This window comes from Ranitomeya variabilis, chromosome 8 (assembly GCF_051348905.1).
Source record: "Ranitomeya variabilis isolate aRanVar5 chromosome 8, aRanVar5.hap1, whole genome shotgun sequence".
Classification (NCBI taxonomy): Eukaryota; Metazoa; Chordata; class Amphibia; order Anura; family Dendrobatidae; genus Ranitomeya; species Ranitomeya variabilis.
In genome coordinates, this window is record NC_135239.1 from 217,082,066 (window position 1) to 217,226,244 (window position 144,179).

Genomic DNA, 144,179 nt, shown 5'->3' on the forward strand with positions numbered 1-144,179 from the left:
TGGTGTGGGGTGCCATGTCAGCTGCTGGTGTTGGTCCACTGTGTTTCATCAAGGGCAGGGTCAATGCAGCTAGCTATCAGGAGATTTTGGAGCACTTCATGCTTCCATCGGCTGAAATGCTTTATGGAGATGAAGATTTCATTTTTCAGCACGACCTGGCACCTGCTCACAGTGCCAAAACCACTGGTAAATGGTTTACTGACCATGGTATTACTGTGCTCAATTGGCCTGCCAACTCTCCTGACCTGAACCCCATAGAGAATCTATGGGATATTGTGAAGAGAAAGTTGAGAGACGCAAGACCCAACACTCTGGATGAGCTTAAGGCCGCTATTGAAGCATCCTGGGCCTCCATAACATCTCAGCAGTGTCACAGGCTGATTGCCTCCATGCCACGCCGCATTGAAGCACTCATTTCTGCCAAAGGATTCCCGACCAAGTATTGAGTGCATAACTGAACATTATTATTTGATGGTTTTTTTGTTTGTTATTAAAAAACACTTTTATTTGATTGGACGGTTGAAATATGCTAATTTATTGAGACAGGTTTTTTGGGTTTTCAGGAGTTGTAGGCCAAAATCATCAGTATTAAAACAATAAAAGACCTGACAAATTTCAGTTGGTGGATAATGAATCTATAATATATGAAAGTTTAATTGTAATCATTACATTATGGTAAATAATGAAATTTAACACTATATGCTAATTTTTTGAGAAGGACCTGTATATACACATCTGTATGTGAGGGGCCCCCTCTAGTGGTGACTGTATATATATATATATACACATCTGTATGTGAGGAGCCCCCTCTAGTGGTGACTGTATATATACACATCTGTATGTGAGGAGCCCCCTCTAGTGGTGACTGTATATATACACATCTGTATGTGAGGAACCCTCTCTAGTGGTGACTGTATATATACACATCTGTATGTGAGGAGCCCCCTCTAGTGGTGACTGTATATATATATATATACACATCTGTATGTGAGGAGCCCCCTCTAGTGGTGACTGTATATATATATACACATCTGTATGTGAGGAGCCCCCTCTAGTGGTGACTGTATATATATATATACACATCTGTATGTGAGGAGCCCCCTCTAGTGGTGACTGTATATATATATACACATCTGTATGTGAGGAGCCCCCTCTAGTGGTGACTGTATATATATATATATATATATATATATATACACACACACATCTGTATGTGAGGAGCCCCCTCTAGTGGTGACTGTATATATATATACACATCTGTATGTGAGGAGCTCCCTCTAGTGGTGACTGTATATATATATATATATATATATATACACACATCTGTATGTAAGGAGCCCCTCTAGTGGTGACTATATATATATATATATATATATATATATATATATATATATATATATATATATATATATATATATATATATATATATATATACACACACACACACACACACATCTGTATGTGAGGAGCCCCCTCTAGTGGTGACTGTATATATATATATATATATATATATATATATATATATATATATATATATATATATATATATATATATATACACATCTGTATGTGAGGAGCCCCCTCTAGTGGTGATACATACACTAGCCCACATTGTGACATGGTGGCTCAGTGGTTAGGTACCATAGTATATATACACGGTGTTCCAAATTATTATGCAAATTGGATTTAAGTGTCATAAAGATTTAATTGTTTTGTTTTTCAAATAAACTCGTGGATGGTATTGTGTCTCAGGGCTCAATGGATCACTGAAATCAATCTTAAACACATGTGATAATTGGTTTTCCAGTTGATTCTAATTAAAGGAAAACTACTGAAAAATGATGTTCCACATTATTAAGCAGGTCACAGTTTTCAAGTAACATGGGAAAGAAAAAGGATCTCTCTGCTGCCGAAAAGCATCAACTAGTGCAATGCCTTGGTGAAGGGATGAAAACATTAGAAATTTTCCAAAAACATAAGCGTGATCATCGTACTGTTAAGAGATTTGTGGTTGTATCTGAGCACAAATGTGTTTGTGCTGATAAAGGCATAATGAGGAAGATTTCTGCCAGGCAAGTTCATCGGATTAAGAGAGCAGCTGCTCAAATACCATTACAAAGCAGCAAACAGTTATTTGAAGCTGCTGGTGCCTCTGGAGTCCCTCGAACCTCAAGGTGTAGGATCCTATAAAGGCTTGCTGTGGTGCATAAACCTACTATTCTGCCACCACTATACAGTGTTCACAAGCAGAAATGGTTGTATTGGGCCCACACATACATGAAGACTAATTTCCAAACAGTCTTGTTTACTGATGAGTGTCGAGGAACCCTGGATGGTCCAGATGGATGGAGTAGTGGATGGTTGGTGGATGGCCACCATGTCCCAACAAGGCTGCGACGTCAGCAAGGAGGTGGAGGAGTCATGTTTTGGTCCGGAATCATGGAGAAACAGCTGGTAGGGCCCTTTAAGGTTCCTGAAGGTGTGAAAATGACCTCTGCAAAGTATATAGAGTTTCTGACTGACAACTTTCCTCCATGGTCTAAAAAGCAGAAACATGCCTTCAGGAGCAAAATCATCTTCATGCTGACAATGCCCCATCTCATGCTGCAAAGAAAACCTCTGAGTCATTGGCTGCTATGGGCATAAAAGGAGATAAACTCATGGTGTGGCCACCGTCTTCCCCTGACCTCAACCCTATAGAGAACCTTTGGAGGATCATCAAGCAAAAGATCTATGAGGGTGGGAGGCAGTTCACATCCAAACAGCAGCTCTGGGAGGGAAGAAATACAAGCAGAAACTCTCCAAAAACTCACAAGTTCAATGGATGTAGGAATTGTGAAGGTGACATCAAAGAAGGGTCCTGTGTTACATGTAACTTGGCCTGTTAGGAGGTTCTGGAGGTAAATAGCTTTTTGTACAGTGGATGTGACCTCCTAATGCTGCAAATTCCACAAATGAGACTTTTCACTTCTTTATATCAAATGTTTAGAAATTCTACTGTGCCTAATAATTTGGAGCAGTGCATTGTGGGGTGTTATTCATTGTGGAGATTATACTGTTATCATTGGGAGGTTTCTTCCATAAAATTCGATGTATACTCTAACGGGTGATGACTTTTATTAGACTGACTGTCATTTGCACTGACCATTTAGGAAAATCAGAGAAAATTGTCAGTTGCATAATAATTTGGAACCTGGTGTAGAATCCTTCTTTGGCTCAGTTCACATTCATACATTGCTTTCCAATGAAAACTTGGCAATTCCATTCACAGACAGTGACTCCATCGGCTTCATTAAAGGGAATGGCTCAGCGGAGAGAAGGGCACGAGTGACCCGCGGCTTACAGCTGACAGTGCGCCGACGTTCATTTATTTCACTCGCATATTCCGCAGCTTTACAGCATTGGCTTCAGCGCTATTCATTGACAGCAAGCGGAAATCTTAAAAAACAGCCATTAACGTTTGTCACAAAGTTGCAGAACGTCGTCATGTGATTATTTCTTTCCTGAGTTGTTTGCTGACATTTGGCGGTGATGGTGTAGAAGAGATTGTCAGCTCCGTGGGCGAGGATCCGCTGCTGCCCCTATAATTAATCATTAACAGCTTGTGAGTTTTGTGCCCGTTAATCCGCAGCTTATCTCGTTATTAGGAAACAAGTGTCAGGTCAATGGAATGAAGGACGGGCCAGAGTGAGGCATCATGGGAAATGGGACAGAGAGGTGTGGACCCCCACCGGACGCATCATATGTGGGAACCTCTCCCCTCTGCCCACATTAATGCACAGTGTTATATATGACCGACACGGCGGTACTGAAATCCTGCCCTGCACCCGCACCGTCCACATCTGCCCAGCACCCGCATCATCCACATCTGCCCAGAACCCCCCTGCACCTTCCACATCTGCCCAGCACCCGCATCATCCACATCTGCCCAGCACCCTCCACATCTGCCCAGCACCCGCATCATCCACATCTGCCCAGAACCCCCCTGCACTGTCCACATCTGCCCAGCACCCGCCCTGCACCATGCACATCTGCCCAGTGCCCGCATCATCCACATCTGCCCAGCACTTGGAACGTCCACATCTGCATCATCCACATCTGCCCAGCATCCGCCCTGCACCGTCTACATCTGCCCATCATCACCCACATCTGCATCGTCCACATCTCCCCAGGCAGAACCCTCCACATCTGTACAGCACCCGCCCTGCACCTGCACCGTCCACATCTGCCCAGCACCCGCATCGTCCACATCTGCCCAGCACCCGCATCAACATCTACCCAGCACCCACCCTGCACCATCCACATCTGCCCAGCACCCGCCCTGCACATCTGCCCAGTGCCCGCATCATCCACATCTGCCCAGCACTTGGAACGTCCACATCTGCATCATCCACATCTGCCCAGCATCCGCCCTGCACCTGCACCGTCCACATCTGCCCATCATCACCCACATCTGCATCGTCCACATCTGCCCAGGCAGAACCCTCCACATCTGTACAGCACCCGCCCTGCACCGTCCACATCTGCCCAGCACCCGCCCGAGACTGTCCACATCTGCCCAGCACCCGCATCAACATCTGCCCAGCACCCACCCTGCACCATCCACATCTGCCCAGCACCCGCCCTGCACATCTGCCCAGTGCCCGCATCATCCACATCTGCCCAGCACCCGCCCCGCACCGTTCACCTCCGCCAAGCACCCGCCCCGCACCGTCCACATCTGCCCAGCACCCGCCCTGCACATCTGCCCAGTGCCCGCATCATCCACATCTGCCCAGCACCCGCCCCGCACCGTTCACATCTGCCCAGCACCCGCCCCGCACCGTCCACATCTGCCCAGCACCCGCCCCGCACCGTCCACATCTGCCCAGCACCCGCCCTGCACCGTCCACATCTGCCCAGCACCCGCCCTGCACCGTCCACCTCGGCTGTCCATGAAATGTCAGTGCAGGACTTCCTCAGTGAGGAACGACCGCAGCACAGATCTCTCTGCTTTGTTACAATGTGTCAGTGCAGATGACGGATCCGTCTGAATTACAGACCGAGTTGTTGACTGATCGCCCCGATCCCTCACCCGACCCCTGACCTGATCGGAGTAGTGGGGGTCAGTACATGATGGGGGGCGTAGTAGGAAGACGCGGAGGGTCCAGCAGATCCTGTTAGATTTTATTCACATGATTCGGTAAGTTCTTGGTACAAACTGTTCCCTTCTCCCGAATATTAACCTCAATGTTCACCCGCCGCCCCTCCCCCGCCACACACCCGCCGGGGGGAGGGGCCTAATCATCTGCTATACATTAATACAAACTAGTTACAAAATGTAAAAAGAACAAAACATTAAATTACAGTTTTCAGCGTCTCCTAGTGATGAGGTCGTCGGTGGCGCCCGCCCTGGAGTGGATGCGGGTCACACCGCGCTCGGTCACACGATTGGGCCCCGCCGACTACGATGCAGGACGGCGACTCCCCCGATCCTCTATCATTAATGCTGCCCCGACCTGGTGCAACCTGGGAAAATTAAAGGGTGACTCCACCCAGTCTGTCCATTAGGAGGGGAGTTCTGCCATAATCTGCGCCTCGCTATTGTCTGCTGGTTGCAGCCAGATATTATTATTATTATTATCACCTCTGCAATAAATACAGAGAAGCTGATTCTGATGGGAGGGGGGCACATACTTTACAGGCTAATGGCTGAAGGTGATGAGCTCGGGGCATCTGTGGAATTCAACCAGGGATCTGACCTGGCTGATAACAGGGAATAATATACTGCAGAGCGGCCGTGTACCCTGTCTCAGGTCCTGGACGGCGGCATGTGACACGTTGTGATCAGCGAGTCCATGTGAAGAGCAGCCGACCGCCCCGGCACTGCAGGGGTTACTGGATTTTGGCTCCTGACAGCGGCCCCCGGCTTCTCTTCCACTCACAGGAACTTCGACAGAATATTAAACAGTTTCCGATTGTTCTGCTGAGTTTCACTGAGGCACGAACTGACCCAGGGCGACAACAGGAGCCCCCGCGAGGCTGTCAACACCAGGAGCCCCCGCGAGGCTGTCAACACCAGGAGCCCCCGCGAGGCTGTCAACACCAGGAGCCCCCGCGAGGCTGTCAACACCAGGAGCCCCCGCGAGGCTGTCAACACCAGGAGCCCCCGCGAGGCTGTCAACAACACCAGGAGCCCCCGCGAGGCTGTCAACACCAGGAGCCCCCGCGAGGCTGTCAACACCAGGAGCCCCCGCGAGGCTGTCAACAACACCAGGAGCCCCCGCGAGGCTGTCAACACCAGGAGCCCCCGCGAGGCTGTCAACACCAGGAGCCCCCGCGAGGCTGTCAACACCAGGAGCCCCCGCGAGGCTGTCAACAACACCAGGAGCCCCCGCGAGGCTGTCAACAACACCAGGAGCCCCCGCGAGGCTGTCAACACCAGGAGCCCCCGCGAGGCTGTCAACAACACCAGGAGCCCCCGCGAGGCTGTCAACGACACCAGGAGCCCCCGTGAGGCTGTCAACGACACCAGGAGCCCCCGTGAGGCTGTCAACGACACCAGAAGCCCCCGCGAGGCTGTCAACAACACCAGGAGCCCCCGCGAGGCTGTCAACAACACCAGGAGCCCCCGCGAGGCTGTCAACACCAGGAGCCCCCGCGAGGCTGTCAACACCAGGAGCCCCCGCGAGGCTGTCAACACCAGGAGCCCCCGCGAGGCTGTCAACACCAGGAGCCCCCGCGAGGCTGTCAACAACACCAGGAGCCCCCGCGAGGCTGTCAACACCAGGAGCCCCCGCGAGGCTGTCAACACCAGGAGCCCCCGCGAGGCTGTCAACAACACCAGGAGCCCCCGCGAGGCTGTCAACACCAGGAGCCCCCGCGAGGCTGTCAACACCAGGAGCCCCCGCGAGGCTGTCAACACCAGGAGCCCCCGCGAGGCTGTCAACAACACCAGGAGCCCCCGCGAGGCTGTCAACAACACCAGGAGCCCCCGCGAGGCTGTCAACACCAGGAGCCCCCGCGAGGCTGTCAACAACACCAGGAGCCCCCGCGAGGCTGTCAACGACACCAGGAGCCCCCGTGAGGCTGTCAACGACACCAGGAGCCCCCGTGAGGCTGTCAACGACACCAGAAGCCCCCGCGAGGCTGTCAACGACACCAGGAGCCCCCGTGAGGCTGTCAACGACACCAGGAGCCCCCGTGAGGCTGTCAACGACACCAGAAGCCCCCGCGAGGCTGTCAACGACACCAGGAGCCCCCAGTGAGGCTGTCAACACCAGGAGCCCCCGTGAGGCTGTCAACACCAGAAGGCCCCCCCCGTGAGGCTGTCAACACCAGAAGCCCCCGCGAGACTGTCGTCAACACCAGGAGCACCCGCGAGACTGTCGTCAACACCAGGAGCCCCCGCGAGACTGTCGTCAACACCAGGAGCCCCCGCGAGACTGTCGTCAACACCAGAAGCCCCCGCGAGACTGTCGTCAACACCAGGAGCCCCCGCGAGACTGTCGTCAACACCAGGAGCCCCCGCGAGACTGTCGTCAACACCAGGAGCCCCCGCGAGACTGTCGTCAACACCAGGAGCCCCCCCGTGAGGCTGTCAACAACACCAGAAACCCCCGCGAGGCTGTCGGCGACACCAGATGTGACCGGATTTCATACACATTGCCTTTTGTGTGCCCCTCACAGTCCCCTCCCCAGAGCTTGGCCACCTCTGCAGGACGTCTTCAGATGGATTTCCTCTTGGCTTCCTTCATGCTGTGCCCCCTCTGTATGAGAAGCCCCCACATCTATGGGGCATTTCATTGGAGACCTTGCCAGTGTGACCCCTGCACTGGGCTCCATCAGATCGGGGGGCTCCAATGTGATCACATCATATCCATCATCTTCCCAGGTTCTTTAGTAAAGTTCCGTCTTGTGAGTCTCCCTCCTGCGGAGGTCCTTATTCCATCAGACCACCAGGAACCCTTAATCACAAGTCCTCTGGATGACGGGAGGTCGGATTTTGGGTGCATATGTAAGTTCTGTTACTTTACCCCCCACACCTCCGGGGACGCAGCAGAGGACACAATATGGAGCCCTTCCCCACCATGGCGGCAGATGTCCCAGCAGTGTAGTGACAGCGCGTAGATAAGTCCTGGGGTGCGGAGGGGTGCGGGATGCCGGGGTGGTCTACGGGGACTACGGGTTAGTGGCTTCCGCTGCTTTTGCTGTTTCCACTCGTCCAGTCGATGATGATAAAACTGAGGCTCATGATCATAAAGAGGACACCGAGGCCGGCAAAGCAGGCAGCCTGTGAGGACAAGAGGAGTTGTCAGAGGCTCGTCCCGAATACGGGGACATGCAGGATGTAGGGAGGCGCTAGTCAGGGACACGGGGAAATGCGGGGTGTAGGGAGGCGCTGGTCAAGCATACGGGGACATGGGGGATGTAAGGAGGCGCTGGTCAAGCATACGGGGACATGCGGGATGTAGGGAGGCGCTGGTCTGGGATGTGGGGGATGTAGGGAGGCGCTGGTCAAGGATACGGGGACATGCGGGATGTAGGGAGGCGCTGGTCCGGGATACGGGGACATGGGGGATGTAGGGAGGCGCTGGTCAAGGATAAGGGGACATGCGGGATGTAGGGAGGCGCTGGTCTGGGACGTGGGGGATGTAGGGAGGCGCTGGTCAAGGATACGGGGACATGCGGGATGTAGGGAGGCGCTGGTCCGGGATACGGGGACATGGGGGATGTAGGGAGGCGCTGGTCCGGGATACGGGGACATGGGGGATGTAGGGAGGCGCTGGTCAAGGATACGGGGACATGCGGGATGTAGGGAGGCGCTGGTCAGGGATACGGGGACATGGGGGATGTAGGGAGGCGCTGGTCCGGGATACGGGGACATGGGGGATGTAGGGAGGCGCTGGTCAAGGATATGGGGTCATGCGGGATGTAGGGAGGCGCTGGTCCGGGATATGGGGTCATGCGGGATGTAGGGAGGCGCTGGTCAGGGATACGGGGACGTGGGGGATGTAAGGAGGCGCTGGTCTGGGACACGGGGACGTGGGGGATGTAGGGAGGCGCTAGTCAAGGATACGGGGTCATGGGGGATGTAGGGAGGCGCTGGTCCGGGATACGGGGTCATGAGGGGTGTAAGGAGGTGCTGGTCCGGGATACGGGGTCATGCGGGATGTAGGGAGGTGCTGGTCCGGGATACGGGGTCATGGGGGATGTAGGGAGGCGCTGGTCCGGGATACGGGGTCATGAGGGGTGTAAGGAGGCGCTGGTCCGGGATACGGGGTCATGGGGGATGTAGGGAGGCGCTGGTCCGGGATACGGGGTCATGCGGGATGTAGGGAGGTGCTGGTCTGGGATACGGGGTCATGCAGGATGTAGGGAGGTGCTGGTCCGGGATACGGGGTCATGGGGGATGTAGGGAGGCGCTGGTCCGGGATACGGGGTCATGAGGGGTGTAAGGAGGCGCTGGTCCGGGATACGGGGTCATGCGGGATGTAGGGAGGTGCTGGTCCGGGATACGGGGTCATGCGGGATGTAGGGAGGTGCTGGTCCGGGATACGGGGTCATGGGGGATGTAGGGAGGTGCTGGTCCGGGATACGGGGTCATGCGGGATGTAGGGAGGCGCTGGTCCGGGATACGGGGACATGGGGGATTGAGATGCTCGCCCAGGTGAGGGCACCTACCAGGATTTTGGGCGGTGATTTGGTCGGCTCTTTGTCTTTGGGCATTATACGAATGTAGAAGATGGCAGGGAAGATGAAGATCAGACACGGAGCGGAGGTGGCGCCTGCAACGAGAGGAAGATGAAGACATGAAGAGACCAAAACAGACCCATCTCAATGATGGACGCTATATCCGATCACCCTAGACCTGCAGACCTCGGCCCCTGGGGGCCAGACCGGTTATAGGCTGCCTGACACCCCCATTGTATCAGACCACCCGCCTGACTACAGTCCATCGTCTCCGGATGCAGGAAGGATCACAGCGTCTTATCTACTTCTCACCGATGATGCCGAATATTCCCAGGATGGTCGGGGCAAAGATAACCAGCAGATTAATGAGAGTCAGCAGCACCACGGCGATGAGGCCGTGCCGGAGCCAGCTGAACTCCTTGTCCTGGAAGAGCATGTGCTGAATGGCACGGCGGACCTGGGGAGGGTAGGAGAGAGCATTAATGAGGAGCCAGACTGCACATCGTGCTGCGCCATGAGAGCCGGCACCACCTCCTCCAGCTTCCACGGAATACATCACACCCCCGGCCAGCACCCTCCCAATACACATTACACGCCAAGCCAGCACCCGCCACAAGATACATTACACCCCCAGCTAGCACCCCCCACAAGATACAGTACACCCCAGCCAGCACTCTCCACAAGATACAGTACACCCCCAGCCAGCACCCTCCACAAAATACATTACACCCCCAGCCAGCACCCTCCACAAGATACAGCACACCCCCAGCCAGCACCCCCCACAAGATACAGTACACCCCCAGCCAGCACCCTCCACAAGATACAGTACACCCCCAGCCAGCACCCTCCACAAGATATATTACACCCCTGGCCAGCACCCCCCACAAGATACAGTACACCCCCAGCCAGCACCCTCCACAAGATACAGTACACCCCCAGCCAGCACCCCCCACAAGATTACAGTACACCCCTAGCCAGCACCCTCCACAAGATTACAGTACACCCCAGCCAGCATTCTCCACAAGATACAGTACACCCCTGGCCAGCACCCTCCACAAGATACAGTACACCCCTAGCCAGCACCCTCCACAAGATACATTACACCCCCGGCCAGCACCCCCCATAAGATACAGTACACCTCCAGCCAGCACCCTCCACAAGATACAGTACACCCCCAGCCAGCACCCCCCACAAGATTACAGTACACCCCTAGCCAGCACCCTCCACAAGATTACAGTACACCCCTAGCCAGCACCCTCCATAAGATACAGTACACCCCCAGCCAGCACCCCCCACAAGATACAGTACACCCCCAGCCAGCACCCTCCACAAGATACAGTACACCCCCAGCCAGCACCCTCCACAAGATACAGTACACCCCAGCCAGCACCCTCCACAAGATACAGTACACCCCAGCCAGCACCCTCCACAAGATACAGTACACCCCCAGCCAGCACCCTCCACAAGATACAGTACACCCCCAGCCAGCACCCTCCACAAGATACAGTACACCCCAGCCAGCACCCTCCACAAGATACAGTACACCCCTAGCCAGCACCCTCCACAAGATACAGTACACCCCCAGCCAGCACCCTCCACAAGATACAGTACACCCCAGCCAGCACCCTCCACAAGATACAGTACACCCCCAGCCAGCACCCTCCACAAGATACAGTACACCCCAGCCAGCAGCTCTTACCGGGAATAAGACGATGGGCACAGTGAGGGTGACGGCGGTGAGAACGGCCACACGTACACAGAGGATCAGGATGTCGAATGGATCCACGTAGCTGTAAGTGTGCAGGAGCTCCGTCTCCACATGGTCTGGAAACGTCAAAGAAGACAGTGAGGGAGGATGGGGGGAGTAGTTGTATAGAATCTCCATACACTCTGTAAACACTGGTTCAGTGTCCGTATCTGATGGTGAAATCGCTGCCCTACAATCGGAGTGTCGGACAACAAGCTTGCTGACGGATTCCATTAACCGCTCACACTGCTGACAGATTCCCACGCTGGATCCCGTCTGGACAATCTCCTGTGATAGTTTGCTACAATGGGTCAGTGCAGGAAACCTATGAGGCTTTTTCCAGTCCTGTTCCCTACGTCGTCCTCCATGACGGGAGACGCATCGCATGGATGCAGTGTATAAGAGCCCTGCCCGTCACCTCGGCCCCGGCTCCTGCAGAACATCACGCTGAGCGGCATGACACCGTGTGCTCCCTCCTCCCGGGTCCCCATCCCATGAACTCACAACCTACCATAGAAGGTGAGGTATCCGAAGAGAGCGGCCAGGAAATACATGCAATACATGACGGTGATGGAGACATTGGACACTTGCTGCATCTTCTTCTTGGAGGCGCTGACAAGAGAAAACCAACAATCATCAGGCACCTGCCCGTAATAAGGGATTGGAGCGGTGAGGGGTCGTAAGGGGTCCGGAGGAGGCTGTCAGCCCCAGGCGCCAATGCACAGGCCCTACATGTCAGCGCACAGGAGGGTCAGGGGCAAATCCCATGCCTGGAGCCCCACCAATCCCAGAGAAGCTGCACTCTGGGCCAGGACAGGGCTCCGGGTCATGACAAGGCTCCGGGTCACGACAGGGCTCCGGGTCACGACAGGGCTCCGGGACAGGACAGGGCTCCGGGACAGGACAGGGCTCCGGGTCACGACAGGGCGCCGGGACACGACAGGGCGCCGGGACACGACAGGGCGCCGGGACACGACAGGGCTCCGGGACAGGATAGGGCTCCGGGACAGGACAGGGCTCCGGGACAGGACAGGGCTCCGGGACAGGACAGGGCTCCGGGACAGGACAGGGCGCCGGGACAGGACAGGGCGCCGGGACAGGACAGGGTGCCGGGACAGGACAGGGCGCCGGGACAGGACAGGGCGCCGGGTCAGGACAGGGCGCCGGGTCAGGACAGGGCGCCGGGTCAGGACAGGGCGCCGGGTCAGGACAGGGCTCCGGGTCAGGACAGGGCTCCGGGTCAGGACAGGGCTTCGGGTCAGGACAGGGCTCCGGGTCAGGACAGGGCTTCGGGTCAGGACAGGGCTTCGGGTCAGGGCAGGGCTCCGGGACAGGACAGGACTCCGCACCCCGAGCTCCAATATACTCACTCTTTCAGCTCTGTGTATATAGGGAGGACCTCGGGGTGACACACAAACGCAAACGCCATGATGGGAATGGTGTACGCTGTCTACAGAAAAACAAGATACAGAAATAAACACCAAGAAATGACATCAGAATGTGTAAAAGATGCTGTACACACATCACACTGCACACACATCACACGACTACATACATCACATGACTGAAACATCACACATTGCACGACTACACACCACACTGTACACACATCACACGACTACACACATCACACTGTACACACATCACACGACTACATACACGACTACACACATCACACTGTACACACCACACTGTGCACACACACCACACTGTACACACACACCACACTGTACACACACACCACACTGTACACGCATCACACTGTACACACATCACACTGTACACACATCACACTGTACACACCACACTGTACACGGATCACACTGTACACGCATCACACTGTACACGCATCACACTGTACACGCATCACACTGTACACGCATCACACTGTACACGCATCACACTGTACACACATCACATGACTGAAACATCACACATTGCACGACTACACACCACACTGTACACACATCACACGACTACACACATCACACTGTACACACATCACACGACTACATACACGACTACACACATCACACTGTACACACCACACTGTACACACACCACACTGTACACACGCATCACACTGTACACGCATCACACATCACACTGTACACACATCACACGACTACACACATCACACTGAGTGTACATACATCACACGACTACATACACGACTACACACATCACACTGTACACACATCACACGACTACATACACGACTACACACATCACACTGTACACACCACACTGTGCACACACACTGTACACACACACCACACTGTACACACACACCACACTGTACACACATCACACTGTACACACACACCACACACCACACTGTACACACACATCACACTGTACACACACCACATTGTACACACATCACACTGTACACACATCACACCACACTGTACACACACCACACTGTACACACACACACCACACTGTACACACACACACCACACTGTACACACACCACACACACACCACACTGTACACACACATCACACTGTACACACACCACATTGTACACACATCACACTGTACACACATCACACCACACTGTACACACACCACACTGTACACACACACACCACACTGTACACACACACACCACACTGTACACACACCACACACACACCACACTGTACACACACCACACTGTACACACACCACACTGTACACACATCACACTGTACACACATCACACTGTACACACATCACACTGTACACACATCACACACCACACTGTACACACATCACACTGTACACACATCATATGACTACACACATCACACTGTACACACACCACAATGTACACACACCACACTGTACACACACCACACTGTATACACATCACACTGTACACATCACACACCACACTGTACACACATCACACTGTACACACATCACACCACACTGTACACACATCACACTGTACACACACCACACTGTACACACACCACACTGTACACATCACACCGTACACACATCACACTGTACACACACACACACCACACTGTACACACACACCACACTGTACACACACATCACACTGTACACACACATCACACTGTACACACACCACATTGTACACACATCACACTGTACACATCACACACCACACTGTACACACATCATATGACTACACACATCACACTGTACACACACCACACTGTATACACATCACACTGTACACATCACACACCACACTGTACACACATCACACTGTACACACATCACACTGTACACACATCACACTGTACACACACACACCACACTGTACACACACACCACACTGTACACACACATCACACTGTACACATCACACACCACACTGTACACACATCACACTGTACACACATCACACTGTACACACATCACACTGTACACACACACACCACACTACACACATCACACTGTACACATCACACACCACACTGTACACACATCACACTGTACACACATCACACTGTACACACACACCACACTGTACACACACCACACTGTACACACACCACACTGTACACACATCACACTGTACACACATCACACTGTACACACATCACACTGTACACACACACACCACACTGTACACACACACCACACTGTACACACACATCACACTGTACACATCACACACACCACACTGTACACACATCACACTGTACACACATCACACTGTACACACATCACACTGTACACACACACACCACACTACACACATCACACTGTACACATCACACACCACACTGTACACACATCACACTGTACACACACCACACTGTACACACACACACCACACATCACACTGTACACATCACACACCACACTGTACACACACCACTGTACACACATCACACTGTACACACACCACACTGTACACACATCACACTGTACACATCACACACCACACTGTACACACATCACACTGTACACACACACACCACACTGTACACACACACACCACACTGTACACACATCACACTGTACACATCACACACCACACTGTACACACATCACACTGTACACACACACACCACACTGTACACACACACCACACTGTACACACATCACACTGTACACGCATCACACTGTACACGCATCACACTGTACACGCACACACCACACTGTACACACACACCACACACCACACTGTACACATCACACACCACACTGTACACACATCACACTGTACACACATCACACTGTACACACATCACACTGTACACACATCACACCACACTGTACACACACACACACCACACTGTACACACACACACACCACACTGTACACACACCACACTGTACACACACCACACTGTACACATCACACACCACTGTACACACACCACACTGTACACACATCACATCACACTGTACACGCACCACACTGTACACATCACACACCACACTGTACACACACCACACTGTACACACATCACATCACACTGTACACGCACCACACTGTACACATCACACACCACACTGTACACACACCACACTGTACACACATCACATCACACTGTACACGCACCACACTGTACACATCACACACCACACTGTACACACACCACACTGTACACACACCACACTGTACACACATCACACTGTACACACACCACACTGTACACACACCACACTGTACACACACCACACTGTACACACATCACACTGTACACACACCACACTGTACACACACCACACTGTACACACCACACTGTACACACATCACACTGTACACACACCACACTGTACACACACACACCACACTGTACACACACACACCACACTGTACACACACCACACTGTACACACATCACACTGTACACACACCACACTGTACACATCACACACCACACTGTACACACACCACACTGTACACACATCACATCACACTGTACACGCACCACACTGTACACATCACACACCACACTGTACACACACCACACTGTACACACATCACATCACACTGTACACGCACCACACTGTACACATCACACACCACACTGTACACACACCACACTGTACACACATCACATCACACTGTACACGCACCACACTGTACACATCACACACCACACTGTACACACATCACATCACACTGTACACGCACCACACTGTACACATCACACACCACACTGTACACACACCACACTGTACACACACCACACTGTACACACACCACACTGTACACACACCACACTGTACACACACCACACTGTACACACACCACACTGTACACACACACACCACACTGTACACACATCACACTGTACACACATCACACTGTACACACACACCACACTGTACACACACACTGTACACACATCACACTGTACACATCACACACCACACTGTACACACACCACACTGTACACACCACACTGTACACACACCACACTGTACACACACACCACACTGTACACACACACCACACTGTACACACACCACACTGTACACACACCACACTGTACACATCACACACCACACTGTACACACACCACACTGTACACACATCACACTGTACACATCACACACCACACTGTACACACACCACACTGTACACACACACCACACTGTACACACACACCACACTGTACACACATCACACTGTACACACACACCACACTGTACACACACCACACTGTACACACACCACACTGTACACACACCACACTGTACACACACCACACTGTACACACATCACACTGTACACACACCACACTGTACACACACCACACTGTACACACATCACACTGTACACACATCACACTGTACACACACACACCACACTGTACACACATCACACTGTACACACATCACACTGTACACACACACCACACTGTACACACACACTGTACACACATCACACTGTACACATCACACACCACACTGTACACACACCACACTGTACACACACCACACTGTACACACACCACACTGTACACACACCACACTGTACACACACCACACTGTACACACACCACACTGTACACACATCACACTGTACACACACCACACTGTACACACACCACACTGTACACACACACACCACACTGTACACACATCACACTGTACACACATCACACTGTACACACACACCACACTGTACACACACACTGTACACACATCACACTGTACACATCACACACCACACTGTACACACACCACACTGTACACACCACACTGTACACACACCACACTGTACACACACACCACACTGTACACACACACCACACTGTACACACACCACACTGTACACACACCACACTGTACACATCACACACCACACTGTACACACACCACACTGTACACACATCACACTGTACACATCACACACCACACTGTACACACACCACACTGTACACACACACCACACTGTACACACATCACACTGTACACACACACCACACTGTACACACACCACACTGTACACACACCACACTGTACACACACCACACTGTACACACATCACACTGTACACACACCACACTGTACACACACCACACTGTACACACACCACACTGTACACACATCACATCACACTGTACACACACCACACTGTACACACACACCACACTGTACACACATCACACTGTACACACACACACCACACTGTACACACACCACACTGTACACACATCACATCACACTGTACACACACCACACTGTACACACACACCACACTGAACACGCATGACTCTACAAGTCGGTATTTTATGGCCGCCGCAGCCTCGTGATTGTTACCTGTGAGTTCAGTGTGAACATCTTGGCTGAGCATTCTCCGCTCTCTGGCTCTGCTACATCTGTGTGTCCGTTCTGATAGGCGTAGTCACCGGACGTCAGGCTCGTGTTCCCGAGCATCGTGTGGTTCATGCTGTCCCAGGACAGGGGACACGGGATCTGGAACTTCTTATATATGACCTGAGATAGGAGAAATGTGGACGTCACACGGGGACTCGGCACCCGCGGCCGTACAAGAAGTGCGTTCCCAGTCACTCAGGAGAAATTAACACCACCATGGTATATTCAGTGCAGTGAGGGTCACGCTTGCTCTGGAGTTGCCATGGCACTGCGACTCCGTTATCACTAACAAACACAGGTCACATGACAGGAAGTGCACAGAGTCACTCGCCTGATGCTATGGTGACCCCAGAGCGAGCACAATACTTCACACCCGGAGCTGCAAAACATAAAAAATAAAAACAATAGTAGAAAATCTTATTATTTTCTCCTCCGGGTGTCAGTGACATCCAATGGAGGAGAGAGTGAAGCAGCCATTGATTTCCTGCAGGGCTCTCAGGACATGAAGCCACACGAGCCCCGGGAGACCCTGCGCCGATATTGTTGGAACAACACTGGAGACGAGCGTAGCTGCTATTATTTTACGTGGGGGAATATGATGACTGAGAAGTGAGTTGTCTGAGTAGTCAACGGCCCCCTTAAGGAAGACATTCTGGAATCTGTAGTCCCCCTTGTGTGCTGTATAGTACACCGTTCACTTACGGAGCACAAGAAGAACACCATACAGCTGAGGGAGAAGCCGCTGGCATATCCGAGGTAACCTGGAGAGACAGAAGGCTCGTAATCAGCAGATGTTCATCACACGGCCATTACACTGGAGTACAGTGCTCTCTGTTATCAGCCGGCGGTTTATCTGGGCGCAGACACTGTACACTCACCCAGCTGCTTCATTAACGCCAGCGGCAGGATGATGGAGATCGATACTATAATAACCAGATAATTTCCATCCATGTACCAGTCCCTGCAAGAAGACAAGGTAAGAGCATGAGACGGAGGAGGAGAAGAAATAACGAGAGGACAGAACTGAAAGAGCACAAGATGGCGACAGGTACAGGTACTGCAAGACAGCTTTATATACACTGTGACCAATATACGGAGCAATACGGCTGTACCTATACAGTGTGACCAGTATACAGAGTAATACGGCTGTACATATACAGTGTGACCAGTATACGGAGTAACACGGCTGTACATATACAGTGTGACCAATATACGGAGTAATACGGCTGTACATATACAGTGTGACCAGTATACGGAGTAATACGGCTGTACATATACAGTGTGACCAATATACGGAGTAATACGGCTGTACATATACAGTGTGACCAATATATACGGAGTAATACGGCTGTACATATACAGTGTGACCAATATACGGAGTAATACGGCTGTACATATACAGTGTGACCAATATACGGAGTAACAAGGCTGTACATATACAGTGTGACCAATATACGGAGTAATACGGCTGTACATATACAGTGTGACCAGTATACGGAGTAATACGGCTGTACATATACAGTGTGACCAATATACGGAGTAACAAGGCTGTACATATACACTGTGACCAATATACGGAGTAATACGGCTGTACATATACAGTGTGACCAATATACGGAGTAATACGGCTGTACATATACAGTGTGACCAATATACGGAGTAACAAGGCTGTACATATACAGTGTGACCAATATACGGAGTAATACGGCTGTACATATACAGTGTGACCAGTATACGGAGTAATACGGCTGTACATATACAGTGTGACCAATATACGGAGTAATACGGCTGTACATATACAGTGTGACCAATATACGGAGTAATACGGCTGTACATATACAGTGTGACCAATATACGGAGTAACAAGGCTGTACATATACAGTGTGACCAATATACGGAGTAATACGGCTGTACATATACACTGTGACCAATATACGGAGCAATACGGCTGTACATATACAGTGTGACCAATATACGGAGTAATACGGCTGTACATATACAGTGTGACCAATATACGGAGTAACAAGGCTGTACATATACACTGTGACCAATATACGGAGTAATACGGCTGTACATATACAGTGTGACCAATATACGGAGTAACAAGGCTGTACATATACACTGTGACCAATATACGGAGTAATACGGCTGTACATATACAGTGTGACCAATATACGGAGTAATACGGCTGTACATATACAGTGTGACCAATATACGGAGTAACAAGGCTGTACATATACAGTGTGACCAATATACGGAGTAATACGGCTGTACATATACACTGTGACCAATATACGGAGCAATACGGCTGTACATATACAGTGTGACCAATATACGGAGTAATACGGCTGTACATATACAGTGTGACCAATATACGGAGTAACACGGCTGTACATATAGAGTGTGACCAATATACGGAGTAATACGGCTGTACATATACAGTGTGACCAATATATACGGAGTAATACGGCTGTACATATACAGTGTGACCAATATACGGAGTAATACGGCTGTACATATACAGTGTGACCAGTATACGGAGTAACACGGCTGTACATATACAGTGTGACCAGTATACGGAGTAATACGGCTGTACATATAGAGTGTGACCAATATACGGAGTAATACGGCTGTACATATACAGTGTGACCAATATACGGAGTAACAAGGCTGTACATATACAGTGTGACCAATATACGGAGTAACAAGGCTGTACATATACAGTGTGACCAATATACGGAGTAATACGGCTGTACATATACAGTGTGACCAATATACGGAGCAATACGGCTGTACATATACAGTGTGACCAATATACGAAGTAACAAGGCTGTACATATAGAGTGTGACCAATATACGGAGTAATACGGCTGTACATATACAGTGTGACCAATATACGGAGTAATACGGCTGTACATATACAGTGTGACCAATATACGGAGTAATACGGCTGTACATATACAGTGTGACCAATATACGGAGTAACACGGCTGTACATATACAGTGTGACCAATATACGGAGTAATACGGCTGTACATATACAGTGTGACCAATATACGGAGTAACAAGGCTGTACATATACAGTGTGACCAATATACGGAGTAATACGGCTGTACATATACAGTGTGACCAGTATACGGAGTAATACGGCTGTACATATACAGTGTGACCAATATACGGAGTAACACGGCTGTACATATACAGTGTGACCAGTATACAGAGTAATACGGCTGTACATATACAGTGTGACCAGTATACGGAGTAACACGGCTGTACATATAGAGTGTGACCAATATACGGAGTAATACGGCTGTACATATACAGTGTGACCAATATACAGAGTAATACGGCTGTACATATACAGTGTGACCAGTATACGGAGTAACACGGCTGTACATATAGAGTGTGACCAATATACGGAGTAATACGGCTGTACATATACAGTGTGACCAATATACGGAGTAATACGGCTGTACATATAGAGTGTGACCAATATACGGAGTAACAAGGCTGTACATATACAGTGTGACCAATATACGGAGTAATACGGCTGTACATATACAGTGTGACCAATATACGGAGTAATACGGCTGTACATATAGAGTGTGACCAATATACGGAGTAATACGGCTGTACATATACAGTGTGACCAATATACGGAGTAATACGGCTGTACATATACAGTGTGACCAATATACGGAGTAATACGGCTGTACATATACAGTGTGACCAATATACGGAGTAATACGGCTGTACATATACAGTGTGACCAATATACGGAGTAATACGGCTGTACATATACAGTGTGACCAGTATACGGAGTAATACGGCTGTACATGTACAGTGTGACCAATATACGGAGTAATACGGCTGTACATATAGAGTGTGACCAATATACGGAGTAATACGGCTGTACATATACAGTGTGACCAATATACGGAGTAATACGGCTGTACATATACAGTGTGACCAATATACGGAGTAATACGGCTGTACATATACAGTGTGACCAATATACGGAGTAATACGGCTGTACATATACAGTGTGACCAGTATACGGAGTAATACGGCTGTACATATACAGTGTGACCAGTATACGGAGTAATACGGCTGTACATATAGAGTGTGACCAGTATACGGAGTAACAAGGCTGTACATATACAGTGTGACCAATATACGGAGTAATACGGCTGTACATATACAGTGTGACCAATATACGGAGTAATACGGCTGTACATATACAGTGTGACCAATATACGGAGTAATACGGCTGTACATATACAGTGTGACCAGTATACGGAGTAATACGGCTGTACATATACAGTGTGACCAGTATACGGAGTAATACGGCTGTACATATACAGTGTGACCAGTATACGGAGTAATACGGCTGTACATATACAGTGTGACCAGTATACGGAGTAATACGGCTGTACATATACAGTGTGACCAGTATACGGAGTAATACGGCTGTACATATACAGTGTGACCAGTATACGGAGTAATACGGCTGTACATATACAGTGTGACCAGTATACGGAGTAATACGGCTGTACATATACAGTGTGACCAGTATACGGAGTAATACGGCTGTACATATAGAGTGTGACCAGTATACGGAGTAACAAGGCTGTACATATACAGTGTGACCAATATACGGAGTAATACGGCTGTACATATACAGTGTGACCAGTATACGGAGTAATACGGCTGTACATATACAGTGTGACCAATATACGGAGTAACACGGCTGTACATATACAGTGTGACCAGTATACAGAGTAATACGGCTGTACATATACAGTGTGACCAGTATACGGAGTAACACGGCTGTACATATAGAGTGTGACCAATATACGGAGTAATACGGCTGTACATATACAGTGTGACCAATATACAGAGTAATACGGCTGTACATATACAGTGTGACCAGTATACGGAGTAACACGGCTGTACATATAGAGTGTGACCAATATACGGAGTAATACGGCTGTACATATACAGTGTGACCAATATACGGAGTAATACGGCTGTACATATAGAGTGTGACCAATATACGGAGTAACAAGGCTGTACATATACAGTGTGACCAATATACGGAGTAATACGGCTGTACATATACAGTGTGACCAATATACGGAGTAATACGGCTGTACATATAGAGTGTGACCAATATACGGAGTAATACGGCTGTACATATACAGTGTGACCAATATACGGAGTAATACGGCTGTACATATACAGTGTGACCAATATACGGAGTAATACGGCTGTACATATACAGTGTGACCAATATACGGAGTAATACGGCTGTACATATACAGTGTGACCAATATACGGAGTAATACGGCTGTACATATACAGTGTGACCAGTATACGGAGTAATACGGCTGTACATGTACAGTGTGACCAATATACGGAGTAATACGGCTGTACATATAGAGTGTGACCAATATACGGAGTAATACGGCTGTACATATACAGTGTGACCAATATACGGAGTAATACGGCTGTACATATACAGTGTGACCAATATACGGAGTAATACGGCTGTACATATACAGTGTGACCAATATACGGAGTAATACGGCTGTACATATACAGTGTGACCAGTATACGGAGTAATACGGCTGTACATATACAGTGTGACCAGTATACGGAGTAATACGGCTGTACATATAGAGTGTGACCAGTATACGGAGTAACAAGGCTGTACATATACAGTGTGACCAATATACGGAGTAATACGGCTGTACATATACAGTGTGACCAATATACGGAGTAATACGGCTGTACATATACAGTGTGACCAATATACGGAGTAATACGGCTGTACATATACAGTGTGACCAGTATACGGAGTAATACGGCTGTACATATACAGTGTGACCAGTATACGGAGTAATACGGCTGTACATATACAGTGTGACCAGTATACGGAGTAATACGGCTGTACATATAGAGTGTGACCAGTATACGGAGTAACAAGGCTGTACATATACAGTGTGACCAATATACGGAGTAATACGGCTGTACATATACAGTGTGACCAGTATACGGAGTAACACGGCTGTACATATACAGTGTGACCAATATACGGAGTAATACGGCTGTACATATACAGTGTGACCAGTATACGGAGTAATACGGCTGTACATATACAGTGTGACCAGTATACGGAGTAATACGGCTGTACATATAGAGTGTGACCAGTATACGGAGTAACAAGGCTGTACATATACAGTGTGACCAATATACGGAGTAATACGGCTGTACATATACAGTGTGACCAGTATACGGAGTAATACGGCTGTACATATACAGTGTGACCAGTATACGGAGTAATACGGCTGTACATATAGAGTGTGACCAGTATACGGAGTAACAAGGCTGTACATATACAGTGTGACCAATATACGGAGTAATACGGCTGTACATATACAGTGTGACCAATATACGGAGTAATACGGCTGTACATATACAGTGTGACCAGTATACGGAGTAATACGGCTGTACATATACAGTGTGACCAGTATACGGAGTAATACGGCTGTACATATACAGTGTGACCAGTATACGGAGTAATACGGCTGTACATATAGAGTGTGACCAGTATACGGAGTAACAAGGCTGTACATATACAGTGTGACCAATATACGGAGTAATACGGCTGTACATATACAGTGTGACCAATATACGGAGTAATACGGCTGTACATATACAGTGTGACCAGTATACGGAGTAATACGGCTGTACATATACAGTGTGACCAATATACGGAGTAATACGGCTGTACATATACAGTGTGACCAATATACGGAGTAACAAGGCTGTACATATACAGTGTGACCAATATACGGAGCAATACGGCTGTACATATACAGTGTGACCAATATACAGAGTAATACGGCTGTACATATACAGTGTGACCAATATACGGAGTAACACGGCTGTACATATACAGTGTGACCAATATACGGAGTAACACGGCTGTACATATACAGTGTGACCAGTATACGGAGTAATACGGCTGTACATATACAGTGTGACCAATATACGGAGTAACACGGCTGTACATATACAGTGTGACCAATATACGGAGTAACACGGCTGTACATATACAGTGTGACCAATATACGGAGTAACACGGCTGTACATATACAGTGTGACCAATATACGGAGTAATACGGCTGTACATATACAGTGTGACCAGTATACGGAGTAACAAGGCTGTACATATACAGTGTGACCAATATACGGAGTAACACGGCTGTACATATACAGTGTGACCAGTATACGGAGTAACACGGCTGTACATATAGAGTGTGACCAATATACGGAGTAATACGGCTGTACATATACAGTGTGACCAGTATACGGAGTAACACGGCTGTACATATAGAGTGTGACCAATATACGGAGTAATACGGCTGTACATATACACTGTGACCAATATACAGAGTAATACGGCTGTACATATACAGTGTGACCAATATACGGAGTAATACGGCTGTACATATAGAGTGTGACCAATATACGGAGTAATACGGCTGTACATGTACAGTGTGACCAATATACGGAGTAATACGGCTGTACATATAGAGTGTGACCAATATACGGAGTAATACGGCTGTACATATACAGTGTGACCAATATACGGAGTAATACGGCTGTACATATACAGTGTGACCAATATACGGAGTAATACGGCTGTACATATACAGTGTGACCAATATACGGAGTAATACGGCTGTACATATACAGTGTGACCAGTATACGGAGTAATACGGCTGTACATGTACAGTGTGACCAATATACGGAGTAATACGGCTGTACATATAGAGTGTGACCAATATACGGAGTAATACGGCTGTACATATACAGTGTGACCAATATACGGAGTAATACGGCTGTACATATACAGTGTGACCAGTATACGGAGTAATACGGCTGTACATATACAGTGTGACCAATATACGGAGTAACACGGCTGTACATATACAGTGTGACCAATATACGGAGTAATACGGCTGTACATATACAGTGTGACCAATATACGGAGTAATACGGCTGTACATATACAGTGTGACCAATATACGGAGTAATACGGCTGTACATATACAGTGTGACCAATATACGGAGTAATACGGCTGTACATATACAGTGTGACCAATATACGGAGTAATACGGCTGTACATATACAGTGTGACCAGTATACGGAGTAATACGGCTGTACATATACAGTGTGACCAGTATACGGAGTAATACGGCTGTACATATAGAGTGTGACCAGTATACGGAGTAACAAGGCTGTACATATACAGTGTGACCAATATACGGAGTAATACGGCTGTACATATACAGTGTGACCAATATACGGAGTAATACGGCTGTACATATACAGTGTGACCAATATACGGAGTAATACGGCTGTACATATACAGTGTGACCAGTATACGGAGTAATACGGCTGTACATATACAGTGTGACCAGTATACGGAGTAATACGGCTGTACATATACAGTGTGACCAGTATACGGAGTAATACGGCTGTACATATAGAGTGTGACCAGTATACGGAGTAACAAGGCTGTACATATACAGTGTGACCAATATACGGAGTAATACGGCTGTACATATACAGTGTGACCAGTATACGGAGTAACACGGCTGTACATATACAGTGTGACCAATATACGGAGTAATACGGCTGTACATATACAGTGTGACCAGTATACGGAGTAATACGGCTGTACATATACAGTGTGACCAATATACGGAGTAATACGGCTGTACATATACAGTGTGACCAATATACGGAGTAACAAGGCTGTACATATACAGTGTGACCAATATACGGAGCAATACGGCTGTACATATACAGTGTGACCAATATACAGAGTAATACGGCTGTACATATACAGTGTGACCAATATACGGAGTAACACGGCTGTACATATACAGTGTGACCAATATACGGAGTAACACGGCTGTACATATACAGTGTGACCAGTATACGGAGTAATACGGCTGTACATATACAGTGTGACCAATATACGGAGTAACACGGCTGTACATATACAGTGTGACCAATATACGGAGTAACACGGCTGTACATATACAGTGTGACCAATATACGGAGTAACACGGCTGTACATATACAGTGTGACCAATATACGGAGTAATACGGCTGTACATATACAGTGTGACCAGTATACGGAGTAACAAGGCTGTACATATACAGTGTGACCAATATACGGAGTAACACGGCTGTACATATACAGTGTGACCAGTATACGGAGTAACACGGCTGTACATATAGAGTGTGACCAATATACGGAGTAATACGGCTGTACATATACAGTGTGACCAGTATACGGAGTAACACGGCTGTACATATAGAGTGTGACCAATATACGGAGTAATACGGCTGTACATATACACTGTGACCAATATACAGAGTAATACGGCTGTACATATACAGTGTGACCAATATACGGAGTAATACGGCTGTACATATAGAGTGTGACCAATATACGGAGTAATACGGCTGTACATGTACAGTGTGACCAATATACGGAGTAATACGGCTGTACATATAGAGTGTGACCAATATACGGAGTAATACGGCTGTACATATACAGTGTGACCAATATACGGAGTAATACGGCTGTACATATACAGTGTGACCAATATACGGAGTAATACGGCTGTACATATACAGTGTGACCAATATACGGAGTAATACGGCTGTACATATACAGTGTGACCAGTATACGGAGTAATACGGCTGTACATGTACAGTGTGACCAATATACGGAGTAATACGGCTGTACATATAGAGTGTGACCAATATACGGAGTAATACGGCTGTACATATACAGTGTGACCAATATACGGAGTAATACGGCTGTACATATACAGTGTGACCAATATACGGAGTAATACGGCTGTACATATACAGTGTGACCAATATACGGAGTAATACGGCTGTACATATACAGTGTGACCAGTATACGGAGTAATACGGCTGTACATATACAGTGTGACCAGTATACGGAGTAATACGGCTGTACATATAGAGTGTGACCAGTATACGGAGTAACAAGGCTGTACATATACAGTGTGACCAATATACGGAGTAATACGGCTGTACATATACAGTGTGACCAATATACGGAGTAATACGGCTGTACATATACAGTGTGACCAATATACGGAGTAATACGGCTGTACATATACAGTGTGACCAGTATACGGAGTAATACGGCTGTACATATACAGTGTGACCAGTATACGGAGTAATACGGCTGTACATATACAGTGTGACCAGTATACGGAGTAATACGGCTGTACATATAGAGTGTGACCAGTATACGGAGTAACAAGGCTGTACATATACAGTGTGACCAATATACGGAGTAATACGGCTGTACATATACAGTGTGACCAGTATACGGAGTAATACGGCTGTACATATACAGTGTGACCAATATACGGAGTAATACGGCTGTACATATACAGTGTGACCAATATACGGAGTAACAAGGCTGTACATATACAGTGTGACCAATATACGGAGCAATACGGCTGTACATATACAGTGTGACCAGTATACGGAGTAATACGGCTGTACATATACAGTGTGACCAGTATACGGAGTAATACGGCTGTACATATACAGTGTGACCAATATACAGAGTAATACGGCTGTACATATACAGTGTGACCAATATACGGAGTAACACGGCTGTACATATACAGTGTGACCAATATACGGAGTAACACGGCTGTACATATACAGTGTGACCAGTATACGGAGTAATACGGCTGTACATATACAGTGTGACCAATATACGGAGTAACACGGCTGTACATATACAGTGTGACCAATATACGGAGTAACACGGCTGTACATATACAGTGTGACCAATATACGGAGTAACACGGCTGTACATATACAGTGTGACCAATATACGGAGTAATACGGCTGTACATATACAGTGTGACCAGTATACGGAGTAACAAGGCTGTACATATACAGTGTGACCAATATACGGAGTAACACGGCTGTACATATACAGTGTGACCAGTATACGGAGTAACACGGCTGTACATATACAGTGTGACCAATATACGGAGTAACAAGGCTGTACATATACAGTGTGACCAATATACAGAGTAATACGGCTGTACATATACAGTGTGACCAATATACGGAGTAACACGGCTGTACATATACAGTGTGACCAATATACGGAGTAATACGGCTGTACATATACAGTGTGACCAGTATACGGAGTAATACGGCTGTACATATACAGTGTGACCAATATACAGAGTAATACGGCTGTACATATACAGTGTGACCAATATACGGAGTAATACGGCTGTACATATACAGTGTGACCAGTATACAGAGTAATACGGCTGTACATATACAGTGTGACCAGTATACGGAGTAACAAGGCTGTACATATACAGTGTGACCAGTATACGGAGTAATACGGCTGTACATATACAGTGTGACCAATATACAGAGTAATACGGCTGTACATATACAGTGTGACCAATATACGGAGTAATACGGCTGTACATATACAGTGTGACCAGTATACAGAGTAATACGGCTGTACATATACAGTGTGACCAGTATACGGAGTAACAAGGCTGTACATATACAGTGTGACCAGTATACAGAGTAATACGGCTGTACATATACAGTGTGACCAGTATACGGAGTAACAAGGCTGTACATATACAGTGTGACCAGTATACGGAGTAACACGGCTGTACATATACAGTGTGACCAGTATACGGAGTAATACGGCTGTACATATACAGTGTGACCAGTATACGGAGTAATACGGCTGTACATATACAGTGTGACCAATATACGGAGTAATACAGCTGTACATATACAGTGTGACCAGTATACGGAGTAATACGGCTGTACATATACAGTGTGACCAATATACGGAGTAACAAGGCTGTACATATACAGTGTGACCAATATACAGAGTAATACGGCTGTACATATACAGTGTGACCAATATACGGAGTAACAAGGCTGTACATATACAGTGTGACCAATATACGGAGTAACAAGGCTGTACATATACAGTGTGACCAGTATACGGAGTAACAAGGCTGTACATATACAGTGTGACCAGTATACGGAGTAATACGGCTGTACATATACAGTGTGACCAGTATACGGAGTAACACGGCTGTACATATACAGTGTGACCAGTATACGGAGTAATACGGCTGTACATATACAGTGTGACCAATATACGGAGTAACAAGGCTGTACATATACAGTGTGACCAGTATACGGAGTAACACGGCTGTACATATACAGTGTGACCAATATATGGAGTAACAAGGCTGTACATATACAGTGTGACCAGTATACGGAGTAATACGGCTGTACATATACAGTGTGACCAATATACGGAGTAATACGGCTGTACATATACAGTGTGACCAATATACGGAGTAACAAGGCTGTACATATACAGTGTGACCAATATACGGAGCAATACGGCTGTACATATACAGTGTGACCAATATACAGAGTAATACGGCTGTACATATACAGTGTGACCAATATACGGAGTAACACGGCTGTACATATACAGTGTGACCAATATACGGAGTAACACGGCTGTACATATACAGTGTGACCAGTATACGGAGTAATACGGCTGTACATATACAGTGTGACCAATATACGGAGTAACACGGCTGTACATATACAGTGTGACCAATATACGGAGTAACACGGCTGTACATATACAGTGTGACCAATATACGGAGTAATACGGCTGTACATATACAGTGTGACCAGTATACGGAGTAACAAGGCTGTACATATACAGTGTGACCAATATACGGAGTAATACGGCTGTACATATACAGTGTGACCAGTATACGGAGTAATACGGCTGTACATATACAGTGTGACCAATATACGGAGTAACAAGGCTGTACATATACAGTGTGACCAGTATACGGAGTAACAAGGCTGTACATATACAGTGTGACCAGTATACGGAGTAATACAGCTGTACATATACAGTGTGACCAATATACACAGTAACAAGGCTGTACATATACACTGTGACCAGTATACGGAGTAACACGGCTGTACATATACAGTGTGACCAATATACGGAGTAACAAGGCTGTACATATACAGTGTGACCAATATACGGAGTAACACGGCTGTACATATACAGTGTGACCATCCACAACACCCGCTGATACAATGTAACATCCACAACACCCGCTGATACAATATAACATCCACAACACTCGCTGATACAATATAACATCCACAACACTCGCTGATACAATATAACATCCACAACACCCGCTGATACAATATAACATCCACAACACTCGCTGATACAATGTAACATCCACAACACAACATATGTTACATTGTATCAGCTGGTGTTGTGGTGTAGAGGTTACATTGTATAAGCGAGTTTTATGTTGTGGATGTTACATTGTATCAGTGGGTGTTGTAGATGTTACATTGTATCAGAGAGTGTTGTGGATGTTACATTGTATCATCTTATGTGATGTTATGGATGTTACATTGTATCAGCTGGTGTTGTGGTGTAGAGGTTACATTGTATAAGTGAGTTTTGTGTTGTGGATGTTACATTGTATCAGTGAGTGTTGTGGACGTTACATTGTATAAACGAGTATTGTGTTGTGGATGTTACATTGTACCAGCAGGTGTTGTAGTTGTTACATTGCCATCAGTGAGTGTTGTGGATGTTACATTGTATCATCCATAACACAGCACTCACTTATACAATGTAACATTCACAACACCCGTGGATACAATGTACCATGCACAACACAACACCCGCTGATAAAAAAAGTAACAAGCCAGCCTAGTATTATCTCTGCTGACACAATGTCACCTCCCTTGTCATACACACAACCGATCGCTCTGGCGGGACTGACAGATATGGGGCATGGTGAGATCTGCAGGCAGAGGAGTAGGATCCATTCTGGTCACTTGCAATAAGAGAGGCTTTGAGGACAGGCGGACGTGCTGAGGGTTATTTATTTTTAGGGGGGCGGTGGAGGGGTTAGGGCTGGCCAGCAAACTGCAGCTCTTGGGTCTGAGGGAAGGTGTTGAGAGATCTCAGAGTCGCCAAAAAATCCTCTAATTAAAAGCGACTCTGCAGAAAGAACGGAGAGAATGAAACACGAAGCACCGAGAGCAGTCACCGTGCAGCACGTGTCTCCGGCAGAGGACACATCTGCCTGCCGGGGAAACCAGTCCCAAGAGATCATGCGTGACTGGTGCCGAATGTGAACTGGTGAGACCACAGGGTCTACACAGAATCAGATCCACCTCATCACTGTGACCATCTGCGGCTCCATATCCATCCACTCAGAGGTAAAGGGGCCGATCTCCTGAATGTGGTCGCTGACAGCTGTCACCGGTGGACGTCAGGGTCTCGGCACTGGGGCATTACAGAACCGGAGGCCGGCAGCGTGACTTACGTGGTTTTCTCTGGCAGGTTCAGGAACGTCTGGATGACCAGGGGAAGCTCGGATTTCACGATGTACAAGTAGCTGGACATGGCTACGGAGAGACGGAGAGCGGTGTGAGGCGCGTGAGCGCTCGTATGCACAGTGTCACAGCGACGTCTGCACTACTCACCTCCGATGTTCTGCAGAGTTATAGCAACGGCAGCCGCCAACTTTCCAGGGGTCCCGAAGGCTTTGTACCCCAACTGCTCGTAGGCTCGTATCCCTGCAACACACAGGAGGCGATTACTCGCCAGGTCATGGGCCGAGACTACGGCAGAGGGGCATCAGAGGCCGCACTCACCTACAATGCCCGAGGACTTGAGCAGCAAGTGGATGGAGTAGGTGGACAGCAGAGCCACGGCCGTGAGGAGGAACCTGCAAGATGGAGAAAGGAGAGCCAGTTAGGAGCCGGCGTCGCGGTGTCAGACGTACCCTGACATCTGCCCAGCATGGAGGCAAACCGCCGAGTTCATGGTCAATTGGTGCCAGGTGCTCCTCGCAGGTACGCGGATCGTTACAGGGCGTCAGAGCTCTTATGTGGGCACATACTGATACACTGTAACAAAGCCTTCTCCTGGGAGCAGAACAAGGGCCGAGTGGTGGCTGCAGACCTTCAGATTCAGGCATGTGTAGACCGCTGCTCGTCCTCAGGCACCTCCACTCATAAAGGGGGATATTCCAGACTCTCAGGATGAAGAGCGGAGATGAGCGGCGCCTGCGCGACGTTCGTGCCGCCAGATTATGCTTCTGTCCCTGAACTGTGGGAAAGTACAGCTGGCACTGAGAAAGCGGCCAGGAGATAAAGGGAAAACTGTGACCCGAACCCTGCAGAGGCCCCGCAGTGCACCAGCCAGGTGTACACCGCCCCGGCCAGGTGTACACCGCCCCAGCCAGGTGTACACCGCCCCGGCAGAAACACGGTGTCCGGATCCCACCACAGCACCGCGCTGCTAAAATCTCCCTCACACATTGTGGGGTCCACAGTATGAGGACACATGAAGAATCCCGGCCTTACATCACAAGACCGATCAGCAACCACGCTGCGACCAAATGACAGCACATCTCAATCCTAAACCCGAGCCAACCCAACAGCACACCATCTGAGAACCGTACAGGGGCGCAACGATCGCGGATGGGGGCATTATACCAGGATGACGGAGGGGGCATTATACCAGGATGGAGGAGGGACATTATACCAGGATGGGGGACAATATACCAGGATGGCGGAGGGACATTATACCAGGATGGGGGACAATATACCAGGATGGGGGAGGGACATTATACCAGGATGGTGAAGGGACATTATACCAGGATGGGGAAGGGAAATTATACCAGGATGGGGACAATATACCAGGATGGGGGACAATATACCAGAATGGGGAGGGACATTGTACCAGTATGAGCGATCATTATACCAGGATGAGGGAGGGACATTATACCAGGATGGGGGAGGGACATTATACCAGGATGGGGGAGGGACATTATACCAGGATGGGGGAGGGACATTATACCAGGATGGGGGAGGGACATTATACCAGGATGGGGGAGGGAAATTATACCAGGATGGGGACAATATACCAGGATGGGGGACAATATACCAGAATGGGGAGGGACATTGTACCAGTATGAGCGATCATTATACCAGGATGAGGGAGGGACATTATACCAGGATGGGGGAGGGACATTATACCAGGATGGGGGAGGGAAATTATACCAGGATGGGGACAATATACCAGGATGGGGGACAATATACCAGAATGGGGGACAATATACCAGAATGGAGAGGGACATTGTACCAGTATGAGCGATCATTATACCAGGATGAGGGAGGGACATTATACCAGGATGGGGGAGGGACATTATACCAGGATGGGGACAATATACCAGGATGGGGGACAATATACCAGAATGGAGAGGGACATTGTACCAGTATGAGCGATCATTATACCAGGATGAGGGAGGGACATTATACCAGGATGGGGGAGGGACATTATACCAGGATGGGGACAATATACCAGGATGGGGGACAATATACCAGAATGGAGAGGGACATTGTACTAGGATGAGCGATCATTATACCAGGACGAGGGATCATTATACCAGGATGGGGGAGGGACACTATACCAGGATGCGGAAGGGACATTATACCAGGATGGGGAGGGACATTATACCAGGATGGGGGACAATATACCAGGATGGGGGAGGGACATTATACCAGGATGGGGGAGGGACATTATACCAGGATGGGTGAGGGACATTATACCAGGATGGGGGAGGGACATTATACCAGGATCGAGGAGGGACATTATACCAGGATGGGGGAGGGACATTATACCAGGATGGGGACAATATACCAGGATGGGGGACAATATACCAGGATGGGGGACAATATACCAGAATGGGGAGGGACATTGTACCAGTATGAGCGATCATTATACCAGGATGAGGGAGGGACATTATACCAGGATGGGGGACAATATACCAGGATGGGGGACAATATACCAGAATGGGGAGGGACATTGTACTAGGATGAGCGATCATTATACCAGGATGAGGGCTCATTATACCAGGACGAGGGATCATTATACCAGGATGGGGGAGGGACATTATACCTGGATGGGGGAGGGACATAACAGGATGGGGGACAATATACCAGGATGGGGGAGGGACATTATACCAGGATAGGGGAGGGCCATTATACCAGGATGGGGGAGGGACATTATACCAGGATGGGGAAGGGACATTATACCAGGATGGGGGACAATATACCAGAATGGAGGAGGGACATTATACCAGAATGAGGGCTCATTATACCAGGATGAGGGATCATTACCAGGATGGGAGAACATAATACCAGGTTGGGGAGTGACAATATACCAGGATGGGGGAGTGACAATATACCAGATGGGGAAGGAGCATTATAACAGGAGGGAGGGGGGCATTATACCAGTATGGGGGCTCATTATATCAGGATGCGGAAACATTATACCAGGATGCGGGGACATTATACCTGGATGAGGGGACATTATACCAGGATGAGGGGACATTATACCAGGATGGGGAAACATTATTATTATTAATAATTTATATAGCACCATTGATTCCATGGTGCTGTACATGAGAAGGGGTTACATACAAATTACAGATATCACAGTAAACAAACTAACAATGACAGACTGATACAGAGGGGCGAGGACCCTGCCATTGGGGGCTTACATTCTACAGGATGGTGGGGAAGGAGACAGTAGGTCGAGGGTTGCAGGAGCTCCGGTGTTGGTGAGGCGGTAGCCAGGGCCGGCGTCAGCACCCGGCGCACCTGGGCAAGTGCTGGGGCACTGGCGAGACGGGGGGAGCCCACTCACGCTGTCTGGGATACTGCACGCGCACACACTGCTCAGCAGGGCCGATGTCAGGGCATTACTGCCCTGACTGGCGTATGGGGCCTGATAAACAGAGGGGACCCGCATCCTGCTCCGTCTCTTCAGGTCACATCCTGACCTCATGGACCCGCCATTATCTTCTCCCTCCTCACTGCTCCCCTCAGCGGACGAGCGCACTCAGAGCAGGGAATGAGAGCATGGGGTGGCAGGGGAGCGGGGAAGGAGCAGCCCCTGGGAGAGAGGAGAGCTGGGCAGGGAACTGGGGGCTGTGTCCGCACCTAGCTCCGGGATGTTCCTCATCCAGCAGTGGCCAGTCTGTGGATGCCCAGCCGTGCACTATGGAGGCGGCTGTGGAAGTCACTGGGAGCAGTAGCTGCAAAGGAAGCAGCAACACCTCCAGCACCGGCGAGGAGGAGAGGACGAGGCGCATCTTCCAGGCCTGTGATGGCGACGGCTATGTCAGCAGGTATGGGGGGGCGCAACTCTCCACCTTAGAGCCCTTGTGCCCAGTGCTGATGCCACCCTGGGGGCACAGGGGCTCCGCTCATTCATGTCCCCCCTGTGCTGCCCACCTTTCCGGGGTACAGCAGGGGGAGTCTGCTGGCAGGGTCAGTCCTCAGGGCGCTGCTCCCATTGCCCTGAGGAGTTATTTCTAGCAATTCCTGACATTTGTACCCGTGTACTTAGCACAGTTTATGAAGGGCAGCACTGGCACATGAGACATCCCGGGATGTGACATTGGGGCCCAGTCTTACGGGATTTATGGGAGATGTGACACATCTTAGTTTACCTACGGCCATGTTCACACTGAGGTGTGAGTGCACTAGAATCTGAAGCACAGCGATCTGTGGCTGCCCCTGTGGTGCTCGCTGTGGTGGCTGCCCCTGTGGTGCTCGCTGTGGTGGCTGCCCCTGTGGTGCTCGCTGTGGTGGCTGCCCCTGTGGTGCTCGCTGTGGTGGCTGCCCCTGTGGTGCTCGCTGTGGTGGCTGCCCCTGTGGTGCTCGCTGTGGTGGCTGCCCCTGTGGTGCTCGCTGTGGTGGCTGCCCCTGTGGTGCTCGCTGTGGTGGCTGCCCCTGTGGTGCTCGCTGTGGTGGCTGCCCCTGTGGTGCTCGCTGTGGTGGCTGCCCCTGTGGTGCTCGCTGTGGTGGCTGCCCCTGTGGTGCTCGCTGTGGTGGCTGCCCCTGTGGTGCTCGCTGTGGTGGCTGCCCCTGTGGTGCTCGCTGTGGTGGCTGCCCCTGTGGTGCTCGCTGTGGTGGCTGCCCCTGTGGTGCTCGCTGTGGTGGCTGCCCCTGTGGTGCTCGCTGTGGTGGCTGCCCCTGTGGTGCTCGCTGTGGTGGCTGCCCCTGTGGTGCTCGCTGTGGTGGCTGCCCCTGTGGTGCTCGCTGTGGGGTCTGCCTGTGGACTATCCCATCGTGTCCAGCCACCCACTGCGGGGTTCAGGAAGATTGTTCACTAGGGTTCAGATTCCCCCCTGGAGATTATGGGGCGCTTTGTGGGTAGTTCATATGGAAATCTGCTCTGTGGAGACCGACTCTAAGGTCGCCTCATACTCAGGTCGTCCTGCTCAGTTTTGCAGTAGAACATCTTAAAAAAAAACAAAAAACACCAGTTTTAGAGTTTGTGTAGTAAAACAAAAACCCTCTGTGTGAACGTGTCCTACCAGAGGAAGCACAATCTGTTCTTCAAGAAGAAAACTCTTCAGAAATCATGACTTTCCTCTGCGCTGTGCAAACCTAAAACCTCCTTTATATCAGCAGTCTCTGGACTTTACCTGAGCTCTTTTTCAACACTTTATTCTTGCTGGACTTTTTTCTTTGAGGGGGGGGGGGGGGGCATCTTACTGACATTTGATGGACTTTACAACGAATAAGAAAACAGTAGTTGTTGTTTTTTGTTTTTTTTTTAAAGCCGTTGCTCAAAGCGCTGTGTTCTACATTACAAGCATAGTGGATGAGATTTATAGAAATCCCATGCCGACTGTGCTTCTATTTACCGCTGCACAAACTCGCCCGTGGCACGGGTTTACGAGCCGCAGCATGTTGATTATCTGCATCAAATCATCTGATTTGATGCAGTAAATCCGCATGGTTCACTGAACACATGCGGATTTACCTGCATGATTAGAACACAGCGTTTTGAATGCAGCGAAAATACTCTGTGTCCAAAACATTGCTATATCCTGATCGTGGGGACATAGCCTAACCTGTGGATTAACCCCATATCTGCCTACTAATAGCGCTTGGGGACATGACAAGTTCCCTCTATTGAGTGTACCTGTGCATCATGAATCGTGGTATGTGGTAGAGGGGGCCACTGAGACTCTTTCGCCCGGGGCCCTCATAAACCTGGAGCCGGCCCTGGCAGTAGCTCCGGTGGTGGTGAGGAGGCAGCGGGGTCAGTGCAGGCTGTAGGCTTATCCTGAAGAGATGGGTTTTCAGGTTCCGTCTGAAGGATCTGAATGTGGTTGATAGTCGGACGTATTGGGGCAGAGAGTTCCAGAGGATGGGGGATATTCTGCAGAAGTCTTGGAGGCGGTTGGGTGAGGAGCGAATAAGTGTGGAGGAGAGAAGGAGGTCCTGGGAGGACCAGAGATTACGTGAGGGAAGATATCGGGAGATTAGGTCAGAGATATATGGAGGAGACAGGTTATGGACGGCTTTGTAGGTCAGAATTAGTAATTTGCACTGGATACACTGAGAGGAATGGGAGCCAGTGAAGAGATTTGCAGAGGGGGAAGTGGAGGAGTAGCGAGGAGAGAGATAGATTAGTCGGGCAGCAGAGATAAGGATGGACTGGAGAGGTGCAAGGGTGTTAGCAGGGAGGCTACAGAGGACGATGTTGCAGTAGTCAAGGCGGGAGATGATGAGGGCATGCACAAGCATTTTAGTAGATTGACGGTTGAGGAAAGGACGGATTCTGGAGATATTTTTGAGCTGGAGGCGACAGGAGGCGGACAGAGCTTGGATGTGCGGTTTGAAGGACAGGGCAGAGTCAAAGGTTACTCGGAGGCAGCGGATTTCTGGTACGGGGGAAAGCATGATGTCCTTTACTGTGATAGACAGGTCAGGTAAGGAAGATCTATCAGATGGAGGAAAGGTGATGAGTTCAGATTTGTCCACATTGAGTTTGAGGAAGCGAGAGGAGAAGGAGGAGGAGGAGGATATGGCTGATAGACACTCCGGGATTCTGGACAGCAGAGCGGTGACGTCTGGGCCACAGAGGTAGATCTGAGTGTCATCAGCATAGAGGTGGTACTGGAATCCATGGGACCTTATGAGTTGTCCCAGGCCAAGTGTGTAGATTGAGAAGAGTAGGGGTCCTAGAACAGAGCCTTGGGGGTCTCCAACAGAGAGAGGGTGGGATGAGGAGGTAGTGTGGGAGTGGGAGACGCTGAATATTATACCAGGATGGGGAAACATTATACCAGGAAGGGGCCCAAGATGGGAGAAAATATTATAGCATGATGCCCAGAATTGGGAAGATCAATAAATGGCGGGTGAATACGTATGTCTTTATAGGATCTAAAACACTACAAGGGTGCATACATATGACATATATGCAGTTGGGGGCAGAGGTCCAAATTTTTAACGGGGCCCAATCGGACTAGTTATGCCAACGGAAGCTTACACCACCATCTGACGACGTTACCGTACACAAGGTACCAGGGCACCACTTGATAGCCTCACCCTTTGCATTGCTGCCCCTTATCCGTTCTGCCACCCTGCCATCGGCTTCAGTCCTGTGTCCACAGATCAGATTCATGTCTGTGATCAGTGGCAGGGATGGCGCTTGGCTCCGCATGGTTGGGCCGGGTATTGACACAACAAACATCAGACTTATTAATGGCTAAATTATATTGATCTTGTGAGATGTTAATGACCGGTGACAGAATCATTAACCTCTCTCCATCCTGCTCCCCGGAGCCGTCTCCATGCTGCATTGTGACTGTATCAGGAGGGTCTTCCCCAGCGGAGAGAGACTCCCGGATAAGGGGGCACAGCGTGACGGGCAGTGATGGGGAGCAGCGTGACGGGCAGTGATGGGGAGCAGCATGACGGGCAGTGATGGGGAGCAGCATGACGGGCAGTGATGGGGAGCAGCGTGACGGGCAGTGATGGGGAGCAGCGTGACGGGCAGTGATGGGGAGCAGCATGACAGGCAGTGATAGGGAGCAGAGTGACGGGCAGTGATAGGGAGCAGCGTGACGGGCAGTGATAGGGAGCAGAGTGACGGGCAGTGATAGGAAGCAGAGTGACGGGAAGTGATAGGGAGCAGCGTGACGGGTAGTGATAGGGAGCAGCGTGACGGGAAGTGATAGTGAGCACAGTGACGGGCAGTGATAGGGAGCAGCGTGACGGGCAGTGATAGGGAGCAGAGTGACGGGCAGTGATAGGAAGCAGCGTGACGGGAAGTGATAGGGAGCAGCGTGACGGGTAGTGATAGGGAGCAGCGTGACGGGAAGTGATAGTGAGCACAGTGACGGGCAGTGATAGGGAGCAGCGTGACGGGCAGTGATAGGGAGCAGCGTGACGGGAAGTGATAGGGAGCAGCGTGACGGGCAGTGATAGGAAGCAGCGTGACGGGAAGTGATAGGGAGCAGCGTGACGGGTAGTGATAGGGAGCAGAGTGACGGGCAGTGATAGGAAGCAGCGTGACGGGAAGTGATAGGGAGCAGCGTGACGGGAAGTGATAGGGAGCAGCGTGACGGGAAGTGATAGGGAGCACAGTGACGGGCAGTGATAGGGAGCAGCGTGACGGGCAGTGATAGGGAGCAGCGTGACGGGCAGTGATAGGGAGCAGAGTGACGGGCAGTGATAGGAAGCAGCGTGACGGGAAGTGATAGGGAGCAGCGTGACGGGTAGTGATAGGGAGCAGCGTGACGGGAAGTGATAGTGAGCACAGTGACGGGCAGTGATAGGAAGCAGCGTGACGGGAAGTGATAGGGAGCAGCGTGACGGGTAGTGATAGGGAGCAGCGTGACGGGCAGTGATAGGGAGCAGAGTGACGGGCAGTGATAGGAAGCAGCGTGACGGGAAGTGATAGGGAGCAGCGTGACGGGTAGTGATAGGGAGCAGCGTGACGGGAAGTGATAGTGAGCAGCGTGACGGGCAGTGATAGGGAGCAGCGTGACGGGCAGTGATAGGGAGCAGCGTGACGGGAAGTGATAGGGAGCAGCGTGACGGGCAGTGATAGGGAGCAGCGTGACGGGCAGTGATAGGGAGCAGCGTGACGGGAAGTGATAGGGAGCAGCGTGACGGGCAGTGATAGGGAGCAGCGTGACGGGCAGTGATAGGGAGCAGCGTGACGGGCAGTGATAGGGAGCAGCGTGACGGGCAGTGATAGGGAGCAGCGTGATGGGCAGTGATAGGGAGCAGCATGACGGGAAGTGATAGGGAGCAGCGTGACGGGCAGTGATAGGGAGCAGGGTGACGGGCAGTGATAGGGAGCAGCGTGACGGGAAGTGATAGGGAGCAGCGTGACGGGCAGTGATAGGGAGCAGCGTGACGGGCAGTGATAGGGAGCAGCGTGACGGGCAGTGATAGGGAGCAGCGTGACGGGCAGTGATAGGGAGCAGCGTGATGGGCAGTGATAGGGAGCAGCGTGATGGGCAGTGATAGGGAGCAGCGTGACGGGCAGTGATAGGGAGCAGCGTGACGGGCAGTGATAGGGAGCAGCGTGACGGGCAGTGATAGGGAGCAGCGTGACGGGCAGTGATAGGGAGCAGCGTGACGGGCAGTGATAGGGAGCAGCGTGACGGGCAGTGATAGGGAGCAGCGTGACGGGCAGTGATAGGGAGCAGAGTGACGGGCAGTGATAGGGAGCAGAGTGACGGGCAGTGATAGGGAGCAGCGTGACGGGCAGTGATAGGGAGCAGTGGAGAGTGGACCAGGAACATGTCACATATGCATCACTAAAGTCTGCGTAGCCATTAACGTGCGCAGCAGCAGCGCCGCCCTGCAGGCAGCAGAGACCCTCAGAGGATGCACATCTGGAGGAGCAGAGTGGACAAAGCCTTAAAGGGCTCATCCACTAAATAGCCCAATCATCGCATGGTCACAAGTTCTACAACTTTCTGACGGTGTCACAACCTCTGATTGCTGTCAGGGAATGGTAACATATAATGTACATAGTTAATGAATACCTAGTCTGACCTTGTTCTGCTCGCACAGCTGAGGTTTGTTACAATGTATCTGTGCAGATAGAGAACTAAACACAGCAGGATAAATTACTCTCCTCTCTGGACTCCAGGCTGATCGCTCCTATTGTACTGACACACTGTAACAAAGCCAAAAGATCTGGGAGTTGGACTTGGAAAAGTGTCCCCCCCTTCCCTTAGGTTGCTTTTCACAGCCAGCAAGCAGAGGTATTGAAGATGGTAAGAAAGTGAAACAGTCCATGACAAAGTTGCAGAACTTTCTGTTAATCTATATTTACATGGGACTGCAGATGGGAGTATTGGCGGCTTCTACAGTCATAGATAAGACTGCATACAATGGGAGACACTTACAGGAAGAGAAGGACGCCCGTGTTTGCCATGGCATATGCCAATCCCAGGATGCCGCTGCCCATGATGGCGTTGCTCAGGTTGAAGATGGACATTCCGAATGACGTCTTCCCCTCGAACTGTAAAGACACCATGATGAGAGTCGTCCATGAGCCATGGAGGCTGCGTGCAGCACACGGCAGGAGCAGGGTGTGTACCAGTCACACCACAGACTACGCAGACCGGGAGATGGCGCTCTGCTCTCCTGACACCACCATACTGAGCTCACTAAGGTTGTCACCTCCCTCCCCCGCTCAGGAAGGCACAAGGGCGACCCCTGTGTGGGGAATTTCTCCTAAACTGCAGAGTGGTCCAGGATCAGTTCCTGAGCCGCCCCATCATGTGCAGAGGCTATGGGGTCTGGTCACACGGCTCCGGCCACCGCTGCTTACGTACGTCTGTGAATCGCGGCTTCTCTTTCCCGGACGTGTGAGGGAGGAACTCTTCCAACTCTTGGTTTTCGGCTCCAGTATAACTAAATAAAGCAGATTTTACTGTGGTTACTGTGGTACGGTCTTGGGGGCACCAGGCTCATAGGGAGACGGCAGTGGTGCAGGAACACAGCGCACAACGCGCATCTTACCTTGGTTCTGGCGTCTCCGTTCCCAGAGCTCCATTGGTTTTTTCACACAGCCGCATGTCCACCATTTCCGTCTGCGGAGGAAGCTCCATGTCTGGACACCGCTCACTGCTCTGTAAGAGGTAAACACGGGTCAGAGGGTGGACAACTAAGTAAAGTGAGACACCGCACAGGGCGAGCCACCACAGAAGGCAGACCACCACAGAGAGGAGACCACCATGGAGAGGAGACCACCATGGAGAGTGGGCCATCACAGAGAGAAGACCACAGAGAACAGACCATCATGGAGAGCGGGCCACCGCAGAGAGCAGACCACCATAAAGAGCGGGCCACCACAGAGAGCAGACCACCATAAAGAGCGGGCCACCACAGAGAGCAGACCACCATAAAGAGCGGGTCACCACAGAGAGCAGGCCACTACAGAGAGCAAGCCACCACGGATAGCAGACCACCACAGAGAGCGAGCCACCACAGAGAGCAGACCACCATGGAGAGCGGGCCACCACAGAGAGGAGACCACCATGGAGAACGGGCCACCACAGAGAGCAGACCACCATGGAGAGCGGGCCACCACAGAGAGCAGGTCACCAGGGAGAGCGGGCCACCACAGAGAGCAGGTCACCAGGGAGAGCGGGCCACCACAGAGAGCAGGTCACCAGGGAGAGCGGGCCACCACAGAGAGGAGACCACCATGGAGAGTGGGCCATCACAGAGAGAAGACCACAGAGAACAGACCATCATGGAGAGCAGGCCACCGCAGAGAGCAGACCACCATAAAGAGCGGGCCACCACAGAGAGCAGACCACCATGGAGAGCGGGCCACCACAGAGAGCAGACCACCATGGAGAGCGAGCCACCACAGATAGTGGGCTACTACAGAGAGTGGGCCACCACAGATAGCAGACCACCAAAGAGAGACCACCATGGAGAGTGGGCCATCACAGAGAGAAGACCACAGAGAACAGACCATCATGGAGAGCAGGCCACCGCAGAGAGCAGACCACCATAAAGAGCGGGCCACCACAGAGAGCAGACCACCATGGAGAGCGGGCCACCACAGAGAGCAGACCACCATGGAGAGCGAGCCACCACAGATAGTGGGCTACTACAGAGAGTGGGCCACCACAGATAGCAGACCACCAAAGAGAGACCACCATGGAGAGCGGGCCACCCCAGAGAGTGAGAGCGGAACAGGCGTCTTTGTACAATCTTCTCTCCTCCTGACCATTCCTGCTCCCTGAAAACAAACAAGATAAGGAGGGCGGAGAGGTGCGGGCCACGCACAGTGTTTCCCACATATGGCGGCATTCTTAGACTTGTTCAGATGGAGTTTTCTGGCCGCTCACATTAAATTGATAATCCCATGATGCACCTGGTGACCGAACCTGTGCACACAATATTTCACACTGGTCTAGGCCGATCGTGGACAATGCTGGGAGTTGTGATCCCGGAAGAGAAGATTGGCGATAATCTGAATAGAAAGGTACTGCTGGGTCAGTTAAGCTCCAGATGCTCGGGGGTCTCCCTGGCCAGGGAACACATCTGACCACCAGAGACCCCCCACTACCTTACCTCAGCCGCTCTAACATTTTTTATTTTATTTTGTCCACCTCCCACTATAACCTCACTTATAAAATCCAACCTCCGACAGCCTCCTCCCATAACTCCAGCCATTATTATCCTTAGCTACTGTTTCTCTAAGAAGTGTCATGTGGGCGCAATGTGGAATTATGGAACTGTGCAAACGTGAAAAACTGCAGCAAAAGAAGAAGAAAACTCAAATAGAAGAAGGGTTAATAGTCACTGATCAAGTTACAAAGTGACTGAAGAAGAGGGAAAGTAAATCCCATCATCAGTATCTGGTGACCACCTGTCTCCTCCATCATCGGTATCTGGTGACTGCCCGTCACCTCCATCATCAGTATCTGGTGACCAATCGTCTCCTCCATCATCAGTATCTGATGACCTGCTGCCTTCATCATCAGTATCTGGTGACCAATCGTCTCCTCCATCATCAGTATCTGGTGACCGCCCATCACCTCCATCATCAGTATCTGGTGACCAATCGTCTCCTCCATCATCAGTATCTGATGACCTGCTGCCTTCATCATCAGTATCTGGTGACCAATCGTCTCCTCCATCATCAGTATCTGGTGACCGCCCATCACCTCCATCATCAGTATCTGGTGACCAATCGTCTCCTCCATCATCAGTATCTGATGACCTGCTGCCTTCATCATCAGTATCTGGTGACCGCTCGTCTCCTCCATCATCAGTATCTGGTGACCGCTCGTCTCCTCCATCATCAGGATCTGGTGACCGCCCATCCCCTCCATCATCAGTATCTGGTGACCGCCCGTCACCTCCATCATCGGTATCTGGTGACCACCTGTCTCCTCCATCATCGGTATCTGGTGACCGCCCGTCACCTCCATCATCAGTATCTGGTGACCGCCCGTCCCCTCCATCATCAGTATCTGGTGACCACCTGTCTCCTCCATCATCGGTATCTGGTGACTGCCCGTCACCTCCATCATCAGTATCTGGTGACCGCCCGTCCCCTCCATCATCAGTATCTGATGACCTGCTGCCTTCATCATCAGTATCTGGTGACCGCTCGTCTCCTCCATCATCAGAATCTGGTGACCGCTCGTCTCCTCCATCATCAGTATCTGGTGACCGCCCGTCCCCTCCATCATCAGTATCTGGTGACCGCCCGTCACCTCCATCATCGGTATCTGGTGACCACCTGTCTCCTCCATCATCGGTATCTGGTGACCGCCCGTCACCTCCATCATCAGTATCTGGTGACCGCCCGTCCCCTCCATCATCAGTATCTGGTGACCACCTGTCTCCTCCATCATCGGTATCTGGTGACTGCCCGTCACCTCCATCATCAGTATCTGGTGACCGCCCGTCCCCTCCATCATCAGTATCTGGTGACTGTCCCCTCCATCATCAGTATCTGGTGACCACCCGTCCCCTCTATCATCAGTATCTGGTGACCGCCCGTCATCTCCATCATCAGTATCTGGTGACCGCCATCCCCTCCATCATCAGTATCTGGTGACTGTCCCCTCCATCATCAGTATCTGGTGACCACCCGTCCCCTCCATCATCAGTATCTGGTGACTGCCCGTCACCTCCATCATCAGTATCTGTGACCGCGTGTCGCCTCCATCATCAGTATCTGGTGACCGCCCGTCACCTCCATCATCAGTATCTGGTGACCGCCCGTCACCTCCATCATCAGTGTCTGGTGACTGTCACGAAAGCATATTCATATAATGTTTTCAGACACACGCTGTGGACTTTTCCGATCCCCCCATCGCTCTGTCTAGAAAGCTCTCCTGCTCTCTTAGCCTGCAGGCAACTCCCTCCCCCCTGCTATACAGTGGTAATGGGAGACCAGTGTGCCAGCAAGAGGAATTTTTATGGCTCGGAGCTGCGAAAGCCAGCTTCTCCCTAAACCCCTCATTCCCCCTCCCGCCTAATACTAGCTAAAACTAGTACAGCCATTCCCAAACTGCATGGGACTCTATTGTTCTTTTAAAGTTATGTATCATGGCACCGATCAGGGCTAGAGATATAAGGATTATATATTCCAGATGTCCACCGAGAGATCTATAGCTCACTGAAATCGCTAGGAGCTAAACCCAACGAGTGCAAGGAGTGGATTTCTCCGTAAGCAGGTCATGTATCTACATTGTGTTTACACTTAAAAGAACCCCCCTGACGTGGTGAATATCCTGACCATAGTGTCGTTCTTATACGAGGTTCATACAGCGAGTTATGTATAGAAATGGTTTGTCATAACTCTAAGAAAGGGGAGGATTCAGACCTGAGTGAGGTCACTACAGGGGGAGTGCCCTGGTTTTACACTGGGGCATAAGTGAGTGACACAACAGTCTTCACTAGTCTTTGTCCTGGGTCTAGCTGCGAGACAGATGCGTGATGAATCTAGATGTGTGCCCCTCCCCCACAATACTGGTCTACTTTTATAATACCTTTTTATACTTCTGTAAACACTGCCTATCTTTCTTGGAGCAAAATATATAAAATTACTAGCGTTGTCTCTCCAAGCTCTATAACATATGGTCACGTCCTCTGAAGTGAATTACGCTACTAATCTGGGTAGGTTTCGGACCCGTTATTAATCAAGAAATCAGAGCTTGGGAGGCTTTGTAGCCACTGGTGGTGTTGATAATTATTGTTCCCGCCTGAGTGGGAGTAGTTATATCGCCCTTGCTGCAGTGTGCCCATTAGCCAGTACATAGCAGGCAGCCTTTCTGGCGACTAATTATCCTAGGTGCAGTACCTAATCTGACCTGAGGGTAAGGAGGCGCCAGAGAGCTGCACGTTCCAAACCGGAACTGGGAAGTGGGACATAGATAAATCCCCTTCAGAACGAACCAGGGGCAACCAAACAACCCTGGTCATGACAAATTGGTGTGAGTGGTGGGGATGATAAAGATATCCTCCCCGTAAACCATTACAGCCACCCCCCAGTGATGTCACACGCCGCCCCCCGTGATGTCACACACCGCCCCCCAGTGATGTCACACACTGCCCCTGTAATGTCACACACTGCCCCCCAGTGATGTCACACACCGCCCCGCGCCTCCTACCCCACTGTGATGTCACACACCGCCCTGCACCCCCTAACCCACTGTGATGTCACACACCGCCCCTGTGATGTCACACACCGCCCTGCACCCCCTAACCCACTGTGATGTCACACACTGCCCCTGTGATGTCACACACCGCCCCGCACCCCCTCTCTCACTGTGATGTCACCATAAGGACGCGATGTTCCAGTCTAACAATAGTTTGGAGTTGTAAAAGCAGAACCTGTCGCCCCTGAACTCGTCCTGGCCGCTCCTCCCTTAACCGCTTATTTCTATTTGACAGGAATTATCTGATCAAAATCCACTTGTATCCGGAAAACCAAGTGTCACTGGGTCACCACCAGCTGTGTACGATGGCCGCTGACCAGGGAGGCACTGCACGGGGGCCAAATACTGTCCAGGAGCTCATATATACTGCACAGGAGCTCATATATACTGCACAGGGGCCCAAATACTGTCCAGGAGCTCATATATACTGCACAGGGGCCCAAATACTGTCCAGGAGCCCATATATACTGCACGGAGGCCCAAATACTGTCCAGGAGTCCATATATACTGCACAGGAGCTCATATATACTACACAGGGGCCCATATATACTGCACAGGGGCCCAAATACTGTCCAGGAGCTCATATATACTGCACAGGGGCCCTTATATACTGCACAGGGGCCCATATATACTGCACAGGGGCCCAAATACTGTCCAGGAGCTCATATATACTACACAGGGGCCCATATATACTGCACAGGGGCCCAAATACTGTCCAGGAGCTCATATATACTACACAGGGGCCCATATATACTGCACAGGGGCCAAATACTGTCCAGGAGCTCATATATACTACACAGGAGCCCATATATACTGCACAGGGGCCAAATACTGTCCAGGAGCTCATATATACTGCACGGGGGCCAAATACTGTCCAGGAGCCCATATATACTGCACAGGGGCCAAATACTGTCCAGGAGCTCATATATACTGCACGGGGGCCAAATACTGTCCAGGAGTCCATATATACTGCACGGGGACCAAATACTGTCCAGGAGTCCATATATACTGCACGGGGGCCAAATACTGTCCAGGAGACCATATATACTGCACGGGGGCCAAATACTGTCCAGGAGCCCATATATACTGCACGGGGACCAAATACTGTCCAGGAGCCCATATATACTGCACGGGGACCAAATACTGTCCAGGAGCTCGTATATACTGCACGGGGGCCAAATACTGTCCAGGAGCCCATATATACGGCACGGGGGCCAAATACTGTCCAGGAGTCCATATATACTGCACGGGGACCAAATACTGTCCAGGAGCTCGTATATACTGCACGGGGACCAAATACTGTCCAGGAGCCCATATATACTGCACGGGGGCCAAATACTGTCCAGGAATCCATATATACTGCACGGGGGCCCAAACACTACACAGGGGCCCATATATACTGCACGGGGGGCCAAATACTGTCCAGGAGCCCATATATACTGCACAGGGGCCAAATACTGTCCAGGAGTCCATATATACTGCACGGGGGTCCAAACACTACACAGGGGCCCATATATACTGCACGGGGGGCCAAATACTGTCCAGGAGCCCATATATACTGCACGGGGGTCCAAACACTACACAGGGGCCCTTATATACTGCACGGGGGGGCCAAATACTGTCCAGGAGCCCATATATACTGCACGGGGGGTCCAAACACTACACAGGGGCCCTTATATACTGCACAGGGGCCAAATACTGTCCAGGAGCCCATATATACTGCACGGGGGCCCAAATACTGTCCAGGAGCCCATATATACTACACGGGGGCCAAATACTGTCCAGGAGACCATATATACTGCACGGGGGCCAAATACTGTCCAGGAGCCCATATATACTGCACGGGGACCAAATACTGTCCAGGAGCCCATATATACTGCACGGGGACCAAATACTGTCCAGGAGCCCATATATACTGCACGGGGACCAAATACTGTCCAGGAGCTCGTATATACTGCACGGGGGCCAAATACTGTCCAGGAGCCCATATATACGGCACGGGGGCCAAATACTGTCCAGGAGTCCATATATACTGCACGGGGACCAAATACTGTCCAGGAGCTCGTATATACTGCACGGGGACCAAATACTGTCCAGGAGCCCATATATACTGCACGGGGGCCAAATACTGTCCAGGAATCCATATATACTGCACGGGGGCCCAAACACTACACAGGGGCCCATATATACTGCACGGGGGGCCAAATACTGTCCAGGAGCCCATATATACTGCACAGGGGCCAAATACTGTCCAGGAGTCCATATATACTGCACGGGGGTCCAAACACTACACAGGGGCCCATATATACTGCACGGGGGGCCAAATACTGTCCAGGAGCCCATATATACTGCACGGGGGTCCAAACACTACACAGGGGCCCTTATATACTGCACGGGGGGGCCAAATACTGTCCAGGAGCCCATATATACTGCACGGGGGGTCCAAACACTACACAGGGGCCCTTATATACTGCACAGGGGCCAAATACTGTCCAGGAGCCCATATATACTGCACGGGGGCCAAATACTGTCCAGGAGACCATATATACTGCACGGGGACCAAATACTGTCCAGGAGCCCATATATACTGCACGGGGGCCAAATACTGTCCAGGAGACCATATATACTGCACGGGGACCAAATACTGTCCAGGAGCCCATATATACTGCACGGGGGCCAAATACTGTCCAGGAGCCCATATATACTGCACGGGGGCCAAATACTGTCCAGGAGACCATATATACTGCACGGGGACCAAATACTGTCCAGGAGTCCATATATACTGCACGGGGGCCAAATACTGTCCAGGAGCCCATATATACTGCACGGCGGCCAAATACTGTCCAGGAGACCATATATACTGCACGGGGACCAAATACTGTCCAGGAGCCCATATATACTGCACGGGGACCAAATACTGTCCAGGAGCCCATATATACTGCACGGGGGCCAAATACTGTCCAGGAGCCCATATATACGGCACGGGGGCCAAATACTGTCCAGGAGTCCATATATACTGCACGGGGGCCAAATACTGTCCAGGAGTCCATATATACTGCACGGGGACCAAATACTGTCCAGGAGCCCATATATACGGCACGGGGGCCAAATACTGTCCAGGAGTCCATATATACTGCACGGGGACCAAATACTGTCCAGGAGTCCATATATACTGCACGGGGACCAAATACTGACCAGGAGCCCATATATACTACAGGTGGGCCCAAATACTGTCCAGGAGCTGATATATACTGCACAGGGGCCAAATACTGTCCAGGAGCTCATATATACTGCACGGGGGCCAAATACGGTCCAGGAGCCCATATATACTGCACGGGGGCCAAATACTGTCCAGGAGTCCATATATACTGCACGGGGGCCCAAACACTACACAGGGGCCCATATATACTGCACGGGGGGCCAAATACTGTCCAGGAGTCCATATATACTGCACGGGGGTCCAAACACTACACAGGGGCCCATATATACTGCACGGGGGGCCAAATACTGTCCAGGAGCCCATATATACTGCACGGGGGTCCAAACACTACACAGGGGCCCTTATATACTGCACGGGGGGGCCAAATACTGTCCAGGAGCCCATATATACTGCACGGGGGGTCCAAACACTACACAGGGGCCCTTATATACTGCACAGGGGCCAAATACTGTCCAGGAGCCCATATATACTGCACAGGGACCCAAATACTGTCCAGGAGCCCATATATACTGCACGGGGGCCAAATACTGTCCAGGAGCCCATATATACTGCACGGGGGGGGGGGCCAAATACTGTCCAGGAGCCCATATATACTGCACGGGGGTCCAAACACTACACAGGGGCCCTTATATACTGCACAGGGGCCAAATACTGTCTAGGAGCCCATATATACTGCACGGGGGGGGGGGAATACTGTCCAGGAGCCCATATATACTGCACAGGGGCCAAATACTGTCCAGGAGCTCATATATACTGCACAGGGGCCAAATACTGTCCAGGAGCCCATATATACGGCACGGGGGCCAAATACTGTCCAGGAGTCCATATATACTGCACGGGGGCCAAATACTGTCCAGGAGTCCATATATACTGCACGGGGACCAAATACTGTCCAGGAGCTCGTATATACTGCACGGGGACCAAATACTGTCCAGGAGTCCATATATACTGCACGGGGACCAAATACTGTCCAGGAGCCCATATATACTACAGGTGGGCCCAAATACTGTCCAGGAGCTGATATATACTGCACAGGGGCCAAATACTGTCCAGGAGCCCATATATACTGCACGGGGGCCAAATACGGTCCAGGAGCCCATATATACTGCACGGGGGCCAAATACTGTCCAGGAGTCCATATATACTGCACGGGGGCCCAAACACTACACAGGGGCCCATATATACTGCACGGGGGGCCAAATACTGTCCAGGAGTCCATGTATACTGCACGGGGGTCCAAACACTACACAGGGGCCCATATATACTGCACGGGGGGCCAAATACTGTCCAGGAGCCCATATATACTGCACGGGGGTCCAAACACTACACAGGGGCCCTTATATACTGCACGGGGGGGCCAAATACTGTCCAGGAGCCCATATATACTGCACGGGGGGTCCAAACACTACACAGGGGCCCTTATATACTGCACAGGGGCCAAATACTGTCCAGGAGCCCATATATACTGCACAGGGGCCAAATACTGTCCAGGAGCCCATATATACTGCACAGGGACCCAAATACTGTCCAGGAGCCCATATATACTGCACGGGGGCCAAATACTGTCCAGGAGCCCATATATACTGCACGGGGGGGGGGGGGGGCAAATACTGTCCAGGAGCCCATATATACTGCACGGGGGTCCAAACACTACACAGGGGCCCTTATATACTGCACAGGGGCCAAATACTGTCTAGGAGCCCATATATACTGCACGGGGGGGGGGGGGAATACTGTCCAGGAGCCCATATATACTGCACAGGGGCCAAATACTGTCCAGGAGCCCATATATACTGCACGGGGGCCAAATACTGTCCAGGAGCCCATATATACTGCACGGGGGCCAAATACTGTCCAGGAGTCCATATATACTGCACGGGGGCCCAAACACTATACAGGGGCCCATATATACTGCACGGGGGGCCAAATACTGTCCAGGAGTCCATATATACTGCACAGGGGCCAAATACTGTCCAGGAGTCCATATATACTGCACGGGGGTCCAAACACTACACAGGGGCCCATATATACTGCACGGGGGGCCAAATACTGTCCAGGAGCCCATATATACTGCACGGGGGTCCAAACACTACACAGGGGCCCTTATATACTGCACGGGGGGCCAAATACTGTCCAGGAGCCCATATATACTGCACGGGGGGTCCAAACACTACACAGGGGCCCTTATATACTGCACAGGGGCCAAATACTGTCCAGGAGCCCATATATACTGCACAGGGACCCAAATACTGTCCAGGAGCCCATATATACTGCACGGGGGCCAAATACTGTCCAGGAGCCCATATATACTGCACGGGGGCCAAATACGGTCCAGGAGCCCATATATACTGCACGGGGGCCAAATACTGTCCAGGAGTCCATATATACTGCACGGGGGTCCAAACACTACACAGGGGCCCTTATATACTGCACGGGGGGGCCAAATACTGTCCAGGAGCCCATATATACTGCACGGGGGGTCCAAACACTACACAGGGGCCCTTATATACTGCACAGGGGCCAAATACTGTCCAGGAGCCCATATATACTGCACAGGGACCCAAATACTGTCCAGGAGCCCATATATACTGCACAGGGACCCAAATACTGTCCAGGAGCCCATATATACTGCACAGGGACCCAAATACTGTCCAGGAGCCCATATATACTGCACGGGGGCCAAATACTGTCCAGGAGCCCATATATACTGCACGGGGGGGGGGGGGGCAAATACTGTCCAGGAGCCCATATATACTGCACGGGGGGGGGGCAAATACTGTCCAGGAGCCCATATATACTGCACGGGGGCCAAATACTGTCCAGGAGCCCATATATACTGCACGGGGGGGGGGGCAAATACTGTCCAGGAGCCCATATATACTGCACGGGGGTCCAAACACTACACAGGGGCCCTTATATACTGCACAGGGGCCAAATACTGTCCAGGAGCCCATATATACTGCACGGGGGCCAAATACTGTCCAGGAGCTCATATATACTGCACGGGGGCCAAATACTGTCCAGGAGTCCATATATACTGCACGGGGGCCCAAATACTGTCCAGGAGTCCATATATACTGCACGGGGGTCCAAACACTACACAGGGGCTCATATATACTGCACGGGGGGCCAAATACTGTCCAGGAGCCCATATATACTGCACGGGGGTCCAAACACTACACAGGGGCCCTTATATACTGCACGGGGGGGCCAAATACTGTCCAGGAGCCCATATATACTGCACGGGGGGTCCAAACACTACACAGGGGCCCTTATATACTGCACAGGGGCCAAATACTGTCCAGGAGCCCATATATACTGCACAGGGACCCAAATACTGTCCAGGAGCCCATATATACTGCACGGGGGCCAAATACTGTCCAGGAGCCCATATATACTGCACGGGGGGGGGGCAAATACTGTCCAGGAGCCCATATATACTGCACGGGGGTCCAAACACTACACAGGGGCCCTTATATACTGCACAGGGGCCAAATACTGTCCAGGAGCCCATATATACTGCACGGGGGGGGAAAATACTGTCCAGGAGCCCATATATACTGCACAGGGTCCAAATACTGTCCAGGAGCCCATATATACTGCACGGGGGCCAAATACTGTCCAGGAGCTCATATATACTGCACGGGGGCCAAATACTGTCCAGGAGCTCATATATACTGCACAGGGGCCAAATACTGTCCAGGAGCCCATATATACTACACGGGGGCCAAATACTGTCCAGGAGCCCATATATACTGCACGGGGGCCAAATACTGTCCAGGAGCTCATATATACTGCACGGGGGCCAAATACTGTCCAGGAGTCCATATATACTGCACGGGGGCCCAAATACTGTCCAGGAGCCCATATATACTACACGGGGGCCAAATACTGTCCAGGAGTCCATATATACTGCACGGGGGCCCAAATACTGTCCAGGAGTCCATATATACTGCACGGGGGCCCAAATACTGTCCAGGAGTCCATATATACTGCACGGGGGTCCAAACACTACACAGGGGCCCATATATACTGTCCAGGAGTCTACGCTGACTTTAATAAACCAGCAGGTGTTTCACTATTGAAGAGTTCCTGTGTCCACCTGAAGAAGCAGCTAAGCGCGTCAACCCCTCACAATATATATTTGTAGCCAGTAGATAGAAAAACATTTACATTTGAGAGTCCTCTGTGGTTGGCGTTGACACTTTTAATGGCAAACTGAAAAGATGGTAACAAGCCGCAGCTTTAGAAAGTACTCAGGTCCCTTCATCAGGCGGAGAAGAATCACATATTTATACACCACAGGGCACAGGAATAATGCCATGGATAAGACAAGTGATGGAAGCAGAACTACCATTATGGGAGAGGGATAGACAGCTGTGGCCATAAATATTGGAACAGTTCATAGATAAGGAGGATGAAAGTTTTATTGTCCTCTGAATGTGATGACCCCACATGGTCTGAGGAGCAAATCCCTTAATTGATGTAAAAAGACATAAATCCATGAGACACATTCATTCCTGCACTGAGAGTGTCGCAGGTCATCATCAGTTTATATTCACAGACTCTTCTGTCTCTCTGAGATTTGAAGTTACCTTTTAATACAAGTAATTTCATGTCCATAATGTTATGATTTGGGAGACAGAAATGTTTGGCCACAGGTAGATCCATTCTTTTTTCTCTTATTGTGTGGCGATGAGAGTTCATCCTTGTCCTCAGTTTCTGCCCTGTCTCCCCCACATACAGACCCCCAGTTGGACATCTAGTACATATAATTAGGTACACCACATTAGAAGTGACGCAGCTGAAAGTACCTGGGATCTGTAGTCCTGATGTGAGTTGGGGATCTTTATCTTGTCCGTGGTCATTATAAATGGACAGGTTTTAAATTTTTTCTGGTTCCTGCAGCTGTTGGAGAGGACAAGGAGCTTCTGACAATGATGCTTCTTAGATTTGGGGGCTGCCTAAAACACAGTAGTGGGGGGGTCTGGAGGATTGTAGTCGGGCATCTTTTTGCAGTAAAGGTTGTAATTTCCGTGCAGCTCCCCTTAGCGCCTCCAGATTTGGATTGTAGGTGACTACTAGAGGCACCCAGTTATTTTCTTCTTTAGCTTTGTAATGTAGCAGGTGATTCCTTGATATTCTGGTGGCTCTTGTGATCTGGTTTTCAATTCTTCTTGGATGGTCGCCCTGATTCAAAAAGGTCTTTCTGAGGCGACCAAGGTGTTCATCCCTATCCATGGGGTTGGAACATATACGATTGTATCTGATGGCTTGGCTGTAGACAATGGAGTTTATGTGTTTTGGATGGAAACTGTCCCATTTAAGGTATGTTGGACGGCTGATTGGCTTCTGATACAGGGATGTCTCTATTTTATTGTTCTGCAGCTTAATGATGGTGTCCAGAAAGTTAATTTCAGTACAGGAGTAGTTGAGTGTTAAGTTGATGGTGGGATGAAATTGATTAAACTGTTCATGGAACATCTTTAGCTGTGGCTCAGGCTCCATCCAGATGATTAAAATGTCATCAATGTAGCGGTAGTACGCCAGAGGCCTGATGGGACAGGAGGACAAAAAGTCGCTTTCAAGCTTGGCCATGAAAAGATTTGCATTCTGTGGGGCCATTTTACTTCCCATCGCAGTGCCAGTCTCCTGTAGATAGATCTTCTCGTCAAACTCATAGTAATTGTGGGTGAGGATGAATGTTATAAGTTTCACCACAGAATCCGCATCAGTCCCTGTTTTCCATGAAGACTTTGCAGGCATTTAATCCATCCTGGTGTGGGATATTGGAGTACAAAGACTCCACATCCATGGTGGCCAGGATGGTTCCTTCTGGTAGAGGACCAATTGCTGATAGTTGTGCCCTGAATGAAGCTGGTTTAAGAATACCCTCTACCAGGTACGGACTGGGACTGAAATTCAGCCCTGGCATTTGAAATCACACAGGCCCATGCTGTCACTGTCCTCAAGCACCAGATGGAATATATTACTAATATTACCCTGGACTGAGGAAATCAAGATTTACTACAAGACCAATATTTCTAATGATGCCAGAGGTCTGCTGAGTTAAATGACAGAGTCACCTACTTTGTGCTCCATCACAACTCTTAACAGTATGGGGGTCTTGAGAACAACGATTCTGTTAACAATGTAGGAGACAAGGCAGCCCACAACCAGACCGGCCCTTCTGGCATTTGCCAGAATTGCCAGATGGCCAGTCCGGCCCTGCCCTCTACCCATCCAGATACCTGCTCAGTAAGGTGCCCACACATGAAACTGTTCCAATATTTTCGGCCAACTGTTTCTCCCTCTCCCATAATGATAGTTCTGCTTCCATCACTTGTCTTATCCATGGCATTATTCCTGTGTCCTGTTGTGTATAAATATGTGATTCTACAGATTTTGTGTTATTCTCAGCCTGATGAAGAGACGGAGGAGCCTCGAAAGCTGCCACTTGTTCCCATCTTTTCAGTTTTTTGTTTGTGCATTTACTTGGGTTTCTTCAGAATCTTTGTTGTACCATTCCTGAGGAAGAGGCCTAGGAAGTCTCCAGAGCTGCTGCGTCACATTTATTTTTGTTAGCCATGAAAAAGTCTCATAACCACAAGAATATCTTGTTTTTCCCGCTGCCTAAAACGGTACCAAACACTTTTTTATTTTGCATTTAGCCCAGAGAGTTCTCCTTTGGTCTCTTCTGACCAGGGCCCCTTCCTCCACATGTCCGCTGTGTCACCTACATGGATTTTTGCAAACTGCAAATGGGATTTCTTTTGATTTTAAAAAATATTTTTCCTCCTTTCACTGTTCAATAAAGTCCAGATTTGTGGATTATATGATAAGGCCACGTTCACACCTTCAGAATGTGGTCAGTATTTTACATCAGCTTTTGTAAGGCAAAATCCGGAGTGGGCGATAAAGCAGAAGCGGTGGCGTGTTTCTATTATACTTGTCCTCGGTTTGTTCCTCTCCTGGTTTTGACTTACGAATAAGTGATGTAAAATACTGAGCAAACACTGAACGTTCCTTACACTTGTCCTATGGACAACCACCTTAGCAGTGCACCCCAGCCGCTCCTTCAGGGATCTCCGCAGTGACCGTCCGCCTCTCGGCTGCTTCTCTCCTTGCTTGGGATGTCAGGTTGGGTGGACGGCCATGTCTTGGGACGTTAGCACTTGTGCCATACTCCTTCCATTTATGGATGATGGATTGATCAGTGCTCTGTGAGATGTTCAGAGCTTGGGCTATTTTCTATAACCCAATTCTGCTTTCCTCTTCTCCGCCACTTTATCCCTGACCTGTCTGGTGGGCTCCCTGGTTTTCATGATGCTGTTTGATCCCTAATGTTCTCATACAAACGTCTGAGGCCTTCACAGAACAGCTGTAGAGGAAATCACACCCAGGGGGACGTAATGTACTAATTATGTGACTTCAGGGGGCGAATGGTCACTCATAACTTTATTCAGGTTGCTCAGACTACAAGGGGGTGAATACAAATGCACAATGTCACAATTCTCAGATTCATAATTGTAAATTGTGGTAATTAGAAAAACTTATAAATTTCTTTACACGTCACAAATACTTGTTACTTTGTGTTGTATCACAGAAAATCCCAATAAAATACATTTACGTTTGTGGGAGCAATATGAAAAATGTGTTCAGGGGGTATGAAGACTTCTTCAAGGAACTGGATACTGCCCAGAAGCTCATATATGCAGAAAAGAAACTGTGGCAGTTCCCATAATTCACAGATCACTGCGATGTTCACTAATTACAGTAATTTTCCAGAAAGTCCAACTTAAATGTCAGCAAATCACAAGAGGTGACGAAAATCCCAAGAGGCGCCGGGGTTATCAGCGTCTCGGTATCGGCCAGTGGTCCTGGCAGTCTGCCCCCACAACAACCTGCCGCTGATGTCGCAACCTACAGTCAGGTGAATAACAACTCTGGGGCTGAAAACAAGGAGAGTATGGACACAGGAGCACCAGTCAGACAAATACAGTCTATTGTCCCTGTTATCAGCCACTCTTCAGCCAGAACATAAAAGGGGTTCATGTCCTTGATAGCTCAATGAGACTGACTGGCCCTTTAAGAAGATTCTGCACATTTTTGCTTTTTGAAGTTTTATAGTTTTATTATTCAGATTTTATATGTTGAGTTTTATGGAGAAAAATAATTTTAAGCACTGGGGGGGGGGGGGGTCCAGGCTGTGCCACAGGCTCAGCAGCAGCGGTTGGGGGCTCAGGGGCCCCAGCACCTGTTCCATGAGAAAGCAGACGATTATGTCAGGGGGTCCCGGGGGTATACTGGGTGTTACTGGTCAGACATTTATAACCTGAGCCCTGTGCAGACCGGACACTTCTCATAGCTGAAGGTTCGTTACAGTGTATCAAAGGAGCAGGACAAATCCCTCCTGTTGTGATACTTTGTTACAATGTATCAGCGGAGGCCCCTGTGCTCACAGCCATTGTCTAGACTGGATACAACTGTGACAAACCCTCAGCCCTGAGAAGTATCATCAGTCAGGACTGGTTCACAGCGTCTGAATGTCAGGAAAAAGTTCCAAGTCGTTGCCAGCAAGCAGAGATCCTGAGGACTATGAAGGTTATCCTCTGACGGGATCTAAGGAGCTCGGACCAGGCAGAGCGGCTTCTGAGGGTCCACCCAGCACAGGGGGCTGTAGCAGGGTCCCCCTAACTATGCTCTTGGTTACGTGGGTGCCGCCATGACACCATTCCATAACCCAGGCGTAACGCAGCCATGTGTCATACGACACCTCCAGGACCATCCTCGGACCCCCACCCCCAGAACACTGTGACCTAATGTAACCCAGTCCTGCCTGTAGCTGGGGGGGGGGGGGGGGGGGAGTTGGACCCCATTCTGTATTTATAGGGAGGCATGGCTGCCAGGGACGCCCTCCGCAGTGACGCAGGCCTGGGTGCACGACCCGCAGCCTTCATGCTGATACATGGAGCCTTGGTTCTCCACTGCCGGCATATTCCGAGAGACACCGCAGCCACCCCAGCTCCATGGCCGCCGTGCCCTAACAGGCAGAGGAGTCCCGCCACCACTGGGGTCTGATCCTTACAGACCACCGTAGACATAGCGCAGTGATGAATGCCGCGGGGGCGGAGAGCAGCGCCCGTCACTCACAGGAAGTCCGATGTGCGCAGAGGAACGAGCTCCTACAGTACACAACTGCACAAAGTCTGTGCAGACACTGAACAAGCAGGGGATGCTGGGGGATTTCAGCTCCAAACTCAGCAGAAAACTGAATACAGCTTAGTTCTGTATCAAAACTGTAAAATAGTCATCATAGCGGTAACACAATCTGAGGCGTCTGGACGCCATGTTCTTCCCACATTTGGACTTTCCCTTTCAGCCAAGTAACGACAAATCAGTCAGGAAAAATGATATCTGCATGCACAGACTAATTATATCATCTCCCGCCCCTCTCACCTCGGCAAACGCAAATAGTGTCCCCCACCCTACTGACCCCCACCCGAATCACGAGCTCCAGAGGCCGACACCGGTGTGACAGTTCTCATATGTGCAAATACAGAGCAACCTTCACCGCATCTACCCTGCATGTAACACCCCGCACCCCAAACACATCACCCCCAGTCATCAACACTGGTAGACAGCGGCCATATACAGGGAACACACAGAGCGTACCTCTAGAAGCTGTGCAGTCACGTAACTGACCCCGAGTTACACCCTGTATTATACCCCAGAGCTGCACTCACTATTCTGCTGGTGCAGTCACTGTATACATTACATTACTGATCCCGAGTTACATCCTATACTCCAGAGCTGCACTCACTATTCTGCTGGTGCAGTCACTGTATACATTACATTACTGATCCCGAGTTACATCCTGTATTATACTCCAGAGCTGCACTCACTATTCTGCTGGTGCAGTCACTGTGTACATACATTACATTACTGATCCTGAGTTACATCCTGTATTATACCCCAGAGCTGCACTCACTATTCTGCTGGTGCAGCCACTGTGTACATACATTACATTACTGATCCTGAGTTACATCCTGTATTATACCCCAGAGCTGCACTCACTATTCTGCTGGTGCAGTCACTGTGTACATACGTTACATTACTGATCCTGAGTTACATCCTGTATTATACTCCAGAGCTGCACTCACTATTCTGCTGGTGCAGTCACTGTGTACATACATTACATTACTGATCCTGAGTTACATCCTGTATTATACCCCAGAGCTGCACTCACTATTCTGCTGGTGCAGTCACTGTGTACATACATTACATTACTGATCCTGAGTTACATCCTGTATTATACCCCAGAGCTGCGCTCACTATTCTGCTGGTGCAGTCACTGTGTACATACGTTACATTACTGATCCTGAGTTACATCCTGTATTATACTCCAGAGCTGCACTCACTATTCTGCCGGTGCAGTCACTGTGTACATACATTACATTACTGATCCTGAGTTACATCCTGTATTATACCCCAGAGCTGCACTCACTATTCTGCTGGTGCAGTCACTGTGTACATACATTACATTACTGATCCTGAGTTACATCCTGTATTATACCCCAGAGCTGCGCTCACTATTCTGCTGGTGCAGTCACTGTGTACATACGTTACATTACTGATCCTGAGTTACATCCTGTATTATACTCCAGAGCTGCACTCACTATTCTGCCGGTGCAGTCACTGTGTACATACATCACATTACTGATCCTGAGTTACCTCCTGTATTATACTCCAGAGCTGCACTCACTATTCTGCTGGTGCAGTCACTGTGTACATACATTACATTACTGATCCTGAGTTACATCCTGTATTATACCCCAGAGCTGCACTCACTATTCTGCTGGTGCAGTCACTGTGTACATACATTACATTACTGATCCTGAGTTACATCCTGTATTATACCCCAGAGCTGCACTCACTATTCTGCCGGTGCAGTCACTGTGTACATACATCACATTACTGATCCTGAGTTACCTCCTGTATTATACTCCAGAGCTGCACTCACTATTCTGCTGGTGCAGTCACTGTGTACATACATTACATTACTGATCCTGAGTTACATCCTGTATTATACCCCAGAGCTGCACTCACTATTCTGCTGGTGCAGTCACTGTGTACATACATTACATTACTGATCCTGTACTATACTCCAGAGCTGCACTCAGATTTTAGCTCTATGGCTATGTGCACACTTTGCGGATTCTGCTGCGGATTTATCACGTTTTTTTGTGCGGTTTCCACTGCGGTTTTTGACACCTGCGGGTTTTTAACATGGAGCAGGTGCCAAACCGCTGCGGATTCCGCACAAAGAATTGACATGCTGCGGAATGAAAACCGCTGCGTTTCCGCGCGTTTTTTTCCGCAGCATGTGCACAGCGTTTTTTGTTTTCCATAGGTTAACATAGTACTGTACACCACATGGAAAACTGCTGCGGATCCGCAGCGTCCAAAAACGCTGCGGATCCGCAGCAAAAACCGCAAAGTGTGCACACAGCCTGAAGCTGCAGAATAGGGTCAGCAGTCTCTGTTTAGCTTGTGCACTGATCTTGGTGATCTGCTTCCTGGGCAGTTTTGGCTTTCCTCCAGACGTTTTTGGGGGTGGCTGGTGGAGGTGTGGGGTCCCGTGTGTAGATCTCAGGAAGGCTTATGTGCAGGTATTAGGATCTAGGGGGGATTGTCACAGTCGCTGTGGGAAGGAGAACAATGTCTTCTGGAAATCAGTTTCTGGGTTGTTCCCCCCACGGCTCCACTGATGACTGTTTTCAGTGGACGAGTGAGGACTCGTGTGCAGCTGCAGATCCCCCCTATCCAGGTATAACAACAAATCCCACATCAGAAGCTTATTGCAGCCCAACACAAAAATCCCAATAGTAAATTATAATCTTCTGCACCTTCTGTTATGATGCTGAAGGAGAGCTGCAGTGTAAAGCATGGAGAAACAGCAGCAAACAATGCAGCTCACACCGGGGTTAACCTTTACGTGAATTCCACTGCAGATCTAATTAAAGTAACACAAAGGGTCACAATGGAAAACTACTTTAACGAGCTGATAAGACGCCTCCCGTCCCATTGCACAAGGAGTGTTCACAACTATAGACGCCACAGCAGCAGCGCTCCACAGCCGTCACATGACAATCGTGACATGGGGACCACCTATACTGACGCAGCAGCGCTCTGCCGTCACATGAATATCGTGACATGGGGACCAGCAATACTGATGCAGCAGCGCTCTGCCGTCACATGACTATCGTGACATGGGGACCAGCAATACTGACGCAGCAGCGCTCTGCCGTCACATGACTATCGTGACATGGGGACCAGCAATACTGACGCAGCAGCGCTCTGCCGTCACATGACTATCGTGACATGGGGACCAGCAATACTGACGCAGCAGCGCTCTGCCATCACATGACTATCGTGACATGGGGACCAGCAATACTGATGCAGCAGCGCTCTGCCGTCACATGACTATCGTGACATGGGGACCATCAATACTGACGCAGCAGCGCTCTGCCATCACATGACTATCGTGACATGGGGACCAGCAATACTGACGCAGCAGCGCTCTGCCGTCACATGGCAATCGTGACATGGGGACCAGCAATACTGACGCAGCAGCGCTCTGCCGTCACATGACTATCGTGACATGGGGACCAGCAATACTGACGCAGCAGCGCTCTGCCATCACATGACTATCGTGACATGGGGACCATCAATACTGACGCAGCAGCGCTCTGCCATCACATGACTATCGTGACATGGGGACCAGCAATACTGACGCAGCAGCGCTCTGCCGTCACATGGCAATCGTGACATGGGGACCAGCAATACTGACGCAGCAGCGCTCTGCCGTCACATGGCTTATGTGACATGGGGACCAGCAATACTGACGCAGCAGCGCTCTGCCGTCACATGGCAATCGTGACATGGGGACCAGCAATACTGACGCAGCAGCGCTCTGCCGTCACATGGCAATCGTGACATGGGGACCAGCAATACTGACGCAGCAGCGCTCTGCCGTCACATGGCTTATGTGACATGGAGACTACCAATACTGACACAGCAGAGCTCAGCCGCCGTCACATGATAAACGTGGTATGGGGACCAGCAATACTGACGCAGCAGAGCTCAGCTACCATTACATGACATGGGGACAACCAATACTGACACTACAGGGCTCTGCCGCCATCACATGATAAATGGGACATGGGGACCACCAATACTGATGCTACAGACCTCCGCCACCGTCACATGACTATCGTGACATGGGGACTACCAATATTGACGCAGCAGCACTCCGCCACTGTCACATGACTAACCTGACATGGGGACTACCAATATTGACGCAGCAGCACTCCGCCACTGTCACATGACTAACCTGACATGGGGACTACCAATATTGACGCAGCAGCACTCCGCCACTGTCACATGACTAACCTGACATGGGGACTACCAATATTGACGCAGCAGCACTCCGCCACCATCACATGACTATCGTGACATGGGGACTACCAATGTTGACGCAGCAGCACTCCGCCACTGTCACATGACTAACCTGACATGGGGACTACCAATATTGACGCAGCAGCACTCCGCCACCATCACATGACTATCGTGACATGGGGACTACCAATGTTGATGCAGCAGCACTCCGCCACCATCACATGACTAACATGACATAGGGACCACCAATACTGACACTACAGGGCTCTGCCGCCATCACATGATAAATGGGACATGGGGACCACCAATACTGACGCTCTGCCGCCATCATATGACAATCGTGACATGGGGACCACCAATATTGACGCAGCAGCACTCCGCCACCGTCACATGACTAACGTGACATGGGGACCACCAATACTGACACTACAGGGCTCTGCCGCCATCACATGATAAATGGGACATGGGGACCACCAATACTGACGCTCTGCCGCCATCATATGACAATCGTGACATGGGGACCACCAATATTGACGCAGCAGCACTCCGCCACCCTCACATGACTAACGTGACATGGGGACCACCAATACTGACACTACAGGGCTCTGCCGCCATCACATGATAAATGGGACATGGGGACCACCAATACTGACGCTCTGCCGCCATCATATGACAATCGTGACATGGGGACCACCAATATTGACGCAGCAGCACTCCGCCACCGTCACATGACTAACGTGACATGGGGACCACCAATACTGACGCAGCAGCGCAGCACCGCCCCTTCCATATGATGTCAGTCTTCCACACCTGCCATCACAGGACACTGATGCAGCAGTGCTGGACCAGTTGCAGGGAGTCCTGGGCGCATCTTGACCCATGAGCCGGAATATTTTCTAATTCGGAGCCCAAATCCTCTGCACAGCTCCATGAGAAGTGGCTGGTATGGAGACACCACTAGAGGGAGCTCTCTGTGTACTGATTATACATGGACCTGACTGATAGATCTGTCTCCAGTGAGTGCCCCCTGGTGGTGGCTGCAGGCACTGCACTGGCTTATCGCTTCTGCTGTAGATAATTCCTGTCGACCAGAGTCTGCCGGTACAGGAGCCGTGAGGCGGAGCGTGTCGGTTGCCGGGGGCGATGGACTAGAGGACAATTCTGTGGTGTCAATTATTGTGAATCTGTTGGGCCCGCTAGGCCACACCCCATTACTAAGCCACACCCACTTTTGAAAAAGCTGCTAGAAATGGTATAAAAACACCAAAACCAACAAAATGTTGTGTAACAATGTGCCAATTTCTAACCGGAGTTTTCTGGCCACGTAGTGGCAGAAAATGTGAATGCACTCTATTGTTCCCTGCTATCAGCCATTGCATGAAGAACAAGTGTAAGGTGAGGATGTGGCGGTAAGAAGTAGGAGAGCACCCATGTTGGATTCCTGCAATGAAGCCCCCTCAAAATAACGGGTAGGTAAACCAAACACAGATGGCGGCCCCCCGACCCGAGCTCGTCCGCGCTGCGCACAATATTTGCATTAATATTGAAGCACTTGTGGAATGTGAGGAGGATGAAGGCGCGGATATGGCGGGGGGCCGGGGGCTGTCACGGCGTATGAACACACTGCGTCCCTCACTGCGGTTTACATAAGAAGACCCCCCATGTCAGTGACCCGGACACGTGGCGGGATGTGGCTCTCCCTGAGGTAAAAAGACAGCGCGGTCCGTAACCTGCCCACTCAGGAGGTAACGGCAACAGCCGGGCCGGTGGGGGGCAGCCATCAGCAGAAACAACAAGGAGTAAGACGAAGAAACGCCAACATGCAGCAGAAGCCAATGTGTCCGGTCTCCCCATACAAGAGCGGCCACAGCAGCTGAGGGGACAGCTGGCAGGATCCCGGCGCAAAGCCGTCACCGTCCGACACCAAATCCTCACATTCACCCCGTCAGTGGTGGGAGCGGCCGCACCGTCTGCCTGACCGTAAAGACCTTTAGTGCCTCGCGTAAAACCTCCTCCTGTCAGTCCAAGCCTTGTTGCCATTTATGAACGTCGAGCGATGATCATATCCATTGGCGAAATCACGTCTCAGCCGTTCTGCCATCTTACAGCTTCTCCTCTAGGTGACTGCCATCACCTGTAGAGTCTGCCAGCACCTGACGAGACCGCCAGCACCCAGCAAGACTGCCAGCACCTAACGAGACCGCCAGCACCTGACGAGACCGCCAGCACCCGACGAGAACGCCAGCACCCGACGAGAACGCCAGCACCCGACGAGAACGCCAGCACCCGACGAGACCGCCAGCACCCAGCAAGACTGCCAGCACCTAACGAGACCGCCAGCACCTAACGAGACCGCCAGCACCCGACGAGAACGCCAGCACCCGACGAGACCACCAGCACCCGACGAGAACGCCAGCACCCGACGAGACCGCCAGCACCAGACGAGAACGCCTGCACCCCACGAGACCGCCAGCACCCCACGAGACCGCCAGCACCCCACGAGAACGCCAGCACCAGACGAGAACGCCAGCACCCGACGAGAACGCCAGCACCCCAGGACAACGCCAGCACCCCACGAGTCCGTCAGCACCCGACGAGACTGCCAGCACCAGACGAGAACGCCAGCACCAGACGAGAACGCCAGCACCAGACGAGAACGCAAGCACCAGACGAGAACGCAAGCACCCCAGGACACCGCCAGCACCCCACGAGACCGCCAGCACCCCACGAGACCGCCAGCACCCCACGAGTCCGCGGCTGTAAAATTCGGGAACAAAGTTGATTCCACTGTAGGACGCTGATTACAATTCTCCTTGTGGCTTCATTTCATCCCCATTGGGCAGTGTCGGACTGGGGCAACAAGGGCCCACCAGTAACACTGACTTTGGGGGTCACTGCTCAGCTTGATGCAAATATTATCTTACTGTCTTTCACAAATTTACTTCTATATAATAATAAGCGAGGTGGGTTGTTGCATGATGAGATCCTGCTGTTGTCTGTACACAGTGGATGATTGTATATGGCTGACTACTGCTCGTGTTGGGGGTAAGGGGCTTATTCTTGCATAGGAGCCCACCCGAGGATTCTCATGTTATCCTGTGGGCCTGTCTGACCCGGCCATTAGGTCATGTTCACACTGCAGGTCCGGCCCCAAAAACTCCTGAAAGATTCTTCTTAATGGATGTTAAAAAAAAAAACCACATGCCCTAAAAGGGCTTAAAACAGAACTGCAGCAGTTTTATTTCAGCACTGGAGTGCTGCCACTAATCTACAGTCCCTGCCCCGTGCCGCCATCTTGTGACTGCAGCTCCGGACTGACCAGAAGTTTGAGGTGACGGTCACAAGCTCTTGGTGTAAGTCTGTGGCACCTTGCTCTGGTCCAGCGCCGCCATCTTGTGACTGCAGGCCCGGACTGACCAGAAGTCTGAGGTGACGATCACAAGCTCTTGGTGTAAGTCTGTGGCACCTTGCTCTGGTCCAGCGCCGCCATCTTGTGACTGCAGGCCCGGACTGACCAGAAGTATGAGGTGACGGTCACAAGCTCTTGGTGTAAGTCTGTGGACGCCTCGCTCTGGTCCAGAGCCGCCATCTTGTGACTGCAGGCCCGGACTGACCAGAAGTCTGAGGTGACGGTCACAAGCTCTTAGTGTAAGTCTATGGGCACCTTGCTCTGGTCCAGAGCCGCCATCTTGTGACTGCAGGCCCGGACTGACTAGAAGTCTGAGGTGACGGTCACAAGCTCTTGGTGTAAGTCTGTGGACGCCTCGCTCTGGTCCCGCGACGCCATCTTGTGACTGCAGGCCCGGAGTGACCAGAAGTATGAGTTGACGGTCACAAGCTCTTGGTGTAAGTCACCTCGCATTGGTCCAGAGCCGCCATCTTGTGACTGCAGCTCCGGACTGACCAGAAGTCTGAGGTGACGGTCACAAGCTCTTGGTGTAAGCCTATGGGCACCTTGCTCTGGTCCAGTGCCGCCATCTTGTGACTGCAGGCCCGGACTGACCAGAAGTCTGAGGTGACGATCACAAGCTCTTGGTGTAAGTCTGTGGCACCTTGCTCTGGTCCAGCGCCGCCATCTTGTGACTGCAGGCCCGGACTGACCAGAAGTATGAGGTGACGGTCACAAGCTCTTGGTGTAAGTCTGTGGACGCCTCGCTCTGGTCCAGAGCCGCCATCTTGTGACTGCAGGCCCGGACTGACCAGAAGTCTGAGGTGACGGTCACAAGCTCTTAGTGTAAGTCTATGGGCACCTTGCTCTGGTCCAGAGCCGCCATCTTGTGACTGCAGGCCCGGACTGACTAGAAGTCTGAGGTGACGGTCACAAGCTCTTGGTGTAAGTCTGTGGACGCCTCGCTCTGGTCCCGCGACGCCATCTTGTGACTGCAGGCCCGGAGTGACCAGAAGTCTGAGGTGACGGTCACAAGCTCTTGGTGTAAGTCACCTCGCATTGGTCCAGCGCCGCCATCTTGTGACTGCGGCTCCGGACTGACCAGAAGTCTGAGGTACTAGATTAGACAGGGAACGTAGATTAGTAGAACCACTCCAGCGCTGCAATAAAAAGAAAACCTGGTGGAGTGGTGCTTAAAAAAAAAAAAAGTGCTAAAAACACAGAAAACATCACAGAAAAATTTTAAAAAGCTTCAGGACAAAAAATTCCCACACCTCTACAACCTGAATGTGCCCAATTTAGTGCTTGTTTAAAAATGATTGTTCTCAGCAGCACATCGTCCTGTGTAATCTGTGCTGCAGAGAGATATTCTATGTGCACAGAATGACAGTATTAATGATCGTTCAGTGCACATGAAAGGGCGGCTTGTCTAAATAGGTCATCTTATGCGGAGCCCATGGTCCAACGCGGAGCTGATCCGCACGCTCCCTTCTGATGCTGGATTTTACCCTTTGTAATTCTAAACTATTGTCTCTGTGCACTGATGGAGGTCACAGCACTGGGGGGGCTGAGCTGTGCAATCTCTTTCTTTATCTGTTCTCTCTGAAAACTAGCAGTGTGGCTGTTTCAAGATGCACAATAAGGAGGCACTTGAAGAAAAATAGGCTGCCACCAGAAGAAAAGCATTACTGTCCAAATGCTACAAAGTATCTCACCTATAATACGCAAAACAGCACAGAGACAAATCTCAAAACTTCTGGAACAAGGTAATTTGTAGTGATGAGACCAAAACTGAACTTTTTGGCCACAACCATAAACGTTACATTTGGGGAGAGGTCAACAAGGCCTATGATGAAAGGAACACCATTCCTACTGTAAAGCATGGAGGTGGCTCGCTGATGTTTTTTGGACGTGTAACCTACAAAGGCACAGGAAACTTGGTCAAAGTTGAAGGAAAGATGAATACAGCACGTTATCAGCAAATATTCAAGGCAAATTTGCACTAATCAGCCCGGAATCTGCACACGGGATGTACTTGGATGTTCCAACATGACAACGATCCAAAACACAAGGCCACCTCGACCTGTCATTGGCTACAGCAGAACAAAGTGAAGGTTCTGGAGTGGCCATCTCAGTCTCCTGACCTCAATGTCATTGAGCCACTCTGGGGAGATCTCAAGCGCGCAGTTCATGCTAGACAGCCCAGGAATTTACAGGAACTGGGGAGTTTTTGCCAAGAAGATTGGGCAGATTTACCATCTGAGAAAATAAAGAACCTCATCCACAACTACCACAAAAGACTTCAAGCTGTCATTGGTGTTAGAGGGGGCAACACACTGCAGTAATGGGGAATGTGAACTTTTGATCAGGGTCATTCGGATGTTTTATGTTGTCATTATGATGTATAAAGAGAAAACACAGTAGTCTGACAATAAATGGCTTCACCCAACCACTGACCATGAGTGGAGGAAAAGTTTTGGTGTTATCATTCATATTCTCTGAAAAAAGGCCAAGAAAGCAAAAATTCTGCGGGGGTGTGTAAACATTTGAGAACAACTGTATCTATATTTGGATTCTGTAGGTGATGGTTGTCTATATGGGGGCACCCTAGATAGAGGCCAATGCTCACATCACCAGTCACAAGGATGAAGCAAACACGCTGCTGCTTCTGGATGACGCTTGTTGTTACTTCGGTGAATGGGAAGATTAATGTGTAACCCGCTGCAAATGTAACGCAGCCGCCGCTGTGGATGATGCAATTGTGTGCTCGCAGGTATCAGCCAAAACAATCTGACTATGAACAGTTCAAGGTAAATAGTAAGGAACCGTTACGGGAACAGTCAGCATGTGTGAGGGAGACGTATACACAAGAGGGTCGGCGCGGGCTTACTGGATCTGTCGCCGTACAGCACATCCTGGACATGTCGGGCGGTGTGCTGCTGACAACAAGGATTCGTCAGGTGATGGCTGACAACTCTACATGGGCCGAGAGTCGGGATCGTGCACTCGCTCGCTGACAGTCTAAAGAGGCTAAGAGAACCGCAGATTCCTGGAAGCGGCAAACTTTGCGGGGAAACGGCGATGGCTTCAGGGGAGTCGCTCCCCAGGTATAAAGCTGCTCGCTACGTACAGATGAGGCGGCCATAGACATATATACATTCCTCGCAGGAACCTGCACACGAGAGGGATGGGGAGTAAGTGCTGGCATCACTTATTATTCCTCCCTATGCTCAAGCTCCCTGTGGCTCATGGCTTTAGCTACTACCTGTGATGATACACGTTGTGGCTTTATTTCCTGCACTATAATAATAATCTTTATTTTTATATAGCGCTAACATATTCCGCAGCGCTTTACAGGTTGCACACATTATCGTCGCTGTCCCTGTTGGGGCTCACAATATTCCCTATCAGTATGTCTTTGGAATGTGGGAGGAAACCGGAGTACCGGGAGGAAACCCACGCAAACACGGGGAGAACAAACAAACTCTTTGCAGATGATGTCCTTAGTGGGGCTTGAACCCAGGACTCCAGCGCAGCAAGGCTGCTGTGCTATCCACTGCGCCACCGTGCTGCCCCACCCTGCATTAGAAAGATCTCAATTTTTAAAATAAGACAAAATTTCATATTTTTGGAATTGTTTTTCATTATTTTTTAGTAACCTTATAGGAAGAGAAAAAAAAAGGAGCTTCATTGCCCTCTAGAATACACGGACATAGAAATACACTGCTATGTACAGCTGTATCTCTATGTGCCAGCATCATCTGCCTGAGGCATCAGAGTCTGCGCTGAAGTATAGAACATCCTCCCAGTGATGGCAGTGCAGCCGGTGGCTCGTAGACTCATCTACTGCCTGCAATGATGGAGGTTTGATTCTCACAGCACAAGATCAGAACCCTTTATTTAATGTAATTGCAGAGCTTTCTGCTCCGCCCCCGAGGAAGAGGAGCTACAGAGAGAGAAAAGAGAGCGCGGAAGCCGGGACAAGGTCCTTCTATAGCGGGACTGAGCTCTCCAATGGGGACGTTGCTGCAGAATCCCGGGCGGTGGGAGCTCTATGTAGGTCACCGCCATACGTTACACAGCTCCACTCAGTAATTCTTACATTATACAGCAGACTCACGATCATTTTCTGGGACGTATCACCCCGTCCTCCCCGCTTTGTGCAATATTCACTTACACCCGCACAACAACTAAACTCTTATCTTCTCGCCGCCTGACTGAGCTCTGCGCCTGGCATCAGATCTGAAGTTGCAGAAACCGTATCCACAAGAAAAGTGATGTCTTCTGCATTAAAGGGCCAAAGCCAAACAGAGAAAGGTGGCAGCCGGAAAATCAGAAGTCACAAGAAAGAACATAAAATGACCAACGGTACGTGCACAGTGCAGGAGGAACTGGACAGCGCAGGACGCATAGCTGCACAGGAGGAAAGAGCAGTGTGAACGACAGGGCAGAGCACTCAGTATGACGGCTCGGGATGCACAGGGCAGAGCACTCAGCGCGGTGGCACGGGATGCACAGGGCAGAGCACTCAGTATGGTGGCACGGGATGCACAGGGGAGAGCACTCAGCACGGTGGCACAGGATGCACAGGGCAGAGCACTCAGCGCGGTGGCACGGGATGCACAGGGCAGAGCACTCAGTATGGCGGCACGGGATGCACAGGGCAGAGCACTCAGCACGGTGGCACGGGATGCACAGGGCAGAGCACTCAGCGCGGTGGCACGGGATGCACAGGGCAGAGCACTCAGCGCGGTGGCACGGGATGCACAGGGCAGAGCACTCAGCGCGGTGGCACGGGATGCACAGGGCAGAGCACTCAGCGCGGTGGCACGGGATGCACAGGGCAGAGCACTCAGCGCGGCGGCACGGGATGCACAGGGCAGAGCACTCAGCGCGGTGGCACGGGATGCACAGGGCAGAGCACTCAGCGCGGTGGCACGGGATGCACAGGGCAGAGCACTCAGCGCGGTGGCACGGGATGCACAGGGCAGAGCACTCAGCGCGGTGGCACGGGATGCACAGGGCAGAGCACTGAGCGCGGTGGCACGGGATGCACAGGGCAGAGCACTCAGCGCGGCGGCACGGGATGCACAGGGCAGAGCACTCAGCGCGGTGGCACTGGATGCACTGTACAAGACGCATAGCAGCCATTTCTCGCCAAATTCAACAAATATTGGGTTTAGCATGTGAGACTCAAAGACATTTATTTAATGTGCATAAAGGAGCCAACAGTAATAACTAAAGCCCAGGTTGAAAGGCCACCTGGGGCCGTTATAGTACACTCTGGACACCTAACCACTGAGCCGGCTGCTGCTAATCTCCGGAGCCTGCTGTGAGGTATGAGAACATTACATTAATATATATTAAATACATAGAAACCCCCAACACGGGATTAAGCACTCAGCTCTGTGCACAGAATGGCTGATAACAGAGAGCAGTAAATCACACTGATTACAGATGACCCTTATTGGTCCTAAAAGACTGACCATCGCACTGCACAGTAAGTGGGGTGCAGGAGACCCCCAAACTTATAAAACAAGGGGGACGACTAAAGATCACATGCTGGGGGAAACCACCGCTGAGGAACGCTTCCATTACCCTTTACACAACCCTGATATCCATCCTCCATTATCAGCTGACCACCCCCAACACCAGTGCTGTGCCCCCCATCATCAGTGCTGTGCCCCCCATCATCAGTGCTGTGCCCTCCATATCAGCTGAACACCCCCAACACCAGTGCTGTGCCCCCCATCATCAGTGCTGTGCCCCCCATCATCAGCTGAACACCCCCAACACCAGTGCTGTGCCCCCCATCATCAGTGCTGTGCCCACCATCATCAGTGATGTGCCCCCCATTATCAGTGATGTGCCCCCCATTATCAGTGATGTGCCCCCATCATCAGTGATGTGCCCCCCATTATCAGTGATGTGCCCCCCATCATCAGTGATGTGCCCCCATCATCAGTGATGTGCCCCCATTATCAGTGATGTGCCCCCCATTATCAGTGATGTGCCCCCCATTATCAGTGATGTGCCCCCCATTATCAGTGATGTGCCCCCATCATCAGTGATGTGCCCCCCATCATCAGTGATGTGCCCCCCATCATCAGTGATGTGCCCCCCATCATCAGTGATGTGCCCCCATCATCAGTGATGTGCCCCCATTATCAGTGATGTGCCCCCCATTATCAGTGATGTGCCCCCATCATCAGTGATGTGCCCCCCATTATCAGTGATGTGCCCCCATTATCAGTGATGTGCCCCCATTATCAGTGATGTGCCCCCCATTATCAGTGATGTGCCCCCCATTATCAGCTGATCACCCCCACGTGTGCCCGGGACATTGTGGGGTCCCCGATGTCAAACACCAACCACCAGGAGGCGCCGATCCGACAGATATTGATCAGACATCGGTCTATAAATCCAAGGAAAATCGTCTGATCTCTCCCGACTCGGAAAACCGATCATCAGCAGCGACATTCACCCCGAACACGACACCGGCAGCTCCGTACACCGGCTCTGTACAGCTGTCCGCCCATCACCGCGCCCGGCTCCGGCTGTACTCACGTGTAGTGTCCGGGAGAGGGTGAGGACGGTCCGGAGGTCGGTGCTGGAGGCTGCGGTGAGGACGGTCCGGAGGTCGGTGCTGGAGGCTGCGGTGAGGACGGTCCGGAGGTCGGTGCTGGAGGCTGCGGTGAGGTCGGTGCTGGAGGCTGCGGTGAGGACGGTCCGGAGGTCGGTGCTGGAGGCTGCGGTGAGGACGGTCCGGAGGTCGGTGCTGGAGGCTGCGGTGAGGACGGTCCGGAGGTCGGTGCTGGAGGCTGCGGTGAGGACGGTCCGGAGGTCGGTGCTGGAGGCTGCGGCTCGGTCTGACGGTGGCGGCGCAGTGTGCACAGTGTGAGGGTGACACAGCCACTGACAGCATTTAAAGCTCCAGCACAGAGAGTCCGGGGGCCGCAGAGTTAATGATTGCTGGCTCCGCCCACTGGGAGCTGGGGGGGGGGGGGCATTAGTTACTTTGTGTCCCAACAACTCTGCACCTCCAACATCAGGATCAGAAACTCTAAACATAAAGATCCCAAAATAAGGAGAGAGGATACAGTGTATATAAACTGCTCAAAAAACTGAAGGGGACACTAGAATCCCACATCCTAGATATCACTGGATGAAATATTCCAGTTGTAAATCTTTATTTATTACATAGTGGAATGTGTTGAGAATAATAAAACCTAAAAATGATCAACATAAATCACAACTAATATCCCACGGAGGTCTGGAGTTGGAATGATGCTCAAAATCAAAGTGGAAAATGAAGTTACAGGCTGATCCAACTTCAGTGGAAATGCCTCAAGACAAGGAAATGATGCTCAGTAGTGTGTGTGGCCTCCACGTGCCTGTATGATCTCCCTACAACGCCTGGGCATGCTCCTGATGAGGCGGCGGATGGTCTCCTGAGTGATCTCCTCCCAGACCTGGACTAAAGCATCCACCAACTCCTGGACAGTCTGTGGTGCAACATGACGTTGGTGGATGGTGCGAGACATGATGTCCCAGATGTGCTCAATCGGATTCAGGTCTGGGGAATGGTTGGGCCAGTCCATACATCTTGCAGGAACTGCTGACACACTCCAGCCACATGAGGTCTGGCATTGTCCTGCATTAGGAGGAACCCAGGGCCAACCGCACCAGCATATGGTCTCACAAGGGGTCTGAGGATCTCATCTCGATACCTAATGGCAGTCAGGCTACCTCTGGCGAGCACATGGAGGGCTGTGCGGCCCTCCAAAGAAATGCTACCCCACACCATTACTGACCCACTGCCAAACCGGTCATGCTGAAGGATGTTGCAGGCAGCAGATCGCTCTCCACGGCGTCTCCAGACTCTGTCACGTCTGTCACATGTGCTCAGTGTGAACCTGCTTTCATCTGTGAAGAGCACAGGACACCAGTGGTGAATTTGCCAATCCTGGTGTTCTGTGGCAAATGCCAAGCGTCCTGCACGGTGTTGGGCTGTGAGCACCCCCAATCTGTGGATGTCGGGCCCTCAAACCATCCTGATGGAGTCAGTTTCTAACCGTTTGTGCAGACACATGCACATTTGTGGCCTGCTGGAGGTTATTTTGCAGAGCTCTGGCAGTGCTCCTCCTGTTCCTCCTTGCACAAAGGCTGAGGTAGCAGTCCTACTGCTGGATTGTTGCCCTCCTATGGCCCCCTCCATGGCTCCTGGTGTACTGGCCTGTCCCATGGTAGCACCTCCAGCCTCTGGACACTATGCTGACTCAGGTAGTGCAGCTCATCCAGGATGGCACATCAATGCGAGCTGTGGCAAGAAGGTTTGCTGTGTCTGTCAGCGTAGTGTCCAGAGGCTGGAGACGCTACCACGAGACAGGTCAGTACACCCACCAGGAGACATGGAGGGGCCGTAGGAGGGCAACAACCCAGCAGCAGGACCGCTACCTCAGCCTTTGTGCAAGGAGGAACAGGAGGAGCACTGCCAGAGCTCTGCAAAATGACCTCCAGCAGGCCACAAATGTGCATGTGTCTGTACAAACGGTTAGAAACCGACTCCATGAGGATGGTCTGAGCGCCCGACATCCACAGATGGGGGTTGTGCTCACAGCCCAACACCGTGCAGGACGCTTGGCATTTGCCACAGGACACCAGGATTGGCAGATTCTCCACTGGCGCCCTGTGCTCTTCACAGATGAAAGCAGGTTCACACTGAGCACATGTGACAGACGTGACAGAGTCTGGAGACACCGTGGAGAGCGATCTGCTGCCTGCAACATCCTTCAGCATGACCGGTTTGGCAGTGGGTCAGTAATGGTGTGGGGTGGCATTTCTTTGGAGGGACGCACAGCCCTCCATGTGCTCGCCAGAGGTAGCCAGATTGCCATTAGGTACCGAGATGAGATCCTCAGACCCCTTGTGAGACCATATGCTGGTGCGGTTGGCCTTGGGTTCCTCCTAATGCAGGACAATGCCAGACCTCATGTGGCTGGAGTGTGTCAGCAGTTCCTGCAAGATGAAGGCAATGAAGCTATGGACTGGCCGCCCGTTCCCCAGACCTGAATCTGATTGAGCCTGTCTGGGACATCATGTCTCGCACCATCCACCACCGTCACGTTGTACCACAGACTGTCCAGGAGTTGGCGGATGCTTTAGTCCAGGTCTGGGAGGAGATCACTCAGGAGACCATCCGCCGCCTCATCGGGAGCATGCCCAGGCGTTGCAGGGAGGTCATACAGGCACGTGAAGGCCACACACACTACTGAGCATAATTTCCTTGTCATGAGCCATTTCCACTGAAGTTGGATCAGCCTGTAATTTGATTTTCCACTTTGATTTTGAGTATCATTCCAACTCCAGACCTCCGTGAGATATTCTATTTGATTTACATTGATAATTGTTATGTTTTATGGTTCTGAACACATTCCACTATGCAATGAATACAAATTTGGAACTGGAATATTTCATTCAGAGATATCTAGGATGTGGGATTTTAGTGTTCCCTTTATTTTTTTGTGCAGTGTATATATATGTCACGGATCAGGGGGTGACCTTTGGCCAGCACACGTCTATCACATGTGCAGGGGGGCTTATCTTAGTTATCCCACCACTGCTACAATGTGATGAAAACACAAACAATGCTATTGACCTACCAATTTACTGCAGGGGCTTATTTTAGTTATCCCAATGCTGCTACAATGTAACACAAACTGCAGGAATTTATGTGTATCCCGCTTTCCAGTTCCGCTTCGGAATTTGCATCTCTCCGGCGCCCCCCTTACCCTCAGTCAGGGAACTACACCTAGGATAATTGTTCACCGGATGGGCCGCTTCACTGTGGACTGGCTAGGAGGCACGCTGCAGCGAGGGAATTATAAATGCTCAGGCCGCAGCCAGACAATAGCTTATAAAACCCCGTTACGTCGCTGACAGCTCACCCGCCAAGCCCAGAACCCACTTTGCTGCCACAGCTCAGATTTCTCCACAGAGGGGTTCAGAGCCAACCAAAATTAGTAGCGCAATTAACTTCAGAAAACTTAGGGTACGTTTTAGAGCAAGGAAACGAAGCTAGTAAATATTATAACTTTTACTCCATAGAAAGATTAGGCAGTGTTTATAAAAGGTATATCAAGATTTTACAAGATGAGACAATTTAAAGTATGTACAGCAATTATAAAAAAACAGGGATTAAAACAGAAAGTAACACTCACATGTGCTCAGATCATTTCAGCTAACCATGCTGGTGGGCGGAGTCAAATATCCCAGTTCATCAGGGAGTCTGGATAGTGTGAAGTCCCAGGCAAGAATCGAAGGTTGGGTTGAGTGCCATGCCTTATACTTGCAGGTTTGTGACATCACTAAAGGCTGGTTTACCTGCACCCTCCCCTCTCCTCAAAGTTACAGATTTTACCAACAATACTTATAATTCTCATAACTTGGTTCACAAATCTAGCAGAGTAACGGCACACACCTCACTCATCATATTTTGAAATTAGCTTTCTAATGATACCAAATTCCTACTAGTTGTTCCACACTGTTCAGGAGAAATCTGCACTTTGTACTCATTGTGTTTAGCTGCTAGCACTTACAGTGGTTGACAGATCTACTGATGGAAATTCACAATATGTAGTCCTTCTTTTTTTAGCCCAAATCGGTGGCCCAATATCTTACTATAGAACAAAGAACCTCATGTCTTTTGAGAGAGACTATACCAATTTTAGCTCGTACTAGATGGGAGAATTGTCTACTGCAGCTACAGGGGCAATAAACATTCTTTTGGTGGGAGGGAATGAGAGGTTTGGGATTCACACACACACAGCAGCAGAAGCGAAGAGAGGAGGGTCGGACTAGCCCACAGTGTGTGTGATAACAAGGAAAACTAAAAATCATATTACACATTATCGTCACACCTCCCCCTTCTGGTGTGCGCTACAGAGGCAGAACATCTCGGTACTCCACCATGCGCACCTCAGCCGGTTCACCCTGGCGGGACAACCCATGCTCCCTGCCCATTTTGTGTTTGATGGTGAAGTCAAATTGCTGAAGGGCAAGGCTCCAGCGTAGCAACCTTCCGTTGGTTCCACACATGTCTTTTAGCCAGCGCAGAGAGTTGTTGTCAGTCACCACAGTGAAGGTGCGACCATACAAGTAGGGCTGCAAGCGCTGCAGGGCCCAGACTATGGCCAGGCACTCCTCAATGGTGAATTAGGTCCCTTCCCTCGGCAGAAGTTTCCAGCTCAGGTACAACACAAGGTGCTGAAGCGATGGCCGGGGGACCACCACGGTGCAGGAATACTACTGTACACAAGATGAGGTGCAAACAACAAAGGGTAGATTTATTGGGAGGCAAGCAATGAAGTGGGTGAGGAAGATGCAAACAGGGGTATGCAATGGCAAGAGACACTTTACAAGAGTTATAAACTTTATCTTGTCCATAAAATAGCACGGTGCTCCAACTGTTACAGACTCAGAATATGTCTCACGAGCAAATTTAAACAATAAACAAATAATGATGCTACTCTACATATAACCTCCCTGGCCTTTACTAAGCAGGCCACACGGCTCCCGTGTACTGACTACTGAAGCCTACACTAGGCCCTAACAGGTGCACCAAACAGGAACAGACTCACTGTGATGTTGGGGACTCAGGACCAGTCCCAGGGGGCCCCCAGCAGTCTAATATGGTGGTGTGCACGGCTTTCTGTTAGCTCTGTGAAGCGTGGTCTTCTCCTTGCTTCTGGATCCTTGGGATGCTCCTGGAAACTGTAAGTCCCTTTCTCAGTATATTTGTGGCTTCACAAACTAGCACAGACCAGCCACCTTTGCTGTACCCGGAAAAGTCTTGCAAATTTCACAAGTACACTCCGTCCCAGGCTGTGGGATCTTTCTTGTAGCACACAGCACAAAGTTCTCTCTGTAGCAGCTTCAGCTCACACACACAGTTCAGGCTCAACTCCTCCCCTAATTCTAGGGCAGTTCATCTTCACAGTCTATAGCAGGGGGAAGCAGGACATTCCATCACACCAGACAAGGGGGTGCTGTCTCTTAAAGTGGCAGCGTGTTACTGTCCATAACAGCACCACCCTCTTACAGTGCTCTTGGTCCTCCGAGTCAACCTGGCTGAGCACAGCACCGAGGCCAAACTTGCTGGCATCGGTCTGCACCAAGAACGGTCGACTGCTGTCGACTGCTTTCAACACAGGGGTGTTGCACAGTGCTGTTTTCAACGCCTGGAAGGCCCCCTCACAGCCATCGGTCCAGTTGACGATGTGAGGTAGCTTCTTCCTGGTGAGGTCCGTCAAGGGTTTTGCCATCCTACTATAGTGCTGTACGAAGCGCCTATAGTACCCTGCAGTGCCCAGGAAGGACATCACCTGTTTCTTGGTCCTGGGGTGGGCCAGTTCACGATCACTCCCACTTTCTCAGGCTCTGGCTTTAGGGTGCCCCGTCAACCCAGTGCCCCAGGTAGTGGACCTCACTCATGCCCATCTGACATTTTCCGGGTTTGATAGTCAGTCCGGCTCGGTGAATTCGCCTGAGCATCTCCTCAAGACGCTGCAGGTGTTCATCCCAGGAGGAACGTACTTCTCCAGTCCCTGAAGCAGGTGGTTGACCATCCACTGGAAAGTTGCAGGGGCATTCTTCATGCCTAAGGGCATGACCGTGGACTCATACAGTCCAAAGGGTGTGATAAAGGCGAACTTCTCCTGCACCTCGGGGCTCAGGAGAATCTGCCAGTATCCTCGACTCAGATCCATTATGGTCAGATATTCTGTGCCAGCTAACCTCTCAAGCAGCTCCTCGATGCGTGGCATTGGGTGCGCGTTAGAGGCTGTGATGGCATTGAGCCCCCTGTAGTCCACGCAGAACCGGGTGGTCCGATCCTTCTTGGGCACGAGAACTACAGGTTAAAGGCCACATGCTTTTTGACCATCGAATCACCCCCAGCTGTAACATCTCATAGATATCCTGGTGCATAACCTGCTGCACCTCGTCGGAGATTCGATAGGGTGTTCGCCGTAGTGGGACATGATTCCCGGTGTCCACCTCGTGGACTGCTAACTCAGTCCTTCCAGGTCAGTTGGAGAACACGGCCCGGAAGGGTTTCAGCGTGGTCTGCAACTGCAACCGCTGGGGTTCGGTTAGCGAGGCGCTTACCTCCACATCCTCAATGGACCCACTGGCCTTGGCTTGGGCCAGCATGTCCAGGAGGGGGTCTTCCTCCCCATCTTCGGGCAGGCTGCAGACCGGTAGGACGAAAGGTTCACGTTCGTGATGAGCCTTCATCATGTTGACGTGAAAGGCCTTTCGCCTACCCCGAGCGTGGTCAAGCGTGACCACGTAGGTGACCGGGTTGAGCTGTTGATGGACGACGTATGGGCCTTTCCAGGCTGCCTGAAGCTTATCTTTTGGTACGGGGACCAGCACCTACACCTTTTGACCTAGTGATAGGTCCGCTCCCGGGCATTCTGGTCGTACCAGTGCTTCTGATCAGCCTGAGCCTGCGTCATGTTGTCATGCACCAACTGCGTCATGGTCTGCATCTTGTCACAGAAGCGCATGACATACTCCACTATGGACACTTCAGAAGGGTTTGGCTCCTCTTCCTAGGGTTCCCTTACCAACCCAAGGGGTCCCCAGACTCACCTGCCGTACAGGAGCTCGAAGGGGGAGAACACCGCCTGCGGAACCTCTTGGTAAGCGATAGGTGTGGGAGGTACCGCTCCCAGTCGCACCCTTGGGTCTAAACCAGCATGCGTAGCATCTGTTTGAGGGTACTATTGAAGCGCTCACACAAGCCATTGGTCTGTGAGTGATATGCACTTGATACCAGACGCTTCACCTGCATTTTCTTACAGAGAGCCTCCATTAGGCAAGGCATGAATTGGGTCCCTTGATTTGTAAGCAACTCCCTGGGAAATCCTACATGTGAAAAGATAGCCAACAGGGCATCCGCCACCTTATCTGCCCTAGTTGAGGACAGAGCCACTGCCTCTGGGTACCGGGTAGCGTAGTCTACCACAGTAAGGATGTATAGCTTTCCAGAGCTGCTGGGGACGGCCAGCGGGCCCACAATGTCCACCACGATCCTCTGGAAAGGCTCCTCTATCACTGGTAAAGGGATCAGGGGAGCCTTAAGAGCAGGCCCCGCCTTCCCCACTCTTTGACAGGTGACACAGGAGCGGCAGTAGTTTGACACATCTGTCCCCATCTTGGGCCAATAGAAATGTTGAAACAGCCGGGCCTTTGTTTTGCTGATCCCAAGTGTCCAGCGAGCGGGATCTCATGGGCAATCCGTAACAACTCACCCCGGAATTGCTGCAGGACGACCAGCTGTCTTTCCCTCAGCCACTCCTTTTGCGATTTTCCGGGTACAGTTTCCCGGTACAACCACCCTCGTTCCCAGAACACCCTCTCTTTATCAGTCTCGGAGATGGGCGTCTCGGCAAGTTGTCTCAAATTCTCTAAGCTCGTATCTGCGCATAGAGCGGCCTGAAACTCCTGGCTAGGGAAAGCCAGAAGCGACGTCAGGGTCCCTTCCCTACGGGAACCCTCTGGGACCTGCTCTGGGTCCATCTCTGGTTCAGTCACAACGATGACTGAGGAGGGTCCGGAAGGCAGAACGTTATCTGCGTTCCGGGCACTCTGACAGTGGGTGACAGCAGCTACGTAGGCTGTCTCCCCGGGGATTTCCACAGACCCATCTGCCGACGCTGCTATTGGTGCTACCTCCCCATCCACCCCCATTACCTCAGGAGCATTGCTACTTATGGGCCAGTTACCTTCCTCGGTGGCACTGGCCAATTGCATTGGCATCACCTTCCTCACGGTCCCCATGCACCTCCCCATTTCCTTGAGCACCGACGTTTGCTCCTAGAAGAACTGCTGCATTAGGCCCTGGGGCCTTGGCTGGGGGGTTCTTCTGTTTTGCTGGACAGTAGGCACTGATATGACCAGTCTGTTTGCTGGAAAAACACTGGCGGGTCGGTGGTAGGTCTGGTGCTGTTGGCAACAGGGACGGGGCCTCTGTTGTGTTGGCTGGCAGGGGCACTGGCGTTGGTTGCAGGCTTACCCCCTCTCCAGCTGGCGGTGACTGGCTTCCGCACTTCCGATCTACGGTTGGCCTCGTAGGCATCGGCAATCTGCGCTGCTTTCGTCACGTCATTGAGTACTCTGTCCATCAAAAAATGGCGCACCTCAGCTGGGCAAAGATGTAAGAACTGGTCTTTGATCATCAGGTCTCGCAGCCGTGCAAAGGTGGTCACTGACAGTCCTTGGGTCCACTGGTCAATGTGGGTCCTGAGACATTGCGCCACATCGCTGTAACTGTCGTGTGGACCACGTTGGAGGTTCCGGAACTTTCTATAGTAAACCTTGGGTGTAAGCTGGTACTTGGCTATCAGGGCCTGCTTGATGGCCTCATAGTCACCAGAGTCAAAACAAAAGAAAGTCAAAACCTCACCCTTTCATATATAAATTGAAGGTCTCAGCGAACACAAGGGCGCACGTCCAAAACCAGGGAGCCCATCCCGGCCAGTATCAAGACCACAAAGAACAAAAAGACAGTGCCACAATGGATGGTGAAAAAATTACAGGAGGCACAATAAATGTAAGCTCCTATTTTTTCACCATCCTTTGTGGCGCTGTCTTTTTGTTCTTTGTGGCCTCATAGTCACCATCTTGTTCTTGAGGGAGGGCAGCAAACGCCTCCAGAGCTTTGCCTCTCAGCCCTGGGATCAAGTATCATGCCCACTGGTCCCCAAGCAGCCCGTACTGTCTGCAGGTTTTTTCAAAGGCCCGCAGAAATGTGTCCAAGCCCCCATCCTTTTCCATCACAGGAAAGTGCTTGGGCCGGGGCTTCGGTATCTGAGCGCTGTTGGGCTCCGTGTGGAGTAGGGCATCATTCCCTGCCGGACCATCTCCAGTACATATTCTCGCTGGGCTTGACGCTCGGCCTGGGCCTCTTGCCGGTATTGCTGAATCAGCTGCAGATGTCCATCACGGTCGTCAGCTTGGAGTTGTTCCAAGGCCGCCAGCAGGTTGGGGTCCAATTCGCCCTGGTTGCAAGTAGGGCCGGCTTTCAGTGGTAGAACCCCTGCTGCAGCACCGCCTCTGTTTGGGCCGGGTTCTGCACCCGCTAGGCTCTGGCTGTTTTCCCGTTGCACCAGAGCTGCGACTAGTTGGCCTTTGTTTTTATTTGTGGCGTCTATCCGCCACACCCCGCAAAGGGCAATAAGAGCGTCCTTCTTAAGCTGCTTATACCACTCTTCTCCCATCGCAGCCATGGTTGTCAAATAAAACAGGAAAGAAAAACGAAGAGAAGGGTAGGGGATAATTACCAGTACACACAATTGTCTCAGGACTAATAAACACTGAGTTCATTCTCCAAACTATTGCTGCCGGGTCCTTGGAAGAACCGTGCTAGTTTTAGTGAGAGAGATGATTGCTCAAACTAGATCACTAATGCTCTATGATCCCACCGCTCTGCCACCAATATGTCACGAATCAGGGGGTGACCTTTGGCCAGCACACGGCTATCACATGTGCAGGGGGGCTTATCTTGGTTATCCCACCACTGCTACAATGTGAGGAAAACACAAACAATGCTATTGACCTACCATTTTACCGCAGGGGCTTATTTTAGTTATCCCACTGCTGCTACAATATAACACGAACTGCAGGGAGTTATGTGTATTCCGCTTTCCAGTTCCGCATCGGAAATTGTAGCTCTCCGGCGCCCCTTTACCCTCAGGTCAGTCAGGGAACTACACCTAGGATAATTGGTCGCCGGATGGGCCGCTTCACTGCGGACGGACTAGCAGGCACGCTGCAGCGAGGGAATTATAAATGCTCAGGCCGCAGCCAGACAATAGCTTATAAAACCCCGTTCCATCGCTGCCAGATCACCTGCCTAGCCCGGAACACACTTCGCTGCCACCAGCTCAGATTTCTCCACAGAGGGGTTCAGAGCCAACCAAAATTAGTAGCGTAATTAACTTCAGAAGACTTAGGGTACGTTTTAGAGCAAGGGAATGAAGCTAGTAAATATTATAACTTTTACTCCATAGAAAGATTAGGCAGTGTTTATAAAAGGTATATCAAGATTTTACAAGATGAGACAATTTAAAGTATGTACAGCAATTATAAAAAACAGGGATTAAAACAGAAAGTAACACTCACATGTGCTCAGATCATTTCAGCTAACCATGCTGGTGGGCGGAGCCAAATATCCCAGTTCATCAGGGAGTCTGGATAGTGTAAAGTCCCAGGCAAGAATGAAGGTTGGGTTGAGTGCCATGCCTTATACTTGCAGGCTTGTGACATCACAAAAGTGACTGGTTTACCTGTACCCTCCCCTCTCCTCAAAGTTACACATTTTACCAGCAATACTTATAATTCTCATAACTTGGCTCACGAATCTAGCAGAGTAACGGCACACACCTCACTCATCTTATTTTGAAATTAGCGTTCTAATTATACCAAATTCGTACTAGTTGCTTCACACTGTTCAGGAGAAATCCACACTTTGTACTCATTGTGTTTAGCTGCTAGCACGTACAGTGGTTGACAGATCTACCGATGGAAATTCGCAATATGTACTCCTTATTTTTCTAGCCCAAATCGGTGGCCCAATATCTTACTATAATAGAACAAAGAACCTCATGTCTTTTGAGAGACTATGCCAGTTTTAGCTGGTACTAGATGGGAGAATTGTCTACTGCAGCTACAGGGGCAATAAACATTCTTTTGGTGGGCGGGAATGAGAGGTTTGGGATTCACACACACAGCAGCAGAAGCGAAGAGAGAGGGGTTGGACTAGCACACAGTGTGTGTGATGACAAGGAAAACTAAAAATCATATTATACATTATCGTCACAATATATATATATATATATATATATATATATATATATATATATATAGACATCTGACATATGAAATTGTTGGTCTCTTGTGATAAAGTAAGAAAATGCCACACTGTACACTGAAATAACTTGAAACTGTAGGAATTTTCAATTTAAATTTCCTGAATATCAGTAATGAGAATCAGACTTCGCTTGTGAATTGTGGTTCAACAGAAAAAAAAGCAAAAATACAAAATAAACTACTGAAAATGGTCTGGACACAAATGATGGCTTCCTTAGAAAAGATTGAAAATAAGGTGACCCTAGGAACCTGTTATACTAAGGAGCATCCTGCAATTGATATCACAGGTGTCTACAAACTTGTAGTCAGTTAGTGACTATTCACTGGGTGAAAAGTAGTCACTGTGCTGTTTGTTATCATGGTTGGACCACACCAAACATAGAGCAGAGAAAGCTGAAGAGAGAGTTGTCTCAGGAGATTAGAAAGATAATTATAGGCAGTCTATAAAAATGATGGACTGGGGAGGTAAACTGGAGATGGCGACTGCACACCCGAGACCCAAGGAGCCGTCTGCTCAAGAGGAGCTGCCAAAATATACTCACGGGGAGTCACCCAAATGGCTTTTGTCAGTGTGGAGTTTTCTTGCATCACCAGAAGGGACCGACATTTCGTCCACGAGTGTATCTCTTTATACTCCCGGCACATAGACACTGGATACAGTATATAAAAACAGAATTGTGGAAATGTGTTTGCAGGTGTGGAAATAATGCTGCCGAGGATGGCTGCCATCATAGCTACAATACGCCTGACCATGCATTCCAGTACATTGCTGGTGCCATTCACCCATACACTATAAGGTCTACTGTACACTATGTGGTCTACCGTATAGTGACCGTGGGTGACCATATAGTGTATGGGGGAATGGCCCCAGCAATGTACTGGAATGCACGGTCAGGCGGAGGACAGTCCTGGAGTGCGACCCTTGGATGTCATTGAGGATTGTCCCACCAATTACCTCTGAGGGTCAGACTGGACCTGAGTCCTCGCTGGGTGACCGCCCTGATCATCTGATTAGCCCCATACAATCCCAACAATGGAGAACAAGCAATGTGTGGATCAAAGAGCGCAAACAAAACCTGGAGCCTCCGGCTTATCTGCAGCCATTGTGCTACAGTACATGTCATATATGGGCCCTGAGAGCTCATCATGGGGCCACTGGTGCAACCTGGGAAATAAGGAAGGTAGAGGATAAACACCCCCTTTAAGAGTGCCCAGTGTAATGTTTGCGCTTTGTACTGCAGGAGGCGCTCTTCTACACAAGGACATGAGATGTTTCATGGCTCCTAGAGATTGCGGTATATCACATATGTGGCTCCATTGTGGAGGATGGTGGTTACTGAATCCCACAACCAAGTTCATGCTGCGTTTGACCCCAACGTCACGGACCCCATCGGGGTAACTATATGCTCTGTCGTTTCACAAAGGCCAAAAATGATGTCCGAAAGCGCACACAGTGACTCCATCTGCCCCATTACTGTCCATGGCCCTGTCGGCACATAGACCCAAATCCCATTTCCCAGGGCCTCGGAGGGAACCCGGCCTTAGACACCTGGGCCCGGGAGTGAATCCCACTGATGCTATAATAAACGTATCATTCCTGCATTGTCAGAGAGAAGACTCAAAAAGTTAGAGTTTTTTGTATGTTTTGTGCTCTGTTGTACAGATTTTTATTACTGGTCTTTTTATGTTTTTCTCCAGGTTTTGCTTTCTCATCATTTCTGCCATTAACATAGAGAGAATCTGCAGGAATCAGGTTAGTTATGACGTCTGATCCCACAATACTTACAGTTCTCAGCCAGTTTATTGGCTGATAGTTAAAGTTTAGTATTAACCACGGGACAATTGTGTGATGTGTCACGAATCTGCCGCCAAGGACGTCAGATCACCTAGACACAACAAGCCTCAGACAAGACAGGATCTTAGGTATCTCTGTATTCAGGGAGCTCCCCCTAGTGGTGACTGCAGACAGGATCTTATCATGTATCTCTGTATACAGGGAGCTCCCCCTAGTGGTGACTGCAGACAGGATCTTATCATGTATCTCTGTATACAGGGAGCTCCCCCTAGTGGTGACTGCAGACAGGGTCTTATCATGTATCTCTGTATACAGGGAGCTCCCCCTAGTGGTGACTGCAGACAGGATCTTATCATGTATCTCTGTATACAGGGAGCTCCCCCTAGTGGTAACTGCAGACAGGATCTTATTATGTATCTCTGTATACAGGGAGCTCCCCCTAGTGGTGGCTGCAGACAGGATCTTATCATGTATCTCTGTATACAGGGAGCTCCCCCTAGTGGTGACTGCAGACAGGATCTTATCATGTATCTCTGTATACAGGGAGCTCCCCCTAGTGGTGGCTGCAGACAGGATCTTATGTATATCTGTATACAGGGAGCTCCCCCTAGTGGTGACTGCAGACAGGATCTTATCATGTATCTCTGTATACAGGGAGCTCCCCCTAGTGGTGGCTGCAGACAGGATCTTGTCATGTATCTCTGTATACAGGGAGCTCCCCCTAGTGGTAACTGCAGACAGGATCTTATTATGTATCTCTGTATACAGGGAGCTCCCCCTAGTGGTGGCTGCAGACAGGATCTTATCATGTATCTCTGTATAAAGGGAGCTCCCCCTAGTGGTGACTGCAGACAGGATCTTATCATGTATCTCTGTATACAGGGAGCTCCCCCTAGTGGTGGCTGCAGACAGGATCTTATCATGTATCTCTGTATACAGGGAGCTCCCCCTAGTGGTGGCTGCAGACAGGATCTTCTCATGTATCTCTGTATACAGGGAGCTCCCCCTAGTGGTGGCTGCAGACAGGATCTTATCATGTATCTCTGTATACAGGGAGCTCCCCCTAGTGGTGGCTGCAGACAGGATCTTATCATGTATCTCTGTGTACAGGGAGCTCCCCCTAGTGGTGGCTGCAGTCAGGATCTTATCATGTATCTCTGTATACAGGGATCTCCCCCTAGTGGTGGCTGCAGTCAGGATCTTATCATGTATCTCTGTGTACAGGGAGCTCCCCCTAGTGGTGACTGCAGACAGGATCTTATCATGTATCTCTGTATACATGGAGCTCCCCCTAGTGGTGACTACAGACAGGATCTTATCATGTATCTCTGTATACAGGGAGCTCCCCCTAGTGGTGGCTGCAGTCAGGATCTTATCATGTATCTCTGTATACAGGGATCTCCCCCTAGTGGTGGCTGCAGACAGGATCTTATCATGTATCTCTGTGTACAGGGATCTCCCCCTAGTGGTGGCTGCAGACAGGATCTTATCATGTATCTCTGTGTACAGGGAGCTCCCCCTAGTGGTGACTGCAGACAGGATCTTATCATGTATCTCTGTATACAGGGAGCTCCCCCTAGTGGTGGCTGCAGTCAGGATCTTATCATGTATCTCTGTATACAGGGATCTCCCCCTAGTGGTGGCTGCAGTCAGGATCTTATCATGTATCTCTGTGTACAGGGAGCTCCCCCTAGTGGTGACTGCAGACAGGATCTTATCATGTATCTCTGTATACATGGAGCTCCCCCTAGTGGTGACTACAGACAGGATCTTATCATGTATCTCTGTATACAGGGAGCTCCCCCTAGTGGTGGCTGCAGACAGGATCTTATCATGTATCTCTGTATACAGGGAGCTCCCCCTAGTGGTGACTGCAGACAGGATCTTATCATGTATCTCTGTGTACAGGGAGCTCCCCCTAGTGGTGACTGCAGACAGGATCTTATCATGTATCTCTGTATACAGGGAGCTCCCCCTAGTGGTGGCTGCAGACAGGATCTTTTGCATCTCTGTATTCGGATATGCCCCTGCAGTAGCGTTCCCCAGTCTATTGCTGTAAAACCATTATGAAAGTTGTCAGGGTGCATATAACATTGGTGCTCAGGAGGTAATGAGGTCCACTCCCACCTCTTAATCAGCAGTCAACTCCTGTCACAGATGTTCTTGGACTGTAGGGGGCCCATATACAGTTCTTGCACAGGGGTCCCTTTCTGTTGCAGTGGGTTGGGGGCTGCTGCAGGTCCTGGGCCTCCGCTAGTGGCCTCTAATCCTGTACTGATTATGTGGGTCCCTTAGTGATTGTGTTTGGCTGTGGGAATATCTCAGCTTTTTCAGATGTGTTTTATATTTGCAGCAGGGAAGCGGGATGAATTCATCCATTATAATGCGCTGTGCCGGAGCGGGGGCTGCGGGGGTCTGTCTGCTCTGATTAATTTTCTTCAGTTTCTGTCAGGGGCTATAATCCAGCGCATCCCTTTAGATTCCCGTTCTTTTCATGTATTGGAATACGCCGACACCACCTAGTGGTCAGAGAATCATGTAAAAGACCATGTCTGACCGACCAGTGTGCCCGACCTGTGCACAACGACTCCCAACATGCGCAAACAGTCTAGGAGCAAATGCTTCTCACAGCTGAGGGTTTGCTACAATTGGATGAATTAGAAAAAACCAGGAACCACTTACCAATCAGGACAGCCATCTTTGTGTCTGTGGGACTGACGAACACCAGGACTGTTGGCATCGGCAAATACGGCAGGGTACGACACACAGTACACCAAATGACACCGCGCCTAGGAACAGGGACGTCACCGTACACCAAGTGACCACCACTCCTAGGAAAGAGTACAGCACCATATACCCAGTGACCACCACTCCTAGGACAGGGTAAGGCATGGTATACCCAGTGATCACGGCTCCTAGGACAGGGTATGACACCATACACCTAGTGACCACCGCTCCTAGGACAGGGTACAGCACCATACACCCAGTGACCACCGCTCCTAGGACAGGGTACAGCACCATACACCCAGTGACCACCGCTCCTAGGACAGGGTACGACACCATACACCTAGTGACCACCGCTCCTAGGACAGGGTACGGCACCATACATTCAGTGACCAACGATCCTAGGACAGGATACTGCACCATACACCCAGTGACCACCGCTCCTAGGACAGGGTACGACACCATACACCTAGTGACCACCGCTCCTAGGACAGGGTACGGCACCATACATTCAGTGACCAACGATCGTAGGACAGGATACTGCACCATACACCCAGTGACCACCGCTCCTAGGACAGGGTACGGCACCATACACCTAGTGACCACCGCTCCTAGGACAGGGTACAGCACCATACACCCAGTGACCCACCGCTCCTAGGACAGGGTACGACACCATACACCTAGTGACCACCGCTCCTAGGACAGGGTACGGCACCATACATTCAGTGACCAACGATCCTAGGACAGGATACTGCATCATACACCCAGTGACCACCGCTCCTAGGACAGGGTACGGCACCATACACCCAGTGACCCACCCTCCTAGGACAGGATACTGCACCATACACCCAGTGACCCTCCGCTCCTAGGACAGGATACTGCACCATACACCCAGTGACCACCGCTCCTAGGACAGGATACTGCACCATACACCCAGTGACCCTCCGCTCCTAGGACAGGATACTGCACCATACACCCAGTGACCACCGCTCCTAGGATAGGATACTGCACCATACACCCAGTGACCCTCCGCTCCTAGGACAGGATACTGCACCATACACCCAGTGACCCACCGCTCCTAGGATAGGATACTGCACCATACACCCAGTGACCCTCCGCTCCTAGGACAGGATACTGCACCATACACCCAGTGACCACCGCTCCTAGGACAGGATACTGCACCATACACCCAGTGACCACCGCTCCTAGGACAGGATACTGCACCATACACCCAGTGACCACCGCTCCTAGGACAGGATACTGCACCATACACCCAGTGACCACCGCTCCTAGGACAGGATACTGCACCATACACCCAGTGACCACCGCTCCTAGGACAGGGTACGGCACCATACACCCAGTGACCCACCCTCCTAGGACAGGATACTGCACCATACACCCAGTGACCACCGCTCCTAGGACAGGATACTGCACCATACCCCCAGTGACCCACCCTCCTAGGATAGGATACTGCACCATACACCCAGTGACCCTCCGCTCCTAGGACAGGATACTGCACCATACACCCAGTGACCCACCGCTCCTAGGATAGGATACTGCACCATACACCCAGTGACCCTCCGCTCCTAGGACAGGATACCGCACCATACCCCCAGTGACCCACCCTCCTAGGATAGGATACTGCACCATACACCCAGTGACCCACCGCTCCTAGGACAGGGTACGACACCATACACCTAGTGACCACCACTCCTAGGACAGGGTGCAGCACCATACACTCCGTGACTAACGCTCCTAGGACAGGATACTGCACCATACACCCAGTGACCCACCCTCCTAGAACAGGATACTGCACCATACACCCAGTGACCACCGCTCCTAGGACAGGGTACGGCGCCATACACCCAGTGACCCACCGCTCCTAGGACAGGATACTGCACCATACCCCCAGTGACCCACCCTCCTAGGACAGGATACTGCACCATACACCCAGTGACCACCGCTCCTAGGACAGGATACTGCACCATACACCCAGTGACCACCGCTCCTAGGACAGGATACTGCACCATACACCCAGTGACCACCGCTCCTAGGACAGGATACTGCACCATACACCCAGTGACCACCGCTCCTAGGACAGGATACTGCACCATACCCCCAGTGACCCACCCTCCGAGGACAGGATACTGCACCATACACCCAGTGACCCTCCGCTCCTAGGACAGGATACTGCACCATACACCCAGTGACCCACCGCTCCTAGGACAGGGTACGGCACCATACACCCAGTGACCACTGCTCCTAGAACAGGGTACAGCACCATACACCCAGTGACCACCGCTCCTAGGACAGGATACTGCACCATACACCCAGTGACCCACCGCTCCTAGGACAGGATACTGCACCATACACCCAGTGACCACCGCTCCTAGGACAGGATACTGCACCATACACCCAGTGACCACCGCTCCTAGGACAGGATACTGCACCATACACCCAGTGACCCACCGCTCCTAGGACAGGATACTGCACCATACACCCAGTGACCCACCGCTCCTAGAACAGGATACTGCACCATACACCCAGTGACCACCGCTCCTAGGACAGGATACTGCACCATACACCCAGTGACCCACCGCTCCTAGGACAGGATACTGCACCATACACCCAGTGACCACCGCTCCTAGGACAGGATACTGCACCATACACCCAGTGGCCACCGCTCATAGGACAGGATACTGCACCATACACCCAGTGACCCACCGCTCCTAGGACAAGATACTGCACCATACACCCAGTGACCCACCGCTCCTAGAACAGGATACTGCACCATACACCCAGTGACCACCGCTCCTAGGACAGGATACTGCACCATACACCCAGTGACCCACCCTCCTAGGACAGGATACTGCACCATACACCCAGTGACCCACCCTCCTAGGACAGGATACTGCACCATACCCCCAGTGACCCACCCTCCTAGGACAGGATACTGCACCATACACCCAGTGACCCACCGCTCCTAGGACAGGGTACGGCACCATACACCCAGTGACCCACCCTTCTAGGACAGGATACTGCACCATACACCCAGTGACCACCGCTCCTAGGACAGGATACTGCACCATACACCCAGTGACCCACCGCTCCTAGGACAGGATACTGCACCATACACCCAGTGACCACCGCTCCTAGGACAGGATACTGCACCATACACCCAGTGACCACCGCTCCTAGGACAGGATACTGCACCATACACCCAGTGACCCACCGCTCCTAGGACAGGATACTGCACCATACACCCAGTGACCCACCGCTCCTAGAACAGGATACTGCACCATACACCCAGTGACCCACCGCTCCTAGAACAGGATACTGCACCATACACCCAGTGACCCACCGCTCCTAGGACAGGATACTGCACCATACACCCAGTGACCACCGCTCCTAGGACAGGATACTGCACCATACACCCAGTGACCACCGCTCCTAGGACAGGATACTGCACCATACACCCAGTGACCACCGCTCCTAGGACAGGATACTGCACCATACACCCAGTGACCCACCGCTCCTAGGACAGGATACTGCACCATACACCCAGTGACCCACCGCTCCTAGAACAGGATACTGCACCATACACCCAGTGACCACCGCTCCTAGGACAGGATACTGCACCATACACCCAGTGACCCACCGCTCCTAGGACAGGATACTGCACCATACACCCAGTGACCACCGCTCCTAGGACAGGATACTGCACCGTACACCCAGTGACCCACCCTCCTAGGACAGGATACTGCACCATACACCCAGTGACCCACCCTCCTAGGACAGGATACTGCACCATACCCCCAGTGACCCACCCTCCTAGGACAGGATACTGCACCATACACCCAGTGACCCACCGCTCCTAGGACAGGGTACGGCACCATACACCCAGTGACCCACCCTTCTAGGACAGCATACTGCACCATACACCCAGTGACCACCGCTCCTAGGACAGGATACTGCACCATACACCCAGTGACCACCGCTCCTAGGACAGGGTACGGCACCATACACCCAGTGACCACCGCTCCTAGAACAGGGTACAGCACCATACACCCAGTGACCACCGCTCCTAGGACAGGGTACGGCACCATACACCCAGTGACCACCGCTCCTAGAACAGGGTACAGCACCATACACCCAGTGACCACCGCTCCTAGGACAGGGTACAGCACCATACACCCAGTGACCCACCACTCCTAGAACAGGGTACAGCACCATACACCCAGTGACCACCGCTCCTAGGACAGGGTACTGCACCATACCCCCAGTGACCCACCCTCCTAGGACAGGATACGGCACCATACACCCAGTGACCCTCCGCTCCTAGGACAGGATACTGCACCATACACCCAGTGACCCACCCTCCTAGGACAGGATACTGCACCATACACCCAGTGACCCACCGCTCCTAGGACAGGGTATGGCACCGCACACCCAGTGACCCACCCTCCTAGGACAGGATACTGCACCATACACCCAGTGACCCTCCGCTCCTAGGACAGGATACTGCACCATACACCCAGTGACCCACCGCTCCTAGGACAGGGTATGGCACCGCACACCCAGTGACCCACCGCACCTAGGACAGGATACGGCACCATACACCCAGTGACCACCGCTCCTAGAACAGGGTACTGCACCATACACCCAGTGACCCACCCTCCTAGGACAGGATACTGCACCATACACCCAGTGACCCACCGCTCCTAGGACAGGATACTGCACCATACACCCAGTGACCACCGCTCCTAGGACAGGGTACAGCACCATACACTCAGTGACCCACCGCTCCTAGGACAGGGTATGGCACCGCACACCCAGTGACCCACCGCACCCTCTGTCCTTGGCACTGCTTATTGCGGCGTCTCAGGTGTTGCCAAAACCATGGTCACAGGACGTCTCCAGTGCTCAGGAGGTAACAATGTTGACCAATAAACACGATACAGGTAATTAATGGCTCCTTCATTTAGACTGATCAGGACTGAACCAGACGACCCCCCGGACGGCTGGATGATGGGAGTCCGCTTACAGTAAATTAAGCTGTATGATGCCACTCTCTGATCTGCTCTGTTTTTACCCTTTAACATTTTTAAGATCTCTGCTTGCTGTGAGTGAATGCGAACATTCTGTCTGAAACCCTAGCACAGCTGCAGGCCTGTGACAGTGTATCAGAAGAAGCCGTGGGCAGGATTAGGAGGGATGTTCCCATTCACTGTCAGCAGGCAGAGATCCTGGAAATGGTGGGAGTAGTAATTGTAACATGAAGTCTATGAGAAATCTGCCAGAAACAGAGACATGTGGGGATGGTGGCCACCTCGTCCTGCACTGAGTGTATACCTGCACACTGGGCTGCAGAGCTGACTAGCAATGCTGTGTCACAGTGTGTCAGCGTCACCCTCATATCAGCTACATGTGGAGGGAAGGGGTTAAATAAACCGCAGCTCTGAAGCGAATCACTCCGAGGGTCTGCAATAATCCACTTCTGTGAAACCTTCATTCCAGAAAGCCTCTTATCGGCCCAGTAAAGCCAAGCGGCCCATAATCCTGAGACTACAGAGCAACGAGGCACCCAATCCATCAGTCCTGTGTAACTCATGAGAGCAAGCAGTCCTGTGTAACTCATGAGAGCCAGCAGCCCTGTGTAACTCATGAGAAACAGCGGTCCCATCCAGTGTAACTCATGAGAGCCAGCAGTCCTGTGTAACTCCTGAGAACTAGCAGTCCTGTGTAACTAATCAGTCAGCAGTCCTGTGTGCAGCCCTATGTAAATAATAAGAGCGAAGTCATACGTAAACAGTAGAGTATTCGTGTGCAATCCTACGTAAACCCTTAGGGTGGGTAGATGTGTGCGCAGTCCAATGTAAATGTGGGTGTGTAGGAGGGTGGTGCTGTTATGGACAGTAAGAAACACGCTGTTACTTTAAGAGACTGCACCCCCTTGTCTGGTAGGATGGAATGTTCTGCTTCTCCCCTGCAATAGACTGTGCAATGAACTGGACTGTGCAGATGGCAGGGGTGGAGCCTGAACAGGATGTGTGAGCTGAGGCTGATGCAGAGAGAACTTTGTGCTGATAGCTGCAAGAGAGGAGAACTGTGTCCTGATATAGCTGCAAGAGAGGACCCCCAGCCTGTAACAGAGTGGACTTGTGAGACTTTACAGACTTTTACGGGTGCAGCGAGGGTGGCTGTCCTGTGTTAGTTCGAGGAGCCACGAAGATACTGAGAAAGGGATTTACAGTTTCCAGGAGCACCTCCAGGAGCCAGAAGCAAGGAGAAGACCACGTTTCACGGAGCTGAGAAAGCCGTTCGCACCACCGTACTAGACTGTTGGGGGCCCCCCGGGACTGGATCTGAGTCCCCAACATCACCGTGAGTTTGTTCCTGTTTTGTGCACATGTCAGTGCCTAGTGTAGGCTTCAATAGTCAGTACACGGCAGCCATGAGGCCTGCTTAGTAAAGGCCAGGGAGGTTATACGTAGAGTAGCGTCATTCTTTGTTTATTGTTTGCATTTACTTGTGTGACATATATTGAGTCTGTAACAGTTGGAGCACCGTGCTATTTTACGGACAAGCTAAAGAATATAAATCTTGTAAATTATCTTTTGCCATTGCATACCCCTGTTTTCATCTTCCTCATCCACTTCATTCCTTGCCTTCCAATAAATCTACCCTTTGTTTGCACCTCATCTTGTGTACAGTAGTCTTCCTGCACCGTGGTGGTCCCCCGGCTATCGCTTCAGGTGTGCAGTCACATGTGCAGTACCATCATGAGAGGCTCAATACCTGTGCTTCCTGTCACTAGACATTTTCTCTTTGTTCACACTAAGGAGAAGCTTTTCTGCCTGTCCAGTCTCTCTAGCTGCCCCCTCGGCCCCGATGCTGGGGGGTTATGAGGGGCGTTCAGGCCTCGGGGTTCACTCAGCTCCTCTCAGCTTAGTGACCGTCCCAACACTGGAGCCTAAACGCTCATTATCTGCGGGTTATGGCCGGCGGCTGACAGCGGGTGAAGGGTGGTGAGTGATGGGTGAAGGGTGGTGAATGATGAGTGACAGCGATTGATGGGTGATAGCCAGGTGATGTACGGCGGGTGACAGCGGGTGATGGGTGACGGGCGGCGAATGATGGGTAACAGCGGGTGGTGAATGATGGGTGACAGCGAGTGATGGGTGACTGTCAGGTGACAGGCAGCGGGTTACAGTGGGTGGGTGACAGCGGGTGATGGGTGACAGGCAGCGAGTGACAGCAGGTGGGTGATGGGTGACAGCGGGTGACGGGCAGCGAGTGATGGGTGACAGCGGGTGACCCCTGCTGCGGGTCAGAGAGGTCATGCAATGGACGCTCATGGAACATGTGACCACCACAGAGAACATTGGGGGCTTCTCGGCCCCATCTCTGAGGTAGCCCCTTTAGTCTCGAGGCCCCTGTCTCCGGCTCTCATACCTACAGGACACGTACTTGCTGTCAGTGACTGTTCTTCACAGGCTTGTGAGGGTTTGTTACAGTGTGTCAGTGCAGGGAAGAGCTGAGGGCCAGGAGTCCAGGACAGAACAGATATGTGCTGCACTGACCCACTGTGACTAGAGTTGAGCGACTTTTACTTTTTTCGGATCGAGTCGGGTTTCGCGAAACCCGACTTTGTCAAAAGTCGGGTCGGGTGAAATCGGCCGATTATTGTGAAAAGTCGGGGGCCGACTGAAACACGAAACCCAATGGGGAATCAAAGTCGGCAGCGAGTGGAGGACAGGTAAACACCTACAGTGCCCATTGTAATGCCAAAAACATCAATTCTTATTACTGAAGCTTGTCAATCTTAATTTACCTTATAATAATAGTTAGGCATTGAAAATTGGGGGTCATTTGGCTAAAATTGTGGGGGGTAGAGCTGGCTCAAGATTTTCGTGGGCCCAGGAAACTCGGAATACGTCACGGCGGTGGAGCAGGGTGAGGTGTCATGATCTCCATGGCCAGAGAACTAGCATAAGCCTCAATAGGAACAAGCTCTTGGAAGATGTAACTGTACTGACCATGAACTAAACCTACCGCATCATCTAGAAGTAGCCAGGTAGCATGTCCTACTTTTTATCCCTATATGCCCAGCGCCGGCCGGAGAACTAAATAATGCTAGCAGAGGGAAATATAAGACCTGACTCACCTCTAGAGAAATGCCCAAAAAGGAGACAGAAGCCCCCCACATATATTGGCGGTGATATGAGATGAAACAACAAACGCAGCAGGAAAATAGTTTTAGCAAATTTGAGGTCCGCTTTCTAGATAGCAGAAGACAGAAAGCATACTTTCATGGTCAGTAGAAAACCCTAACCAAACACATCCAGAAATTACTTTAGGACTCTGGCATTAACTCATAATACCAGAGTGGCAATTCCTGATCAACAAGAGCTTTCCAGACACAGTAACGAAACTGCAGCTGTGAACTGGAACCAAAATACAAAAACAAAACATGGACGAATGTCCAACTTATCTAGTAGATGTCTGGGAGCAGGAACAAGCACAGAGAGGCTTCTGATAACATTGTTGACCGGCAAGCATCTAACAGAGAAGCCAGGTTATATAGCGACACCCAGATCTAATCAGAACAGGTGAACAGGGAAGATGATGTCACAAGTTCAATTCCACCAGTAGCCACCGGGGGAGCCCAGAATCCAAATTCACAACAGTACCCCCCCCTCAAGGAGGGGGCACCGAACCCTCACCATAACATCCTTAATGGCATCAGAAAGACCCTCTCTGAAAGTAGCCGCCAAGGCACACTCATTCCACTGAGTAAGCACAGACCATTTACGGAATCTTTGGCAGTAAATTTCAGCTTCATCTTGCCCCTGCGATAGGGACATCAAAGTTTTTTCTGCCTGAAGTTCCAAATGAGGTTCCTCATAAAGCAAGCCCAAGGCCAGAAAAAACGCATCCACATTGCGCAACGCAGGATCCCCTGGTGCCAATGCAAAAGCCCAGTCTTGAGGGTCGCCGCGGAGCAAGGAAATCACAATCCCAACCTGCTGTGCAGGGTCTCCAGCAGAACGAGATTTCAGGGACAAAAATAACTTACAATTATTTCTAAAATTCTGAAAGCTAGATCTATTCCCTGAGAAGAATTCCGGCAAAGGAATTCTCGGCTCTGATACCGGAGCATGAACAACAAAATCTTGCAAACTTTGTACTTTCGTGGCGAGATTATTCAAACCTGCAGTTACACTCTGTAGATCCATTATAGACAGGTGAACATAGAGCCATTCAAAGATTAGAAGGAGAGAGAAAAAAAAGAAAGACTGCAGCATAGACAGACTGGCAAGTGATCCAATTAAGAGCACACTAACTACTAGAGAAAAAAAAAAAAAAAAAAAATTTTCAGCAGACTTCTTATTTCTCTCCTTTCTCAGCCAAGGATTTTAACCCTTTAGTGGGCCGGTCAAACTGTCATGATCTCCATGGCCAGAGAACTAGCATAAGCCTCAATAGGAACAAGCTCTTGGAAGATGTAACTGTACTGACCATGAACTAAACCTACCGCATCATCTAGAAGTAGCCAGGTAGCATGTCCTACTTTTTATCCCTATATGCCCAGCGCCGGCCGGAGAACTAAATAATGCTAGCAGAGGGAAATATAAGACCTGACTCACCTCTAGAGAAATGCCCAAAAAGGAGACAGAAGCCCCCCACATATATTGGCGGTGATATGAGATGAAACAACAAACGCAGCAGGAAAATAGTTTTAGCAAATTTGAGGTCCGCTTTCTAGATAGCAGAAGACAGAAAGCATACTTTCATGGTCAGTAGAAAACCCTAACCAAACACATCCAGAAATTACTTTAGGACTCTGGCATTAACTCATAATACCAGAGTGGCAATTCCTGATCAACAAGAGCTTTCCAGACACAGTAACGAAACTGCAGCTGTGAACTGGAACCAAAATACAAAAACAAAACATGGACGAATGTCCAACTTATCTAGTAGATGTCTGGGAGCAGGAACAAGCACAGAGAGGCTTCTGATAACATTGTTGACCGGCAAGCATCTAACAGAGAAGCCAGGTTATATAGCGACACCCAGATCTAATCAGAACAGGTGAACAGGGAAGATGATGTCACAAGTTCAATTCCACCAGTAGCCACCGGGGGAGCCCAGAATCCAAATTCACAACAGTGAGGTAAGTATTTCAACTTTGCAAGTGCTGTGATCCCGAGCAAGCAGGGGGGGCCCACTCGTTGGCGACGTCACTGGCACAGGGCCCCTCATAGTACGGCGGTGTGTTTGACGGCGGGGGTGCCTCCCACCGGCAGAGACACTTTTGCGTACTATGAGGGGCCCTGTGCCAGTGACGTCGCCAACGAGTATGCCCCCCCCCCACCTGATGAAGGAACCTGCACTTTCATCTGCACCTTCCTCTTTGTCCCTGTGTAAAGTGGTATAGTATGCGGGAAGGGGAACCTTACTTTCAGCAGGGTCAGATTCTGGCTGTGTAGAGTATAAGGGGAATGTAGTGGTCTGGGTCAATGTACCAGCAGACTCCTCTAGCAGTGGCTGGGTGTTATGATCCGGTGGTAGGATCTCAAAACTGACCCGACACATATGACCAGAATATAGGACAAGTTCTGGGGAGGTGGAAGCTATACTGACCGCAATCCTGATCCTATCCACAAACACTAAAGGCAGCTGTGGAGTGTTCCTAAAATCCTAGACGCCTCGTTCACAGCCTGAGAAACTGACTACCCCTAGAGAGAAAGCAAAGACCTCACTTGCCTCAGAGAAATAACCCCAAAGTTATAGTCAGCCCCCCACAAATAATAACGGTGAGTTAAGGGGAAAAGACAAACGTAGAAATGAAACAGGTTCAGCAAATGAGGCCCGCTAACACTAGATAGACTGAAAATAGATAGGAGTCTGTGCGGTCAGTACAAAAACTATCAAAAATACACCACACAGAGAATACAAGAACCCCCACACCGACTCACGATGTGAGGGGCGCACTCTGCACCCCAGAACTAACCAGCAAGCGAAAAATCACATATTAGCAAGCTGGACTGAACTCATCATATACAGAGAAACGTTTTCAAGGAAATAATGAGCAAAATGAACAAACAAACTTAACTTCTCCAGCAGGAGACTGGTCACAAGGAATATTCAGGAGCTCACAGAAACAGGACTGAATACACCGACAGCAGGCAACAAATGAAGGTCCAGGTGAGTTAAATAGGCCCAGCATAGAAGGAAATGAAGCAGCTGAGCCCAGCCATATCCCTAAAGGCCACCAGAGGGAGCCCAAGAACAAACTCACACAGTACCACTCATGACCACAGGAGGGAGCCCAAGAACGGAATTCACAACAGCTGGGCAATGGGCAGGATGAGGATGAAACACAGATATAGGCCCAAAGAATAAAGTAGGCTAAATGCAGTTCAAAATTGGTAACAGGAGTAACCAGGCGGCATTGCTTTGTTCAGTGGAGGACAATTGTAAGGAGTGGCTGACACAGTTAGTAGGCCCAAATAATAAAGTGGGCTAAATGTCTGCCAAAAAATTGATCATAAATAAACAGGTGGCATAGCTAGGTACAGGGGTGGGCTCCTCTGCTGAGTAGCAGACAGTGGTAGTAGGCGCAAAGTATTAAATGGTCTAAATAGAGGCCAGGGCCCCTGTATATTTTAACTATCATCATTTCAACAAATTTGTTATGGCAGTGCCATTGAAGGATTTAACAGCACAGACTACACAGTGGTGGGGCAGGGAGAGGTAAGTATTGCAAGTGGTAGAGCACTGTTCGAGCTGGGGGAGAACACTCTCTCGTGGGCGGCGGTACTGGCACAGGGCCCCTCATATTACGATGGTGTGTCTGACGTTGGTTGTGCACCACCACCATCAGAGACACTTCATTGTACTATGAAGGACCCTGTGCCAGTGCCGTCGCCCAAGAGTGGGCACACCCACCTGTCCAGGCAAACGGCACTCGCACGGGTGCTTGCGCCAAGTGGTGACCACGGCCCTGTGGGGGGAGTCAGCCCATTTAGGGAGGTATAAAAATGGCCTATGGTGGACATTCAGCAGCTGCAAATGGAGGAATTGAGCAGTCAGTAAGAGGAGGCCAAAAGCAAGACATTTTCCAGGCAAGCTACATGTCAGCAGGGGAAGGTGGGGCCAAATAATTTGAAATCCATGATTGGTTCATTTTAATGAAGGTTAGATCATCAACCGTTATATGGTACTGTAAAACAAGGTAGAAGGTGTATATTAACTTGTTGAGAATTTAAATCTCCCTTTTTTTGGGGGAGACTGAACCAAAACTCAGGCCCTGTGAATAAAACAACACAATGTAAGTGGCAGAAAGTGGCTGGCTGATATACGACAAACTAACAGGACACAATGTATGTGGCAGAAAGTGGCTGGAAGATATATGAAAAAATACAAGGACTGTAGTACAATTTCAATCTCCCTACAATGATCTCAGGACAAGTATGGCAGCAGTAAAAAGGACTGCTGCACACAAAAGTGTGCACAAATAAACAAGATAACTGTGCAGAAAGGAGCAACAGGATTTTTGCTTTTAAAAAAGCAGTTGGTTTGCACAGCAGCGTGCAAACAGCAATGCAGCTATCAGGGAGCCTTATAATGCAGCCTAATAAGCTACAGAGCTGATGCACAGAAATCTAGCCTCCACTGTCCCTGCAAAAAAAAAAGGTGGTGTTGGACAGTGGAAATCGCTACAGCACAAGCGGTTTGCGGGTAATCTTCCCTCCCTAACTATATCCCTTCTGAAGAAGCTGCAGCAACCGCTCCCTACGCTCAGATCAGCAGCAGTAAGATGGCGGTCGGCGTGCACGCCCCTTTATAGCCCCTGTGACGCCGCAGAAAGCAAGCCAATCACTGTCCTGCCCTTCTCTAAGATGGTGGGGACCGAGACCTATGTCATCACGCTGCCCACACTCTGCGTCCTCCTTCATTGGCTGAAAAATGGCGCTGAAAGCGTCACACGAAACGCGACTTTGGCGCGAAGATCGCCGACCGCATGGCCGATCCCAAACTAGGATCAGGTCGGGTTTCATGAAACCCGACTTTACCGAAAGTCGGCAATTTTTTAATTTGTCAGATCCGTTTCGCTCAACCCTAACTGTGACAAACTCTCAGCTGTGTTGTCAGGACCAGGACAAGACGTTGCCAGCAGGCAGGGGTGGTGGAGTAAGGGTTACTGGTTGCTGTGCTGCAGCCCTTACGTTGCCATGTTTACCTTGTGGTCTATAAATACGTCCCAGGTCTATACCTCGAGCCCCCGCCACCACTCACACGGCAGCGCACACCTCTGCAGTGCACGCTGCCATTGGCTGCCGCTCGGTGGCCCTGACCTGAGGTGGCCTCTCACGTCACCTCTCCGGCCGTACGAGCAGATATCCTGCCAGGCCCCAGCGTCTGAGGCGGCTTCTCTAGTCATCTCTCCGGCCGTACGAGCAGATATCCTGCCAGGCCCCAGCGTCTGAGGCGGCTTCTCTAGTCACCTCTCCGGCCGTATGAGCAGATATCCCGCCAGGCCCCAGCGTCTGAGGCGGCTTCTCACGTCATCTCTCCGGCCGTACGAACAGATATCCCGCCAGGCCCCAGCGTCTGAGGTGGCCTCTCACATCACCTCTCCAGCTGTACGAGCAGATATCCCGCCAGGCCCCAGCGTCTGAGGCGGCTTCTCTAGTCACCTCTCCGGCCGTACGAGCAGATATCCTGCCAGGCCCCAGCGTCTGAGGCGGCTTCTCTAGTCATCTCTCCGGCCGTATGAGCAGATATCCTGCCAGGCCCCAGCGTCTGAGGCGGCTTCTCTAGTCACCTCTCCGGCCGTACGAGCAGATATCCTGCCAGGCCCCAGCGTCTGAGGCGGCTTCTCTAGTCATCTCTCCGGCCGTACGAGCAGATATCCTGCCAGGCCCCAGCGTCTGAGGCGGCTTCTCTAGTCACCTCTCCGGCCGTACGAGCAGATATCCCGCCAGGCCCCAGCGTCTGAGGCGGCTTCTCACGTCATCTCTCCGGCCGTACGAGCAGATATCCTGCCAGGCCCCAGCGTCTGAGGCGGCTTCTCTAGTCACCTCTCCGGCCGTACGAGCAGATATCCCGCCAGGCCCCAGCGTCTGAGGTGGCCTCTCACATCACCTCTCCAGCTGTACGAGCAGATATCCCGCCAGGCCCCAGCATCTGAGGCGGCTTCTCTAGTCATCTCTCCGGCCGTACGAGCAGATATCCTGCCAGGCCCCAGCGTCTGAGGCGGCTTCTCTAGTCATCTCTCCGGCCGTACGAACAGATATCCCGCCAGGCCCCGGCGTCTGAGGTGGCCTCTCACATCACCTCTCCAGCCGTACGAGCAGATATCCTGCCAGGCCCCAGCGTCTGAGGCGGCTTCTCTAGTCATCTCTCCGGCCGTACGAACAGATATCCCGCCAGGCCCCGGCGTCTGAGGTGGCTTCTCTAGTCATCTCTCCGGCCGTACGAACAGATATCCCGCCAGGCCCCAGCGTCTGAGGTGGCCTCTCACATCACCTCTCCAGCTGTACGAGCAGATATCCTGCCAGGCCCCAGCGTCTGAGGCGGCTTCTCTAGTCATCTCTCCGGCCGTACGAGCAGATATCCTGCCAGGCCCCAGCGTCTGAGGCGGCTTCTCTAGTCACCTCTCCGGCCGTACGAGCAGATATCCTGCCAGGCCCCAGCGTCTGAGGCGGCTTCTCTAGTCATCTCTCCGGCCGTACGAGCAGATATCCTGCCAGGCCCCAGCATCTGAGGCGGCTTCTCTAGTCACCTCTCCGGCCGTACGAGCAGATATCCTGCCAGGCCCCAGCGTCTGAGGCGGCTTCTCTAGTCACCTCTCCGGCCGTACGAGCAGATATCCTGCCAGGCCCCAGCGTCTGAGGCGGCCTCTCACGTCATCTCTCTGGCCGTACAAACAGATATCCCGCCAGGCCCCGGCGTCTGAGGTGGCCTCTCACGTCACCTCTCCGGCCGTACGAGCAGATATCCTGCCAGGCCCCAGCATCTGAGGCGGCTTCTCTAGTCATCTCTCCGGCCGTACGAGCAGATATCCTGCCAGGCCCCAGCGTCTGAGGCGGCTTCTCTAGTCATCTCTCCGGCCGTACGAACAGATATCCCGCCAGGCCCCGGCGTCTGAGGTGGCCTCTCACATCACCTCTCCAGCCGTACGAGCAGATATCCTGCCAGGCCCCAGCGTCTGAGGCGGCTTCTCTAGTCACCTCTCCGGCCGTACGAGCAGATATCCTGCCAGGCCCCAGCGTCTGAGGCGGCTTCTCTAGTCACCTCTCCGGCCGTACGAGCAGATATCCTGCCAGGCCCCAGCGTCTGAGGCGGCCTCTCTAGTCACCTCTCCGGCCGTACGAGCAGATATCCTGCCAGGCCCCAGCGTCTGAGGCGGCTTCTCTAGTCACCTCTCCGGCCGTACGAGCAGATATCCTGCCAGGCCCCAGCGTCTGAGGCGGCTTCTCTAGTCATCTCTCCGGCCGTACGAACAGATATCCCGCCAGGCCCCGGCGTCTGAGGCGGCTTCTCTAGTCACCTCTCCGGCCGTACGAGCAGATATCCTGCCAGGCCCCAGCGTCTGAGGCGGCTTCTCTAGTCACCTCTCCGGCCGTACGAGCAGATATCCTTCCAGGCCCCAGCGTCTGAGGCGGCTTCTCTAGTCATCTCTCCGGCCGTACGAACAGATATCCTGCCAGGCCCCAGCGTCTGAGGTGGCTTCTCTAGTCACCTCTCCGGCCGTACGAGCAGATATCCTGCCAGGCCCCAGCGTCTGAGGCGGCTTCTCTAGTCATCTCTCCGGCCGTACGAACAGATATCCTGCCAGGCCCCAGCATCTGAGGCGGCCTCTCGTCAGTGCTCCGGCTGTACGAGTAGATATCCCACTAGGCCCCAGTGTCTGAGGCGACCTCTCTCGTCACCTCTCTGGCCAGAAGAGCAGATATCCCGCCAGGCCCCAGTGTCTGAGGCGGCTTCTCTAGTCACCTCTCCGGCCGTACGAGCAGATATCCTGCCAGGCCCCAGCGTTTGAGGCGGCTTCTCTAGTCACCTCTCCGGCCGTACGAGCAGATATCCTGCCAGGCCCCAGCGTCTGAGGCGGCTTCTCTAGTCACCTCTCCGGCCGTACGAGCAGATATCCTGCCAGGCCCCAGCGTCTGAGGCGGCTTCTCTAGTCATCTCTCCGGCCGTACGAACAGATATCCTGCCAGGCCCCATCGTCTGAGGTGGCCTCTCACATCACCTCTCCAGCCGTACGAGCAGATATCCTGCCAGGCCCCAGCATCTGAGGCGGCTTCTCTAGTCATCTCTCCGGCCGTACGAGAAGATATCCTGCCAGGCCCCAGCGTCTGAGGCGGCCTCTCTAGTCACCTCTCCGGCCGTACGAGCAGATATCCTGCCAGGCCCCAGCATCTGAGGCGGCCTCTCGTCAGTGCTCCGGCTGTACGAGTAGATATCCCACTAGGCCCCAGTGTCTGAGGCGGCCTCTCTCGTCACCTCTCCGGCCAGAAGAGCAGATATCCCGCCAGGCCCCAGTGTCTGAGGCGGCCTCTCACATCACCTCTCCAGCCGTACGAGCAGATATCCTGCCAGGCCCCAGCATCTGAGGCGGCTTCTCTAGTCACCTCTCCGGCCGTACGAGCAGATATCCTGCCAGGCCCCAGCGTCTGAGGCGGCTTCTCTAGTCATCTCTCCGGCCGTACGAACAGATATCCTGCCAGGCCCCAGCGTCTGAGGTGGCCTCTCACATCACCTCTCCAGCCGTACGAGCAGATATCCTGCCAGGCCCCAGCATCTGAGGCGGCTTCTCTAGTCATCTCTCCGGCCGTACGAGAAGATATCCTGCCAGGCCCCAGCGTCTGAGGCGGCCTCTCTAGTCACCTCTCCGGCCGTACGAGCAGATATCCTGCCAGGCCCCAGCATCTGAGGCGGCCTCTCGTCAGTGCTCCGGCTGTACGAGTAGATATCCCACTAGGCCCCAGTGTCTGAGGCGGCCTCTCTCGTCACCTCTCCGGCCAGAAGAGCAGATATCTCGCCAGGCCCCAGCGTCTGAGGCGGCCTCTCACACTCAGATGTGAGATTATGGGAGAATTAGGAGCTGGATGTGAGATGATGGGAGTATTCGCAGTCGGATGTGAGATGATGGGAGTATTCAGGGCAGGATGTGAGATGATGGGAGTATTTGGGGCAGGATGTGAGATGATGGAAGAATTCGGGGCCGGATGTGAGATGATGGGAGTATTCGGGGCCAGATGTGAGATGATGGGAGTATTCGGGTCGGATGTGAGATGATGGGAGCATTCGGAGCAGGATGTGAGATGATGGGAGTATTCGGGGACGGATGTGAGATGATGGGAGTATTCGGGGCCGGATGTGAGATGATGGGAGTATTCAGGGCCGGATGTGAGATGATGGGAGTATTTGGGGCCGGATGTGAGATGATGGGAGTATTCGGGGACGGATGTGAGATGATGGGAGTATTCGGGGCCGGATGTGAGATGATGGAAGTATTCGGGGACGGATGTGAGATGATGGGAGTATTCGGGGCCGATTGTGAGATGATGGGAGTATTCGGGGCCGGATGTGAGATGATGGGAGTATTCAGAGCCAGATGTGAGATGATGGGAGTATTCGGGGCCGGATGTGAGATGATGGGAGTATTCAGGGCAGGATGTGAGATGATGGGAGTATTCAGAGCCAGATGTGAGATGATGGGAGTATTCGGGGCCGATTGTGAGATGATGGGAGTATTCGGGGACGGATGTGAGATGATGGGAGTATTCGGGGCCAGATGTGAGATGATGGGAGTATTCGGGGCCAGATGTGAGATGATGGGAGTATTCGAGGCCGGATGTGAGATGATGGGAGTATTCGAGGCCGGATGTGAGATGATGGGAGTATTCAGGAACGATGTGAGATGCTGGGAGTATTCGAGGCCGGATGTGAGATGATGGGTGTATTCAGGGCCGGATGTGAGATGATGGGAGTATTCGAGGCTGGATGTGAGATGATGGGAGTATTCGCAGTCGGATGTGAGATGATGGGAGTATTTGGGGCAGGATGTGAGATGATGGAAGAATTCGGGGCCGGATGTGAGATGATGGGAGTATTCGGGGCCAGATGTGAGATGATGGGAGTATTCGGGTCGGATGTGAGATGATGGGAGCATTCGGAGCAGGATGTGAGATGATGGCAGTATTTGGGGATGGATGCGAGATGATGGGAGTATTCGGGGCCAGATGTGAGATGATGGGAGTATTCGCAGTCAGATGTGAGATGATGGGAGTATTCGGAGCAGGATGTGAGATGATGGGAGTATTTGAGGACGGATGTGAGATGATGCCAGTATTCGGCGCCGGATGTGAGATGATGGAAGTATTCGGGGACGGATGTGAGATGATGGGAGTATTCAGAGCCAGATGTGAGATGATGGGAGTATTCAGAGCCAGATGTGAGATGATGGGAGTATTTGGAGCCGGATGTGAGATGATGGAAGTATTCGGGGACGGATGTGAGATGATGGCAGTATTCGGGGATGGATGTGAGATGATGGCAGTATTCGGGGACGGATGTGAGATGATGGGAGTATTCGGGGACGGATGTGAGATGATGGGAGTATTCGGGGACGGATGTGAGATGATGGGAGTATTCGGGGCCGGATGTGAGATGATGGGAGTATTCGGGGCCGGATGTGAGATGATGGGAGTACTCAGGGCCAGATGTGAGACGATGGGAGTATTCAGAGCCAGATGTGAGATGATGGGAGTATTCAGGGACGGATGTGAGATGATGGGAGTATTCGGGGACGGATGTGAGATGATGGGAGTATTCGGGGCCGGATGTGAGATGATGGAAGAATTCGGGGCCGGATGTGAGATGATGGGAGTATTCGGGGCCAGATGTGAGATGATGGGAGTATTCGGGGCCAGATGTGAGATGATGGGAGTATTCGGGGCCAGATGTGAGATGATGGGAGTATTCGAGGCCGGATGTGAGATGATGGGAGTATTCGAGGCCGGATGTGAGATGATGGGAGTATTCAGGAACGATGTGAGATGCTGGGAGTATTCGAGGCCGGATGTGAGATGATGGGTGTATTCAGGGCCGGATGTGAGATGATGGGAGTATTCGAGGCTGGATGTGAGATGATGGGAGTATTCGCAGTCGGATGTGAGATGATGGGAGTATTTGGGGCAGGATGTGAGATGATGGAAGAATTCGGGGCCGGATGTGAGATGATGGGAGTATTCGGGGCCAGATGTGAGATGATGGGAGTATTCGGGTCAGATGTGAGATGATGGGAGCATTCGGAGCAGGATGTGAGATGATGGCAGTATTTGGGGATGGATGCGAGATGATGGGAGTATTCGGGGCCAGATGTGAGATGATGGGAGTATTCGCAGTCAGATGTGAGATGATGGGAGTATTCGGAGCAGGATGTGAGATGATGGGAGTATTTGAGGACGGATGTGAGATGATGCCAGTATTCGGCGCCGGATGTGAGATGATGGAAGTATTCGGGGACGGATGTGAGATGATGGGAGTATTCAGAGCCAGATGTGAGATGATGGGAGTATTCAGAGCCAGATGTGAGATGATGGGAGTATTTGGAGCCGGATGTGAGATGATGGAAGTATTCGGGGACGGATGTGAGATGATGGCAGTATTCGGGGATGGATGTGAGATGATGGCAGTATTCGGGGACGGATGTGAGATGATGGGAGTATTCGGGGACGGATGTGAGATGATGGGAGTATTCGGGGACGGATGTGAGATGATGGGAGTATTCGGGGCCGGATGTGAGATGATGGGAGTATTCGGGGCCGGATGTGAGATGATGGGAGTACTCAGGGCCAGATGTGAGACGATGGGAGTATTCAGAGCCAGATGTGAGATGATGGGAGTATTCAGGGACGGATGTGAGATGATGGGAGTATTCGGGGACGGATGTGAGATGATGGGAGTATTCGGGGCCGGATGTGAGATGATGGGAGTATTCGGGGCCGGATGTGAGATGATGGGAGTATTCGGGGCCGGATGTGAGATGATGGGAGTATTCGGGGACGGATGTGAGATGATGGGAGTATTCGGGGCCGGATGTGAGATGATGGGAGTATTCAGGGCCGGATGTGAGATGATGGGAGTATTTGGGGCCGGATGTGAGATGATGGGAGTATTCGGGGACGGATGTGAGATGATGGGAGTATTCGGGGCCGGATGTGAGATGATGGAAGTATTCGGGGACGGATGTGAGATGATGGGAGTATTCGGGGCCGATTGTGAGATGATGGGAGTATTCGGGGCCGGATGTGAGATGATGGGAGTATTCAGAGCCAGATGTGAGATGATGGGAGTATTCGGGGCCGGATGTGAGATGATGGGAGTATTCAGGGCAGGATGTGAGATGATGGGAGTATTCAGAGCCAGATGTGAGATGATGGGAGTATACGGGGCCGATTGTGAGATGATGGGAGTATTCGGGGACGGATGTGAGATGATGGGAGTATTCGGGGCCAGATGTGAGATGATGGGAGTATTCGGGGCCAGATGTGAGATGATGGGAGTATTCGAGGCCGGATGTGAGATGATGGGAGTATTCGAGGCCGGATGTGAGATGATGGGAGTATTCAGGAACGGATGTGAGATGCTGGGAGTATTCGAGGCCGGATGTGAGATGATGGGTGTATTCAGGGCTGGATGTGAGATGATGGGAGTATTCGAGGCTGGATGTGAGATGATGGGAGTATTCGAGGCCGGATGTGAGATGATGGGAGTATTCAGGAACGGATGTGAGATGCTGGGAGTATTCGAGGCCGGATGTGAGATGATGGGTGTATTCAGGGCCGGATGTGAGATGATGGGAGTATTCGAGGCCGGATGTGAGATGATGGGAGTATTCGGGGACGGATGTGAGATGATGGGAGTATTCGAGGCCGGATGTGAGATGATGGGAGTATTCGGGGACGGATGTGAGATGATGGGAGTATTCGGGGCCGGATGTGAGATGATGGGAGTATTCGGGGCCGGATGTGAGATGATGGCAGTATTCAGAGCCAGATGTGAGATGATGGGAGTATTCGGGGCCGGATGTGAGATGATGGGAGTATTCGGGGCCGGATGTGAGATGATGGCAGTATTCAGAGCCGGATGTGAGATGATGGGAGTATTCGGGGCCAGATGTGAGATGATGGGAGTATTCGGGGCCGGATGTGAGATGATGGGAGTATTCGGGGCCGGATGTGAGATGATGGGAGTATTCGGGGACGGATGTGAGATGATGGAAGTATTCAGGGCTGGATGTGAGATGATGGGAGTATTCGAGGCTGGATGTGTGATGATGGGAGTATTCGGAGCCGGATGTGAGATGATGGAAGTATTCAGGGCTGGATGTGAGATGATGGGAGTATTCGAGGCTGGATGTGTGATGATGGGAGTATTCGGGGCCGGATGTGAGATGATGGGAGTATTCAGAGCCAGATGTGAGATGATGGGAGTATTCGGGGCTGGATGTGAGATGATGGGAGTATTCGGGGCCGGATGTGAGATGATGGCAGTATTCAGAGCCAGATGTGAGATGATGGGAGTATTCGGGGCCAGATGTGAGATGATGGCAGTATTCGGGGACGGATGTGAGATGATGGGAGTATTCAGAGCCAGATGTGAGATGATGGGAGTATTCAGAGCCAGATATGAGATGATGGGAGTATTCGGGCCGGATGTGAGATGATGGGAGTATTCGGGGCCGGATGTGAGATGATGGGAGTATTCAGAGCCAGATGTGAGATGATGGGAGTATTCGGGACGGATGTGAGATGATGGGAGTATTCGGGGCCGGATGTGAGATGATGTGAGTATTCAGAGCCAGATGTGAGATGATGGGAGTATTCAGAGCCAGATGTGAGATGATGGGAGTATTCGGGACGGATGTGAGATGATGGGAGTATTCGGGGCCGGATGTGAGATGATGGGAGTATTCGGGGCCGGATGTGAGATGATGGGAGTATTCAGGGCCAGATGTGAGATGATGGGAGTATTCGAGGCCGGATGTGAGATGATGGGAGTATTCGGGGACGGATGTGAGATGATGGGAGTATTCGAGGCCGGATGTGAGATGATGGGAGTATTCAGGGCCGGATGTGAGATGATGGGAGTATTCGGGGACGGATGTGAGATGATGGGAGTACTCAGGGCCAGATGTGAGATGATGGGAGTATTCGGGGACGGATGTGAGATGATGGGAGTATTCGAGGCCGGATGTGAGATGATGGGAGTATTCGGGGACGGATGTGAGATGATGGGAGTATTCGGGGCCGGATGTGAGATGATGGGAGTATTCGGGGCCAGATGTGAGATGATGGGAGTATTCGGGGCCAGATGTGAGATGATGGGAGTATTTGGGGCCAGATGTGAGATGATGGGAGTATTCGGGGACGGATGTGAGATGATGGGAGTATACGGGGACGGATGTGAGATGATGGGAGTACTCAGGGCCGGATGTGAGATGATGGGAGTATTCGGGGACGGATGTGAGATGATGGGAGTATTCGAGGCCGGATGTGAGATGATGGGAGTATTCGGGGACGGATGTGAGATGATGGGAGTATTCGGGGACGGATGTGAGATGATGGGAGTATTCGGGGCCGGATGTGAGATGATGGGAGTACTCAGGGCCAGATGTGAGATGATGGGAGTATTCGGGGCTGGATGTGAGATGATGGGAGTATTCGGGGCCGGATGTGAGATGATGGGAGTATTCAGAGCCAGATGTGAGATGATGGGAGTATTCGGGGCTGGATGTGAGATGATGGGAGTATTCAGGGACGGATGTGAGATGATGGGAGTATTCGGGGCTGGATGTGAGATGATGGGAGTATTCGGGGCTGGATGTGAGATGATGGGAGTATTCGGGGCTGGATGTGAGATGATGGGAGTATTCGGGGCTGGATGTGAGATGATGGGAGTATTCGGGGCCGGATGTGAGATGATGGGAGTATTCGGGGACGGATGTGAGATGATGGGAGTATTCGGGGCCGGATGTGAGATGATGGGAGTATTCAGAGCCAGATGTGAGATGATGGGAGTATTCGGGGCTGGATGTGAGATGATGGGAGTATTCAGGGCCGGATGTGAGATGATGGGAGTATTCGGGGCTGGATGTGAGATGATGGGAGTATTCGGGGCTGGATGTGAGATGATGGGAGTATTCAGGGACGGATGTGAGATGATGGGAGTATTCGGGGCTGGATGTGAGATGATGGGAGTATTCAGGGCCGGATGTGAGATGATGGGAGTATTCGGGGCTGGATGTGAGATGATGGGAGTATTCGGGGCTGGATGTGAGATGATGGGAGTATTCGGGGCTGGATGTGAGATGATGGGAGTATTCGGGGCCGGATGTGAGATGATGGGAGTATACGGGGACGGATGTGAGATGATGGGAGTATTCGGGGCCGGATGTGAGATGATGGGAGTATACGGGGACGGATGTGAGATGATGGGAGTATTCGGGGCCGGATGTGAGATGATGGGAGTATTCGGGGCCGGATGTGAGATGATGGCAGTATTCGGGGCCAGATGTGAGATGATGGGAGTATTCGGGGCCAGATGTGAGATGATGGGAGTATTCGGGGCTGGATGTGAGATGATGGGAGTATTCGGGGCTGGATGTGAGATGATGGGAGTATTCGGGGCCGGATGTGAGATGATGGGAGTATTCGGGGCTGGATGTGAGATGATGGGAGTATTCGGGGCTGGATGTGAGATGATGGGAGTATTCGGGGACGGATGTGAGATGATGGGAGTATTCGGGGCCAGATGTGAGATGATGGGAGTATTCGGGGCAGGATGTGAGATGATGGGAGTATTCGGGGCCAGATGTGAGATGATGGGAGTATTCGGGGCCAGATGTGAGATGATGGGAGTATTCGGGGCTGGATGTGAGATGATGGGAGTATTCGGGGCTGGATGTGAGATGATGGGAGTATTCGGGGCCGGATGTGAGATGATGGGAGTATTCGGGGCTGGATGTGAGATGATGGGAGTATTCGGGGCTGGATGTGAGATGATGGGAGTATTCGGGGACGGATGTGAGATGATGGGAGTATTCGGGGCCAGATGTGAGATGATGGGAGTATTCGGGGCCAGATGTGAGATGATGGGAGTATTCGGGGCAGGATGTGAGATGATGGGAGTATTCGGGGCCAGATGTGAGATGATGGGAGTATTCGGGGCCGGATGTGAGATGATGGGAGTATTCGGGGCCAGATGTGAGATGATGGGAGTATTCGGGGCCGGATGTGAGATGATGGGAGTATTCGGGGCCGGATGTGAGATGATGGGAGTATTTGGCTCGCCTCGCACAATGCCTCAGGTCTCTGACATAACATGGACGCTCCCTCTCACCGACCCCGGAGCCCGCGCTGTTCTCTGGGCTGTGGCGCCCTCTAGCAGAAGCATGAAGTAATGCTGACAGCATAGAGCTGAGGAGAGGACGTGCGACATCTGCTCTCTGTTATCTGACATGGCCGCTGTACCTCAGCCGGGGCAGACGTGCGGCAGCTCCAGATTAGGCTACTTTCACACTAGCGTCGGACGAAACGAATTGCGTCGTTGCGACGTACCGACGCTAGCAGTGAATGCGCCGCACGACGGGGGCAGCGAATGCTGTTTTTTAACGCATCCGCTGCCCCATTGTGAAGTGCGGGGAGGCGGGGGCGGAGTTCCGGGGGCGCATGCGCGGTCGGAAAAGACGGGAACGACGCACCAAAAAACGTTACATGCAACGTTTTTTGGTGGCGACAGTCCGACGCAACACGACGCAACCATCGCACGACGGTTGCGACGTGTGTCAATGCGTCGCACTGCGTGGCTAATGCAAGTCTATGGAGAAAAAACGCATCCTGCAAGCACTTTTGCAGGATGCGTTTTTTCTACAAAACGACACATAGCGACGTGCAGTGCACGACGCTAGTGTGAAAGTAGCCTTACCAGGCGCATTGTTTGTGAGGGACTGAGATCTTCCATGTTACTGGGGGATTGTTTGTGGGGAGTGGGGACTGAATGGCCGCCGTTGTGGAGGCCCCAGCCCGGTCATTATTAGCCCTTCCTGTCAGGTTAGTGATGGTGGGGATGTTTTCTTGGTGCACCCTGACCCCTATGGATAGATGACCCTTCCTGTCAGGCTGGTGGAGGTTCAATAATCTGTGGAGGACGTTTTCCTTGGTGCACCCTGGTCTCTGCTACCTGTGGATGGATGACCCCTTCCTGTCAGGCTGGTGGAGGTGCAGTAATGGTGGGGGTAGGTTTTCTTGGTGCACCCTGGTCTCTGCTACCTGTGGATGGATGACCCCTTCCTGTCAGGCTGGTGGAGGTGCAGTAATGGTGGGGGTAGGTTTTCTTGGTGCACCCTGGTCTCTGCTACCTGTGGATGGATGACCCTTCCGGTCAGGCTGGTGGAGGTGCAGTAATGGTGGGGGTAGGTTTTCTTGGTGCACCCTGGTCTCTGCTACCTGTGGATGGATGACCCCTTCCTGTCAGGCTGGTGGAGGTGTAGTAATGATGGGGGTAGGTTTTCTTGGTGCACCCTGGTCTCTGCTACCTGTGGATGGATGACCCCTTCCTGTCAGGCTGGTGGAGGTGCAGTAATGGTGGGGGTAGGTTTTCTTGGTGCACCCTGGTCTATGGTACCTGTGGATGGATGACCCCTTCCTGTCAGGCTGGTGGAGGTGTAGTAATGATGGGGGTAGGTTTTCTTGGTGCACCCTGGTCTCTGCTACCTGTGGATGGATGACCCCTTCCTGTCAGGCTGGTGGAGGTGCAGTAATGGTGGGGGTAGGTTTTCTTGGTGCACCCTGGTCTCTGCTACCTGTGGATAGATGACCCTTCCTGTCAGGCTGGTGGAGGTGCAGTAATGGGGGTAGGTTTTCTTGGTGCACCCTGGTCTCTGCTACCTGTGGATGGATGACCCTTCCTGTCAGGCTGGTGGAGGTGCAGTAATGGTGGGGGTAGGTTTTCTTGGTGCACCCTGGTCTCTGCTACCTGTGGATGGATGACCCCTTCCTGTCAGGCTGGTGGAGGTGCAGTAATGGTGGGGGTAGGTTTTCTTGGTGCACCCTGGTCTCTGCTACCTGTGGATGGATGACCCCTTCCTGTCAGGCTGGTGGAGGTGCAGTAATGGTGGGGGTAGTGTTATGGTTCTCAATGGCAAGAGAACATAGCCCAGCAAACATATGTACTAGCTCTTGGAAGGATGGAAACTAAACTGACCATGAACTAAACCTGCCGCACAACTAACAGTAGCCGGGTAGCGTTGCCTACGTTTTTTATCCCTAGACGCCCAGCGCCGGCTGGAGGACTAACTAATCCTGGCAGAGGAAAATATAGTCCTGGCTCACCTCTAGAGAAGTTTCACCGATAGGCAGACAGAGGCCCCCACATATATTGGCGGTGATTTTAGATGAAATGACAAACGTAGTATGAAAATAGGTTTAGCAAAATTGAGGTCCGCTTACTAGATAGCAGGAAGACAGAAAGGGCACTTTCATGGTCAGCTGAAAACCCTATCAAAATACCATCCTGAAATTACTTTAAGACTCTAGTATTAACTCATAACATCAGAGTGGCAATTTCAGATCACAAGAGCTTTCCAGACACAGAAACGAAACTACAGCAGTGAACTGGAACAAAATGCAAAAACAAACGAGGACTAAAGTCCAACTTAGCTGGGAGTTGTCTAGCAGCAGGAACATGCACAGAAAGGCTTCTGATTACAATGTTGACCGGCATGGAAGTGACAGAGGAGCAAGGTTAAATAGCGACTCCCACATCCTGATGGAAACAGGTGAACAGAGGGGATGATGCACACCAGTTCAATTCCACCAGTGGCCACCGGGGGAGCCCAAAATCCAATTTCACAACAGTACCCCCCCCCCCTCAAGGAGGGGGCACCGAACCCTCACCAGAACCACCAGGGCGATCAGGATGAGCCCTATGAAAGGCACGGACCAGATCGGAGGCATGAACATCAGAGGCAGTCACCCAAGAATTATCCTCCTGACCGTATCCCTTCCATTTGACCAGATACTGGAGTTTCCGTCTGGAAACACGGGAGTCCAAGATTTTTTCCACAACGTACTCCAACTCGCCCTCAACCAACACCGGAGCAGGAGGCTCAACGGAAGGCACAACCGGTACCTCATACCTGCGCAACAATGACCGATGAAAAACATTATGAATAGAAAAAGATGCAGGGAGGTCCAAACGGAAGGACACAGGGTTAAGAATCTCCAATATCTTGTACGGGCCGATGAACCGAGGCTTAAACTTAGGAGAAGAAACCCTCATAGGGACAAAACGAGAAGACAACCACACCAAGTCCCCAACACAAAGCCGAGGACCAACCCGACGCCGGCGGTTGGCAAAAATCTGAGTCTTCTCCTGGGACAACTTCAAATTGTCCACTACCTGCCCCCAAATCTGATGCAACCTCTCCACCACAGCATCCACTCCAGGACAATCCGAAGATTCCACCTGACCAGAAGAAAATCGAGGATGAAACCCCGAATTACAGAAAAAAGGAGACACCAAGGTGGCAGAGCTGGCCCGATTATTGAGGGCAAACTCCGCTAAAGGCAAAAAAGCAACCCAATCATCCTGATCTGCAGACACAAAACACCTCAAATATGTCTCCAAGGTCTGATTCGTCCGCTCGGTCTGGCCATTAGTCTGAGGATGGAAAGCAGACGAGAAAGACAAATCTATGCCCATCCTAGCACAGAATGCTCGCCAAAATCTAGACACGAACTGGGTTCCTCTGTCAGAAACGATATTCTCCGGAATACCATGCAAACGGACCACATTTTGAAAAAACAGAGGAACCAACTCGGAAGAAGAAGGCAACTTAGGCAGGGGAACCAAATGGACCATCTTAGAGAAACGGTCACACACCACCCAGATGACAGACATCTTCTGAGAAACAGGAAGATCCGAAATAAAATCCATCGAGATGTGCGTCCAGGGCCTCTTCGGGATAGGCAAGGGCAACAACAATCCACTAGCCCGAGAACAACAAGGCTTGGCCCGAGCACAAACGTCACAAGACTGCACAAAGCCTCGCACATCTCGAGACAGGGAAGGCCACCAGAAGGACCTTGCCACCAAATCCCTGGTACCAAAGATTCCAGGATGACCTGTCAACGCAGAAGAATGAACCTCAGAAATGACTTTACTGGTCCAATCATCAGGAACAAACAGTCTACCAGGTGGGCAACGATCAGGTCTATCCGCCTGAAACTCCTGCAAGGCCCGCCGCAGGTCTGGAGAAACGGCAGACAATATCACTCCATCCTTAAGGATACCTGTAGGTTCAGAGTTACCAGGGGAGTCAGGCTCAAAACTCCTAGAAAGGGCATCCGCCTTAACATTCTTAGAACCCGGCAGGTAGGACACCACAAAATTAAACCGAGAGAAAAACAACGACCAGCGCGCCTGTCTAGGATTCAGGCGTCTGGCGGACTCAAGATAAATTAGATTTTTGTGGTCAGTCAATACCACCACCTGATGTCTAGCCCCCTCAAGCCAATGACGCCACTCCTCAAAAGCCCACTTCATGGCCAAAAGCTCCCGATTCCCAACATCATAATTCCGCTCGGCGGGCGAAAATTTACGCGAGAAAAAGGCACAAGGTCTCATCACGGAACAATCGGAACTTCTCTGCGACAAAACTGCCCCAGCTCCGATTTCAGAAGCGTCGACCTCAACCTGAAAAGGAAGAGCAACATCAGGCTGACGCAACACAGGGGCGGAAGAAAAGCGGCGCTTAAGCTCCCGAAAGGCCTCCACAGCAGCAGGGGACCAATCAGCAACATCAGCACCCTTCTTAGTCAAATCAGTCAATGGTTTAACAACATCAGAAAAACCAGCAATAAATCGACGATAAAAGTTAGCAAAGCCCAAAAATTTCTGAAGACTCTTAAGAGAAGAGGGTTGCGTCCAATCACAAATAGCCTGAACCTTGACAGGATCCATCTCGATGGAAGAGGGGGAAAAAATATATCCCAAAAAGGAAATCTTTTGAACCCCAAAAACGCACTTAGAACCCTTCACACACAAGGAATTAGACCGCAAAACCTGAAAAACCCTCCTGACCTGCTGGACATGAGAGTCCCAGTCATCCGAAAAAATCAAAATATCATCCAGATACACAATCATAAATTTACCCAAATAATCACGGAAAATGTCATGCATAAAGGACTGAAAGACTGAAGGGGCATTTGAAAGACCAAAAGGCATCACCAAATACTCAAAGTGGCCCTCGGGCGTATTAAATGCGGTCTTCCACTCATCCCCCTGCTTAATTCGCACCAAATTATACGCCCCACGGAGATCTATCTTAGAGAACCACTTGGCCCCCTTTATGCGAGCAAACAAATCAGTCAGCAGTGGCAACGGATATTGATATTTAACCGTGATTTTATTCAAAAGCCGATAATCAATACACGGTCTCAAAGAGCCATCTTTCTTAGCCACAAAGAAAAAACCGGCTCCTAAGGGAGATGACGAAGGACGAATATGTCCCTTTTCCAAGGACTCCTCTATATATATTCTCGCATAGCCGCGTGTTCAGGCACAGACAGATTAAATAAACGACCCTTAGGGTATTTACTACCCGGGATCAAGTCTATGGCACAATCGCACTCCCGGTGCGGAGGTAGTGAACCAAGCTTAGGTTCTTCAAAAACGTCACGATAGTCAGACAAGAATTCAGGAATCTCAGAGGGAATAGATGATGAAATGGAAACCACAGGTACGTCCCCATGCTTCCCCTTACATCCCCAGCTTAACACAGACATAGCTTTCCAGTCAAGGACTGGGTTATGAGATTGCAGCCATGGCAATCCAAGCACCAACACATCATGTAGGTTATACAGCACAAGAAAGCGAATAATCTCCTGATGATCCGGATTAATCCGCATAGTTACTTGTGTCCAGTATTGTGGTTTATTACTAGCCAATGGGGTGGAGTCAATCCCCTTCAGGGGTATAGGAGTTTCAAGAGGCTCCAAATCATACCCACAGCGTTTGGCAAAGGACCAATCCATAAGACTCAAAGCGGCGCCAGAGTCGACATAGGCAACCGCGGTAATAGATGATAAAGAACAAATCAGGGTCACAGATAGAATAAACTTAGACTGTAAAGTGCCAATTGAAACAGACTTATCAAGCTTCTTAGTACGCTTAGAGCATGCTGATATAACATGAGTTGAATCACCGCAATAGAAGCACAACCCATTTTTTCGTCTTAAATTCTGCCGTTCACTTCTGGACAGAATTCTATCACATTGCATATTCTCTGGCGTCTTCTCAGTAGACACCGCCAAATGGTGCACAGGTTTGCGCTCCCGCAGACGCCTATCGATCTGGATAGCCATTGTCATGGACTCATTCAGACCCGCAGGCACAGGGAACCCCACCATAACATCCTTAATGGCATCAGAGAGACCCTCTCTGAAATTCGCCGCCAGGGCGCACTCATTCCACTGAGTAAGCACAGCCCATTTACGGAATTTCTGGCAGTATATTTCAGCTTCGTCTTGCCCCTGAGATAGGGACATCAAGGCCTTTTCCGCCTGAAGCTCTAACTGAGGTTCCTCATAAAGCAACCCCAAGGCCAGAAAAAACGCATCCACATTGAGCAACGCAGGATCCCCTGGAGCCAATGCAAAAGCCCAATCCTGAGGGTCGCCCCGGAGCAAGGAAATCACAATCCTGACCTGCTGAGCAGGATCTCCAGCAGAGCGAGATTTCAGGGACAAAAACAACTTGCAATTATTTTTGAAATTTTGAAAGCAAGATCTATTCCCCGAGAAAAATTCAGGCAAAGGAATTCTAGGTTCAGATATAGGAACATGAACAACAAAATCTTGTAAATTTTGAACTTTCGTGGTGAGATTATTCAAACCTGCAGCTAAACTCTGAATATCCATTTTAAACAGGTGAACACAGAGCCATTCCAGGATTAGAAGGAGAGAGAGAGAGAGAAAGGCTGCAATATAGGCAGACTTGCAAGAGATTCAATTACAAGCACACTCAGAACGGAAGGGAAGGGGAAAAAAAAATAAAAAATCTTCAGCAGACTTCTCCTTTCTCTCCTTTCTCTGTCAATTAATTTAACCCTTTTTTGGCCGGTCAAACTGTTATGGTTCTCAATGGCAAGAGAACATAGCCCAGCAAACATAAGTACTAGCTCTTGGAAGGATGGAAACTAAACTGACCATGAACTAAACCTGCCGCACAACTAACAGTAGCCGGGTAGCGTTGCCTACGTTTTTTATCCCTAGACGCCCAGCGCCGGCCGGAGGACTAACTAATCCTGGCAGAGGAAAATATAGTCCTGGCTCACCTCTAGAGAAGTTTCCCCGATAGGCAGACAGATGCCCCCACATATATTGGCGGTGATTTTAGATGAAATGACAAACGTAGTATGAAAATAGGTTTAGCAAAATTGAGGTCCGCTTACTAGATAGCAGGAAGACAGAAAGGGCACTTTCATGGTCAGCTGAAAACCCTATCAAAATACCATCCTGAAATTACTTTAAGACTCTAGTATTAACTCATAACATCAGAGTGGCAATTTCAGATCACAAGAGCTTTCCAGACACAGAAACGAAACTACAGCAGTGAACTGGAACAAAATGCAAAAACAAACGAGGACTAAAGTCCAACTTAGCTGGGAGTTGTCTAGCAGCAGGAACATGCACAGAAAGGCTTCTGATTACAATGTTGACCGGCATGGAAGTGACAGAGGAGCAAGGCTAAATAGCGACTCCCACATCCTGATGGAAACAGGTGAACAGAGGGGATGATGCACACCAGTTCAATTCCACCAGTGGCCACCGGGGGAGCCCAAAATCCAATTTCACAACAGGGTAGGTTTTCTTGGTGCACCCTGGTCTCTGCTACCTGTGGATGGATGACCCCTTCCTGTCAGGCTGGTGGAGGTGCAGTAATGGTGGGGGTAGGTTTTCTTGGTGCACCCTGGTCTCTGCTACCTGTGGATGGATGACCCTTCCTGTCAGGCTGGTGGAGGTGCAGTAATGGTGGGGGTAGGTTTTCTTGGTGCACCCTGGTCTCTGCTACCTGTGGATGGATGACCCCTTCCTGTCAGGCTGGTGGAGGTGCAGTAATGGTGGGGGTAGGTTTTCTTGGTGCACCCTGGTCTCTGCTACCTGTGGATGGATGACCCCTTCCTGTCAGGCTGGTGGAGGTGCAGTAATGGTGGGGGTAGGTTTTCTTGGTGCACCCTGGTCTCTGCTACCTGTGGATGGATGACCCTTCCTGTCAGGCTGGTGGAGGTGCAGTAATGGTGGGGGTAGGTTTTCTTGGTGCACCCTGGTCTCTGCTACCTGTGGATGGATGACCCCTTCCTGTCAGGCTGGTGGAGGTGCAGTAATGGTGGGGGTAGGTTTTCTTGGTGCACCCTGGTCTCTGCTACCTGTGGATGGATGACCCCTTCCTGTCAGGCTGGTGGAGGTGCAGTAATGGTGGGGGTAGGTTTTCTTGGTGCACCCTGGTCTCTGCTACCTGTGGATGGATGACCCCTTCCTGTCAGGCTGGTGGAGGTGCAGTAATGGTGGGGGTAGGTTTTCTTGGTGCACCCTGGTCTCTGCTACCTGTGGATGGATGACCCCTTCCTGTCAGGCTGGTGGAGGTGCAGTAATGGTGGGGGTAGGTTTTCTTGGTGCACCCTGGTCTCTGCTACCTGTGGATGGATGACCCCTTCCTGTCAGGCTGGTGGAGGTGCAGTAATGGTGGGGGTAGGTTTTCTTGGTGCACCCTGGTCTCTGCTACCTGTGGAGGGATGACCCCTTCCTGTCAGGCTGGTGGAGGTGCAGTAATGGTGGGGGTAGGTTTTCTTGGTGCACCCTGGTCTCTGCTACCTGTGGATGGATGACCCCTTCCTGTCAGGCTGGTGGAGGTGCAGTAATGGTGGGGGTAGGTTTTCTTGGTGCACCCTGGTCTCTGCTACCTGTGGATGGATGACCCCTTCCTGTCAGGCTGGTGGAGGTGCAGTAATGGTGGGGGTAGGTTTTCTTGGTGCACCCTGGTCTCTGCTACCTGTGGATGGATGACCCCTTCCTGTCAGGCTGGTGGAGGTGCAGTAATGGTGGGGGTAGGTTTTCTTGGTGCACCCTGGTCTCTGCTACCTGTGGATGGATGACCCCTTCCTGTCAGGCTGGTGGAGGTGCAGTAATGGTGGGGGTAGGTTTTCTTGGTGCACCCTGGTCTCTGCTACCTGTGGATGGATGACCCTTCCTGTCAGGCTGGTGGAGGTGCAGTAATGGTGGGGGTAGGTTTTCTTGGTGCACCCTGGTCTCTGCTACCTGTGGATGGATGACCCCTTCCTGTCAGGCTGGTGGAGGTGCAGTAATGGTGGGGGTAGGTTTTCTTGGTGCACCCTGGTCTCTGCTACCTGTGGATGGATGACCCCTTCCTGTCAGGCTGGTGGAGGTGCAGTAATGGTGGGGGTAGGTTTTCTTGGTGCACCCTGGTCTCTGCTACCTGTGGATGGATGACCCTTCCTGTCAGGCTGGTGGAGGTGCAGTAATGGGGGTAGGTTTTCTTGGTGCACCCTGGTCTCTGCTACCTGTGGATGGATGACCCTTCCTGTCAGGCTGGTGGAGGTGCAGTAATGGTGGGGGTAGGTTTTCTTGGTGCACCCTGGTCTCTGCTACCTGTGGATGGATGACCCCTTCCTGTCAGGCTGGTGGAGGTGCAGTAATGGTGGGGGTAGGTTTTCTTGGTGCACCCTGGTCTCTGCTACCTGTGGATGGATGACCCCTTCCTGTCAGGCTGGTGGAGGTGCAGTAATGGTGGGGGTAGGTTTTCTTGGTGCACCCTGGTCTCTGCTACCTGTGGATGGATGACCCTTCCTGTCAGGCTGGTGGAGGTGCAGTAATGGTGGGGGTAGGTTTTCTTGGTGCACCCTGGTCTCTGCTACCTGTGGATGGATGACCCCTTCCTGTCAGGCTGGTGGAGGTGCAGTAATGGTGGGGGTAGGTTTTCTTGGTGCACCCTGGTCTCTGCTACCTGTGGATGGATGACCCCTTCCTGTCAGGCTGGTGGAGGTGCAGTAATGGTGGGGGTAGGTTTTCTTGGTGCACCCTGGTCTCTGCTACCTGTGGATGGATGACCCTTCCTGTCAGGCTGGTGGAGGTGCAGTAATGGTGGGGGTAGGTTTTCTTGGTGCACCCTGGTCTCTGCTACCTGTGGATGGATGACCCCTTCCTGTCAGGCTGGTGGAGGTGCAGTAATGGTGGGGGTAGGTTTTCTTGGTGCACCCTGGTCTCTGCTACCTGTGGATGGATGACCCCTTCCTGTCAGGCTGGTGGAGGTGCAGTAATGGTGGGGGTAGGTTTTCTTGGTGCACCCTGGTCTCTGCTACCTGTGGATGGATGACCCCTTCCTGTCAGGCTGGTGGAGGTGCAGTAATGGTGGGGGTAGGTTTTCTTGGTGCACCCTGGTCTCTGCTACCTGTGGATGGATGACCCTTCCTGTCAGGCTGGTGGAGGTGCAGTAATGGTGGGGGTAGGTTTTCTTGGTGCACCCTGGTCTCTGCTACCTGTGGATGGATGACCCCTTCCTGTCAGGCTGGTGGAGGTGCAGTAATGGTGGGGGTAGGTTTTCTTGGTGCACCCTGGTCTCTGCTACCTGTGGATGGATGACCCCTTCCTGTCAGGCTGGTGGAGGTGCAGTAATGGTGTGGGTAGGTTTTCTTGGTGCACCCTGGTCTCTGCTACCTGTGGATGGATGACCCTTCCTGTCAGACTGCAGAGACCCGTGTGTCGTAACCAGTGCCTTCCCCCCGTCCCACCATTCCGTAATAAAAGACACCGACAATCCTGGATGGGTTGAACAGGTCGGTCACAGTTTTATTATTTGCAAAGTAGAGAAAGGCAATTACACATCGCGACGCACTCATTGCTGAAGGCCCCAGCCGATGACCGCTGGGCCAGCAAGCCGATGAGAGGTCACGAACCTTTGCCCCCCTCTACTTACCGCTGTGACATATATAAAGAAAAAATCGATTTTTTTTTTTTTTTTTAAATTTAAAATTCAAAACATTTTAACAGTAATTGCACAGTACATTTACCAGTTTATAAGGGAGGGAGGGTGGGACAACAGCTTCCAAGGGTCAGCCGGGGAGAAAGAGGGAGAACCTGGCCCCGTCACTAGAATTTAACCCCTGAGGGTGTGGCCTGACTCACCTCTTCTCCCCGGTTGGTCCGCTGGGCGTCCCAATCATGACCTCACCTGGGGAGGTAGTGGGAGGGGGGGAATTTGGCACTGCACAGATTTCCCCTCTAGCTGTCCCTTAGGGGCTCTGCAGTCAGAGGCACGTTCCTTATACAGTGCCGTGCCTACCAGACTGCAGAGACCCGTGTGTCGTAACCAGTGCCTTCCCCCCGTCCCACCATTCCGTAATAAAAGACACCGACAATCCTGGATGGGTTGAACAGGTCGGTCACAGTTTTATTATTTGCAAAGTAGAGAAAGGCAATTACACATCGCGACGCACTCATTGCTGAAGGCCCCAGCCGATGACCGCTGGGCCAGCAAGCCGATGAGAGGTCACGAACCTTTGCCCCCCTCTACTTACCGCCACGGAGGATCATGTGTATGACCTACACAAGACTCCGACCCCCACCCAACATCCTTAGAGCCTGTTCAACACCATCCCGCAAACCCTCCAAACTTATGTTGAGCCCGATGTCCGTGAGGTGGATGCCATCCAGTCTTAGCAAAGCAAAATTGTTCCCTTCTCACTCTTGGTGTCGAACCACAATGTCGTACTTTTCTCACAGACATCTTTGTGTTAATCCTTTTTCTTGCGTTTTCAATGGCTTTTACGTCCTTAGCTCCGTGCCAGACCGCTCGAGGTATTATCTCGGACCACACCACCGCCATATCTGGTAATAAACCGACAAAGCGATCGATGTCTGTTGACATTACTGTGTACAGCTCGGCCCCTTTCCGCTTCCCAAAATCATTGCATCCGGCATGTAGGACCAGAACCACCGGCCCCTTGGCCCTCTTAGTGATGTCGACCATCTCCGGGAAGATCTGCCGCCACCGGAGCCCTCTGATGCCTCTCTAGTTGACTTCCAGATTCGGGAAGCCAAACTTGATTCCGCCCGGCCTCAGTTTGGCCCTTTTGCGCGCCCGGTAGACAAAAGAATGCCCCACTACCCGGACTGTGGACCTACAGCTGCCTGTAAGAGACAAAAAAGTGTTAAAGCAGGTCTGGTCTTATGTATCTTGCGAAGCATGCGGATTTCCAGCGGCCCATTCTCTGCACCTCAACTTCCGATACCCCCGCTCTAGCTGTTTCGGTAGCCGCCCCTATTCGGAAGGAATGTGTCCCATATTTTTTTTTTTTTTTTTGAGCCACGCCGACCGCCTCTAGGCACTGTGTAAAAATCGCTTGAAATTGATATTTTGTAAGAGGGGACCCGTCGGTGTTTGAAAGAAAAAATCTACCCGGATGTATTACCATCGTATAGTGTTTAACTATTTTTAGCGGGCATATAGGGGCCGTCTGACGCCTTGACCAATCCATGTCCCCCTCCCGGTGGGGTCGCGTTTGGATCTACATACTCCAATGTGCAGAGCTTCGCTGCATATGACGAGGTCTTCGTTGATTAAACCGCCTACTGTTTTTTTTTTTTTTTTTTTTTTTTTTTTTTTTGACTGCGGCACTAATTCACTGATGCGAAGCGCCCCGAAGAAGGCGATTGCGAACGCTGCAGATATCAGCGTTACCTCGTATTGTGACTTGCACACTGATGAAGATATTGCAACTACGTCGTGCAGTAGCTTTAAGGAAACTGGGCGACGGCATTCCTGACTAGGTTGGAGCCCTTTCCAGCCTTTAACGGCTTGTTTGATGAGAAAATATTTGGTTATGTCCATCCACCCCAGCAGCTGAGAGAAGAAGGCTATTCCCGATAAATGACGGTACGCTAATGTCCCTGACGCACCTCTACGCCTGCGCCGTTCTAAGAGTTCTACAAAGACGTCGCATCTCGCCCCGTCGCACCTGTCGACTGGCGTTCCTTGAGTTAGTGAGCACCACTCCTCCCACGCCTTACCGTAAACCAGCCAAGTAGCCGGTGTCACTGAAGCACGGATCACGGGCATCAGTGATTGGGCACCATGTCCAAGAGGGAAGGAGGACATTGTAGGCCCGATGTTTGCGCCTTGGGGAGGAAGAGTTTGAATGCCTGCCAATCGGAAGATAACAAAGAGTTAACAATTTTATCATCTACAGATGCTGTAACGGCACCAGATGTTGTGTTTGAGCGCAACAGCGCGAGTGCTGGCTGAGAAGAAGAGGCATACCTCCCAACCGTCCCGATTTCAGCGGGACAGTCCCGCTTTGGCACCGGGGTCCCGCTGTCCCGCTTCGGGCATTTAAAATCCCGAATTTGCGGCCGCCGGTGAAGCCCCGCCCACTTCCGGGACGTAGAGAGAGCCTGTTTTTTTTTTTTTTTTTATAAAAGCTGCCTCCTGACCGCCCGCGCAACACCCCCCCCCCTCCCGCCCCCTGTGCGGCGCTGCCACGCTGAAGGAGAGAGCCTGCAGCAATCAAGAAGAAAGGTCAGCGATTCACTACCTCTGGCTGTGTGTGCACGGAGCTCCGGCTTCTGCTCTTAGCTGCTATCCCGGCAGAGAAGGAGAGACGGGGGAGGTGCCGGGATAGTGCAGAGCTGTGAGCAGGAGACTGAAGACTTCAGCAGAGAGCTGCACATGGACATCAGCCGCCCCTGCATCACAGAGGAGATTGTGTGTGTGTGATGTGTGTGATGGCTGCGTGTGTGTGTGTGATGGCTGCGTGTGTGTGTGTGATGGCTGCGTGTGTGTGTGTGATGGCTGCGTGTGTGTGATGGCTGCGTGTGTGTGTGTGTGATGGCTGCGTGTGTGTGTGTGATGGCTGCGTGTGTGTGTGTGATGGCTGCGTGTGTGTGTGTGATGGCTGCGTGTGTGTGTGATGGCTGCGTGTGTGTGTGTGTGATGGCTGCGTGTGTGTGTGTGTGATGGCTGCCTGTGTGTGTGTGATGGCTGTGTGTGTGTGATGGCTGCGTGTGTGTGATGGCTGCGTGTGTGTGTGTGATGGCTGCGTGTGTGTGTGATGGCTGCGTGTGTGTGTGATGGCTGCGTGTGTGTGTGATGGCTGCGTGTGTGTGTGTGTGATGGCTGCGTGTGTGTGTGTGATGGCTGGGTGTGTGTGTGTGATGGCTGTGTGTGTGTGATGGCTGTGTGTGTGTGTGTGTGATGGCTGCGTGTGTGTGTGATGGCTGTGTGTGTGTGATGGCTGCATGTGTGATGGCTGCGCGTGTGTGTGTGTGTGTGTGATGGCTGCGTGTGTGTGTGTGATGGCTGTGTGTGTGATGGCTGCGTGTGTGTGTGATGGCTGTGTGTGTGTGATGGCTGCGTGTGTGTGATGGCTGCGTGTGTGTGATGGCTGTGTGTGTGTGTGTGATGGCTGTGTGTGTGTGTGTGATGGCTGCGTGTGTGTGATGGCTGTGTGTGTGTGATGGCTGTGTGTGTGTGATGGCTGTGTGTGTGTGATGGCTGTGTGTGTGTGATGGCTGCGTGTGTGTGATGGCTGCGTGTGTGTGTGTGTGTGTGTGATGGCTGCGTGTGTGTGTGTGTGTGATGGCTGCGTGTGTGTGTGATGTCTGCGTGTGTGTGTGATGGCTGCATGTGTGTGTGATGGCTGCGTGTGTGTGTGTGTGTGATGGCTGCGTGTGTGTGTGTGATGGCTGCGTGTGTGTGTGTGATGGCTGCGTGTGTGTGTGTGTGATGGCTGCGTGTGTGTGTGATGGCTGCGTGTGTGATGCATTTGTGTCAAAGCTGCATGTGTTTGTGAGCTGCGTGCGTGTGAGCTGCGTGCCTGTGTGTGAGCTGCGTGCCTGTATGTCATTATACAGTATGGAGCATCATGTGTGGTCATTATACAATATGGAGCATCATGTGCGGTCATTATACAGTATGGAGCATCATGTGCGGTCATTATACAGTATGGAGCATCATGTGTGGCCATTATACAGTATGGAGCATCATGTGCGGTCATTATACAGTATGGAGCATCATGTGCGGTCATTATACAATATGGAGCATCATGTGCGGTCATTATACAGTATGGAGCATCATGTGCGGTCATTATACAGTATGGAGCATCATGTGCGGTCATTATACAGTATGGAGCATCATGTGTGGCCATTATACAGTATGGAGCATCATGTGCGGCCATTATACAGTATGGAGCATCATGTGTGGCCATTATACAGTATGGAGCATCATGTGCGGCCATTATACAGTATGGAGCATCATGTGCGGTCATTATACAGTCTGGAGCATCATGTGCGGTCATTATACAGTCTGGAGCATCATGTGCGGTCATTATACAGTCTGGAGCATCATGTGCGGTCATTATACAGTCTGGAGCATCATGTGCGGTCATTATACAGTCTGGAGCATCATGTGCGGTCATTATACAGTATGGAGCATCATGTGCGGTCATTATACAGTATGGAGCATCATGTGCGGCCATTATACAGTATGGAGCATCATGTGGGGTCATTATACAGTATGGAGCATCATGTGCGGTCACTATACAGTATGGAGCATCATGTGTGTTCATTATACAGTATGGAGCATCATGTGCGGTCATACAGTATGGAGCATCATGTGCGGTCATTATACAGTATGGGGCACTGTGTGGCCATATTTTTTTGTTTATAATTATTGTATATGAAACAGTGTGATCGGCAGTGCTAAATGGGTGTGGTTGGGATGTGGATATGGGTGTGACTAATTATGAATGGGTGTGGTCAGAGGCGTGGCCTAAAATTTGGCGCGGCGCGCAAAGCGCGCCGCAAACTTTGTCCCTCTTTCCCATCTTCAAAAGTTGGGAGGTATGGAAGAGGGCATACTGTTTAGAGCTATTGCTGTTCTCAGCTGTTTGGTTAGAAATCGGATGTTCGTATTTTCCAATTGAGCCCCCATAGCTCGATGCCAAGATCTCTACCAGTGCTGGGTCACGGCCCCATGCGGCCGTGGTCCATAGTTCAGGCCATTGGCCTTTTCACCACTGGTCCTTGTAGATTCCCGCAAAACCATCTGCAATATTTCCACCGACCCTTAGGCCTAAATCTTTGTTTGGCGTCCCCCGCGCCATAATGCATGTATGATGTCAAGCCCGTAAATAATCTCATTTACTGTCCTCTGAGCATATTCCCGGGGACCTGTATTCATTGCCCGCATTATGAAACCATATTTCACCCATTCGTAAAGTCCACTTCAGGGACGCTTGTTCCACCGTCCGCCGGACCATTGAGTTCGCCAAAATGAAAACACTCACCGCTATCTGCTTCTGGCAGAGTGACTCCCATTGATGGAGGAACTCCTGCTCCAGTGTAGTTTATTCTCATTTGCCATAAAAGCCCGTTCGGCATTGCTTTATCATTGATTCGTCATAGCTGTATTAACCGCCTTTTTTGGCATCGATTCAAGTAACCACCTTTTTCGGCATTAATTCCTTAGTAATCATACCATGCACACCGATTGCGTGTCGCAGGAGGAGTGTCATCCGCGAACGGAGGAACTCCGACTCCTGTGTAGCTCATTTGTAAACCCTTCGGTTGAAGGATGAAAACCGGCTCCCGTTGGTTGGACTGGCTGGTAGCCCTGGGTGAAGCTTCACACAGGCTGTCAGTCAGCGATGGAGCACACAATGATTTTAATGGGCCCGCCATCGAGCCTAGTTCTACTCCTTTTTGAAAATCTTGGGAATTCGCGTGCTGATTTTAACTTGGGACTGTGCTCGAAGGGGATATAGAGGCCGTATTTAAAGCAGAAATATGGTTGCTGCGCCGCTTCTTATTGGGATAACGGTTTAGCCATGGGCCATTGCGGTTAAGTTCACCGGGGTTAAACGTCGCAGGCGCTCTATTTGCTTGGCGGGTACACCTGGATGCAGGGTGTCCACCTCCGCAGGAGGAGCATTCGTGTCTATATTTACAGGACCCTTGGAAGCGGCAGTATCCGTCGTTAAAAAGTAAGCCGGCGCCATGTCCGCGTCCGACCCCTGTATTCTGGCCTGCTGTTGCTGAGTGATAAGTGGTCGCTGATGAAAAGAGGGGCTGTTTTTTGGGACAGCATGAATCGTAGCCATACATCCGTCGCTTTCACTCCCCAGCCCGAGTCTGGTTGCAAGGCCAGCCGCCTGCGGAACTCCTCGTCGTACCGTTTCCATGCAGACCCGCCGTGACACTTATATGAATTATAGATTAGGGCCTGATAGATAAATAGTTCGGAACAGCGTTCAGGCCCATGATACAGCCGAGAAACGCGAAAGCCTGAAGCAAGTTATTCATCGTTTGCGCTATTTTTGGTTTGCTCTTATCTTGTAAACGCGCGGTATGAATTATATATTAGATCTTGGTAAATAAATAATTCGGAACAACGTTCTGGGTGATTTTAAATTATTTGCAGTATTTTGGCAAGGGTTTGGTTTTAAAAGGGATATAAAAGCTGTTTTTAGAACTGAAATATAGCAGTTCCGCCGCTTTAACCGCTCGCCTATTCTCCTTTCCTTGTCCACGGACTGTTGGTCGGCCGATAACAGTGACCATATATTTACGCCAGCATTATCCCAAATTTTTTGCTTTGTCTCTAACTCAACATGCGCTCCTAGTGGGCTAACACCACAGAAAAATGCATCCTTGTGCAGACTAGCTGCTTGGGTGGTGCTAGTGTCAGTTGGTACGCCTGGGCGTGTCAACTGCTGAACTAGGGTCTTAATAGCGGCTGCCAGCTCGCTTTCTCCCACATTTTGTGTTGTAGAGTGCTCACCGATATCAAAGAACTCACCGCTGTCAGATGCGGGCCGAGTGTCTCCGGACGGAGGTACTCTGGCTCCTGCCGTGGCGCTGTCGTGGTGCTGGCCGCCCGCCCAGGAGGATGAAGATGGCGTGCCAGCGGCCAGCGCCGTGGCACGGGGATGTCTTCTGCTGCATTGTGTCTGGTGCCGAGCGTCCCCTGGAGAGGGAGGTGCTCCGGCTTCTATCGCTTCGATGGTTCGGTGCTGGCTGGTGGACCGGGGAGGTACGTATGGCGTGTCTCCCCGTGCGTCAGCCCAGGATGGAGCACGTGACGGATGACCTCTGTCGTGTGCTCGAGGATGGGGATGTATTCTGCTGCATTGTGACTGGTGCCGAGCGTCCCCTGGAGAGGGAGGTGCTCCGGCTTCTATTGTTTTGATGGTTCGATGCTGGCTGGTGGACCGGGGAGGTACGTATGGCGTGTCTCCCCGTGCAAGGGTCAGCCGGGGAGAAAGAGGGAGAACCTGGCCCCGTCACTAGAATTTAACCCCTGAGGGTGTGGCCTGACTCACCTCTTCTCCCCGGTTGGTCCGCTGGGCGTCCCAATCATGACCTCACCTGGGGAGGTAGTGGGAGGGGGGGAATTTGGCACTGCACAGATTTCCCCTCTAGCTGTCCCTTAGGGGCTCTGCAGTCAGAGGCACGTTCCTTATACAGTGCCGTGCCTACCAGGCTGGTGGAGGTGCAGTAATGGTGGGGGTAGGTTTTCTTGGTGCACCCTGGTCTCTGCTACCTGTGGATGGATGACCCTTCCTGTCAGGCTGGTGGAGGTGCAGTAATGGTGGGGGTAGGTTTTCTTGGTGCACCCTGGTCTCTGCTACCTGTGGATGGATGACCCTTCCTGTCAGGCTGGTGGAGGTGCAGTAATGGTGGGGGTAGGTTTTCTTGGTGCACCCTGGTCTCTGCTACCTGTGGATGGATGACCCCTTCCTGTCAGGCTGGTGGAGGTGTAGTAATGGTGGGGGTAGGTTTTCTTGGTGCACCCTGGTCTCTGCTACCTGTGGATGGATGACCCCTTCCTGTCAGGCTGGTGGAGGTGCAGTAATGGTGGGGGTAGGTTTTCTTGGTGCACCCTGGTCTCTGCTACCTGTGGATGGATGACCCCTTCCTGTCAGGCTGGTGGAGGTGCAGTAATGGTGGGGGTAGGTTTTCTTGGTGCACCCTGGTCTCTGCTACCTGTGGATGGATGACCCCTTCCTGTCAGGCTGGTGGAGGTGCAGTAATGGTGGGGGTAGGTTTTCTTGGTGCACCCTGGTCTCTGCTACCTGTGGATGGATGACCCCTTCCTGTCAGGCTGGTGGAGGTGCAGTAATGGTGGGGGTAGGTTTTCTTGGTGCACCCTGGTCTCTGCTACCTGTGGATGGATGACCCTTCCTGTCAGGCTGGTGGAGGTGCAGTAATGGTGGGGGTAGGTTTTCTTGGTGCACCCTGGTCTCTGCTACCTGTGGATGGATGACCCTTCCTGTCAGGCTGGTGGAGGTGCAATAATGGTGGGGGTAGGTTTTCTTGGTGCACCCTGGTCTCTGCTACCTGTGGATGGATGACCCTTCCTGTCAGGCTGGTGGAGGTGCAGTAATGGTGGGGGTAGGTTTTCTTGGTGCACCCTGGTCTCTGCTACCTGTGGATGGATGACCCTTCCTGTCAGGCTGGTGGAGGTGCAGTAATGGTGGGGGTAGGTTTTCTTGGTGCACCCTGGTCTCTGCTACCTGTGGATGGATGACCCCTTCCTGTCAGGCTGGTGGAGGTGTAGTAATGGTGGGGGTAGGTTTTCTTGGTGCACCCTGGTCTCTGCTACCTGTGGATGGATGACCCCTTCCTGTCAGGCTGGTGGAGGTGCAGTAATGGTGGGGGTAGGTTTTCTTGGTGCACCCTGGTCTCTGCTACCTGTGGATGGATGACCCCTTCCTGTCAGGCTGGTGGAGGTGTAGTAATGGTGGGGGTAGGTTTTCTTGGTGCACCCTGGTCTCTGCTACCTGTGGATGGATGACCCTTCCTGTCAGGCTGGTGGAGGTGTAGTAATGGTGGGGGTAGGTTTTCTTGGTGCACCCTGGTCTCTGCTACCTGTGGATGGATGACCCTTCCTGTCAGGCTGGTGGAGGTGCAGTAATGGGGGTAGGTTTTCTTGGTGCACCCTGGTCTCTGCTACCTGTGGATGGATGACCCCTTCCTGTCAGGCTGGTGGAGGTGTAGTAATGGTGGGGGTAGGTTTTCTTGGTGCACCCTGGTCTCTGCTACCTGTGGATGGATGACCCCTTCCTGTCAGGCTGGTGGAGGTGCAGTAATGGTGGGGGTAGGTTTTCTTGGTGCACCCTGGTCTCTGCTACCTGTGGATGGATGACCCCTTCCTGTCAGGCTGGTGGAGGTGCAGTAATGGTGGGGGTAGGTTTTCTTGGTGCACCCTGGTCTCTGCTACCTGTGGATGGATGACCCCTTCCTGTCAGGCTGGTGGAGGTGTAGTAATGGTGGGGGTAGGTTTTCTTGGTGCACCCTGGTCTCTGCTACCTGTGGATGGATGACCCCTTCCTGTCAGGCTGGTGGAGGTGCAGTAATGGTGGGGGTAGGTTTTCTTGGTGCACCCTGGTCTCTGCTACCTGTGGATGGATGACCCCTTCCTGTCAGGCTGGTGGAGGTGCAGTAATGGTGGGGGTAGGTTTTCTTGGTGCACCCTGGTCTCTGCTACCTGTGGATGGATGACCCCTTCCTGTCAGGCTGGTGGAGGTGCAGTAATGGTGGGGGTAGGTTTTCTTGGTGCACCCTGGTCTCTGCTACCTGTGGATGGATGACCCCTTCCTGTCAGGCTGGTGGAGGTGCAGTAATGGTGGGGGTAGGTTTTCTTGGTGCACCCTGGTCTCTGCTACCTGTGGATGGATGACCCTTCCTGTCAGGCTGGTGGAGGTGTAGTATGGTGGGGGTAGGTTTTCTTGGTGCACCCTGGTCTCTGCTACCTGTGGGTGGATGACCCCTTCCTGTCAGGCTGGTGGAGGTGCAGTAATGGTGGGGGTAGGTTTTCTTGGTGCACCCTGGTCTCTGCTACCTGTGGATGGATGACCCCTTCCTGTCAGGCTGGTGGAGGTGCAGTAATGGTGGGGGTAGGTTTTCTTGGTGCACCCTGGTCTCTGCTACCTGTGGATGGATGACCCCTTCCTGTCAGGCTGGTGGAGGTGCAGTAATGGTGGGGGTAGGTTTTCTTGGTGCACCCTGGTCTCTGCTACCTGTGGATGGATGACCCTTCCTGTCAGGCTGGTGGAGGTGCAGTAATGGTGGGGGTAGGTTTTCTTGGTGCACCCTGGTCTCTGCTACCTGTGGATGGATGACCCCTTCCTGTCAGGCTGGTGGAGGTGCAGTAATGGTGGGGGTAGGTTTTCTTGGTGCACCCTGGTCTCTGCTACCTGTGGATGGATGACCCCTTCCTGTCAGGCTGGTGGAGGTGCAGTAATGGTGGGGGTAGGTTTTCTTGGTGCACCCTGGTCTCTGCTACCTGTGGATGGATGACCCCTTCCTGTCAGGCTGGTGGAGGTGCAGTAATGGTGGGGGTAGGTTTTCTTGGTGCACCCTGGTCTCTGCTACCTGTGGATGGATGACCCTTCCTGTCAGGCTGGTGGAGGTGCAGTAATGGTGGGGGTAGGTTTTCTTGGTGCACACTGGTCTCTGCTACCTGTGGATGGATGACCCTTCCTGTCAGGCTGGTGGAGGTGCAGTAATGGTGGGGGTAGGTTTTCTTGGTGCACCCTGGTCTCTGCTACCTGTGGATGGATGACCCCTTCCCGTCAGGCTGGTGGAGGTGCAGTAATGGTGGGGGTAGGTTTTCTTGGTGCACCCTGGTCTCTGCTACCTGTGGATGGATGACCCCTTCCTGTCAGGCTGGTGGAGGTGCAGTAATGGTGGGGGTAGGTTTCCTTGGTGCACCCTGGTCTCTGCTACCTGTGGATGGATGACCCTTCCTGTCAGGCTGGTGGAGGTGCAGTAATGGTGGGGGTAGGTTTTCTTGGTGCACCCTGGTCTCTGCTACCTGTGGATGGATGACCCTTCCTGTCAGGCTGGTGGAGGTGTAGTAATGGTGGGGGTAGGTTTTCTTGGTGCACCCTGGTCTCTGCTACCTGTGGATGGATGACCCTTCCTGTCAGGCTGGTGGAGGTGTAGTAATGGTGGGGGTAGGTTTTCTTGGTGCACCCTGGTCTCTGCTACCTGTGGATGGATGACCCCTTCCTGTCAGGCTGGTGGAGGTGCAGTAATGGTGGGGGTAGGTTTCCTTGGTGCACCCTGGTCTCTGCTACCTGTGGATGGATGACCCCTTCCTGTCAGGCTGGTGGAGGTGCAGTAATGGTGGGGGTAGGTTTCCTTGGTGCACCCTGGTCTCTGCTACCTGTGGATGGATGACCCTTCCTGTCAGGCTGGTGGAGGTGCAGTAATGGTGGGGGTAGGTTTTCTTGGTGCACCCTGGTCTCTGCTACCTGTGGATGGATGACCCTTCCTGTCAGGCTGGTGGAGGTGCAGTAATGGTGGGGGTAGGTTTTCTTGGTGCCCCCTGGTCTCTGCTACCTGTGGATGGATGACCCTTCCTGTCAGGCTGGTGGAGGTGCAGTAATGGTGGGGGTAGGTTTTCTTGGTGCACCCTGGTCTCTGCTACCTGTGGATGGATGACCCTTCCTGTCAGGCTGGTGGAGGTGCAGTAATGGTGGGGGTAGGTTTTCTTGGTGCACCCTGGTCTCTGCTACCTGTGGATGGATGACCCTTCTTGTCAGGCTGGTGGAGGTGCAGTAATGGTGGGGGTAGGTTTTCTTGGTGCACCCTGGTCTCTGCTACCTGTGGATGGATGACCCTTCCTGTCAGGCTGGTGGAGGTGTAGTAATGGTGGGGGTAGGTTTTCTTGGTGCACCCTGGTCTCTGCTACCTGTGGATGGATGACCCCTTCCTGTCAGGCTGGTGGAGGTGCAGTAATGGTGGGGGTAGGTTTCCTTGGTGCACCCTGGTCTCTGCTACCTGTGGATGGATGACCCCTTCCTGTCAGGCTGGTGGAGGTGCAGTAATGGTGGGGGTAGGTTTCCTTGGTGCACCCTGGTCTCTGCTACCTGTGGATGGATGACCCTTCCTGTCAGGCTGGTGGAGGTGCAGTAATGGTGGGGGTAGGTTTTCTTGGTGCACCCTGGTCTCTGCTACCTGTGGATAATTGACCCCTTCCTGTCAGGCTGGTGGAGGTGCAGTAATGGTGGGGGTAGGTTTTCTTGGTGCACCCTGGTCTCTGCTACCTGTGGATGGATGACCCTTCCTGTCAGGCTGGTGGAGGTGCAGTAATGGTGGGGGTAGGTTTTCTTGGTGCACCCTGGTCTCTGCTACCTGTGGATGGATGACCCTTCCTGTCAGGCTGGTGGAGGTGCAGTAATGGTGGGGGTAGGTTTTCTTGGTGCACCCTGGTCTCTGCTACCTGTGGATGGATGACCCCTTCCTGTCAGGCTGGTGGAGGTGCAGTAATGGTGGGGGTAGGTTTTCTTGGTGCACCCTGGTCTCTGCTACCTGTGGATGGATGACCCCTTCCTGTCAGGCTGGTGGAGGTGCAGTAATGGTGGGGGTAGGTTTTCTTGGTGCACCCTGGTCTCTGCTACCTGTGGATGGATGACCCTTCCTGTCAGGCTGGTGGAGGTGCAGTAATGGTGGGGGTAGGTTTTCTTGGTGCACCCTGGTCTCTGCTACCTTTGGATGGATGACCCTTGCTGTCAGGCTGGTGGAGGTGCAGTAATGGTGGGGGTAGGTTTTCTTGGTGCACCCTGGTCTCTGCTACCTGTGGATGGATGACCCTTCCTGTCAGGCTGGTCGAGGTGCAGTAATGGTGGGGGTAGGTTTTCTTGGTGCACCCTGGTCTCTGCTACCTGTGGATGGATGACCCCTTCCTGTCAGGCTGGTGGAGGTGCAGTAATGGTGGGGGTAGGTTTTCTTGGTGCACCCTGGTCTCTGCTACCTGTGGATGGATGACCCTTCCTGTCAGGCTGGTGGAGGTGCAGTAATGGGGGTAGGTTTTCTTGGTGCACCCTGGTCTCTGCTACCTGTGGATGGATGACCCTTCCTGTCAGGCTGGTGGAGGTGCAGTAATGGTGGGGGTAGGTTTTCTTGGTGCACCCTGGTCTCTGCTACCTGTGGATGGATGACCCCTTCCTGTCAGGCTGGTGGAGGTGCAGTAATGGTGGGGGTAGGTTTTCTTGGTGCACCCTGGTCTCTGCTACCTGTGGATGGATGACCCCTTCCTGTCAGGCTGGTGGAGGTGCAGTAATGGTGGGGGTAGGTTTTCTTGGTGCACCCTGGTCTCTGCTACCTGTGGATGGATGACCCTTCCTGTCAGGCTGGTGGAGGTGCAGTAATGGTGGGGGTAGGTTTTCTTGGTGCACCCTGGTCTCTGCTACCTGTGGATGGATGACCCCTTCCTGTCAGGCTGGTGGAGGTGCAGTAATGGTGGGGGTAGGTTTTCTTGGTGCACCCTGGTCTCTGCTACCTGTGGATGGATGACCCCTTCCTGTCAGGCTGGTGGAGGTGCAGTAATGGTGGGGGTAGGTTTTCTTGGTGCACCCTGGTCTCTGCTACCTGTGGATGGATGACCCCTTCCTGTCAGGCTGGTGGAGGTGCAGTAATGGTGGGGGTAGGTTTTCTTGGTGCACCCTGGTCTCTGCTACCTGTGGATGGATGACCCCTTCCTGTCAGGCTGGTGGAGGTGCAGTAATGGTGGGGGTAGGTTTTCTTGGTGCACCCTGGTCTCTGCTACCTGTGGATGGATGACCCCTTCCTGTCAGGCTGGTGGAGGTGCAGTAATGGTGGGGGTAGGTTTTCTTGGTGCACCCTGGTCTCTGCTACCTGTGGATGGATGACCCCTTCCTGTCAGGCTGGTGGAGGTGCAGTAATGGTGGGGGTAGGTTTTCTTGGTGCACCCTGGTCTCTGCTACCTGTGGATGGATGACCCCTTCCTGTCAGGCTGGTGGAGGTGCAGTAATGGTGGGGGTAGGTTTTCTTGGTGCACCCTGGTCTCTGCTACCTGTGGATGGATGACCCTTCCTGTCAGGCTGGTGGAGGTGCAGTAATGGTGGGGGTAGGTTTTCTTGGTGCACCCTGGTCTCTGCTACCTGTGGATGGATGACCCCTTCCTGTCAGGCTGGTGGAGGTGCAGTAATGGTGGGGGTAGGTTTTCTTGGTGCACCCTGGTCTCTGCTACCTGTGGATGGATGACCCCTTCCTGTCAGGCTGGTGGAGGTGTAGTAATGGTGGGGGTAGGTTTTCTTGGTGCACCCTGGTCTCTGCTACCTGTGGATGGATGACCCTTCCTGTCAGGCTGGTGGAGGTGCAGTAATGGTGGGGGTAGGTTTTCTTGGTGCACCCTGGTCTCTGCTACCTGTGGATGGATGACCCCTTCCTGTCAGGCTGGTGGAGGTGTAGTAATGGTGGGGGTAGGTTTTCTTGGTGCACCCTGGTCTCTGCTACCTGTGGATGGATGACCCTTCCTGTCAGGCTGATGGAGGTGCAGTAATGGTGGGGGTAGGTTTTCTTGGTGCACCCTGGTCTCTGCTACCTGTGGATGGATGACCCTTCCTGTCAGGCTGGTGGAGGTGCAGTAATGGTGGGGGTAGGTTTTCTTGGTGCACCCTGGTCTCTGCTACCTGTGGATGGATGACCCTTCCTGTCAGGCTGGTGGAGGTGCAGTAATGGTGGGGGTAGGTTTTCTTGGTGCACCCTGGTCTCTGCTACCTGTGGATGGATGACCCCTTCCTGTCAGGCTGGTGGAGGTGTAGTAATGGTGGGGGTAGGTTTTCTTGGTGCACCCTGGTCTCTGCTACCTGTGGATGGATGACCCCTTCCTGTCAGGCTGGTGGAGGTGCAGTAATGGTGGGGGTAGGTTTTCTTGGTGCACCCTGGTCTCTGCTACCTGTGGATGGATGACCCCTTCCTGTCAGGCTGGTGGAGGTGCAGTAATGGTGGGGGTAGGTTTTCTTGGTGCACCCTGGTCTCTGCTACCTGTGGATGGATGACCCCTTCCTGTCAGGCTGGTGGAGGTGCAGTAATGGTGGGGGTAGGTTTTCTTGGTGCACCCTGGTCTCTGCTACCTGTGGATGGATGACCCCTTCCTGTCAGGCTGGTGGAGGTGCAGTAATGGTGGGGGTAGGTTTTCTTGCTGCACCCTGGTCTCTGCTACCTGTGGATGGATGACCCTTCCTGTCAGGCTGGTGGAGGTGCAGTAATGGTGGGGGTAGGTTTTCTTGGTGCACCCTGGTCTCTGCTACCTGTGGATGGATGACCCTTCCTGTCAGGCTGGTGGAGGTGCAATAATGGTGGGGGTAGGTTTTCTTGGTGCACCCTGGTCTCTGCTACCTGTGGATGGATGACCCTTCCTGTCAGGCTGGTGGAGGTGCAGTAATGGTGGGGGTAGGTTTTCTTGGTGCACCCTGGTCTCTGCTACCTGTGGATGGATGACCCTTCCTGTCAGGCTGGTGGAGGTGCAGTAATGGTGGGGGTAGGTTTTCTTGGTGCACCCTGGTCTCTGCTACCTGTGGATGGATGACCCCTTCCTGTCAGGCTGGTGGAGGTGCAGTAATGGTGGGGGTAGGTTTTCTTGGTGCACCCTGGTCTCTGCTACCTGTGGATGGATGACCCCTTCCTGTCAGGCTGGTGGAGGTGCAGTAATGGTGGGGGTAGGTTTTCTTGGTGCACCCTGGTCTCTGCTACCTGTGGATGGATGACCCCTTCCTGTCAGGCTGGTGGAGGTGCAGTAATGGTGGGGGTAGGTTTTCTTGGTGCACCCTGGTCTCTGCTACCTGTGGATGGATGACCCCTTCCTGTCAGGCTGGTGGAGGTGCAGTAATGGTGGGGGTAGGTTTTCTTGGTGCACCCTGGTCTCTGCTACCTGTGGATGGATGACCCCTTCCTGTCAGGCTGGTGGAGGTGCAGTAATGGTGGGGGTAGGTTTTCTTGGTGCACCCTGGTCTCTGCTACCTGTGGATGGATGACCCCTTCCTGTCAGGCTGGTGGAGGTGCAGTAATGGTGGGGGTAGGTTTTCTTGGTGCACCCTGGTCTCTGCTACCTGTGGATGGATGACCCCTTCCTGTCAGGCTGGTGGAGGTGCAGTAATGGTGGGGGTAGGTTTTCTTGGTGCACCCTGGTCTCTGCTACCTGTGGATGGATGACCCTTCCTGTCAGGCTGGTGGAGGTGCAGTAATGGTGGGGGTAGGTTTTCTTGGTGCACCCTGGTCTCTGCTACCTGTGGATGGATGACCCCTTCCTGTCAGGCTGGTGGAGGTGCAGTAATGGTGGGGGTAGGTTTTCTTGGTGCACCCTGGTCTCTGCTACCTGTGGATGGATGACCCCTTCCTGTCAGGCTGGTGGAGGTGTAGTAATGGTGGGGGTAGGTTTTCTTGGTGCACCCTGGTCTCTGCTACCTGTGGATGGATGACCCTTCCTGTCAGGCTGGTGGAGGTGCAGTAATGGTGGGGGTAGGTTTTCTTGGTGCACCCTGGTCTCTGCTACCTGTGGATGGATGACCCCTTCCTGTCAGGCTGGTGGAGGTGTAGTAATGGTGGGGGTAGGTTTTCTTGGTGCACCCTGGTCTCTGCTACCTGTGGATGGATGACCCTTCCTGTCAGGCTGATGGAGGTGCAGTAATGGTGGGGGTAGGTTTTCTTGGTGCACCCTGGTCTCTGCTACCTGTGGATGGATGACCCTTCCTGTCAGGCTGGTGGAGGTGCAGTAATGGTGGGGGTAGGTTTTCTTGGTGCACCCTGGTCTCTGCTACCTGTGGATGGATGACCCTTCCTGTCAGGCTGGTGGAGGTGCAGTAATGGTGGGGGTAGGTTTTCTTGGTGCACCCTGGTCTCTGCTACCTGTGGATGGATGACCCCTTCCTGTCAGGCTGGTGGAGGTGTAGTAATGGTGGGGGTAGGTTTTCTTGGTGCACCCTGGTCTCTGCTACCTGTGGATGGATGACCCCTTCCTGTCAGGCTGGTGGAGGTGCAGTAATGGTGGGGGTAGGTTTTCTTGGTGCACCCTGGTCTCTGCTACCTGTGGATGGATGACCCCTTCCTGTCAGGCTGGTGGAGGTGCAGTAATGGTGGGGGTAGGTTTTCTTGGTGCACCCTGGTCTCTGCTACCTGTGGATGGATGACCCCTTCCTGTCAGGCTGGTGGAGGTGCAGTAATGGTGGGGGTAGGTTTTCTTGGTGCACCCTGGTCTCTGCTACCTGTGGATGGATGACCCTTCCTGTCAGGCTGGTGGAGGTGCAGTAATGGTGGGGGTAGGTTTTCTTGGTGCACCCTGGTCTCTGCTACCTGTGGATGGATGACCCTTCCTGTCAGGCTGGTGGAGGTGTAGTAATGGTGGGGGTAGGTTTTCTTGGTGCACCCTGGTCTCTGCTACCTGTGGATGGATGACCCTTCCTGTCAGGCTGGTGGAGGTGCAGTAATGGGGGTAGGTTTTCTTGGTGCACCCTGGTCTCTGCTACCTGTGGATGGATGACCCCTTCCTGTCAGGCTGGTGGAGGTGTATTAATGGTGGGGGTAGGTTTTCTTGGTGCACCCTGGTCTCTGCTACCTGTGGATGGATGACCCTTCCTGTCAGGCTGGTGGAGGTGCAGTAATGGTGGGGGTAGGTTTTCTTGGTGCACCCTGGTCTCTGCTACCTGTGGATGGATGACCCCTTCCTGTCAGGCTGGTGGAGGTGCAGTAATGGTGGGGGTAGGTTTTCTTGGTGCACCCTGGTCTCTGCTACCTGTGGATGGATGACCCCTTCCTGTCAGGCTGGTGGAGGTGCAGTAATGGTGGGGGTAGGTTTTCTTGGTGCACCCTGGTCTCTGCTACCTGTGGATGGATGACCCCTTCCTGTCAGGCTGGTGGAGGTGCAGTAATGGTGGGGGTAGGTTTTCTTGGTGCACCCTGGTCTCTGCTACCTGTGGATGGATGACCCCTTCCTGTCAGGCTGGTGGAGGTGTAGTAATGGTGGGGGTAGGTTTTCTTGGTGCACCCTGGTCTCTGCTACCTGTGGATGGATGACCCCTTCCTGTCAGGCTGGTGGAGGTGCAGTAATGGTGGGGGTAGGTTTTCTTGGTGCACCCTGGTCTCTGCTACCTGTGGATGGATGACCCCTTCCTGTCAGGCTGGTGGAGGTGCAGTAATGGTGGGGGTAGGTTTTCTTGGTGCACCCTGGTCTCTGCTACCTGTGGATGGATGACCCTTCCTGTCAGGCTGGTGGAGGTGTAGTATGGTGGGGGTAGGTTTTCTTGGTGCACCCTGGTCTCTGCTACCTGTGGGTGGATGACCCCTTCCTGTCAGGCTGGTGGAGGTGCAGTAATGGTGGGGGTAGGTTTTCTTGGTGCACCCTGGTCTCTGCTACCTGTGGATGGATGACCCCTTCCTGTCAGGCTGGTGGAGGTGCAGTAATGGTGGGGGTAGGTTTTCTTGGTGCACCCTGGTCTCTGCTACCTGTGGATGGATGACCCCTTCCTGTCAGGCTGGTGGAGGTGCAGTAATGGTGGGGGTAGGTTTTCTTGGTGCACCCTGGTCTCTGCTACCTGTGGATGGATGACCCTTCCTGTCAGGCTGGTGGAGGTGCAGTAATGGTGGGGGTAGGTTTTCTTGGTGCACCCTGGTCTCTGCTACCTGTGGATGGATGACCCTTCCTGTCAGGCTGGTGGAGGTGCAGTAATGGTGGGGGTAGGTTTTCTTGGTGCACCCTGGTCTCTGCTACCTGTGGATG

The 144,179-nt window shown here is 51.6% G+C and overlaps 1 protein-coding gene across 3 annotated transcripts; it reads right to left on the bottom strand.

Annotated features, from left to right (window-relative positions):
* Positions 1-7,491: 7,491 nt before the first annotated feature.
* Positions 7,492-74,906, bottom strand: SLC38A3 (solute carrier family 38 member 3). 3 transcript variants are annotated; one of them, XM_077277096.1, is made up of 16 exons: positions 74,609-74,906; positions 43,300-43,404; positions 43,113-43,191; positions 42,681-42,796; positions 33,094-33,167; positions 32,923-33,015; positions 32,763-32,844; positions 19,106-19,188; positions 18,930-18,988; positions 18,171-18,347; positions 12,791-12,870; positions 11,932-12,032; positions 11,373-11,497; positions 9,986-10,130; positions 9,665-9,768; positions 7,492-8,273 (listed from the first exon to the last, which is right to left on the bottom strand). In XM_077277096.1, exons 2-16 carry the CDS (start codon positions 43,386-43,388, stop codon positions 8,169-8,171), a joined length of 1,512 nt encoding a protein of 503 aa, XP_077133211.1. In that variant the 5' UTR covers positions 43,389-43,404; positions 74,609-74,906; the 3' UTR covers positions 7,492-8,168. The 3 variants fall into 3 exon arrangements, with proteins under 3 accessions (XP_077133211.1, XP_077133210.1, XP_077133209.1); XM_077277095.1 differs by having other exon boundaries at positions 43,300-43,409; XM_077277094.1 differs by lacking the exon at positions 74,609-74,906 and adding an exon at positions 43,783-43,790 and having other exon boundaries at positions 43,300-43,409.
* Between the last annotated feature and the right edge of the window lie 69,273 nt (positions 74,907-144,179).

Excerpts from the sequence above, each read along its gene's own strand:
- SLC38A3 (XM_077277094.1), bottom strand. Across the intron at positions 12,033-12,790 it reads ATATACACAGAGCTGAAAGA|CGCCTCCAAGAAGAAGATGC; the intron begins GTGAGTATATTG and ends TTCTCTTGTCAG. Across the intron at positions 8,274-9,664 it reads AATCACCGCCCAAAATCCTG|GCTGCCTGCTTTGCCGGCCT; the intron begins GTAGGTGCCCTC and ends TTGTCCTCACAG.